At 46.4% G+C, this 134095-nt stretch overlaps 3 protein-coding genes across 3 annotated transcripts; 2 read left to right on the top strand and 1 right to left on the bottom strand.

Moving 5' to 3' along the window:
• The first annotated feature begins 20801 nt into the window (after window positions 1-20801).
• col9a2 (procollagen, type IX, alpha 2) lies at window positions 20802-99532 on the top strand. The gene is made up of 32 exons (XM_055656112.1): window positions 20802-21065; window positions 22068-22139; window positions 23031-23066; window positions 23189-23251; window positions 29683-29736; window positions 39581-39616; window positions 39734-39757; window positions 42700-42753; window positions 43835-43888; window positions 45013-45060; window positions 48812-48868; window positions 49050-49103; window positions 54244-54297; window positions 56262-56315; window positions 56746-56799; window positions 59329-59382; window positions 60658-60711; window positions 62496-62549; window positions 65753-65806; window positions 67294-67338; window positions 69454-69507; window positions 69617-69670; window positions 70804-70857; window positions 76094-76165; window positions 76431-76466; window positions 80567-80611; window positions 82337-82369; window positions 85717-85863; window positions 88383-88437; window positions 93795-93983; window positions 94528-94605; window positions 97014-99532. The coding sequence occupies exons 1-32, from the start codon at window positions 20979-20981 to the stop codon at window positions 97196-97198; spliced, it is 2064 nt and encodes a 687-aa protein (XP_055512087.1). The 5' UTR covers window positions 20802-20978; the 3' UTR covers window positions 97199-99532.
• A 3447-nt stretch (window positions 99533-102979) lies between these two features.
• On the top strand, window positions 102980-119560 carry trit1 (tRNA isopentenyltransferase 1). The gene is made up of 11 exons (XM_055656110.1): window positions 102980-103160; window positions 107208-107347; window positions 107620-107716; window positions 108709-108884; window positions 111391-111533; window positions 113257-113368; window positions 114014-114123; window positions 115809-115886; window positions 117839-117948; window positions 118754-118871; window positions 119022-119560. The coding sequence occupies exons 1-11, from the start codon at window positions 103023-103025 to the stop codon at window positions 119132-119134; spliced, it is 1335 nt and encodes a 444-aa protein (XP_055512085.1). The 5' UTR covers window positions 102980-103022; the 3' UTR covers window positions 119135-119560.
• A 4534-nt stretch (window positions 119561-124094) lies between these two features.
• Window positions 124095-126910, bottom strand: LOC129709586 (serum amyloid P-component-like). Its single transcript, XM_055656036.1, has 3 exons — window positions 126765-126910; window positions 126569-126644; window positions 124095-125333 (listed from the first exon to the last, which is right to left on the bottom strand). The coding sequence occupies exons 2-3, from the start codon at window positions 126630-126632 to the stop codon at window positions 124717-124719; spliced, it is 681 nt and encodes a 226-aa protein (XP_055512011.1). The 5' UTR covers window positions 126633-126644; window positions 126765-126910; the 3' UTR covers window positions 124095-124716.
• Window positions 126911-134095: the final 7185 nt, after the last annotated feature.

Genomic DNA, 134095 nt, shown 5'->3' with positions numbered 1-134095 from the left:
TTGAACTGGCGCCCGGACGTCCCGCTGAACCTTCGATGTTTGACAGGGAATGCATGTCTGGGCCCAATGACCGACCTGCTTCCGCAATCCGTGTCACACGATTCTTGCAGCAACCAACACCACCGTTGCCCGGATGGATGGGTGGGTCAAATCATGAATGGCGTTGAAAACCCGACGACGCCAGGCTGCCGGAACAATAGGCCGCGGTTGCCCCGTGGAGACGTCACACAGGACGGTGATGCCAGCGGAACCCAAAGGCAGGTCCTCGAGCACCAGTCCTGTGATGGCAGTTCGGTACGCCCTCATCTCCTCGTCCGCTACCTGCGCTGTCGCCTAAGCGGAGTAATTGGAATGGCTGTTGTAGCGGACGCGGAGTTGGCCCGTTAAAGAATGAGGCAGACACGAAGTTTGTCCGAAATTCTTGTTCTTTGTTACTACACTAATTCTCCTCACTCACCAACACCGTGCGTGATTAACCCTTAACTACTGTCCCCAGGGGCACCTGTGACCCCACGTGACCCCCCCCCCCAAGAGTCGAAGGTTATGTACAGTGCATGGCCCACCACCCGGGGCCGCCACAATGGTTTCATCGTATGTGGAACAGTACGGCACAGGAACAGGCCCTTCATCCCACAATGTCTGTGCTGAACATGATGACAATCGCATCTTCCTGGACATGATTCTTATTCCTTCAGTCCTCCAGTTGGTTCAGAATGCTGCTGCTCGCCTTTTAACTGGGACTCGAAAGAGGGAGCACATATCGCCAATTCTGGCCTCCCTCCACTGGCTCCCGGTGCACTTTCGAGTTCATTTTAAGATACTGTTATTTGTTTTAAAATCTCTGAATGGGCTCGCCCCGCCTTCCCTCTCTGAGCTGCTCCACCCATACGCTCCTGCCCGGTCCCTCAGGTCAGCTGGTCAGCTGCTCCTGGAGGTACCGAGGTCTAATCGGAAGCTCAGAGGGGATAGAGCCTTCTCTGTTGCTGCTCCGGCACTCTGGAACACCCTGCCGTTGCACATCAGACAGGCCCCCTCACTGTCCAGCTTCAAATCCAGTGTTAAAACACATTTGTACTCCCTGGCTTTTGACCATGCCTGAGACTTTGCTTCTGTTTTTATTGTTTTTAATGTTTCTTTATTTTACATATCTTTTCCTACTATTTCTTTTGATTGTTATTATTGGTGTGTATTAACTTTTTTGTTAATGATTAGTGATGTATAGCACTTTGTTGCAGCTATGATTGTTTTTAAAGTGCTCTATAAATAAAATTATTATTATTATTATTATTATTATTATTATTATTATTATTATTATTATTATTATTACTATCCAAAAGTCTCTTAAATGCCATTATCATGTCTTCCCCCACCACCATCCCTGGCAGTGTGTTCCAGGTACCCACCACCCTCTGTACAAAACACCTTGCCCTGCACATCTCCTTTAACATTGCCAATCTCACCATATATTTATGCTCTCGATTTCAGGACATTTCTATCCTGGGAAAAATATTCTGTCTGCCTATCCTATTAATACCTCTCATAATGTTATATACTTCTATCGGGTCTCCCCTCAGCCTCTGAAACAATCCAAGTTTGTTAATACCAAGTCATGTCAAGTCAAGAGAGTGTATTGTCATGTGTCCCAGATAGGACAATGACATTCTTGCTTGCTGCAGCACAACAGAATATTGTAGGCATAATACAGAACAGACCAGTGTGTCTATATACCATAGACCATATCTATATTACTAAAACTCTGATCTTGACCACTTTTGGCCCACTGTGCTGCGATTTCCGACAGAACGCCGCCACCTACGGCCGTCATTTTTGGCCACCTCGCTCAGAGCCCCCCTCCGCCTGACGGATGCGGAGGGTTTTTCCCATCGATGACAAATCAGAGAGATATTAATGTTTATAAAAAAATCACCATTCTCTCTGCTGCTCCTGCTGGAGGGAGGGGGAGGGACTATAAAACCAAGAACTGGTGTGCCTCACTCAGTCTCTGCAAGCTGGATGAAGCCAAGGGTCATATCTCTCTGAGCTCTGAATAACTCGGAACAAATATCTACACAACTGTGAGTACCCTTAATGTGGTTTGAAAATGAAAATAGGGTTTGTTTGAAGTAAAAAGGCACTGCCTGCAAATGGTGGCTTGGGTGCTATGGCTTGAAGTTGAAAGGCACTACTTACTGCAAATGGTGGCTTGGGTGCTTTGGCTTGAAGTTCAAAGGCACTACTTACTGAAAATGGTGGCATGAAGTTGAAAGGCACTACGTACTGCAAATGGTGGCTTGGGTTATTTGGCTTGAAGTTGAAAGGCACTTCTTACTGCAAATGGTGGCTTGGGTGCTTTGGCACGAAGTTGAAAGGCACTACTTACTGCAAATGGTGGCTTGGGTGCTTTGGCTTGAAGTTGAAATGCACTATTTACTGCAAATTGTGGCTTGGGAGCTTTGGTTTAAAGTTGAAAGGCACTTCATACTGTAAATGGTGGCATGAAGTTGAAAGGCACTACTTACTGCAAATGGTGGCTTGGGTGATTTTGGCTTGAAGTTGAAAGGCACTATTTACTGCAAATGGTGGCATGAGGTTGAAGGCATTACTTACTGCAAATGGTGGCTTGGGTGCTTTGACTTGAAGTTGAAAGGCACTACTTACTGCAAATGGTGGCTTGGGTGCTTTGGCTTTAAGTTGAAAGGCACTACTTACTGCAAATGGTGGTTTGGGTGCTTTGGCTTGAAGTTGAAAGGCACTACTTACTGCAAATGGCGGCTTGGGTGCTTTGACTTGAAGTTAAAAGCATTGCACATGCACTTCCTGTTTGCACCGTATATTGATTTTAGATAAAACGCTATCACTTACGGCTGTGATTTTTGGCCATCTTACTCAGTCCCCCCTCCGCTGAGCAGGTGCAGAGAATTCTTTCCATCAATGAAAAATAAAAGTGTTATTAGTGTTTAAAAAATGTTGAGAATCTCTCTCATGTCAATCATGCCCTGAAAACCACACCTTTTCCGGTGAGAGGGGTTATAAAACAGGGAAGTGTGGGTGAGGTTTAGTCTCTGCATGATGGGGGAGTGAGAGGTCATCACTCTGCCTGAGCTGTGAATCAACTGAACACACTGAATGTCTACTGAACTGTGGGTTTGGTGTTTTGTGTGGTTTTATGGTGGTTTCACCCTGCATGAAATGATATGAAGCTGCATTTGAATTTGGTGGCCTTGCACCCTGCTTGAAGTGGAATGAAACTGCACTTGAATTTGGCGGCCTTGCATCCTGCTTGAAGTGATATGAAACTGCACTTGAATTTGGTGGCCTTGGATCCAGCTTGAAGTGGTATGAAACTGCATTTGAATTTGTTGGCCTTGCACCCGGCTTGAAATGGTTGGAAAGTGCACTTGAATTCGGTGGCCTTGCACCCTGCTTGAAATGGAATTTCAAGGAATAGTCATGAGTCAACTGCCAGCCCACCAGCCGTGAGTGAGCTGCCAGCAGATCAGGGTTGAGGGACTGAGCTGCCACCCCAAGAACCCATACCAGCACTCCAGAAAGCCCCCCCACTGGCCACCAATATTGGAATTGGTAGAGAGGTGGAATATTGAGTCGGGGGACCAGCCCTCCCGTGTGAACATGGGACCCAACGGGTCCCACTTAGTCTAGTATATACATATAAATATACAGATAAAGTGCAATAGGCTGTTATAGTTCAGAGTGTGTTTGATGTTGTGTTTAATAGACCGATGGCTGTGGGCAGAAGCTGTTCCTGAACATGGATGTACCAGATTTCAGGCTCCTGTACCTTCTACCTGATGGCAACAGAGAGATGAGTGTGTGGCCAGGATGGTGTGGATCTTTGATCCACTTAATGCAAGCAACATTTTCCTTTCTTAAGGGTCATTTTTCCTTTGTGTAATGCATTGTTAATGTTGCAATGTCTGTGTAATGTTGTATAGTCCGACCTTCAAGGACATGCCCTGCAAACTAGGCTATACACATGAAAGATCGAGGCAAAGTGAGATGCTGGTCAATAATAGCCCCTTCCTCTTTACACAGTTACTTCCTGACCTGCTAATACAATAGCGGAGATCAGGGAAACAGAGTACAAAGGAGAAAAAGATGAGATAACAAGAAACAGAGTCAGAATATCAGAAGGAAACTGGAAAAAAAAAGGTCAGTAATATAGCAATAGAGAGGGAGATATATTGTACATACAGAGAGATGAAGAAAGATGTGAAAGGAGCGTGTACACACGTGATTCTTCATTTTATTATGATTGTGACTGATCTGAGTGGAACATCAACCCCATATATCAAGAATCTGCCTAACTCTTCCTTACAAATAGTCAAAGACTCTGCTTCCACCCATCTCGAGAGAGTTCCAAAGGCTCACAACTCTCTGAAAGAAACGTCTTACCCCATCTCAACACCCGATCGCTCAACAATAAAGCCCCTGCCCTCCATGAACTAATCCTTGACAACACTCTGGACTTCCTTCTGCTCACGGAAACTTGGCAACAACCCAATTACTTCTTCTCCCTCAACCAAGCATTCCCCCCCTGGTTTTAACTACATCTCCAAACCCCGCTCCTCCCGCCGTGGAGGTGGCCTCGCTGTTATTTTCAATCAGAACTTCCGGATCACAGAACTCACCCTCCCCTCAGTATCATCATTTGAATTCCCCGCTTTCAAAGCTCTTTTCTCCATGACAGTTATCCTCATTTACCGGCCACCTAAACCAAACCCCTCCTTCCTCTCCGATTTTACTGAACTCCTCACACTAGCCTCATCTCTCTCTCCACGTCTGCTGCTACTCGGTGACTTAAATATCCACATGGACTCCCCCACCTGCAAGCTCTCATCTGAATTCACCATTTTACTGGACAACTTCACTCTCACCCAACATGTCACCTTCCCCACCCATGATAAAGGACACATCCCCGACCTGGTCTGCTCCACAAATCAACTGGTGCTCGACCTCCATCCATGCCTCTTTCCCCTCTCTGATCATAAACTCATAAGGTTCACCATCCCGTCTCCCACCCCGCCCCCGCCTCCTCAGAGAAATCACTTTCCGTAATCTAAAATCCATCGATCCCCACCATCTCTCTGACCTGCTCTCCACCACTCTCCCCCTGGACTCAACCCCCATCTCACCTGATGATCTCACAAACCATCTCAACTCCACCTTGTCTACCTCCCTCAACACTCTGCCCCCCCTCAAAACAAAAATCGTAACTTTTAACACCTCTTCACCCTGGTACACACCTGCACTCCGTAAGTTGAAACAGACTGGCCGCCAACTTGAACGACTCACAAATAAATCATCTCTCACAGTCCACCATGATGCTTACAAACTCCACCTCACTGCCTACAAAGACTCCCTCATTGCTGCCAAGTCTGCCTACCTCTCCACCATCTTCACCGACCCCTGCCAAAACCCCAGAACCCTCTTCTCCACAGTGGGCAACCTCCTCAAGCCTAGGACCAACACTCTCCCTACCTCTACTCTGGATCTCTGCAACTCATTTCTCCATTTTGTCACTGATAAAATTAACTTCATTTATCAATCTTTATCCCCTGTATCTGACCCCCCATCATCTACTCCAGCACCTGCCAAGGAACCTCTTCTCCCCATCTCTACTGACCTCCTGACCCCTCCTCCTCTCCCAGTTTGACCCGGTCACCCCTCCTGAAATCTCCAAACTCATCAGCTCTTCAAAACCCACTACCTGCTCCCTTGACCCCCTCCCCATTCCCCTACCAAAGTCCTGCCTCCCCGTCCTCTGCCCCTACCTCACTAACCTCTTCAACTCCTCACTGTCCCAAGGAACTGTCCCCTCCGCCTTCAAAACTGCTGCTGTCAGCCCAATTTTAAAGAAACCTGGTCTGGATCCCTCCTCTCTCAACAACTACCGCCCAATCTCAAACCTCCCCTTTCTTTCTAAAACCCTGGAGCGTATCGTCACCTCACAACTTCAATCCCATCTCCATGCCAATAACCTACTCGAACCGCTCCAATCTGGTTTTCGCCCCCTCCACAGCACAGAAACCGCTCTCCTCAAAGTCCTCAATGACCTCCTTACCTCTGCTGACACCGGTTCCCTCAACATCCTCATCCTCCTCGACCTGAGTGCAGCCTTCGATACCGTGAGCCATAACATTCTGCTCATCAGACTCAAAGACCTCGGTATCGAAGGTACTGCACTCAGCTGGCTCCAATCCTACCTTTCCAACAGATCCCACTTCATAACCACACCTCTGCTACAGCCACAGTCACTCAAGGCTTTTCCCAAGGCTCCGTACTCGGCCCCCTCCTCTTCATCATCTGCATCGTCCCCCTTGGTCAGATACTCAGCCACTTCAACCAGGACTTCCACTGTTATGCCGATGACACCCATATCTACCTCAGCACCAAATCCCCCCACAACCCCCCCCCCCCCCCCCGCCTCTCCCATATCAACCTGTTTGTCAGCTATAAAAACCTGGATGCAACATAACTTCCTCAAACTCAACAGCGATAAAACAGAATTCCTCCTCATAGGCTCCAAATCCACACTCAGCAAAATCAATAATCCCACTCTCACCATCGACGGCACCACTGTCTCCCCATCTCCCCAGGCCCGCAACCTTGGCGTAATCTTTGATTCCACCCTCTCTCTTGAGCCTCACATCCGCCATGTCATTAAAACCTCCTTCTTTCACCTCCGCAACATCGCCAAAATCAGACCCTCTCTCACACCTCCCGCTGCTGAAAGACTCATCCATGCCTTCATCTCCTCCCGACTGGACTATTGCAACTCACTTCTCCTTGGCATCAGCTCCACCTACATCATCCGACTCCAACTGGTCCAGAACGCAGCCGCCCAACTCATCACCCACACCAAATCCTGGCACCACATCACTCCAGTCCTCAAACAACTTCATTGGCTTCCCATCTCCCACCGGATCAACTACAAAATCCTGGTCCTCACGTACAAAGCCCTCCACCATCTGGCTCCCCCATATCTCACTGACCTCCTCTCCCCCTACCAACCCTCACGGTCCCTCAGATCCACATCAGCCGGTCTCCTCGCCATCCACAAACCCAACCTCCGCAGTTTTGGGGACAGCGCCTTCTCCAGGGCAGTTCCCAGGCTCTGGAACTCCCTCCCCCAACTGATCCGCAATTCTGAGTCCCTCACCATCTTCCAGTCCCGCCTCAAGACCCATCTCTTCACCTCTGCCTATCCTTAGCCCCATGTCCCCCTCCCTTTTCATCTGTGCTTGAATTGTTGCTCATTTTTTGGTTTGTTTTGTTTTGTTTTTGTTTTTGTTTTTTGCCTTGCCTTGTAAAGCGACTTTGAGTCCCTGAAAAGCGCTATATAAATTCAATTTATTATTATTATTATTATTATTATTATTATTATTATTATTATTATCTCTGTCTTATTTGAGCAACCCCTTATTTTAAACAGTGCTTCCTAGTCCTAGGTACACTCACAAGAGCAAATATCCTCTCCACTTTCATCTTGACTGGATTTTTTCAACATCTTCTGCATTTCAATCAAATCCTCTTTTACTCTAATAAACACACGTGAATTTAAGGCCAGACAGTGATCCCTCATCCAATATATCAATCCAGTAAACTACCTGTGAAATAGGATCTGCATGAGGGTTTGCTCTTGCCTTATATAACTGAAGCACAACCTTCTTAATTTGGAAATTTTCCTAAAATTAAATAATGATAATTTGTTAGTTTTCCTCATTGTACCTACATTCAAACTGTTTGTGAATCAAGCAGTCAAAAACTCAGATCTCTCTGCATCTTAGTCCTTTCCAATTCACCATGATTTACCTGGCTTGCCATTGTTATATTTCACAGTTTCCCCACATTTGCCAGAACTGTTCACTTAACCGTTCCGTGTTGTATGTCTTCAGAACACCTTGTTCACCTGTCTTTGTGTCCAGATCAAATTTAGCTGTCATACGTTTGTTATCTTCATCCGTCTTGTAAAGTAAAAGTAACCATCCCCTGTGACACACCACACAATGAAGGTTTCCAAAAACTAAATCAAAATATTATGCCCACTCTCAGTTTTCTGTTCACCATCCAATCTTCTGTCCACACTAATAGGTTGCCTCTTAAACCACAAACTCATTTCCTGTGTTAATCTTTGATGTAATTTTAATGGTTTCTTCGTTATCGCATATACCAAGGTACAGTGAAATACATTATTTGCATAGATATCAGCAAGACTATCGCCATACATAAGGACAATCCCCCGGCTAGGACAGAATATACAGCCCACTGAGTCTATATGGAAGAGTCGCATTTTGGCACCGTTTTACAGACCCAGCAGTTGCTGGCCACAAAAGCCCATTGCAACCTTCGCCTGCATTCAGGTCATCCCGTGATCCCTCATCCCTCTCCTTGCATCACTCGCACACTTTGGATTATGTTCACGCTAGAATATCTTTATTCCCCCATCTCCCTATTAAAATACTGCTCATCTCTGCGCCATTCATTAAATGCACTTTCTTCATATTTTCAGTCAAACGCAAACTCCATACTCACACTTTTAATACACAAACATACACATTGTTGACACAGTAGATCACATGCTGGCAGTGACGAACAATCACTCCTCACAATTATTAACCACAAACATTCAATCTCACATCAATACCCACCCAACCATCATTTTTATTAGTTACTCAAGCCACATTCATACCTTCATTAATATACAAACACTACTTCATTGTTATTAACACTCACTTCAACTTAAATTGTCATAACATAATTCAGTGTTAAATCGACATGAAGGTGTAAACTCCAAATCACGCTCACATGGGTGGTGCCTGCAGTAGTGGCTGCTTCACCAACAGTCAGTTGGTCCAGTCTTCTTTTTGTTATTTTTAGTATATGTTAAAAAGTATGTTTTAGTGTTCCTTGGTTTGTTTTATGTGGGGGGTGAGGAGTGGGGTTGGGGGAAACTTTTTTTCAATCTCTTACCTCGACGGAGATATGCGATTTTTCCCCATATCGTATCTCCGTCTCCTCTGCCGCCTAACATTGTGGAGTTGGCGGCCGTTCCCGGAGACCGAGCCAGCGCTCCAAGCCGCAGTAGTCTGCGGGACTTTAACATCGCGGAGCTTGTGATCCCTTTGCCTGTGGATTTTAACATCATGAAGCCTGCGGTCACTGGTAAGAAGATGCCGACCCGGGAGTTTCAACCGCCCCGACGCGGGAGTTTTGATCACCCCAAAGGGGGTTTCGATCATTGGCTGGAGGGGCTTTGATGGCCTCGACTGCGGATGGTTTGACTGCCCCGACCGCGGGAGAACAAAGAGCAAGAAGTTTGAACTTTATTGACTTCCATGACAGTGAGGAATGTAGAATCCACTGTGATGGACGTTTATGTTAACTTTTATGTGGTTGTGTGTCTTTTGTTGCTTGTCGCTCAGTATGGCAGTATGGTAACTCAAATTTCACTGTCTCTTAATTGGTATGTGACAATAAACTGACCTTGAAACCTTGAAACATGAACGCACACTCACACGCACACGCGCACACACACACACACGCGTGCACAGGCACACACCATCCTCTGTGATGTTTGTTTCAAGATACACATCCCCTCTCATGTCATTAACACAATAATACTCTGCAGCCACACTGATGTTCATACCCATTCACTGGCTGGGGATGAATTTGGGCTCAGGAAAGGCCAGCACACTACATGTCCGCCGTACAGAGACCCTGGTGGATCTTAGCACCCATCAGCGTGCTTGATGATTGGAAAACTAGATGCTCATTTTGAAGCTTAACATTCCAACTAAAGCTTTCTCTCTTAACCTTATGCCATTAGTTTAGTTTATAGATACAGCACGGAAACAGGCCCTTCGTACACATCGACCATCAATCACCTGTTCACACTTGTTCTATCTTAACCCACTTTCTCATCCACTCCCTACACACCAGAGCCTATTTCACAATTAATCTACAAACCAGGACACCTTTGGGATGTGGGAGGAAACCGGAGCACCTGGAGGAAATTCTTGCAGTCACAGGGAGAACATGTAAACTCCACACAGACATCACCCAAGATGAATACCAAAACTGGATCACTAGCTCTGTGAGGTACTGTCTCTGCTATCTATGCCACTGTGCGGCCCCAAATTTATATTTGGCAGCATGAAGGAACCTCACAAACACTATTCCCTAACTGACCCATGTCCTACAGGTACTTCAATGGGTCCATTTTTAGCAGGTGAGTTGCGGATGGATTCCTTCCAAAAGTGTATGTGTTTGCTACTTTCTTCAGTTTTCAAGTTGCCTGACAGTGGGAGTGGATCAGATACTGAAGGACTTTTTGACAGCCTCAAGGTGTGCACTCAAACTAGTTGCTCCTAGACGTGTGGGAATGAGAGTTTGATTTGTACGGGATCACCAAGAAAGTTTGCTCCGTTATTGAGATGAACTCCAGTAGGTCAGCGGCGTGCCCTCAAATGTCAGTGAGATCTAACAAGTTGTGCTCAAACATCAGTCCAAAGCTGCTCAGCATTTAATGGGCATCCATTCAGTGATGAAGACAAGTTAATAACTGGTCAATTGTATTTTGTTTGGAGATACAGGGTGGAAACAGGCCATTCGGCCAACCAAATCCATTCTGTACGTTAGCATAACCCTCCACAACAAGGACAATTTACAATTTTTAGAGAAGCCAATGAACCTACAAACCTGCACGTCGTTTGAGTGTGGAAGGAAACCGGAGCACCCGGAGAAACCGTATGGTCACGGAGAGAATGTACGTACTCCGTACAGACAGCACCCATGGTCAGGATCGAACCGCGGTCTCAGGTGCTGTAAGGCAGCAACTCTACCGCTGTGCCATCACCGTATTGGCCTTAATTGTAACATAGAAGTTTCAAAGCAAAACCTTTGGCTTCCTTGCAGTGAAATCTCAAGATCTCTCAGCTCATCAGAAACTGGTTTTGATTTTAGTTACGAGTCAGATTGCTTGAATAATGTGGTAAAATGGCCTTCTGTGCATTTTCAAAATATGGGGGTTGATCGTATATGGAAATCCAGATGATATGAGGGATTCTAGTAACTGACTGTTTTACTGGATCTCTGTCACTTCGTTATAGCTGAAAGAATAGGTTACTTTAAGCCACTGAGGAATGGATTTCCAAGATTATGCAATAATCGTAGGCCGGATGTCCTTTTCCTGTGCTGTACTGTTTTAGGAAGGAGCTGCGGATGCTGGTTTAAACCAAAGATAGACACAAAAAGCTGGAGAAAAGCAATAGGTGACGTTTCGGTTTGCCACCTATTCCTTTTCTCCAGAGGTGCTGTCTGACACGCTGAGTTACTCCAGCTTTTTGTGTCTATCTTCTGTACTGTTTTATGTTCTTAATAAGTACTGTTTCCATTTGATCTATTTCGCTCCTAAGGGGAGGAGCTTTCAGTCCACTGTCGCTGGTAATCTTTCCACTGGCTGCGTTGTGCTTGTACTTTCAGCACAGTCCCTCTGGAATCTGTGCAACAGCTCCACCTTGTGGCGAAGCGACTTCTGTGTATTAAGATTGAAATCCTGTCGCCTACGCACTGAGCATAAATCAGGCTCAATATTCCAATGTTACTTTATTGTCACATACACCGAGGTACAGTGAAATTATATTTTGTATACAGTTCAGTACAGGTATTACGATACATAAGCACATCTTATGGGGTGGGAGATTGCAACCTTCACCTGGTCCACACTGTTTCGACGAATGCAATCAACCTGGCGTGCACAAACAGAAGATCAAACAGAACAAGTTGGCTTACAACTTTAGGCTGTGCACGCCATACGCAAGAAGAGGAAAAAGAAGAAGCACATCTTAGATGTTGTACAAATGTATAGAAATAGTACACTGAAACAGTATACAAGTCCAAAGAAGGGTCTCGACCCGAAACATCACCCATTCGTTCTCTCCAGAGATGTCGCCTGCCCTGCTGAGTTACTCCAGCATTTTGTGTCAATCTTTAATTTAAACCAGCATCTGCAGTTCTTTCCTACTAGTAGCCAGGTTCAAAGCCATTTTCAAGCCAGTTTTTGTAAGTGCAGAGTTGTTAACCTGATCATGAAGGCCAGTGGTGTTGCAGGGTCTGCCTGTCCAAGTGTAGTCGTTGATGTCCTCCACTGATCTGCACCACTCCGTGCAGCTGCAGATGGTATCTGGTCCACACTCAGCTCCTTGGAATGGCGTCCTGTGCAGCCGAGCCGTAGGCTATTGCAGGGCCTCCAGCTGCCCACTCCACCATCGAGACACACTGTACTGCCTCCCGCAGTCAGTCCGCTTACCAGCCCTCTGTTCCTTTTGTCTGCCGACACCACCATTGTGGGTTTCTGGAGAAAATAGACATTTAAGAACGGAGAGCTCTAGGAACAGAGGAAGTAGTCAGGAAAACGCAAAGCGCTGGAAGAACTCAAAGGGTCAGGCAGCACATGTGGAGGGAATGGACAGTGACATTGCACGTCGGGACCTTTCTTCAGACTGATTGTAGTAGGGGGGTAAAAGCTAAAAGAGAAGTGAGGGGAGGACAAGGCCTGGAAAGTGATAGGTGGGGGTGCATAGATTGGCAGATGGGTGGAGTGAGGAAAAAAGTCCAGAGGTGAAAAGGAGAAAAGGATGTCAAATAAAGAGAAGATGAGTGAAATGTAAAGTTGGAGGTAGGGAGACATAAAGGCTGAAGAAACTCAGCGGGTGAGGCAGGATATGTGGAACAAAATGAATGAATTCTTCACAAGTTCAGTGGCACAGCTGGTTGAGCCACTGCCACACAGTGCCAAAGACCCGGGTTCAATCTTGACCTCGGTTCCGTCTGTGTGGAGTTTGCACGTTCTCTCTGTGACCGCGTGGGTTTCCCCTGCGTTCTCTGGTATCCTCCTACATCTCAAAGACGTGCGGGTTTGGATGTTAATTGGCCTCTGTAAATTACTCCTAGTGTGTAGAGAGTGCACATGGAGATGAGAGAACGTAGAACTAGTGTGGACGGGTGATCGATGGTTGGAATGGACTCGGAGGACCGAAGGGCCTGTTTCCGTGACGTAACTGTAAATTAAACTTGCCTAGTTGATAACAAGGTAGACACAAAATGCTGGAGTAACTCAGCGGGACAGGCAGCATCACTGGAGAGAAGGAATGGGTAATGTTTCGGGTCAAGACCCTTCTTCAGACTGTTGTCAGGGGAGTGGGCGGGAAAGATATAGAATGTAGTCGGAGACAGTAAGACTGGTGGGAGAACTGGGAAGGGGGAGGGGGTGGAGAGAGATGGAAATCAAGGACTATTTGAAGTTAGAGAAGTCAATGTTCATGCCGCTGGGGTGTAAGCTACCTAAGCAAAATATGAGGTGCTGTTCCTCCAATTTGTGCTGGTCCTCACTCTGACAATGGAGGTGATGAAGTCAGTGAGTTCTGCATGGGTGCAGGAAGTAGCACCGATGCAGTCATTAATGTAGCAGAGGTAGTGTTCAGGAATAGGGCCAGTGTATGCCTGGAACAGTGATTGTTCGACGTATCCAACAAAGAGGCCGGCATAACTGGGGCCCATGTGGGTGCCCAAAGCTACGCCTTGGATTTGGAGGAAGTGGGAGGAGACGAAGGAGAAGTTGTTGAGAGTAAGGTCTAGCTCTGCTAGGCGGGGGAGACTATTAGTCAACAGAAATTAGCTGGTTCTGTGGTCGAGCATGAAACGGAAGCCTTTAAGACCTTCCTGGTGGGGGATGGAGGTGTATAGTGACTGGACATCCATAGTAAAGATGAGGGAGTGGGGGCCTGGTAAACTGAAGTTATTGAAGAGACGAAGGGCGTGTGAGGTGTCTTGGACATAGGTAGGGAGGGATTGGACCAGGGGGGGTAGGATGGAGTTGAGCTATGTGGAAATTAACTTAGTGTTGATACATCTTTTACCTCGTTGATAACAAGTATCATTTAAATTGACCTTTTGTCTAAACTTACCCATGTGAATCATCAAATATTATGAATGAATTCCAAAATCTCCAACCAGTTTCTGAAAATGTTAAAACTGTAGCCAGTTTGTGGTGACAGTGATTAATCGAGCTTTGGCCTGGCTGCACTCAGTGCCACTCACATGTTAACCCAGTGTTTCCTCAGCTACGTCCCTGCTTTGGAGCTGTGCTCCCTTAGTACTACCCCAACATCAGCCTCTGAAATCCTGGTTATTAGACTGGGTCACTTTGCAAAGTGCTAAATAGCCAAGCTTCATCTGTAATGTCTTGCAAGATTCAGTGCAGTTGATGTTTATCTGGTAAAATAGTTATGAGGTTACAGCACGAAGCAGGCCCTGTGGCCCAACCTGCCATGCAACCCAATTTTATGAAGGAGCTAGTCCTGTTTGCGTCCCATCCACATATCTTTCCAAATGTCTTTTTATCATCGGCATTGCACCCATTCCTACTTCCTTCTGCTTCCTCGGGCAGCTTATTCCATAATCATACTACCCTCTGTGTGAAAAGGTTGCCCATCAGGTCTCTTTAAAATCTTTCCCCTCCCATCTTAAATCTTTCCCTTCTAACCATAACTATCACCTTAAAGGTTGTAAGCACACTCCAACCCAACTCAAAATGTCTCAGCTTCCACACCCTGCCACCCATACAACTGCTAAGTATCTCATGCAAACACAGACAGTAGCAGACGGGTATTTTGCACAGTGTTTAAGAAGGAACTGCAGATGCTGTAAACCACAAGAAATGCTACACTTGTTACTTTACCTCCCCCCTTGACTCCATTCAAGGACCCAAGCAGTCTTTCCAGGTGCGGCAGAGGGTCACCTGCACCTCCTCCAGCCTCATCTATTGCATCCGCTGCTCTAGATGTCAGCTGATCTACATCAGTGAGACCAAGCGAAGGCTTGGCGATCGCTTCGCTGAACACCTCTGCTCGGTTCGCAATAACCAACCTGATCTCCCGGTGGCTCAGCACTTCAACTCCCCCTCCCATTCCGAATCTGACCTTTCTGTCCTCGGCCTCCTCCATGGCCAGAGTGAGGACCACTGTAAATTGGAGGAGCAGCACCTCATATTTCGCTTGGGCAGTCTGCACCCCAGCGGTATGAACATTGACTTCTCTAAGTTCAGGTAGTCCTTACTTTCTCCTCCCCTTCTCAGTTCTCCCTCAGCCCACTGGCTCCTCCTCTTCCTTTCTTCTTCCCCCCCCCCCCCCCCCCCCCTGACATCGGTCTGAAGAAGGGTTTCGGCCTGAAAAGTTGCCTATTTCCTTCGCTCCTTAGATGCTGCCTCACCCGCTGAGTTTCTCCAGCATTTTTGTCTACCTGATATTTTGCACAATGCTGTTTTAATATACTTTTCCAGCACCACCAACAGCTCCAAGTTACTCACCAAAACAATGTAAGAAATGCTTTGAGGAATCACATCTACACCAGTGTTCACACCATTGGGTTGCAGATAGTTTAAATAGTTCGATCCAGAGGGATCCCGAGGCCCTGGCAGATCCAATGTGTCTTTGGTGAAACGGTCACCATCTCACCCACACTTGGTCTCGCCACATTCAGCAGATGAGGTTAGAGGAGATGCAGGTGAACCTTTGTTTTGCCTGGATGAACTGTGGGGTCCCCGAATGGAAGTGAGGGAGGAGGTGTAGGGACAGGTAGTTACATCTCCTGCGGTTGCAGGGGAAAGTATCATGGGAGGGGGTGGTTTGGGTGGGAAAGGATGAGTGCACCCAGGAGTTGAGGAGAGAGTGGTCACTGTGGAAACCGGAGCTGGAACATGCGATCGGTGATGGGATCACATTGAAGGTGGTGGAAATATTAGAGAATGGTGTGTTGGACGCCGAGGTTGGTGGGTGAAAGATGAGGACTGGAGAAACTCCAACCTCGCTCCGAGGAGTTGCCTAGGTTAGAGTTCCCCAGTCCTCATCTTTCACCCCACCAACCTCCACGTCCACCAACCACTGAGCATCTCATTCATCTCTCTGCTGCTTTGCTTGTAGCAGAGGTGACAACCAACAGGATTTGCTTCATGTTCAGGCCCTTCCCCTTCCACAGATGCTGCCTAACCTGTTGAGTTACTCGAGCATCTTATTTTTTGCTCAAGATTACAGCATCTGCAGTTTCCGTTGGTCTGGGAAGAGTGTGTTTTGATTTGTGGAGCATCCCGACTGGGTCATAGAAACATAGAAACATAGAAATTAGATGCAGGAGTAGGCCATTCGGCCCTTCGAGCCTGCACCGCCATTCAATATGATCATGGCTGATCATCCAACCATATCCCGTACCTGCCTTCTCCCATACCCCCCCCCTTAGCCACAAGGGCCACATCTAACTCCCTCTTAAATATAGCCAATGAACTGGCCTCAACTACCCTCTGTGGCAGAGAGTTCCAGAGATTCACCACTCTCTGTGTGAAAAAAGTTCTTCTCATCTCGGTTTTAAAGGATTTCCCCTTATCCTTAAGATCCAGGTCAGACTATATCTGCCCCCCCCCCCCCCCCCCCCCACCACTCTTTTATTTTCAGCCCTCTCTTCCCTGTGCCTCACCTGGACTCAATCCATTTCTCCTCTACCCTTCCACCTGCATCCCTTCATCTGTCTTCACAATTTGTGGATCTTCTATCCTTCTCACACCTTTAAGAGCCTGTCCCACTTTCACAGCCTAATTCACGACCTTTTTTACTCGTGGTCGTGGACATTTTTCATCAGGCTAGAAAAACGCCCTGACCTACTTGATGCCACGAGTACCTATGACCTGCCTACGACCTACCTATGACCTCCTACAACCTCCTACGACCTTGTGACGACCATGCTGCGAGTATGAGTCAATGGGCAAACTCGGCAGAGGTCGTGAATTAGGTCGTGAATGTGGGGACAGGCCCTTTAGTCTTTTCATCTCTGCCCTTAATCCAACTATCTGCCTATCAAAAATTGCCTCACCTGTATCCATCTATTACTCACCAGATTTTGTCCTAACCCTCTTCTCTTCCAGCTTTCTCCCCGATCAGTCTGAAGAATAGCCCCAAACCGAAATATCACTTCAGTTCTCCACAGATGCTGCCTGACCCGCTGCGTTTCTCCAGTACTCAAGATAAGATAGAACAGAGTATAATATTGTGAAGAATGTTCACAACACTCAAATAGGATTGTAATTGAGGAAGATGCGACAATTATATATTGAGTAGATGGTTCAAACCATGGCAGATGCAGTACTATGTTGATAAATATAAAGCCATTCACTGTGGTAGAAAAAAAACAGAAAAGCAATGATTTTTTGAATGGTGTTAGATTAGGAAGTGTTAATGTACAAAGACACAAGGTTCAGTCATACGTCAAAGAAATCAGCCTTTTGAACTATCATGTTCATGTTATGTACCCATCTATACTAATCCCCATCTACCAGCACTTGGCCGTAATCTTTTCCACAGTGGAAATACAAGTATTTGGCTTGTTGCAAGAGTACCTGCCTCCAGCACCTTTGAAGACAATCTGTTCCACATCTCAGCCAGCCTCTGGATAAAAGAAATGTCCTCAGATACACACCAAGCCTCTTGGCGGCGCGACTCACCCATTGCAGCAGCCCCTACAACCTGTCTGTCTTTTTTTAATTTTTTGTCTAGTTAAATGTAGTGTTGGTGTTTTTTTAATACTGGTTTTAAATGTGTATATGCGGGGGGGGAGGGGGAAACTGTTTAAAATCTCTTCCCTGTCCGGGAGACCCAACCTTTTCCCTGTCGGGTCTCCGTTGTCGTTGGGGCCTAGCACCGTGGAGCGGCCTGCAACCTGAATGACCCGGGGGCTCTGGAGACTGCGGAGCTGCAGATTACTCACCATCGTGCGGATGGCCGGCCTTGGAGCATGGGGAGCGGTGGTGACTCGCTGCTGCGACTCGACTCCTGAGGCCCGGAGGCTCCAGCAACGCAGCCAATCCGGTGGACTGGGACATCGGGAGCTCGCGGGTCCGGGAGGAGAGACCGCTTCCCGGAGCTCCCGCAACGCGACTTCTCCAGCCCGTGTCGCGGGGTTGGAACGACCCGGAGCGGGGACGTACATCGCCCGGCGCGGCTTCATGGCCATGGGACATTCCTGCGCCCGCCGGGGGCCCAACTTTGTGACTTTTAGACCGGGAGCATCGCCCGGCACGGCCTAAAAATGGCCGTGGGACTTATCATCGCCCACCTGGGGCTTGGACATCAGGAGAGAAATGGAGAACAGACGAGAGAAAAGACTTTGCCTTCCATCACAGTGAGTTCACTGTGATGGATGTTTGTGTGAATTAAATTGTGTGTATGTCTGTAGGAAATTGTCTTTGTTTGTATGGCTGTGGAAACGGAATTTCGTTTGAGCCTCACTGAGGTTGGGTGAAAGTTTCTAACAAAACACCATATCTATACCCCTCATAATGTTGCATCCCTCTTTCAGCTGTCCACTAAGCCTCTTCACAAGGAAAACAAAACAGCATGTCCACTCTCTCCTCATGTGAAACATTCCTCCCAGGTATATCTTAGTAAATTTCCTCTGCACCCTTTCCTACACATTCATGTCCTACCTACGTTGTAATGACCAGAATACTCCAGCTGTGCTTGACCACATTTCTGTATATAACTTCCATGCTCTTATTCCCTGTCTAATGATGTCTAGTATCCTGTGTATCTTCTTCACCACCTAATCCAACTGTGCTGCCACCATTAGGAATCTACGCATTGATACACAAAGGTCCCTCTGTTCCCCAATACCCCGGGGGTTCTGCCATTCATTGGGTGTGTTATACTCTTATTAGACCTCTCAAAATGCATCACTTCACACATATTGGCCCTAAACTCCATTAATGCCACTGTCATTAAGTGTCCACCAGCGGATTGAGATACAATTTCCTCCCCCCTAATATCAGACTGCCTAATGGTCCTCCCATAGGACCATCAAAGTCCTGAGCTCCCAACCTGCCTCATTGTGGACATTGGACTATTTCTATGCTAGAAAAATGCTACAGCGCTGTAACACTATATTCTGCACTCTGGTGTTTTTCTCTTTGCTCAACCTATTGTACTTGTGTATGGTTTGATTATACTCATATATAGTATAGTTTTACTGGATAGACGACCAACAAATTGTGTTGCTATATCTCGGTACAGGTAACAATAATAAACCAATACCAACAACTTCCATGGGTCATTGCTCTAACAATGTACCCGCTGATCAGTATAAGTCAAAGCCTCGGTAAGACAACAACTGGAATATGATGTGTGTAGAAAGGATACAGGACCTTTGGCTTATCTCGTCCATGCCGACCAAGATGCCCCATCTAAGCTCGTCCCATCTGCCAGCATTTGGCCCATATTGCTCTAAACCTTTCTTATCCATGTACCTGTCTATATTAGCTACAAGGAAAGATTAGACATTTGAATAGTTATATCTGGAGCTTGAGGCTGAGGGGAGACCCGATAGAAGTATATAAAATTATTAGATAGGGTGAACAGCCAGAATGGTAGAAGTGTCAATGATTAGAGACCTGGCAGTACATTCCAGGCACTCTTGCTCCTTTAAACTTTCCCCCTCTCACCTTAAAGCTGTGCCCTCTAGTCTTGGACGTTTCCACCTTGGGAAAAGGTTCTGTCTACCCTAACTATGCCTCTCATCATTTTAAATACTTTGACCAGGTTTCCCTCCCAACTTCCACACTCCAAAGAAAACTATGCATTTGTCCTTGTGGTGAATCCCCTCTAGTCCAGGCATCATTCTGGCACCCTCTCAACAGCCTCCACATCCTTCCTGTAAAGGGTCGCCCAGAACTGCATGCAATGAGTGGGTTAGCATATGATGAGCGTTTGATAGCTCTGGGCCTCTACTCGCTGGAGTTTAGAAAATTGAGGGGGGACCTCATTGAAACTTACAGAATATTGAAAGGCATAGATAGAGTGGATGTGGAAAGGACTGGTGGGAGAGTCTAGGACCAGAGGACAAAGCCTCAGAATTAAAGGGCGCTCTTTTAAAAAGATGATGAGGAACTTCCTTAGTCAGTAGGTGTTCAAGAAGGAACTGCAGATGCTGAAAGATCGAAGGTACACAAAATTGCAGACTCTGAAGAAGGGTTTTGGCCCGAAACGTCGCCTATTTCCTTCGCTCCATAGATGCTGCTGCACCCGCTGAGTTTCTCCAGCAATTTTGTGTACCTTCTTTAGTCAGTAGGTAGTTAATCTGTGGAACTCCGCCACGGAGGGCTGTGGAGGCCATCAGTGGATATTTTTAAGGCAAGTTCTTGATTAGAATGGGTGTCGAGGGTTATGTGGAGAAGGCAGGAAAATGGAATTAGGTGGCATAGATCAGTCATGATTGAATGGTGGAGTGGTCTCGTTGGGCCGAACGGCCTAATTCTACTATAACTTGTGAATATTCCAAATGCGGTCTATAAAACTGTATCATGACTTCCTGACTCTTATCTTCAATGCCCCAATTGATGATGGCAAGCAAACCATGAACCTTATTTACTACCCTACCTACCTGTATTGCCACTCTCAGATAACTATATTGAATTTCATAGAGCTATGGACTTGGATTTCAGGAATGACGGACTTGGAATGATGGAGCAGGATCGAAAGGCCGAATGGCCGCATCTTGCCCCTGTACCTCATGATCGTTGTTCCAGGTTTGTGCCTATTTGAAATATGCTCCACAAACTCTGAGCAGGTTCCCGTTTACGAGTTGTCTCTCAACCCCCTCCCTCTGGAATGTCCTGGGAACGGATACACTGGGACACGGTGAATGAGCGAAGCTCCCGGCCGCTTCACAATCTCCAGTCGCCTCACCTTACCCCGCCCCCTCCGGCTGGGCACTCCATCCACTCAGCTCCTTGCAAGGATTTGAGTGATTCGGGCTGGTCCGATCTTTCTCCGAGGGTCTCTTGACTGCTTGCCGCAGCCCCGGGGAGAGACGCGTGGATTTGTAACATTTGCCCCTGGTTCAGACGGAGAGACACCACGGCCATGGGCAGCCTCTCTAATGCGTGGTCCCGTCCCGGATCGCTCCGGTTCGCCGTCCTCTTGCAAGTAATCTGCTTGTGCCTAGCCCAAGTAAGTCGAGGGGAAGGGGCACGGGTCAACGCAACAGCTCGGTCACATTCTTAGACTTGTTTGCTTAGAAAGGCAGCTTTTGGTTAAAAGTTAGTGGGACTAAATTCCACTTTTCTGCAGTTTGTTTGCCTCTCTTGGCTGTGTCACTGTTGCTCTCGCCTCTTCAATTCTCTCTGGAGTGTGTCACGGGCAGTCGCAGGTAGAGTCGGTATCTGACAACCAGCGAGGGGAACCCCGCAAATCTGCGGCCACAATTTTGTCCAATTTTAGCCGCAGCCGGGCCAGCTAACAGTCGGAGTGAATGGAGCAGTGAACCCCGATGGGACGGAGCGAGACCGGAGCGAGTCTACAGCGCCAATCCTCCGTCTGCCACCTGCTTTAAATGAAGATTAGCCGGGGGATGTTGAATTCGCTCACTTTGGTGTGGATCGTGTTGTGTTTGTGCGGGTGTGGAGGGCGCGGAGCTCTGGTGTATCAGACGTTAGACTGCGTCCAGCGAACGCGGCTCTCTCCGCGGGCGGAGACCAGGGTCAGTGTGAAGGGAGAGAAGCGGGGCTAGGGCGCTGGGTTAGCGCACTCAACACCCGATCGTCACCTCACTACACCAGCGGGCAAAACCCGCCTAGAACCGTGCACGGAGTTGCCATCGCGTACACACAAGGTGCTGGTTTATACCAAGTGCTGGAGTAACTCAGCAGACCAGGCAGCATCTCTGCAGAACATTCACAGGAGAGGTTTTGGGTTGAAAACATCACCTGTGCATATTATTCTCCAGGGATACTGCCTGACCTGCTGAGTTTGTGCCTGACTTTGTCACTTTGCATCAGCCCCGACTCTCGCGGCGTCCAGTTATCCCTCTCCGATTCTATGCATCGAAGATTTTAAAATGTGAACGTTTCATTAACAGAGGCCCCCGGGCCACGCCGCTGTCTATGTTATGTTATGTTATGTTATGTTTCTGGCTCCATCCTGTTTATTAATGCTCTCTCTTTCACCGGGCAGGGTCCGATAGGGGAACGAGGCGCGGTGGGTTCGCCGGGCGCCGCGGGTATCCCTGGAGCAGACGGAATCGATGTGAGTGTGGACGTGTTGGCGGCGGTGTGTGTGTGTGTACTGAGCGCACTTTGACAAAGAGCCGCTTTGTCCCAGGTGCCAGACCGCGGCAGTTGCACCGACACGGGCGGCAGCCAGAGGGCCCCCTCTCCCGACCCCGGGGCAAGCCACTAAAACCCACTAATGTCACAAGCAAATTATTAGTCCCACTATTCTGAACATTTGAGGCTCGACCATTCTATAGGATGGCGTCCGTTTAAACGGAGGTTTTCAGAATGACCTTAACTGGACTTAAGTAAGTTGGGAGTAAAGGAACTGCAGACGCTGGCATCTTGAGCTAAACACTAAGTGCTGGAGTAACCAAGCGGGCCAGGCAGCATCCGTGGAGGGACGTTTCCAATCGGGAGTTTTATTTAATCGGGGTTATAATTGTAAAATCTAAAGCAAACCGATTAAACCAGTTGAAGGTTTAAGAAGGAACTGCACATGCTGGAAAAATCGAAGGTAGACAAAAATGCTGGAGAAACTCCGCGGGTGAGGCAGCATCTATGAAGCGAATGGATAGATGACGTTTCGGGTCGAGACCTTTCTTCAGACTCAGTTTAAGGTATAACCGAGACGTGCAGAGCGATTTACATAAAGACAGTGGAAAATATAAAGGCAGATGAATATTAGGAAGCAATAGATTAGCAGTAGAATCTTGTGTTAAAACCTGCTCCCTACCCATAACTAACCCGTCTCTAACTTGCTGAGTTCCTCCAGCACTTTGAGTTTTGCTCAACGTTCCAGCATCTGCAGTTCCTTGCGTCTCCTCTTTAACGTGAGGCTGCGAGATAATAACGGGCTGACTGTTTCCCCAAGAAAGGTGTCTTGCGGTGCTGACTGACACATGCGTATTGTTTCTCTCCACAGGGCGAGCCCGGGGCCCCTGGCGCTCCCGGACCTCCGGTAAGTCAATCTCCTTCATTGAACGACGACCGTCCAGCCAGCAGCTGGCCCGACAGAAATACTATTATAACCGTTCCTATTTAAAGTGGGCTAACTTGATTGTCACTTTCCCCTGCGTTTAGGGACCAAAAGGGGACACGGGTGCCGCGGGAGCAGACGGAGCCCAAGGAGACCCAGGCTATGATGTAAGTAGCTTTGAAGTGTGCCATTGGCAGTGTTTAAAGCTGGGAGTTAACAGTGTTTCTCAGAGGCCCGGAGGAAGCCTCTTGTACTTGGGCCTGGGTCAGACGTTATAAATATTTTATTTCCCCTTCCCCATTCCTTTGAAGACACCAGAGTCACAGAATGTGCTGGAACTTGGAAAGAGTCCCATCTCTTGGATTATAAATTCAATTAGCAGTAATACATTTACTCGAAGCCTCGTTAGCTTTGTGCGCAGTGCGTCCGGATTTATTCTGCAGACGTTCCTAGAGTTGTGATGAATCGGATCTACATCCATCCAATGAGTTGAGAAGTTGTGTCCACTCCATGTACCAGATGCCACATGTACCCACGTGAAGCGGTGTACAGCCCATGTACTGTGAATCTGCACTGGCTGCTTCCAATAATGCGGCAACCTGTGAAACGAACCTGTGCTGTGAACTGGTAATCTGCATTGACTGAGAGCCTGCATCGTGTCTGCTTCATAGATTGATTGAAAGATACAGCATGGAAACAGGCCCTTTGGCCCACTGAGCCCACGCTGACCAACGATCACCTGTTCACACGAGTTCCTTTATTTATCCTACTATCTCATAAAATCTAGGGGGAATTTACAGAAGCCAATTAACCTACAACCATGTTTTTGGGATGTGAGAGAAAACTGAAGCATCCGGGGACAACATACAAACTCCACACAGGCAGCATCCAAGATCAGCATCGTACCTGGGTCACTGGTGCTGTGATGCCAACTACATCACTGTGTCATTCCTCGATACACTAAGAAAATGAACTGTGCAGCAGTGAGTTAGGAACCTGTACTGTGTATACTTTGTGTACTGATATTTGAACCATGTACACTAGTGAGTTGAGTGCTGGGAAGTCCAGCAAGCTGAAACGGTGTGTGTATTCCAGATCATGAGAAGCTACAATTCCCAGCCCTGGAAGTGGAGAAGCTGCTTTGTGTAAATAGTGGAGAAAATAAATGCAGTGCGACCCATGTGGTGGGGCACTCGGAATCTCTACATCGAAAGACCTGCGAAACGACTTTGCCTAGGACTGAGAAATGTCCTTCAATTAACTGAAAACCTTCACAGATAATTTGAATGTGGAACCAATGTACCAGGAATGAAAATATATCTCGTGTTTGTCCAGCGGGGTGCAAACCTTCATTGCTGTACTCGTCAAGTAGCAAAAAACAGCACTGTGTTGATCCATAGACAATACAATACCAATACAATACCATTTATAGAGCTGCAAGCCAGCAGTGTGTACAGCCACTAGGCTGCATTTCCACTGTACGTTCAACTGCCAGCCCACAATGTGTACAGCCCATGCACCAAAGTTTTGTATATTTAATATATCAGGATCAGAACTGCCAGTGAACTGTGAAAAAGTCAGCTATGTGCATTCAATGTAAACTGTGCATGATTGATATGCTGAGAATGACAATCTGCACAGTGTACACTCTGTATGCTGAGACATTGCACAGTCGACAACCTAAAACCTAAAAAATGTCCACACTTCATGTGTAAATATGAGAGGCATAGATAGGGTAGACAGTCAGAACTTTTTTTCCCTACAGGATGGAAATATCAAAGATGAGAGGATATAGCTTAAAGGTTGTGAAGGGCAAAATTCAAAGGAGATGTGTAGGGCAAGTGTTTTATGGCTGCCAGTAGTGGTGGTGGTGGATGCAGATATGATGAGGGGGTTTAAGAGGCTTTAGGTAGGTACATGGATGTGCAGCGAATGGAGGGATAAGAATCATATCATGATCAACATGGACATTGTGGGCTGAAGGGCCTGTTCATGTGCTGTACTGTTCTATATCAATAACATATGTACTGTGCCCCAATGAGGAATGATCTTTTGGTGTAGTAAGTTGAACGTGTCAATATCTTTGATGCTGTTGTGTGCCTGCTGTGGACTGGGTTACAAGGTGCCATGTCACTGTGTTTCTTCCCTGAAATTGTGGACCGGCAGGTGGATTTGGATCTTCATGATGCTGGAGGTCTTCATGGTTACAACAGATACAGCCAGCTCCCTTGCCTGCAATCAACAACAGCTCACGGCAAGCTGAGCATTAAATACAGCCTTCCTCTCTGTATTCCAGAGGCCCGTAGCCATTCTGTTTGACCTACAGTGTTCATTTGCTAGATTACTGCTGGTGAAATTAGGGTTATACATCTTCATATTCCTCATGAACTTTGCTACATTGATGATTAGTGAAATAACTACAGAGAATGCAGGAAAGATTCAGCAGGTCGGGCAGCTTCTGTGGCAAGGGATATAATTAGGTTTCAGGTTGATGCCTTGATGAATTAAGACGTTAGAAATACAGTGTTTTTTTAAGCTGCAGGGAAGATGGAGGGTGGAGAGTATCAAAGGAATATCTGTGGTAGGGGGCAACCAAGAAGCCTTGATTGATTTAAGCAGTGGTGGTGCTGGCTAAGAGAGGATGATGAAAGACTATGAGTTGCACATGATATGTCTGGAGGAGATATAGAAGAAGGTGAATGAAAACAGAGAAGGTGAGAGGAAGGATATCAAATGCAAAGTCTGGAGCTATGAGATGTAAATCAATGGAAAACCAAAACACAGCTAATGCTGTAAATCTACAATGAAAAAGGGAAGATTCATCAGGGCAGGAGTTGTCCATAGAAAGAGAAACACAGGTGGCGATCCTTCATCAGCTCTGATACAAACCGAAAAGTCCGATTATACAAAGGTGGATTCAGTGTTGAGTCGAGGATTATAATGGGAAGTTGCAAGATTAGATATTGTTCCTCAAGTTTATTTTGGGCTTTGTTAAAATAACATGAAGGGTCAAAATGGGACTGGGATGAATAGAGAGTTGGCAAATGGAAATACAAGATCACCTTAATGGAGACGTTCGGCAAAGCACCCAACGAGGCAGCATTTGGCTTTTCTATAACTTGAGCCATGATTGGGAGAAGTACATTGAAGCACCATTGAGCAGCACATTGGTGCTGTCTGTGTGGAGTTTGCACATTCTCCCTGTGACTGCCTGAGTTTCCTCCAGCTGCTCCGGTTTCCTCCCACATTTGTAAATTAATCAGTCTTTGTAAAATTGCCCCTGGTGTGTAGCGCCCCCAGAGTTGCTGCGAAAGTGGGATAGCATAGAACAATTGTGAACAGATGATTAATGGTCAGCAAGGACGCAATGGGCAGAAGGGCCTTATTTCATGCTGCATCTTTCAATCAATTGAAAAACTGGAACGCTGAATGGTTGGAATGGAAGTGATAAAAGGGAAAACGTTTCATGTCCTGTGGTTTCTAATCAGCAAAAGCTAAGTGGTTGCTGGTGCAGATGAAAGAATGAACTGGGAGCCATTGAGGCCCCTCAGATTGTTCAGGTTATTATTATTGTCATGTGTACTGAAGTGTAGTGAAAAGCTTTGTTTTGCATTATATCCAAACAAAACAGATTATACAAATATAATCAAGTTAAACTCAAGTACAATAGAAAATGCAATGGGAAGCTACAGCAGACAGAATATAGTTCTCAGCGTGGTAGTGCATCATTTGTGCATAAATATATCCACAATAGCCTATGGAAGGACTGTTCAGAAGCCTAATATACAGAGTGGAAGAAGCTGTTCCTGAGTTTGGCAGTGAACGCTTTCAAGCTTCCATACCTTCAGCCGGACGGAAGCAGGGAGAAGAAAAAAATAATTGGGGTGGGACAAGTCTTTGATTGGCTGCTTTTCCGAGGCAGCATGAAATGCAGAAGGAGTCAATGGTGGGAAGTCTGGCTTGTGTGATGGACTGGGCTACATCGATAACTGTCTGCAATTTCTTGCGGCCTTGCGCACGGCTGTTGCCAAACCAAGATGTTGTGCCACCCCAACAGTATGTTGAGAAGGAGTGATGTTGTGGCATTACGTTGAAGGTGCAGGAGATTAAAGCAGCCATTCCATAGAATATGGAGGCTGGTGCAGATGGCAATAAGGTTGAGAACCACTATTCTTCCCCCGAGTGGAAGGGGTGAAAAATGTGGGAAATAGTTCAAATGCACGAGAGTTCCATCGACCATGGTGAAGAGTTCAGAAAAGAAGAAAAATAGACGCAAAACGCTGGAATAACTCAGCGGGTCAGACAGCATCTCTGGAGAAAAGGAATAGGTGACGTCTTGGGTCGAGACCCTTCTTCAGACTGCCCTCTCAGAAGTACTAATCTAGAATGAGTTGTCATCAGAACAGGTATAGAAGATTGTGGAAGGGGAAGAATGGAGAGCAGTCCTTGCATGAAGGCAGGGTGGGAGGAGTGCAGTCAAGATGGCTGTGGAGTGTGTGGACTGTGATGATGTATTGCAGAGAGACAAAGTGTTGGTCACTTGCCAGGTTTTGTCCCACCCCCACCTCTGTTTTCCAACTTTCTCCCTTACTTCTACAATCAATCTGAAGAAAGGTCCTGACCCAAAGCGTTGTCTGTCCATTGACTACTCAGATGCTGCCTGTTCCGCTTAGTTCTTCCAGTACTTTTCTCAAGATTCCAGCATCTGCAGTTCCTATTCTTTCTGTTGAGAATTGTGTTGTACTGAAGTTAACAATTCGATAGTTTGAGAGTGTTAAGGGCCCAAAATAATTTAATTCATGGTTACAACTGATCCAGACCCGGACATATACCTGTATAGAATATTTTCGAGGCCATAGTGAAAGAGCAAGGGGACAAAGTGAATAATGATTTCATTTAACCTACAGAATGAGGGGGTTTGAAAGCCAACCCTACGACACACAGAATCTGAATGGGTTTGATGTGATGCCAATGTTCTTTTGAAGCAAAGGAGATCATGTGATAGAGAGGAAGTCAAAGAGTGAATCATAAAGAGAGAAGAGGAAGATTGTAATGTGAAGCTAGATGGAGTGATGCGGATGGGGGGGGAGAATGGTACAGGATTTAAAGGGAAATGGGAAATAGGGAACTCGGAGATGGAAGGGGCTGGAAAATTAGTGTAACGAGGAGGGGAAAGGAACAGGGTGAGGGGGATGGTGGGAGAAATGTGGTGTGCAACTGGGGGGTGGGGGGAGATGAAGAGAAGGGTGTGTTGGGCCAGTATTACTTTACTGTTCATACCATTGGGCTGTAGACAACCCAAGCGGAATATGTGATGCTGCTCCTTTTGGTTTGAAAGATTTGGAGAAATTCCTGGCAGTAAATCCAACTTTGGACAATCAAGAGCTGTTTCCATTATTTATTCATTCACAGAAGTTGAACATTGCTTCTGATGCCCTGTTTGTTGTCAATGCCTGTGCTGAACATGATGCCAAGATGGACTGATCTCAGCTGCCACGCATGATCCATATCCCTCCATTGACAGTGCCTAACAAAAGTCATTTAAACGCCACTATCTTGTCTGCCTCCACCTCCACCCCAAGTAGCACGTTCCAGGCACCCATTATCCTCTGTGTAAAAAAAACTTGCACCGCGCATCCCCTTTAAACTTTGCCCCTCTCACCTCTAGTCTTTGACATTTCCACCCTGGGGGAAAGGTTTCTGATTGTGTACCGTACCTATGCCTCTTATAATTTTATATAGGTTTCCAGTCTCCCCTCAACCTCTAATGATCCAGAGAAAACAATCTGAGTTTGTCAGACCTCACCTTGTACCTAATATCCCCCATAATCCAGGCAGCATTCTGGTCAACATCTTCTGCATCCACACCCTTCTTGTAATGGGACGGCCAGAACTCCAAGTGTGAATGGGCTGTCGGGCTGTAGAACATGAGCCTTTAGTCGAGTGGCGGGGGGGGTGGGGAAATGACAACTTAAACACTCATTCATGTTCAGACACATTGTTGGGATTTTGACAGTTCGGGATCAAGGATGTGGGAAATGACAACCTTAAAACACTCACTTCAGAATAGAATAGAATAGAATTGTTTCTTTATTTCATTGTAACATGGGGATCAAGGATGTAAAATGTCAAAGGTGCATTCAAACATTTCTAAGGGCCTCCACGTTAATAAAGATAAGCAAATAAATAAATATCACAGACAAAGCACGCATACACACCCAACCCTCCATCCTTCTGTCGATTTCACCGTTACCACAGTCCCTTATATATGTCTGTATAGACTGTATAGAGAAGTTGCTCTACTCAACAGCCAAAAATCTGTAGCCTTCCTTTGATCTGGTATTTTGTTGGTTCACGTGCTTGATCAATGGTGTTTTATCATTAATGTTTTATTATTATTAATGTTTAGTGTTTTCTGAGTCATTCGTAACTGTCACTGTATGTCATGTAGTTACCTGTGGGCGGAGCACCACGGCAAATTCCTTGTATGTGAATACTTGGCCAATAAACTTACTTACTTTGGGATGATATTCTGAAAGCCTATCAGATTACTCAACGCTTCTGTCTTAACTCTTACCTTCCTTTGTCCATCTCGCAGGGTTTAGAAGGTCCAAAGGGAGAACCTGGAGTTCCTGGAAGATCTGGTCCGAAGGTAAGTCCTGCATTTTATATTGTGAGAGAGCAGAGATGAAATATCTTGATGCAAGCTGTGGAGGTGATATCCTATACAGACATAGAGCAACATAGCAGGGACTTGATTGAAAGGGAATGAGGATTTAGGATCATAACTAACAAATCTAGTTGCTAGGATTGTTGCTACAACTTTCTGATTTGGCATATTCTCCTGATGTAATAGACTCCAGCGTCTCTGAGCCACATGAAGACTTGGTAATCATAGTGTTCCATGAAATGGTAACATCCGCAGTTTTGATTCTATATGTATGTATATACAGATATGAATGTAGTTCTGAGGTACTGGCCTGTCAGACTGTGAGGGAACAGGAAGCTCCTGGGGGTTATGGTCAGATGTAGGTCCTTATGATACTAGCCCTACGGGCAGAATGGGTTCAGTGATGATTACAGGCGGCTCCACACTTTCCAGAGAAAGCTAGTGAGGAAAATGGTCTCTTCATGCCAGTGAGACCCAACAGGGTGAATAACTCCAGGCATATGAAGAGATTTCAGAAGCTGAGTTTGATGAGGCACGATGAATTGCGACATTCGGTGTGTGTGCAGGTCTTTACATTTGATGGCTTTAAACACATGACATGTACACTCCCCGTCTCAATGTCTTTGGTGATCATTGGGGCTCTGCATCTCTGTTGGCCCCCCCACCCTATCTTCTGCCCCTGCTGATGATCAACCATGATCCTATTGAACTGTGATAGAATTGACATGAGGGCCGAATGGCCTACTTCTATTCCTCTGTGTCACTGTTAACCTCAAGTACAACAAGAGGGTTGCCTGAGTTGGAGCTGTTTGGGGGGGCTTGCTTTCTCCCTCCCCTTTACTCCCTCCATCACTCTTTTCTGGAGTTCTGTCTTGGATGTAAACCTCTATCCATATTCCCGGTAACAATCATTTGGAGATGTCTCTGATTCTGACAGAATCTCCTCCCTCTTTGGCCAGTGGAATGCATGCACTGTCCATAGTTAACTCATTGCATCTATAGCTCCATGTCCATTTGCAACCCCGCCCTGCCCAGTTACATGGGCTCTTGTGCAGGAGGTCAGGTGTGGTGGAGGAAGCAGATGACCCAGCTTGACCGAGCAGGTCGGAGGGTACGCAATGTGTTGGTCACGTGATGAGTGGGTGGTTGGATCAGTGGGGGAGGAAGGACATGTTGAAACATCCCACCTCATCGAGACATCATAATAAATTATAATTATTAACAGTTTATAACCCTAAAACTGTAATTATCAGGATATTTGACAGAAGCAGGCTGGCAGAAAAATTATCAGATGAGTCCATGTTAAAGATGATGGCCCAGTGAGTTAATATACCATCCTTCCTTTTCTGTGGATTATATTTAAACACTTTATTCACTGGGGATGGGAAGTGTAGTGTCTCTGCAGATCAAGGAAGGGCAGTTAATAGAAGATCTAATATGGAAGGCAGTAAACTCTTAACTAATGGCAATGTCTGCTCCAACAATGTTATTAACAATGTTATTATCATGCCACACAATACACTCAGTCCTTAAAGGTGCTCTCACACTTGGTTCAACGGTGCTTCATTGTCACGTACCAAGATACAGTGGAATTCTTTGTTTTGCATACGAATCAGTAAAATCATATTATGACTCAGCACAATCGTAATTAAGTAAAGTGCAGCAATTTTAGTAAGAATAGCAGACCATTGAGGCAGTAAACAAAGGGTCACCATCTTTCCAGTGTTATATAGTGCTCTCAAGTATCCAGTTCTTAAAACATATCAAGTTTTAACTTGGCCTTAAAGGTCCATTGTCCTGGGCCGCTGTTGCAGGGGTCGGCTTGGCCTGGCAATGCTGTCAGTATCTGCCGCCGTGTCTGGTCCGACCTCTCGTCCGACCTCTGTGGGTCATCCACCAGCACCTGATCCACACGACCCACCCCGGCTGCTGTAGAACCTCTACAAACTCCACTCCATGTAGACACTACACTGCTTGCTTTGACAATATGTAGTAAATCCATATGCGCAATCCACATTTACAGTTGAGGTAATAATATGTATGAACTCGCACAACAAATTCATTATTTAGCAAAACACAAAGTGCTGCAGGAACTCAGCGGGTCAATCAGCATCTGTGGAGGGAATAAGATAGGTGACATTTTGGGTCAGGACTTTTTTCAAAGTCTGAAAATTAATTAATTAGAAAGCACATGCAATTTTTTATACATCGGATTAATAATAAATTGGTTTCATCTCTTATTCTTCTCAACACTACATCCGTTCACTGTTTGTGCCATGTCCTATGGATCACTCCCCTGATAAACCTGAGACACACTCTGCCGCACACAATAATTTCTTCAATGTAATTATCTCCACAGCTGAAAATACAATGCTTTACATATTCATGAATACCATCTTTTAGGTGTCCTCTGACTGTAAACATCAAAGTATGCACATTAAACTGACCACAAAGTGAATCATTCTAGTCAGTAACTGCAGAGATCACATATATTGTATTTGAAGCATTTCTGGATATCATGAACGCAAGCACAACCATATCTACTTTGAAGGCTAGGTTTCTCTGCTCCAATACCACGCTACACACTAACTTCCCATCCTCTGCTCTCACTTTGCACACTCGTCTCTTCTACTGCTTTTGGCCCATCTTTAATTCTCTTAACTTTGCTACTAGAGTTTTGAGTCCAATTTGCCAGGCTTTTTCCACACTAAATTAGTATTGGTATTGGTTTATTATTGTAAACGTGTTCCAATAGACAATGGACAATAGGTGCAGGAGTAGGCCATTCGGCCCTTCGAGCCAGCACCGTTCCAAGATACAGTGAAATGTTTTCTTTGCATGTTATCCAGTCAAATCATATTATTCATGAATACAGTCAAGTCATGCACAAGTACAACACGTAGGGCAACGAGAAAAAATCCAGAGTGAGGGAAATAATGCTACATCATTGTAGCGTTACAGTAACAAAGATATATAAGCTAAGGAACATGCAGCATTTGAATCTCTCCACTGCCATCCTGCCAATGAAGACAGGTTTGTGGATCGTCAGCTTTCTCTTCCTGAAGTCAGCATTGAGCTCCTTGATCTTGTCAGCATTGAGAGCAACATTGTTGTTCTGACAGCATTCGATTAGATTATGGATCTCTCTCCGGTACTCTGACATGTAGCTACCTGTTATTCTTTCATCAGTGGTGGTATCAGCAGTGAATTTAAAGATGGCATTGGAGCTGTCTGTCTATATAGTCATAAGTGTAGAGAGAAAGCAGAGCAGAGGGTTGCGCACATAGCCTTGATGGTTATCAATGAAGACATGTTGTTTGCTAATTCGTACTGATTGGGGTCTGCCAATGTGGAAGTCGAGGATCGAGTTGCGTAGAGGCGAGCAGTTTGGGATGATGATGACGTTGAAGGCTAAGCTGAAGGTGATGAACACCATCTGACATACATGTTACTATTATCTAAGTGGCCCAATGCCATCGTGATTGCATCCTCTGTTGATTTGTTGTGACAGTCGGAGAATTGTAGTGGGTCAAGGTCATTACTGGGTGTCCAGTGTCTAAATAAAGTTGGCTTGTGTTCCTGATTGGAAACTGGGATCTCAGTGAGAAGAATCCCCCCCTCCCCCCCCCCTTGTCTGTCACAAATCCAGTGATCCCTACAAAAGGCTTATAAAAATGTTCTAACATGATGGTCTCCAGCAGAGTTGCTGTCTCATCGGTACTGCCTATGTGAGGTTTGCATGTTCTCCCTATGACCGCGTGGATTTCCTACGTGTGTTCCGGTTTCCTCCCACATCCCAAAAACATGCGGGTTTGTAGGTTAATTTCCCTCTGTAATTTGCCCCTAGTGTGTATTCGGGGTTAATGAGAAAGTGAAGTAACATAGAATTAGTGTGAACTGGTCATCAACGGTCAGTGTGGACTTGGTGGGCCGAAGGGCCAGTTTACAATGCAATCTCTCTAAAGTAAACTAGTTTAGAGAAAACTTTAGTTGGAATGTTTGGCTTTGAAATAAGCATGCTGATGGGTGTTGTTATCTGCTTGGTCTGTCCACTTCAGGCGGAGGTGTAGTGTGCTGAGCAATCCTGTGCCCAAATTCATCCCCAGCCAGTGAATGGGTATGAGCATCAGTGTGGATGCAGAGTATTATCTGTGTTGAAGTGTATCTTGAAACTAACATCATGGAGGATGGTGTTTGTGCTGTGTGTGTAAATGTCTGATGTGTGGGCATGTGAGTGTGCCTGCGTGTGTGTTTATGCATGTGTATGAGTGCGTGTGTTGTGTATCATGTGCTAGAGTGTATGTGTGTGTGCGCATGTCAGTTTGGAATATACACCTTTATGATGATTTAACACTGAATAATGTTACGACAATTTAAGTTAAGTTGGATTGCATGTTAATAACAATGAGGTTGTATTTGTATTTCAATGAAGACCTAAATATGGCTAGAGTAATTAATGGAAATGAAGTTGGAGTGGGTATTATTGAGGATGTGAGAGTTAATCATTGTGAGGAGTGACTATTCATTACTGTTACATGAGACTGGTCTGTGTCAATAACAGTGGTGTACTGTATGTATAAAAGAGTGAGTATGGAGTTTGCCTGTGACTGACAGAATGAGGAAAGTGCCAGTGAAGAATGGCACAGAGAGGGGCAGTGTTTTAGTGGGGAAACCAACTTTCTGTTGAAGATATTGTATAGGTTTATGGCCGCGTGTACCGATATAGTAAAAAAACATTGTTTTGCATATTATCCAAGCAGATCACACCATACATGATTGCATCAGGTAATGCAAATGAGGAAATAGTCCATTCAAGCGTCTGATAACAGTGGGGAAGAAGCTGTTCTTGCATCTGCTGGGGCAGGATTTCAAACTTTTGTGTCTTCTGCTTGATGGGAGGATGAAAAGAGGGACTGACCGAGCTGTGAGTGCTCCGTGATTATGATGTCTGCTTTCCCAAGGCAGTCGATAGGGAGGTGGATGGTTTGTGTGTTGGATTGGGCTGCTCTCTCAAACTTCTTGCAGCCTTAGACAAATCGGTTGCAATACCTAACTGTGAGGTATCCAATTAGGATATCTTCTATGGTGTATCTTTAGAAGTCGGCAATACTCATTGCCGAATTTCATTAGCCTTCTGGGAATTCAAGTTCCACATGTGAGTGTTGGTCAATATTGAGCGGGGACTTTTAGGCAGTCTGTGTTAAGGAAGGAATGTATCGTCTTCCTGTGCAGCTGAAATGGGCATTGAGATCGAGGCTTATGTTTGTTTTTGAAAATTAAGTTAACCTTACAGTTAGTGTAGGAACCTTACACCCTACCCGTGGCAATGTCTGAAAGGGGTCATTCATCCTTCACTGCCAGCAATCCCAGCAGCCATGGTTGAAGCGAATGTTTTACTCAGCCAGTTATTTACGGGCTGTGTGGTCATGAGTGGGAGAGGGCGGGTGGGCATGGAACGGCTGTGAGTTGGGAGGTGTTAGTCTAACCAGTCAGAACTAGTTGTATCATGGTGAAACGACAGCCTACTAGTCAGTGCAAGGAATTCCTGTCTGCCAAGGCCATTGATAGAAATGCATCGTGGCTTGGTTTGGGAACAGCACTGCTCAGGACCGCTAGAAATTGCAGAGAGTTGTGGATGTAGCCCAGTCCAACACACAGATTAGACTCAAGCCCCCCCAACACCCACTCCATCTCCACTTCCCGCTGCCTCGGGAAAGCAGCCAACATAGTCATGGACCATTTTCACCCAGGTCATTCCTTCTTCTCCCCTCTTCCGTCCAGCAGAAGATACAAAATCTTGAAAGCACATACCACCAGATTCAGGAACTGCTTCTTCCCCACTGTTATAAGACTACTAAATGATCCTCTCACAAGCTGGGGTACAGTCCTGATCTGCCAACCAAGCTCATTGTGGACTTTGCACTTGTTTTAACAATACTTAGCACTCAAGGCTGTATTCTGCTCTCTGGTGTTTTTCTCTTTGCTCTTCCTGTTGTGCTTGTATAAGGCTTGTTTGTACTCTTGTGTAGCATGATTTCAGGATAGTACGCAAACAAAGCTTTTGAATGTATTGGTTCCAGATGACAATAATAAACCAACATCAATGGCCTGACTCGGAAACCAACTCTAATCTATACATCATACTGGAGAGGATTTATTATTTTAGATAAATTAGACAGTAAAGGTTTAAATCCAAACTAACATTGTTTGCTAGGGTTTCCTCTGTTAATGCCCCTGCAGTGTCAGCTGTAACTAGTTGGTGATATTCTGAACATGAAGCACATGGTTCAGTGTCTACCCTAGTGACATGACCACAATGGCCTTGACTCTCCAGTCAATGGCAGGTAAACTTAGACAGACACCCCCCACCCCATTGGAGCGGTCAACAGGAGGGAATTGAGGCAAAGTGTCCTTTTTTGTGTTTTACACTTGTTCGAGAAATACACATCATGTTCGAAGAGGCTGACGGGTATTCATGGAGGCAGATAGAAGAATGACATTTAAGAGGCCTTTAGATGGGCACATGGATACGCAGGGAATGGAGGGATTTGGATCACATTCAGGCAGAGGAGATTAGTTTAACTATGATCTTCCCATTATTTTGAATAAAAGAAGGCACACCAGCGAGAGTATCAGATAGAAGTTGTGTTAATTTTTAAAAATTATTTTAGCAAACATTTAAAAATACTACTGTAACTCGAGGATTTGCCCCCAAAACTAAATGGAATACTTGTGCTTTTTTTTAACATTTAAATGTGTTTAAAAGTAGGTGGAATTTTTCCAGACTTTAATATTTCTTATATATTTAACTTTGTTATTTTTCTAAAGATTTGAGAACCCTTTAAATATTTCCAAATGGTTTTCACAGTGCACAGTGGTGCAGCGGTCGAGCTGCTGCCTCAGAGCGCCACAGACCCAGGTGCAATCCTGACCTCGGCTGCTGTCTGTGTGGAGTTTGCACGTTCTCCCTGTTTCCTCCCAAAGCTCCAGTTTCCTCTCGCATTCCAGTTGCATGCAGGGTTGTAAGTTAATCAGCCTCTGTATATTGCCCCTAGTTTGTTGGATGCGAAAGTAGGATTACATAGAACTATTGTGAATGGGTGATCGGTGGTTAGCATGGACTTGGTGGGCTGAAGTGTCTGTTTCCAGGCTGTATTTCTGAATTCTAAAGAATTTGTGCGGTCCACCAACCATCTCTTTTCACTAATCCTACCCGTTTATTTTAATCTCCCCTCATTCTCATGCACAACTCCCCCCCCCGCCCCCCTCAAATTAATCAGACAGCTTTGCTGTTTTACTCAATTCTCCCAGTAAAACAGCTGTGCCCCAGAAATTATCAGAGCGTATAAATGAAGCTTTTCTGTTGCTGACTAATTAATAACAAATGGACCTACAGTCCCAGCGTGAAGTTAACACTGATTCACTTGACATGTTGGTATATTAGCCTCGATATTAACCTTGCAATAGCCAAAATGTATTCCCTGGAGAACAGCATGTGGCCTACTCTAATGAGGCTCTGATCAACATTCCTTGCATAAAACCCTGATTCCGCATGTCTGATTCAATCAGCAATTAGTGAGAGTAACCATGCTTAACCCTTCATGGCTCGCATTCACCAACTGATCATTCCTCTGAATGTCCCGGTGCATTCCTCAGAGGCTCTGAATATTCCCACATGCCCATTTTTCCTCTTTCACCCATCCACTCTGTGTTAAGAACAAGGCATATTCTGGAGCCAGGAGCAGTCTCCCAGGACCCACTCTCTCTGCCAGTCTACTGATGTTCCAAACCCAAGCTTGGTGGATCTAAATCTCTTCCAAATGTACCTTCAGCCTCTCATCTTGGCATTAAAGGATGCTCTTTCACATTTGTTCCACAATAGAGATTCCTGTAATACCTACACTGGTGATTTTTAATTCAGGTCTAACTCGGAGATTAGTGTGGATACCAAGCAGTAACCAGTGCAGACACAAGGAACTGCAAATGCCGGAATCTTTAGTGTTGGAGGAGCTCAGCGGGTCAAGGTGCATCTGTACAGGGAGTGGATGGATGATATTTCAGGTCGGGACCCTTCTTCAGACTGATGAACATGGCGAGATCTCCTCAAAGTATGACTACCTTGAAGAGGTTCTCCCTAACTGCAGTTGCTAGTGTCTACATTTTACTGTCCCACTGAAAAATCTCCTCAAAGTATGGCTACTTTGTAGAGATTTTCCCCCCATCAGTCTGAAGAATGGTCCTGACCTGAAATGTTGGCTGTCCATTCTCTCCACAGATGCTGCCTGACCCGCTGTTCCTCCAGCACTTTGTGTTTTGCTCGGTACAAGAGTTTTCTTTGGCCGATGCAAAATCTTACCTTCATATCCTTGATCCATTCTGGTGGTATCTAGCGAGCAGTGTGTGACATCCCTGTGCTCTACTTGACACTGAGAGACCCATTCTCACCAACCAGGTACAAAACCTGTCCTCCTTCATTTTAGTTTAGAGCTACAGCATGGAAACAGGCCCTTCGGCCCACCAAGTCCGCACTGACCAGCGATCCCATGCACACTAGGGACAATTAACAATTATACCCAACCAATTAGCCTACAAACCTGTATGTCTTTGGAGTGTGGGAGGAAACCAGAAGAGTCGGAGAAAACCTATGCAGGTCACAGGGAGAACGTACAAACTCGGTACAGATTAGCGCTCGTAGTCAGGATCGAACCAAGGCAGCAATTCTACCGCTGCGCCACCGTGCCACCCTGCCTTGTCGCACCTGACCTGAAGATCTCCTTTTGTGACAGAAAACAGTCTGGGACCACCTCCTATGATATGGCATTCACTGTGAGACCCTGCATGTGTTACCGGCCGCTCTTAATCCTCGATGTGGGTCATTGTTTGACAACCTCCCCCCCCCTTGGTTTAAAATCTCAGTGAAGACCCCTCCCTGAATTGTAGGTCACCCTGTGAACTTTCTCCCGTCATGCAGCACAAAACCTTAATCGTGTTGATCTTATGGTGAGCTTCTGCGTAACCACCACTTACAGCTCACCTCATCAGGCCCATTCACATTTTACAACTTGCACTGTGATACACCTTCTCCTGCCCTGCCCACTGATACAAATATAATATTCTGGAGTTGGGAAGATAAAACAATTAGTGTACTAGTTGGAAGATACTTTGAGAGCGTGAGTTTGTGCTTTGAGCTGTCTGTGCAGACCAAAGATCCTATAGCAGAGCTCTGCTATAGGATCTTTGGTGCAGACAACATAGTACACAGAGCAGGACAGCAGAGGAACAGGCACACATTGTCTGTGCTGAATATGGTGTCAACAGAAACTAATCTCCTCTGTCTGTGACTGACCCACATCCCTCCATTCCCTGCATATCCACCCACCACCCTCTGTGTAAAGAAATATGCCCCTCTGACTTACAGCTATGCCCTCTAGTCTCTGCCGTTTCTACCCTGGTAAAAAGGTTCTGACTACCCAATCTATGCCACATAATTTCTATGAGGTCTCCCCTCAGCCTCCGACGTTCCAAAGAAAACAATCCTAGTTTTTCCCACCTCCTAATCCAGGCAGTATTTTGGTCAACCAAGACTATTAGAGTAACATGAACAACAGGCAGAGCTTTTCCACCCTCCCAGTTAGTAATCATAATGTTAATCAAAATAGTTTTTGTGGCAAGAAGTGAAACTAGTCATCAGCTGTTTTACACCAGTGTATAATGTCCAGGTCCCAGCTCAGAGAATCGTGATTCAAATAAAGAGCGACTTCAGATCGGTCTGTTCACACTCCGCCACAGCTACAGACACTCATTAAATGTTTGTTTCCTTTTCTAGGGTCTGGTGGGTTGGCCTGGACCTCCAGGAACTCCGGTAAGATTACTCGTTCTTTGTGTCTGCCGATAGTTTGCCTAATAACAAGATCATCAAATAGTTTGCTAGTTATTCCATCTTTGATTTGTACCTAACTTTTATCTGCTTTATTTTTAGGGGTCTGGAACCCGGGGACTGCCTGTAAGTTTAACAAATGTACACAGTTACAGACCCCTCATGTTAGTTGGGGTGTAACTGATCATTTTTACAACCTATATTGATTGGGGAGGATTCAGGGTAAAATGCTTTTAAACATGTCTGCTTTCCCAATTTTCAATTTGTTTGTAAAAGGGCGTGGAGTAAACTGATTCCATCACAATGTCCAGATGGCAATTGCATTTAGTCTTGACAAGGAACTATTTGAAGGATCTCAGGGTCAAAGTCCATGACTTCTTGAAAGCGGAAGCACAAGTAGATAGGATGGTAAAGCCGGCATATGTGTTCTAGGAGCAGAATTTGGTCATTCGGCCCATCAAGTCTACTCCGCCATTCTATCATCCCCATAACCCCGGGTACCCATACTAATCAAGAATCTGTCCTAATCTTAAAAATATCCATTGACGGCATCCACAGCCGTCGGTGGCAATGAATTCCACAGATTCACCATCCTTTGACTAAAGAAATTCCTCCTCATCTCCTTTCTAAAGGTATGTCCTTTTATTCTGAGCCTATGCCCTCTGGTCCTAGACTCTCACACTTGTGGAAACATTCTTTGTGTGGTAAGTATGGCTTCCATGATCATGGCATGGAGTGTAAGAGTCAGGAAGTGATGAAGCAATTTTAATCGACAACTTGTGGCATTGCATGCTGTTGTCCGTTTCCAGGAAAGATGTGGAGGCTTTGGAGAGAATGCAGAGGAGGTTTACCAGAATGCTGCCTGGAATAGAGGTTTTCAGTTACAGGGAGAAGTTGGCCAGACTCTTTGGAAGAAAGTTTCTTTCTTTGGAATGCTGGTGTTTGAGGAGAAACCTGATAGTAGTAGATAAAATTATGAGGCAAAGATAGAGTAGACAGTCAACCTATCTCCAAGAATGGAAATAGTAAATACATTGCTTTACATTGCTTTAAGGTGAGAGGGGCAGAGTTTAAAGGAGATGCATGGGGAAAGTTTTTTACAATGAAGGTGATGAGTGCTTGGAATATGCTGCCAGGGATGGTGGTGGAGGCTGATACAATAGTGGATAAGCAAGTGGATATGCAAGGAAAGGAGGAATATGTGCAGGCAGATAAGGATTGGTCTTTCATCATGTTCGGAACAGCTATTATGGGCCGAAGGGCCTGTTCCTCTGCTGTACGAATGTGCTGTGTGGTGTATGGATTTCACAGGCATAGGTGGGGGTATAAAAAGAAGTCAATTCAGCTGGACTTCTTCATCGGGATTATTGGTTTGCGTTGGATTTGCAAACATGGTCACATCTGCCGGGGGCCCAGGGCCCATCTCATGAAATAGGTGGGAGGATTTATCTGCAAGAAAGTTCCTTCCAAAGCAGGGTCTGGCAAGTTAATGAAAATAGCTGAGATTCTAAGAGTGAATTGACAGATAAACAGGAGCATACAAGTATGTGTCATACCGTAGATGTCACCTCGTCAAAAAATTCGGAAACAAGGAGACTCGATATCCTGTTGTCAAAGCTACGTTGACTATCCATTAACAATCCTTGCCTTTCCAACAGGAATCACCTACCAATAATGTACCCATCACCAATGTTATGCTCACCAGCCGGCAGCTCCCTGGCTCTTCCTTGCAGCCCTTCTCAATCAAAGGCACAACATGAGCCACTTTCCAGCCTTCCACTACTTTAACTCGTGGCTATGGAAGATACAAGCACCTCTGCCAAGGCCACAGCAATTTCTCCCCAGCTTCCCACAACTTCCCACAAGGGTTCACATGATCAGGCTTAAAAATTAAAATAAATGGATTAGGCTGGAAGGGTAAAGGGCTTCTGGGGTAAAGGTGGATAAACCATTAAAGGAGCAATGTAATTCAGCAGAATAATCAGGAGAGTATTGACCAAAGGTATTTATTTCAAGGGACACATAATTCAAAAGCAGTGAAGTTATTTTGAACTCGTGTCACACCCTGTGGTCTGAATGTACCTCCAGCAGCGGGCACGCTATATTGCACAAAATGGTGATGGAAACATCTTCAATTCCCCCACCCGGGGGGGATATACGGGGGGCGCTGTCTTGTGCACGGCTGCCCAGCCAGCAGCTGTCTGTCTCTTCATCTTTTTATTTTGATTTTAAGTTAGTTAAAGTGTTTTGTTGGAGGTCTAGACTTTTTTTATGGGGGGGGGAAGGGGGTGGGGGGGGGGGGGGGCAGGGGGGGGGAAGGGGGGGTGATAACCCCCCCCCCCCCCCCCCCCCCCCCCCACCTCACCAGCCCCAACTCCACCCCTGCCCATTCCCACCTCCCCCTCCAGTCCCTCCCCCACCTCCAGTCCTCTCCTCCCCATGTTCCTCATGCCAGTGGAGCCCTGATTAATTTGCCACCTTCAAACCCACCATTGGTGGAATCTCATGTTGGTCCGTTATGTCTGTGTTGTGCAGCAACTCGTCTTTGTTGGAGCTTTCTGCTCCATGAACTCCTACATTAAAACAACTTGGGAGTCCGACAGCCCTTGCTGCCCTGAACCTTCAACATGGGAGCATGCAGAGACGTGCTCCTTCCCCTCCTGTATGCTATTTGATTAAAACATGTTTCATAACTTGAAACTTTGGTGCCGACATATTATTGACCAAGTTGTGTATCATGTCCCTCAGTTGATAGTTCGAATCGGGTATCTCATTTCGAATTGGTTGGTAAACGTTCATCAGAAGTTTGAACTTGAAAAGGCATTATCTGCATGGACATTTCATTCTCACAACTGCTGAACTAACCTAAGGCGGAATTAAAGTTCTCCTCCCAATTCAATGGCTTTGAGTAGGTCCTATTTCCCATCAATCTTCATCAGCTTGCAGCAGGCAGGCAGGCAGCCTTTCCCCTGATCATACTCGCGATGATGTTTAGTTTATCATCAGGTGTGGATCACCACTGAGTCTGGTTATCTACTAATTATGTCATCTTGTTTAATTTACTTCAGGGTCCTCCTGGTACAGTTGGGCTTCCCGGAGAGATTGGACGCCCAGGATCTCAAGTAAGTGATAATAATTACCAAACACATGTTGGGCAACAAAGAGCTAATTCTCTGGAGCAAAATGAGAAGCAGCAGTGACCATATCTGGCCAATCTGTTCAGCCAGAAATTCTCCAACCTGAACCTCAGTGAGGCACCTGCACTTCAGTCTGAATATCAAGGCTGAAAGCTGCCACCTAACGCTGGCACAAATAGAGGGGAGAGAATGGTTCTTCACCAACTGACATTATTCTAAATGAAGAAGGGTTTCGGCCCAAAACGTTGCCTATTTCCTTCGCTCCATAGATGCTGCTGCACCCGCTGAGTTTCTCCAGCTTTTTTGTGTACCTTCTGACATTATTCTATTATCTCTGCTGTACTTGTTCACCGCAACTTCCTCTAGCTACACCACTGGTTCTGAACCACTCCCATTGCTCTCCCTAGTTTACCCCTCACACTCCCAATTCTCCAGAGATGCCACCTGTCCCGCTGAGTTACTCCAGCATTTTATGTCCACTCAAATACACTTGGACCATCTCCGACATCTCCCTACCTTTTCTGGATCTCCCCGTCTGGATCTCACCACCCCCTCCACGGGTACTTTCCCCTACAACCACAGGAGATGCAACAACTGTCCCTTTACCTCCTGGGTAGCTTACAACCCCAGCAGTATGAACATTGACTTCTCTAACTTCAAATAGCCCGTGCTTTCCCTCTCCCTCCGTCCCCTTCCCCTTCCCAGTTCTCTCACCAGTCTTACTGTCTCCGACTGCATTTTATCTCTGTCCCACCCACTTCCCTGACATCAGTCTGAAGAAGGGTCTCGACCCGAAACATCACCCATTCCTTCTCTCCAGAGATGTTGCCTGTCCCGCTGAGTTACTCCAGCATTTTGTGTCTACCTTCCAATTTACCTCTTGCACTTTGTGTATCATTTTGCTTGCCAGATCCTCAGACATTCCACCCTCCCCCTAATACCGTCCAAATCCATGCCCCACTCTGCCACTCCATCCCCACCCCGACAATATTTTGTTCCACCAATGTATTTATTGACACTGACTTTTACACTCGTGTTGTTGAGCTGCTATCTATTTATTTTAAAGGGTGCAACAGGAAAGATTGGACCGATGGGCAAGGCAGGTCCTACAGGTCTACAGGTGCGTCACTAAATATACTATATCATAACATCGACACTTTGTTCTGTGAGCACAGAGGTTTATTACTCAACACAAGGAAAGCCACCAGTAACATGACTCCACTGGATAAAATAGGTCCCGTCAGGGCCGTGTGTTACTGACCAATAAACAATAACCAAGGTTGAACCATGGACTGACATGTACTTTGAGAATTTAGTTTAGTTTAGGTTATCCACTCCTGAAACCTGAGGGGGGAATTTATAGAGGCCAAATGAACCTACAAAGCCACAGGGGTTTGGGATGTGGGAGGAAACCAGAGTACCCGGAGGAAACCCACACAGTTACAATTAGAATATGCACACTGAGGTCAGAATCAAGCCTGGGCCTCTGGAGCTGAGGCAGCAGCTCTACCGGCTGTGCCACAGTACTGCCCTTTTATAGTGCGTCAGTTCTCATGAATGAGTTGCAGTTTCTAATTTAATCAAGATTATTGTTTGTAGTTTATATGTAAAATAATGGAGGCCTGGGAGTGGGTTGCAGGGCAGGATCTAATCATCGGAGTGGATTAAAGGCTGCAGTCTTATTAAAGTGACTATTGGTCGAATAAATGCTACGAGGGAGTCAATTTCAGACAGGCTTCCAATCTCTGGATTGAATCCCACCCCTCTGTGCTGAAGTGAGAATTGTTCTGTGTGAAGAGTTCAATGCTGGCCATAATTTGGTGGAGTTTAGAAGAATGAGGGTGACCTCACTCTACATACGAAACTCTCACAGGGCATGACGAGGTGGGCACAGCGATGCTGGTTGCCCTGGGAGGAGCGTCCAGGACCAGTGGTCACAGGCTCAACATAAGGGCGTCAATCATTAAGGAATGAGCTGCAAATCAGAAGGCAGTGCTGCAGCAAGCAGGCACTGTGGCTGAGTGGAATCATGCAAGAGATTGATGCATTTGTGCATTTTGAGGGAGATCAGGATTTGGGGTTTGTACAGGACAATGACCCTTCTGTGATCATATTGAATGGTGGAGAAATAATGATAGGTGAACTGACCTGCTTCTAATTCTATTTCTTGTATTTATATTTGTATAAATAGTTACAAGACTTGTGTGTAAATGATAGTAACTGCTGAGTGGTCTGTTTGCACAGGGACCTCCTGGTAACCTCCATGGTGCAGACGGGAGTGGCGATCTTCTGGTGAGAATGACTCCATCCAATGTTTAATTGGGGCATTATACTCTGCATATGTGTTTTAACCACGGTGCCAATGCACGGTGGGCAAAGAGCTGCCTCTGCTCCCAGTGTTGCTGGGACTTGACGTTTTATCGGGGCAACAATCCGACTCACTGTAACGTGCCTTGGAACAAGGAGATCAAAATCTGAACTATTGCAAATGTGTGCTTTCAAAAATAAAAAGGTTTTAAGGTTGCATGATAGGTGTTTAAAAACACAAGGATGAACCAGTGTTAATAGAAGTGGACTCTACAGTTACTGCAAAGTCAGTGATAAGGAATTATAACGACAAGGTTAAAGATTGGGAGCTTGGGAGCAAAGAGAGTATGTCGATAGGGTGGAGAATTGGGACTGTACCCTAGCTTATGGAAGAACCACTCAATAGTCTGATAATCAATGCCTACAATGTCCATGTCAAACTTGATGCCAGGTTAAACTAATCTCTGAACTAAACTGTGTCTCGAAACTAAACTAAACCAATCTCCTTTGCCTGCACATGATCCATAACCCTCCATATCCAGGTGCCGATCTAAAAGCATCTTGACCGCCACTATCGTATCTGCCTCCGCCACCATCCCTGGCAGTTCATTCCAGGCACTCGCCCCCCCCCTCTCTAAAAAGAATCCCTCGGCATATCTCCTCTAAACTTTGCCCCTTTCACCTTAAAGCTGTGCCCTCTATTCTTTGACATTTCCACCTTGGGAAAAAGATTTTGTGTCTCATTTCATACCCATGACCTCGAGTCCTTGACCCGTCCAATCACATGAACATTCTTCTACTGTTCAATCTGCACCCATCCATCCTCATTTGGTGTACGTTTATCGAATCTCCCCTTGGCCCTCTCTTCTCCAAAGGACATAGTCTCAGCCTCCCTAATTGTCGCTCCTCATACCAGGAACCATTATCATAAATATTCCTCTGGACTCTCCCCGATGCCCTCACATCCTTCCTACGATGGCACAGCCAGAGGTGAACCCACTACTCCAGCTGAGGCTGGACCAGTGTTTCATAAAGGCTTAACATGGCTTCCATGCTTTTGAAAAGGATCCCAACCCAAAATGTTGCTTATCCATTCACCTCCCCAGATCAGATGCTGCCTGACCTGTTGAGTTCCTCCAGCACTTTGTGGTTTGCTCATGATTCCAGCATCTGCAAATCCTTATTTCTCAATTCCCTGCCTTTATACTCTATGCCTCTACTGATAAAGCCCTTATTAACTACTTTCTCACCCTGCCCAGCCACACTTACTGACGTATAAACCCATACCCAGCTCCCTCTGCACTGCACCCCTTTTAGAACAATATCCTTTATTCTAGTTTGAAGTCTGAGGAAGGGTCCTGATCCAAAATGTGACCTATCCATTTTCGCCAGAGATGCTGCCTGACCCGCTGAGTTTTTTTGTGTCAATCCTTTATTCTATGTCGTTTCCCTTCATTCCTCCCATCAAAATACATCACCTTGTATTTCCCGGCATTAACCTTAATCTGCCCGTTCCATCCATATATCCTGTATATATTGTATATATCCTGCTGCAGTTCCTCACTGCCCTCTTCACAATACACAATGCTGCCACCTTGTGTGCCTTCACCAGATTTAGGAATATATCCCCGATTCCAGGTCATTGATCTAGATTTAAAAATGCTCTGGACCTAACGCAAGTCGCCGGGGAATACCACGATTTGTGTGAAGTTCAACTATTTTACAACCTCTGTTGCCTGATACTTGGCGTTTTGCACTTCCATTCTCTCATTCTGTTGTCAGGTGCTCTGATGTTGCTGATAAGCCTGTTAGTGGAAAAAAATCTACCTGGAAGTCCATGTATATATATCACTCCGACTGTAAAACCCCTGATAATTCTTCGACACCATTAAAACAAGTCAAGTCAAGTTTATTTGTCACATACACATACGAGATGTGCAGTGAAATGAAAGTGGCAATGTGACCAATTTATTTTAATGTGATTTTCCCTTAATAAATACACACTACCTTCCCTTAAGTAATCCATTTTCCTCTTGGCTTTGCCAGGACTGAGATTAACTAACTGTGGTCGTTGTGCTTATCCTTTTTGAAGGAGGAAGTGACATTGGTCACACTCCTGTGCGCTGCTACCTCTGCATGTATCCAGAGACCAGTGAAAGATTATGGTCAGCATCCTGGTGATTTCATCCTTTCAATGGTTTGCAGATTTAAAATGAGGAGGGTAGCAGGACACCATGGAAAGAGGAAAGGCCAGTTGGATCTCTCTGTCACTGAGTTGGCATGGGCACAATGAGACACGTTGGCTCCTTTAGAACATAGAACAGTACAAGAACAGGAACAAGCTCATTGGCCCACGGTGTCTGAGACGAACCTTACACTAATCTCCTCTGCCTGCATGTGACCCATATCCCTCCACTCCCTACATATCAGTGTGCCTATTTAAAATCCTCTTAAATTCCATTACAATTTGCCCCACTCACCTTAAAGTTATGCCCTCTAGTCATAACATTTCCACCCTGGGGAAAAGATTCTGACTGCCTACCTTATAAGTGTCTCTCATAATTTTATAGAATTCTGTCAGTTCTCCCCTGAATGTCCGATGCTCCAGAGAAAACAATCCAACGTTGTCCAACCTCTCCCTGTAGCCAATCCCCTCCAGGCACCATTCTGGTAGACGTCTTCTGCACCTTCTCCACATCCTTCCTGTAATGTGGCGACCACAACTGCACACAGCACTACAAATTTAAAATTTGTAAATTTAAAATGTGGCCTCACCAAAGATTCCCAAAGCTGCAACATGACTTCCTAATTCTTATACTCAAATCCCCGACTGATGAAAGCAAGCATGCCAGAGGTCTTCTCTCCCACTCCATCTACTTGTGTTACCATTTTCAGGGAGACAGAGAAGGGTGAACAGGTCTATGTGAAAAGAAGAAAGACCACTCTTTTACTGTGCCCTCACTACCCGTATCTCCCACTTACCCCCCCCCCCCCCCCCCCCCCCCCCCCCCCCCCCAATTTCCATCCACCATTATCCACCCATCATGACATGCGTGGAATGGTCATTGAGATGAACAAAAAATGAGTGATAGAGAAGCATTTCCTGGCAATGGCCCCTCACCCCCTAGGTTGAGGCTCTTAAGGGCGTGTCCCACTTTGCGATTTTTTTTGACGTGACGCCCGTGGTCGCCCTAAAAACCGTCAAGTTGTACGATACTCAGCGTCACGGTCACGTTGGGCTACAACACCCCGCGTCACCCGCCTTCACAACACAAGAAGGTTAAACCAAAGTATAATAATCACGTTGGAAATGAACTTATCCACAATAAATCTAAGCACCAATAACTTTTTAAGAAATAAATTGTTTATTTAACGTCAGCGTCACCGGGCATCACCCGCAGGACAGCAGTCGTCAGTCAGCGCGTGACAGGGCGCACGATATGATAAGACACCCAGATGTCACCTGAAGATTTTCAGCATTCTATAATCCAGGGGAGGCAGGGAGACACCGCGCGTAACTACATGTGTCACCCCGCGTCACGCCCCGACCTCGCCACGACAACCTCTTTTCAGGCTGTCGCCGAAAATGTCGCCCCAGTGGGACACGCCCTTTAATCTATAATTAGTCTCTGTGCCTTTGAAGCATTTCCCAGACATGGAGCAAAGAGCAGCGCGACTGAACCCGGAGGAACAAAGCTCAGGTCTTGAAACTGATCATTTGTCTGTACTCTTCCAGTGCCCCACCTCATGCCCCTCTGGACTCAAAGGACCTCAAGGACTTCAAGGACTCAAGGTGAGCCCTCTTTTCCACACAGTATGTTTCATAGGGTGTAAGAGCTGTAATGTGTAGTGTAAAACAAAGCTTACATGTTACCAAACAGGGCTCACTGTGTTGTAGACGAGATCAGGCCTGGTGGCAGTAACTCTGGGTAAACATTGTAGTTAATTGAAAAACTATTAATTTCCATTCACAGGGACACAGGGGAAAACTAGGACCGATGGGAGATGCTGGAATACAGGGACCCTCGGTGAGTATGGAGCAGACAAAGACTTGCGGTGTTGCCGATGTATCACACACAAACCACGGGACAACATGTTAAATGCCCCTCACTGCAAATTTGAAGGCTTCTTCAGATGTTGAAGTTAATGGTGAGGAGGGGAGTCTGCCACAGCTCATTGAACATTTGTCTGTGACATTGGAAGACGTTATCACCGCAAAGATTTGCGGGTGGTGTTATAAATCATTGAGGGGACTGAGGCAATTGGGCGAGGAAGGCAGAGGGGTTGAAGAGACTTGCTCTTTGGATAAGAGACGGACAGGGGTGAGGGGACTGAGCTGATTGGCTGAGGAGGGGAATGAGAGGACTGAGCTGATTGGGTGAGGGAGTGACGAGGGTTAGGTGGAGGTGAGCTGATTGGGTGCAAGAGGGGATGAAGGGACTAAACTGATTGGATGGGACAGGGGCAAGGTAGTGAGGTGGAACAGGTCGGTGCAGCTCAAGGCAGAAATTCTCAGCAAACTAATCCTTGGACTTTGGAAGAGTGGGAGGAAACGTGGTAGAAACATTCAAGCTTCTGAGAGGAGGTGGCACTGTAGATGTTGAGAGGAAGCTTCCTCTCATCGGAGCATCTAGAACGAGGAGCACAGCTTCAGGATAAGGAGTGTGGAATGAGGATGGAGATGAGGAATTTCTTCCCTCAGAAAGCCCATCAATCTTTGGATATCCCTACTGCACAGAGCTGAGGCGGATGAGCCACAATCCATTAATAGCATGAAGAAAATTTAGGGGAATTTATGGTTTTGGGTGACAGGAAAAAATATCAAATATCAGGTCAACCATTTCTCCTGTTGACCTGTGATGCTGGCTAATTCCACAGGCAATTCCCAGTGCTCCAAACCATTCCCACATTTCAAGTTCAAGTTCAGATGAGTTTATTGTCATATGTCCCTGTATAGGACAATGAAATTCTTGCTTTGCTTCAGCACACAGAACATAGTAGGCATTTACTACAGAACAGATAAGTGTGTCCATATACCATAGTATAAATATATACACACATGAATAAATAAACTGATAAAGTGCAAATAACAGAAAATGGGTTATTAATAATCAGAGTTTTGTCCGAGCCAGGTTTAATAGCCTGATGGCTGTGGGGAAGTAACTATTCCTGAACCTGGTTGTTGCAGTCTTCAGGCTCCTGTACCTTCTACCTGAAGGTAGCAGTGAGATGAGTGTGTGGCCAGGATGGTGTGGGTCTTTGATGATACTGCCAGCCTTTTTGAGGCAGCGACTGCGATAAATCCCCTCGATGGAAGGAAGGTCAGAGCCGATGATGGACTGGGCAATGTTTACTACCTTTTGTAGTCTTTTCCTCTCCAAGGTCCTCAAATTGCTGAACCAAGCCACGATGCAACCGGTCAGCATGCTCTCTACTGTGCACCTGTAGAAGTTAGAGAGAGTCTTCCTTGACAATCCGACTATCCGTAATCTTCTCAGGAAGTAGAGGCGCTGATGAGCTTTCTTGATTATTTCGTTAGTGTTCTCGGACCAGGAAAGATCTTCAGAGATGTGCACGCCCAGGAATTTGAAGCTCTTGACACTTTCAACCATCGACCTGTTGATATAAATTTCCACCCCTTCCTCACCCAAACCATTCAGTCTCCACATCCACCCCTAACCCTATCAGCTCCGACCCCTCATCCCCTCCCCCACCTTCACCCAATCACCAATCCTTTCAACCCATGCCTTCCAAAGCGCTAGAAGGGATGAAGACCAAGTGGACCTTTCATGTTCCATGACTGCATTATGATGGGTGGCTCATCATTCATCACCAAACAGCACAGTTTGGATCGATGCAGTCACTTTGTTTTAGTAAAATGTTCAAAGCTATTCCATTGGTCATTATCAAATCAAATCTGGCACAGAGTTTTCATGACAGATGACCTAAATATTGCTGGAGAAGGTGAGCACCTTGAAGAAGGTGAGAGAGGTGGAGACCTGGAGGAATGAAGAAGGAAGATCCAGTGTTGGGAGCTCAGGAAGGTGAAGGACAGCCCACCCACCACACTTGGGTTTGGTCAAGGGGAGATCAGTACCGGTGGAGCTCTGACGTTTCTGGGCATTATGGAACTGGAAGAGATTGCAGAAATTGCAGGAAAGCCAGGAGCGGGTTAAACAAGATGGACATGATTAAAGTTGAATCATGGTCATACCAAATGCCGTAGACCAGTGAGCATAGAATCGTACAGTGATGGGACCATACAGCACACGCGCGGATCCTCCGAGCCCACCTTGTCCATGCTGAGCATGATGCCGAGCTACACCAATCCTGTTTGCTGTCATTAGGCCTGTATCCATCTACACCTTTCCCATGTGAGTACCTTCAGTACAATGTTCCATGCCATGTTGCAATAGTACCACTGCGAATGGCAGCTCGTTCCAGAGAACCATCCTCACCAACCCCCATCTCTGCAATCACTCATGGTCGTATGATTGACTGCCTGATCGGTGGGTCCTCCCTGTCCCTCCAGGTGGGTGCCCGTGTGTGACATCGTTTACCGTGGGGAGCCGGGTACACGGACAGCCACCACACGGTCCCTGACTGAGACAAACCCGGTCCCAGCGGCACGGACTCCACCGTGGTTGGGAGACTCTCCCTGCTGCAGCCTTCTTCCACCCTTCTCAGCCGTTGTGGTGCTCCACCCGTCATCCTCCACCTGTTCCACCATTGAGGTTGTCTTCCTGGGCAGCGCTTTGTCAGAAACCTCCCCTTGACCTACCCGCCCTGGGTGACCCTGTTGTCCAGTTATGGGTGAGGCTATTGCTTCTGGCACTTCACACATGACTACCCAGCAATCTCATCCTTTTCTTGGTGTTGGAAGGAACTGCAGATGCTGGTTTAAACCGAAGATAGACACACAAAGCTGGAGTAAGCGGGACAGGCAGACATACCCTTTTATTTCCTTGGTGTACATGTCATCAGGCCCTGGGATTTACCCACTGAATGCTTGCCAATATTTACAACACTTCCTTCTTCCTGATCCAGGCATATTCCAGGATATCAGTGTACCTCCTCCCTAAATTCTCCAGCCACCTGGAATGAAATCTGTCCAATCCTTGGTGAATACCAATGAGAAGTTTTCATTTAGGACCCTCCTGTATCCCCCTGGCTCCATGCATGAGTTAACCCTCTGACCCCTGAAGGGACCTATTCCTTGCTTGGCTACCCCTCTTGATTCTCCTTAAGCCTACTTGCCAAGGTCATTTCATGACTCATTTTGCTCTCCTAACTTTTTTATACTCACTGCACAGTCCCCACAAATCTCAAAGGATTTGTTTGATACCACTTTGCCATCGAAGACACGCATTTCCTTCGTCATCCTGAGCAAATTTCAATAGCGGGTGACGAGGTGATGGTTGGCGAGGTGGAGTGAGCAGCAGAAGTTTGAATCTCACCTCGAGGTAGTAATAAGTGACAGTTTCAGCAACAGTGGGATAAAGAAAGGAGCCATTCTTGTGGAAATAAGTGTTTGTTAGTGCTGAAAAACAATGGCATTTGAGGTCCAATTTGGGGCCAGATCGAAACCAGTGTTGCCTGTTTGGTTCAGGTCTACTGATGCTAAGGAGAGGGACATAGTCAGTGCTGGAACACAGGGTTTGTGCAGTAGCTTTGCACATCTTTTAATGATAGACAATTTCCATTCTAGCGTTCAGAATCAATGACAACTTGAAGTTTGGTTTTGGATGATGCACATGTGTAGGCACTGACTGCCGGCTGTAAATCGATGACTGTGCTTGAGTGATCTTGATCCTGATGTGGAGATGATGAAGGTTGAATAGACTCCTTGTCGATTAGCTTCACTGTGTCAGGAGGCTTGTTGGAAATGAGGTGTAGTATTGGACTGAAGATGATATTGAAGATTGGGGTGATCATGTAACCTTGCTTGGCTCCATCTGCACTGGAACTGGATCTGTATTGGTGAGGATCATGGCGTACAAGTCATTTAGGACACGTGTTCAGTTTTGGTCACCCTGTTATAGGAAGGATGTCATTAAGCAGAAAAGGGTGCAGAGAAGATTCTACAAGGATGTTGCCAAGTCTCAAGGTCCTGAGGTACAGGGAAGGATTGGGAATGCTATCACTTCATTCCTTGGAGTGCGGGAGGCTGAGGAGTGATTTTATTGAGGTGTATAAAAGCACGAGGAGAATAAATATGGCTAGTGCAGTATTTTACCCACAGTCGGGGAATCAATAACCAGGGCATGAGTTTAAGGTGAGAGGGGAAAGATTTAATCAGAATCTGAGGGGTAACCTTAGTCATTGGGTACCTGTAGATCATCTTGCTCCCTTGGTCTTCGCATTTGTTGCAACTAGCAGATACCGAGATGTCCTGATGGTTCTCATTAACTCAGTCCTGGGGCCTACTTTCAGAAGGGAAGCCAAGTCTCTTCAAAGGCCTTGTTGTTGCCCTCCCCCCCTTCATTCTCATCTTTCTTTCAATGCTAACCCCTTCACCTTTCTATTTCATCTCCTAAAGCTCCCTGCTAAAGATAGAACACAACACAGAGCAGAGTACAGTGCTGGAACAGGCCCTTCGGTCCACAATGTGTATGCCCAACATGATGCCAAGTTAAACTAATCTCTGTTTGCACATAATCCATATCCCTCCATTGCCTACATTTCCATGTGCCTATCTAAAGGCCTCTTGAATGCATCTGCCACCATCCCTTGCAACACATTCCAGGCACCCACCACCATGTAAAAAACCTGCCTCGCACATCTCCTTTAAACTTACTTTAAAGTTGTGCCCTTTGGTCTTTGACGTTTCCAACCCAGGAGAAAGGTTCTGACAATCTACACAATGCCTCATATATTTTTATATACTTCCATCAAATCTCCGGTGTTCCAGCTGGCAACCACTGTTAAATATTCATTATATTAATCTGAGAATTAGATTTTTGATAACCAATTGTTTGATTGAAGGGAAGAGAGATAAGAATGGAGGTCGCTCACCGATGGGCCAAGCAGGGTAGGACTGGGCAGAAGAATTTGTTCACAGGGTTAAATAGCCTGCTGCTGATTGTTATCTGCATGAGTCTCTGAACATTTTCTGCGGAAACATTTATCGATGAAGAGGTTAATATTTTATTTTCTCTTTCTGACTAGGGTATTGAAGGTGCAACTGGTATCTCCGGAGAACAAGGCATCCCTGGCCCACCAGTAAAGTATTTTTGTTAAGTCCTACTGTGGTAACTCCCAACGTCTTGGCTGTTAAAAGATTAGGGGGGGGGGAAAGTCACAGGAACATTCATTAAATGGTGATGACCAAGGGAGATGGACTTCACGTTGGTCTATTAGATAATGTTAACCAAGGACAATAGGGGCTTTGCTGGCCCATTCATTCAGGCTACCAAGGGAAGAATAGATTAAAGACTGGTGCACAATATGTGGATCAGCTTAGTTTAGAGATACAGCGCAGAAACAGGCCCTTCAGCCCATCAAGTCTGCATCAACCAGCAATCCCCGCACATTAACCACTATCCTACACTAGGGACAGGTTTTACATTTACACCAAGCCAGTTAAACTGCAAACATGTACATCTTTAGAATGTGGTCACGGGGAGAACATACAAACTCCGTACAGACAGCACCCGCAGCCAGGATCGAACACCGATCCCTGATGCTGTAAGGCAGCAACTCTACTGCTGCGCCACCGTGTATCCGTTGGGTGGAGTAACTCCTTCGTATAATTGAAGTTGAGAGTGCAGTGAACCAGGTATGTGTATAATAATATATGTAGTATTCAAGGCCTGATCAAAGACCTGAAGGATCAGCATTCAAATACTTGAATAGCTTTCACTCCCTCTCAGATAGTGGTGCATGCGCATTCGGCTTCCTGTAGTAGCACGGTGGGCAGCCCTGTGGCGCAGTGGGTAGAGCTGCTGTCTCACAGCACTAGAGGCCCAAGTTCAACCCTGACCACAGGTGCTGTCTATGTGGAGTTTGCACGTTCTCTAACCACTTGGATTTCCATTGGGCGTTCCGGTTTCCTCACACAGCCCAAAGACATGTGAGTTTACAGGTTAACTGGTCGCTGTAAACTGCCCCTAGTGTGTAGGGGGTGGATAAGAACGAGGGATAAGATAGAACCAATGTGAATGAATGATAGATGGTTGGCATGGAACAAGGTGGGCTGAATGGCCTGTTTCCATGCTATGTACTGTATCTATAAAAAGAACAGTTACTGCTTTACTGGTTCATTATTCTAATGATGCTGGGTAGTATCTGGTCAGGATAGTGTTGAAAGTAGGGCTGCATGTAAGGATAACTACAAATCAAAGGACCTGTCCCACTTATGTGATTTTTCTCGGCGACTTGCCGGCAGCTGTCATAGTCGCAACAGGTCACCGAAAAATTTTTAAATGTTGAAAGCCCAGTGGCGACCAGAAAAAGGAACGACTCTTTGGACAACTACTCACGACCAAACAGGCGTCACTCCACGACACGTCGCCTGTACGGTCGAGAGTAGTCGCCCAAAGAGTCGTGCATTTTTCCGGCCACCGCTGCATTTTCAACATTATGAACATTTTCAGCGACCTGCTGCGATATTGACGGATGCTGGCAAGTCGTCGAAAAAAACCACGTCAGTGGGACCGGCCCTTAAGATAACTAAACTAAAAGATAAAGATAAATGTGTGAAGTGAGAGATACAATGACTTTCCCTTTTTACCATATCTGAATCTCTGGGGGAATATTTGTAGAACTTAGTCCAGCTGAGAGTTGAGCCCATTGAAGATCCACAAACATTCCTCCTTGGAGGTACTCCCGAGATTGGTTACAGGACAGAAAAGTTCTTCCTGATTTCTTCAGCATCCTTGGGTTATGGATGGATTAGCCTGGTGCTGATCCAACCAGCAGAGTCTAATTGTGAGCTGGTGGGATGGGGTAGTGGATACCACACAGGCTTTGTAGATGACCCTGAGCCCGAGGATTTGGGACGGGAATCTGGAGTCTGTGGCCAGGAATATTGTTCTGAGCACCCTCACTGTTGGAATAGGATCACAGGGATTCCAGGGCTGAGGAAGCCTGGATCTGTATAACGGAAGTATATGGTCACCGAGTATGACATTGCGTTTATTTTTCATAAGAATTTATGCATTTATACCTTCTTTCTAAACCTACAGGGACCTCAGGGTCTTCAAGGATATCCTGGTATGATGGGAGGAAAAGGTGATAGAGTAAGGAACTTTTTGAAGTATATCTCTTGATTATTTTGGCTGAAATGTAATAATAATAATAATACATTTTATTTATGGGCGCCTTTCAAGAGTATCAAGGACACCTAATGTAAGATATGGATTGGTAGATTCTTTTCAGTGGAAATAACACACTGTTGAATGTCACCGCCTCTCAGTGAGCTGAGGGTTTGAGGACCACAGTGAGTTTACCTCTCATGCCTTAGACTTTGAATGACATCTCTGATTTGGTTTAAGAATTTTGGGCTATGAGATTTTTAATTTCTGAAAGATCCCGCGAGGGAATAGCAATGGTCATGCAGAAAACAAGGGTGGGCCAGCTCTTGGAGTTATTCTGGGGCAAACTCAACAGCACTTATTAAATCTAAAAGACATATGTTGTGGCTCACTCACACTTTCTCCTTCTCCATAGGGTGCTAGGGGATACAAGGGCATGATTGGAGTCCGTGGTCCAATGGGCCTTCCGGTGAGTAACAAACCAATGTATCCCACACTTGTTTTGCTACCTTGTCCTCCTAACCAGTTGTTCTTGGTTCCCAACTGTTGAGGCAAGATTGCAAATGTTCTGCTTTGACAAGTGTTTGGGTGTGAGAAAGAGTGTGTGCATGTATATGTGTGTGTGTGTGTGAGAGAGAAAATGTGTGTGTGCGCGTGTGTATGTGTAAAAGAGCTGGAACACCCTCATACATGCATACACACTCTCTCACGTCATAATCATACTTTATTAGCCAAGTATGTTTTGCAACATGCGAGGAATTTGATTTTTCATACAGTCAAACCAATAAAAAGCAACAAGACGCACACAAACACAATTTAACATAAACATCCACTACAGTGACTCCTCCACATTGCTATCTGTGATGCAGTGTCGGGGCAATCAAGCTCCCGCTTCAGGGGGATCTCAGCTCCCCACGCTGGGCGATTGGACCCCAGGTCGATGCTAGTCAAACCTCCTGCAACTTTGGAGCTCCCAACATCAGTCCCTACCCGAGACTGCAAGCTTCTCAATGGTGAAATCCGCATTTGGAGCGTCGATCCCAGGCAAGGGATCGGTTCCGCTGGGGCTCAGTCGGTCTCGAGCAAGGCCTCCAGGTCCCTGATGCTAGGCCGCAGAGCGACCGGTGAGACGACCCGGAAAACAATCGCATCTCCGGCAAGGTAAGGGTTTTAAATAAAGTTTCCTCCCACCCCCTCCCACCCCCAATAAAACAAATCGGAGAACATTAACACAAACTTTTTAAAACACACTAAAAATAACAAAATAGAGGAAAAGATAGACTGACTGTTGGCGAGGCTGCCATCGCTGACGGCGCCACCCAGTGGAATTGGTTAGGAATTGTTACAAACAGGAACATCGAAGATAAACCAACTGGTTTTTAACCAGTTCAAGACTCATCACTATCGATGGCAAGCGGGGATTGGAGAAACAAAAATATACAGGGAATCCCTCCAACAGAATATTGTCGGGTCCCTCTTTCTTTTGAGAAAAGATACTAATATCTCAATCCTCAAATCACCCATAAATGGTGGAATTAGTCTTAATGTGCCCAGGAACAATTAAAGATAAAGTTCAGGAACAGTAGCAACTAGTGCTCCTTGACCCAAGGACAAGAAATAGAAGTGTGGTAGGCCAAAGTGTTCTCAAGTCTGCTCAACCATCGAGGAAGATCACAAAGCTGAAGTGATCCGGGCTTCATCTGCACTCTCCTGCCTAGTCTTCATAATTGTGACTTCCCTTCAGGCTGAACATATCACCACCTTGACCTTGAATAATATATAAAATAATATAAAACAGTACAGGCCCACTGTGTCCATGCTAAACCTAATGCCACATTCACCTAATCTCCTCTGCCTGGACATGATCCATACCCCCCCCTCTCTCTGCGTATCTCCGTGCCTATCTAAAAGTTAGTAACTATTCTTGAAAAATACATATTATTGTTCCATATTATTGTTCTTCTGAGGTACACAATTGCAAAGATTCATAAGGCTTTGAGGAAAAAAGTTCCTTCTCCTATAATATGAAAAGCAGAAGAAACTGTAAACACTCAGCAGGTCAGGCAGCATCTGCGAAGAAGAGAAACCATTAATGTTTCAGATTGAAGATCCTTCATCAGAAGTGGGAAGGAAACTAAATCATTTTATTCTGAAACTATGGCCCTTTTTTCCAGACTACCCATGAAGTGAAACATTTTCTCAGCATTTACTGTGAAAAGTCCACTTACAAGTCTTAAATGAGTTAATAAGGTCCACTATTAAATTCCAGTAAATAGGCCCAATCTGCTGAACCTTTCTTCACCAGTCCCTTCGTATCAGAATCCCACCATTTTGTCAAGTCATTGACAAACATGAATACATACCTTTAGTCTTTTCCCCAGATCATCAACACAAACAGTAAGTCATTAAGGGCTAGGAATTGATCCTTGGTAGTCCATGAGTGGTTTCCTTTCAGCCTGGAGCAGATCTATCTATTCACACTCTACCTTCCGCAACATAGCTAATTCCAAGCAGCACAGCGGGTCAGGCGGAGTCTCTGGCGGGAATGGAACCTGCTACTTGGCACCTCAAAATAAGAGGTAGCCCCACTTAAAACTACAATGAGGGGAGAAGTCAGAGCATGATGTAGTTGCAGTATTCCTGGTGATTATTCCCCTCTTGCTCATAATTCACGGAAATAATTTCCCTCGATGTTTAAGCCTGAATGCATCACATTCGCCCAACCCCCTCTCTGACGTAGATATCAGCCTCAGCCTGAGGTCAGCTGGAACTGAACGGCTCCTGTATAATCAGACTGATGGTGTGCGTAATCCATGGACCTCCCACCTGTAGGACTCTTCTGCTGAGAAGTTGGAGGAAGTCCCACCGACGCATTAATCAGTGTTACTGTTAATCATTTCTACCCCAGACATCAGGTCCTTCATTCCGCCCTCGAATTCCTGTCGGGTTGAAAACTTTGCTGCTTTGACTGACTGTATTTCTTACTATTCTTCTTCAGGGTAAAAAGGGGCCTGAGGGGCCACTTGGTGACTTTGGCGACAAAGGAGTACAGGTGAGATATTTCAAAGTCGCACCTCTTAATCCCATTGAACACGTGTTACCTCAGGAAGGAGTTTGGGTTATAGAGCAGCAGTCACCAGATCAGAAGATCCCAGCGCAGTTTTACTAGTAATGTTTAGAGTCCTCATTGGGATGAGAAGTGGACACAGGCTGTCAGTTGTGGAGTATTAGTGTGCACAGGCTGTCAGTTGTGGAGTATTAGTGTACACAGGGGGTCGGTGGTGGAGTATTAGTGTATACAGTGAGCAGTTGTAGGAGTATTAGTGTGCACAGGGCTCAGTTATGGAGTAATAATGTGTACAGGATTATTTGTGGAGTGTTAGTGTACACGGGGGTCAGTGGTGGAGTATTAGTGTACACGGGGCTCAGTTATGGAGTATTAATGTGTACAGGATTATTTGTGGAGTATTAGTGTACACGGGGTCAGTGGTGGAGTATTAGTGTACACAGGGCTCAGTTATGGAGTATTAATGTGTACGGGATTATTTGTGGAGTATTAGTGTACACGGGGTCAGTGGTGGTGTATTAGTGTGCACAGGGCTCAGTTATGGAGTATTAATGTGTACAGGATTATTTGTGGAGTGTTGGTGTTCACAGGGGGTCAGCAGTGGAGTATTAGTGTACACAGGGGGTCAGTGGTGGAGTATTAGTCTGCACAGGATTATTTGTAGAGTATTAATGAGCACAGGGGGTCAGTGGTGGAGTATTAGTCGGCACAGAATTATTTGTGGAGTATTAGTGTACACAGGACTCTGTTGTGTATTAGTGTGCACAGACTGTCAGTGGTGGAGTATTAGTGTGCACAGGGGGTTGGTAGTGGTGGAGGATTCGAGTACACAGTGGGTCAGTATTGAGGTATGGTCAGAAGTCGGCGGGGTGAATGTTAGGAGTTATACAGTAGCGAACATAACCTCAGCAGACCACAGTGAAGTAATAATTTTACAGCACAGGGTAATGAGTGGAGTGAAGTGTTCGTGTGTGGAGGGCAGTCAGTGGATGAAATATGATCTTGTGCAGGTCTGGCTGTGATGTGAAGTATTTGTGCAAACATTGCTGCCATGAGGCAAACATTGTTGCCGTGACAGAATGGGCCGAATGGCCTCCTCCTGTTGTGCTTTATTTTGAAATCAGAAGTGGGTTGTTGTGACACTATTTGTTTGCCTGTAATTGTGTTCTGCATGGGGCAAAGTTGTGCTGTGTATCCTGCCCTCTGATTACTCACCCGCTTACTCTGATCACCCTGACTGACGGTTCTGTTACCCCACAGGGCGAGCGAGGCCAGCAGGGGCGGCAAGGACTCTCGGGGGCCAAGGGAGAAAATGTGAGTCATTTTACGCTCAATTAATAACAATCTGTGCAGAAATCACCTCGAATGGTGCCCTCGGTTCGTGCCCATGGTCGCGGCTACTGTACTTTGGTGTTGTGTACAGACACAAAATGCCGGAGTAACTCAGCGGGACAGGCAGCATCTCTGGAGAGAAGGAATGGGTGAAGTTTCGGGTCGAGACCCTCCTTCAGACTTTGGTCCGATGTCGTTGAGTGCGGTGAGCAGTGGGAGTTTTGTCTGGAATCACACTGCAAGTCCGAGCTGTCATCTGGGCTCAGCGGGGCGCTGAGTTGCCCAGGTCTGAGCGCCAGTGTGGGGTGTACATGTGCCAGGTCACAGCTGCTACGGGGTCTGGTGAAAGTTACAACTTCACAACTGTGTGAGAGGCAACAATTTCACCATCCTTCCTGTGCAGAAATGCAAATCGACATCTCTCCCAGGTTCCCCAGGTGAATTTTCAATGTCATTCCCCCTGGTTCAGGGCTCTCTATGGGGGCCATGTGTTGTTTCCATTCTGCCCTAACAGTTCCACCTGGCAACTCCATTAGACCATCTCCAAATTCCATTCTGAAGGGATCACAGGCCTTCACATGCAGCTAGTCCTCAGAGTTAAGCCCCTGTCCCACTTAGGAGACCTTGCCCACCACCCAATGTTTCCACGAGGTCCCCGGAGGTTTTGGTCACTCTCCCTAATGGTCGAAAGTGGTCTCCGCGTGGTCGAGGCTTCATCTAAGTTGCTGCTATTTTTTCATCGTGATTAAAACTGGCCTCGACTAAAAATAGTTTGCCGTTTTAAAAACCGATAATTTTTTAGTCGCAGGTCTAGTTGAAGCCGGTTTTCTTCATAGTCGAGGAAGGTTTTCAACATATGCGTGGGAGGTTGTAGGAGGTTGCAGGTCACCTCGACCTTGAATTTTTTTTTGGGTGGCGGGCAAGGTCACCAGAGGTTGCTGTTTAGGTCTCCTAAGTGGGACAGGGGCTTAAGCTCTTTTAGTTCTGGTGCACCTGCACAGTCCCACTGAGTTGTATGGTGTCCACAACTTGCTGCACTGTTTGAACTTCCATACTCCATCGAGCCTTCTGACTAAAGAAGGGTCTGACTAAAATCATGGCCTGGTTCAGTATCTCGAACACCCAGGAATGAAGGAGTTCGACAGAAAGTGATATACACTGCCTGGTACTGACCTCCCCACATCAAAAGGATCTACAGGAAGCGCTGCCTCAAAAAGGCAGGTAGTATCATCAAAGACCCACACCACCCTGGCCACGCTCTCACCTTGCTGCTACCATGGGAAGGTGGTACAGGAGCTCGAGAGCCGTGGTCTCCAGGTTCAAGAACAGTTTCTTCCCAGCAACCATCGACTCTTGAACCACCCTGCCTGACCCTAACCACAACCCAACCTCAGCAACGGTCTCGTATCAACTTTGTTTAGGTTGCACTACTTCAGTTTGCACTATGATGATTTGGTTATCTAGTATTATTGATAATTGTTGTGTGTTCTGTTGATTATGTTAGATTTGTTGCTTTGGTGTTTTAATGTGCCTGAATGGCAAGGAAGAATATCATTGTTCTGTTCTCAGCATGTATGACAGTTAAACATTCTTGACTCCTGGACTTTCTTTTACCCTGACTGGGTTGAACTGAGTTTTACCAAGCAACACTCTCCCTGAAGCCAGTGCCGGGGACTGGAGCTGATCTCTGTAAAACCAGACCTGGCAAATTCATTGTCCATGCACTCATTCCCTCTACTCACCACGCACTGTGTGTTTTATTGCAGGGACTGCCAGGCATCGATGGCAAGGATGGCACTCCCGGGGTTCCTGGTATGAAGGTATTTAATGGTGAAGAGGTTGGGCTCGGGCTCGGGTGAATTAATCAACGATCCACAGTGGATTAGTACCAAAATGGTGAATGGCAGGGGCCTGGTTAAACTAGCTGCCCACAAACATTGTACGCAAACAAATCAGCTTTTGTTCAAATCAGCAAATCAGCAGTAAAGAAAGCGAATGGTATGTTAGCTTTCATTGCAAAAGCATTTGAGTATAGGAGCAGGGAGGTTCTACTGCAGTTGTACAGGGTCTTGGTGAGACCACACCTGGAGTATTGCGTACAGTTTTGGTCTCCAATCTGAGGAAGGACATTATTGCCATAGAGGGAGTGCAGAGACGGTTCACCAGACTGATTCCTGGGATGTCAGGACTATCTTATGAAGAAAGACTGGATAGACTTGGTTTATACTCTCTAGAATTTAGAAGATTGAGAGGGGATCTTATAGAAACTTACAAAATTCTTAAGGGGTTAGACAGGCTAGATGCAGGAAGATTGTTTCCGATGTTAGGGAAGTCCAGGACAAGGGGTCACAGCTTAAGGATAAGGGGGAAATCCTTTAAAACCGAGATGAGAGAACTTTTTTCACACAGAGAGTGGTGAATCTCTGGAACTCTCTGCCACAGAGGGTAGTTGAGGCCAGTTCATTGGCTATATTTAAGAGGGAGTTAGATGTGGCCCTTGTGGCTAAGAGGATCAGGGGGTATGGAGAGAAGGCAGGTACAGGATACTGAGTTGAATGATCAGCCATGATCATATTGAATGGCGGTGCAGGCTCGAAGGGCCGAATGGCCTACTCCTGCACCTAATTTCTATGTTTCTATTTTTCTCATATCAATCTAGCTCCTCCATAAAGAAAGCGGAGTCAGGGGATATGGGGAGACGGCAGGAAAGGGGTACTGATTGGGGATGATAAGCCATGATCACATTGAATGACGGTGCTGGCTCGAAGGGCCGAATGGCCTACTCCTGCACCTATTGTCTATTGTCTATCGGTCTGGTTTGAAAAACTCCTCATCCAAAATGAGGCTGAACCACGTATAGTGGAAATGAAATTGGAAAAGATCAATTAGACTTGCACTTCCTCCCTGGAACTTCATACTGGGAGATAACAGAAAAGCAGTAATTAAAGTATATAAAATGATGAGAGGCACAGGTCGGGTAGACAGTCAGAACCTTTCTCCCAGGGTGGAGAATGTCAAGGACGAGAGGGCAAAGATTTAAGGGGAGAAGGCAAAGTTTCAAGGAACGGCACCGTGCAACTTTTTTACTGAGAGTATGTGATCAGTGTGGAACACACAGCCGGAGAGGCAGGTATAATAGTGGCATTTAAGAGGCTGTTAGATGGCACATGGATATGGAGGGAATGGAGGGATAGGGATCACTTACAGGCAGAGGAGATTAGTTAAACTTGGCAACTGATCCAGCATGGACAATGTGGGCCAAAGGGTCTGTGCCAATGCTGTAGTGTTCTATGTTCCATGTAAACATTGTCTCAGAGGCTCTACAGATCTGCAAAGGTTTGCTCCAAGTTTCTGTCTGACTTCCACCACTGTTTGGCCAAAGGTGATTCCTGACCCTCTCTCACAGATCAGGCGTGGCTTCAATCAGCACAGGTCAGCTCGAACTGCTGCAGGCCCTTGCTAAGTGTGGGGTCAAGGGGTTGCCCTAAGGCAGAGGGCAGCGTGGAAGGTTGAGGGCCGAATGCCCAGTGGTGAGATGGCTGCATACATTCACTGTGTATCTGCACTCTTGAGAGTGTGTGTTGCTGGTGCTCTGCCACGGCAGCGCACATTCCCCACGCCATCCCGTCTCATCACACCATTGACCAGATCAGTGTCGGTCAAGTTTCACAAGTAGCACAGAGAGGCAAGGGACAGCAGTCAGGACCTAAAGACAAACCTCTGGAGGAGCTCAGCGGGTCAGGCAGCATCCCTGGGCAAGGGATGGGGGGAAAGTAATTCAGGTAGAGACCCTGCATGTAGAGAGGGGGGTTAACCAGTATAAAGAGGGGAGGGGGAAAGGGAGAAAGGGAGAGGGAGCAGAGGCCAGAGGATGATAGGTGGAAACTGATGGTGAGTGGAGCCAGGAGAGGAGAGGGGTTGCGAAGGGGGGGGGGGGGGGGGGGGGGGGGATAGTTGGGAGACAGGGACAGGTGTGGAGGGGTTGTGGGTAGGAGAGGTGGGAGATAAACAGCGACAGGAGAGTGACACATCTCTACCAGTCTCATTACAGCCGTTTTGAACAGACAGACAAAATTCCACCCCACATCCCCGCTGGCTCTATCCACACTTCTCAGTGCCAGAGTCAGACCTAGATTCACGAGGGTAAAGTCTCGGAAAACAGCCGACCCCAATGGAATTGCTGGACATGTTGTGAAATCATGTGCCTCGGAGCAACAATCTTTGCATCAGTCTGCACCAGCGATTGTATTTAGTGTTGTATCTATCATTATATACAACGTTTAACCTTGAGCTTCATGTGAACAAAGAATTTCATTGCATCCTGGTCTATATCTCAATGCACTAACCAAACACAACGATACGAGGATAATATACAGATACTCCCCGACTTGCGTTATGGGCCTGTCCTACTTACGCAACTTTTTCGGCGACTGCTGGCAGCAGGTCGCCGAAAGTTTTCAACACGTTGAAAATCCAGCGGTGACCAGAAAGACGCTACGACTCTTTGGGCGACTCAGGAGACGACTCACGACCATACAGGCGACACCCTGGCGACATGTTGCGGTGTGAAGCCTGTATGTTCGTGAGTTGTCGCCCAAAGAGTCGTACCTTGTTCTGGTCGCCGCTGAAGTTTCAACGTGTTGAAAATTTTCTGCGACCTGCTGCGACTATGACGGGTGCCGGCAAGTCGCCGAAAAAATTGCGTAAGTGGGACAGGCCCATTAGGGTTACGTTCCACAGACTCTTGCGCAAGTCGGTAGTGCTACTGCGTAAGTAAATTTACTATTAGATGTGGAGACCAAGTGGGCATCAGTGGGCTTAAAGAATTGCTTGCATGTCGCCTTTTACGTATGTCGGCGAGTGCCTGTATATTGTTTTAAAAGAGGATGAATGGGTAGAGTGGAGACAAGGCACCAGCAGACAGTCTCCCCAAACCCTTCCTTCATCAAGTGCAACTCTGCTGAAACTCTGGAGAGGAGGTAGTTGCTCACTGTCCTGTTTATTCCTCCCACTTTCTCTGCAGGGTGGGACGGGCCGACCTGGTATTCCTGGACCCGCTGGTCCACGGGGAGGAGCGGTGAGTATTTCCACACATCCGCGCTTATTCAAGACTGGGCCGGCACAGACCAGAGGCACGAGATGCAGCCATGGGAAACCAGCCCTGCATGCACCGATTCATAATCCCAAACAGTGATGTAGAAAGGGATCTTGGGGTCCAAGTCCATAGCTCCCTGAAAGTGGCAACACAGGAGGATTGTGCGGTAAAGAACGCATATGGCACTCTTGTCTTCATCGGTAGACTGCATTATATGGTATATGGATCAGAAAGTCATGTTGTAGCTTTACATGACTTTGGTTTGGTGCTGTTAGGCAGCATAATACAAGAGTATTGTGTGCAGTTCTGGTCGCCCCATTACAGGAAGGTGGAGGCTTTGGAAAAGGTGCAGGAGAGGTTTACCAGAATGCTTCGGATGGAACCTCAGATGCTGGTTTATACCGAAGATAGGCACAAAATGCTAGAGTAACTCAGCAGGTCAGGCAACATCTGTGGAGAAAAGGACCATGTGACATTTTGGGTTGCAACCTTTCTTCAGACTGGTGCTTGGTGTCAAATTCAATTCAATTCAAATGAACTTTATTTTTCCGTTAGGAACTTTGGTTTCTGCAGCCATACAACAAAATGAACCAATTTTACAACTCAATTCACACAGACACACAGACACAGACAAAGAGGTTAGACAAACTTGGATTGTTTTCTCTGCAGCATCAGAGGTTGATGGGAACACATGATAGAAGTCTATGAGAGGTGTAGGCAGAATAGGCAGTCAGTATTTCTCCAAGGGTAGAAACGTCAAACACACAAGGGCACAACTTTAAAATGAGAGGAGGAAAGATGTGTGGGGCAGGTTTTTTTAACAAAGTGTGGTGGGCCTGGAATGTATTGCCTGGGAATGGGGTTAGGGGTTGGCAGAGTTTGACAGCAGACAAGATAATGACATTCAAGAGGCATTTAGGCAGACACGTGAACATGCAGGAGATGGAGGGATATGGATCATGTGCAGGCCTGTGGGGTTTGCTCGACCTGGTGTCATGTTGAACACAGACATGGTGAGCAAAGGGGGCCTGTTCCTCATCTGCATGGTCCTCTATTCAATGGTGTATTTTTTATTGCTTTGTGCCAGAAGATTCAACAAAACTTTGGCAAAGATGCATCCGGGCATTGGGTGCTTAAAGTAGATGTGTGGACTGTTTAGGGAATGGAATCGATGGCAAGAGAAGCTTATCGTGGGAGAAAAGAGAAGAGATATGTGCCCTGAGGAGTGTGCCCTGGGGATTCTAGTAGACTACCACCTTCAGGGACTCTACTCCGGGTAGACTGCCACCTTCAGGGACAGTACCGTGTGTAGACTGCCACCTACAGGGACTCTACTCCGGGTAGACTGCCACCTTCTGGGACAGTACCGTGGGTAGAGTCACACCTACAGGGACAGTGGTGTATTCTGGATCTTAGTACATTGTCCATGTTCGTATGCGGTGAGTAATTGCTGTCATTTCCTTTTGCAGGGTTTACCGGGACAGCCGGGACAGAAGGGTGCTGCTGGCCCCACGGTAACTGAACTTCCCTCAAACTTTCCCTTTGAGAACACATTTGTGCTGTTCAGGTCACATTTAAAAGAAATATGTTGCTCAATTTTTCAGCTATAAAGGCAGAAATGCAATGTGAGTGAAACCGGAAGTCTCTGTAGCTTTGGGAATGGACGTACCTGTGTCCTGTGGTTCCAAGGGACGGCGCTAGGATGCAGTCAGTGGAGAGATGCGGAGAGGAAGCCTCCCTCACTGGCAGCTTAGAGTTTGTATTATTGATGTCCACATGTCTGCCCATCTCATCCACGCAATGAATTTCAGAGCAGATGGACATCCCAGTGAAGTTAGGACATGCACGTGCCTTGCCAGCTCAGGGTGACACTACCGCCCATCACTCAGTTAAATCCTCCCTATCACCTGCATCATGGTCCCCGGGTCTGATGCTGGGGCAGGAGAGCTCAGCGATGCACAATAACTCCTTGACTCGCATTAGTGCCTCTCCAGCTCTTCAAAAGAGTCAACCAATCATTCCCATTCCCTCTCCAGGCCTGGAAATGCCTCCTTTCCAACTAGGTCCAATTCCATTCCCAATTAATGATCTTAGACCTGAAACATTAGCAGCCTGACCTGCCGAGTGTTTCAAGTAAGGTCCCTTTTTATTTTCGATTTCCAACATCTGGAGATTTTTTTTCAATTCCTATTCCAACCACAGTGTGGGCATTAGTGGTGATAATTGTCAGGATTTATCATTCAACCAGACTAGTTCTTTCTTCCATTGTAGTGGATATTAAATCCAAAAGGTGCATAAACGCTCTATTGCACAGTGCCTGGTTTTTATGTTCCATGTAATTCTATATTAATTATCACCAATGAAAACTGTCGGCTTATAGTGAGTTCCTCAAAGTCCATGGTTTTCCTGGTAGGTTCTCAGAGAGATGTGTAGGTAACTTTAGCACAGCAGCAGAGACATGAGGAGAAGAGGAAGCCATTTTATATGATCGTCCAAATATGGGATCAGACATGGGATGGGAACAGACTCTTCATATCATCAAATCTGCACTAGCAGTCTACCACATAGTTAGATGAATCCCATTTTCCCATTTTACTCTCCACACATTTCCATAAACTACCTCCAGACTCTGCATTCGCATGAGAGCCAAGTTACAGTGGTCAATGGCCCTACAAACCCGCATGTCTTTGGGAGATGAGAGGAAGCAGGAACACCCAGAGAAAACCTGCACGGTGACAGGGAGAACGTGCAAACTCCACACGGATAGTGCTGAGTGACCTGGGGAGTGAGACAATAGCTCTGCTTGCTGCCCACTGCCTGCACTTCCCCACATATCCTGATTGCTTTCACTACTAAAACTTTATCCAGCTCCTCTTTAATATATTTGCAGGTAAAGAAGGCAAATGCAAGCCAATGGGACCAGCCTAGAATGCCAACTTGATCAGTATGGACAAGTTGGCCCAAAGGACCTGCTTCCGTGCTGACTCGAGATTTAACGATTTGGCCTCAACTGCTTTACACAGCAGAGAAATTCACAGATTTACTACTTTGTAATATAGCATGGAAACATGCCCAACCTGTGATCAATGCCGACCAAGATGCCCCATCTAAGCTAGCCCATTTGTCCATGTTTGGCCCATATTCCTCTAAACCCTTTCGATCCATGTACCTGTCTAAGTGTCCTTTAAATGTTACTATAGTACCTGCTTCAACTACCTCCTCCAGCAGCTTGTTCCATATACCCACCACCCTTTGAGTGAAAAGGTTGCCCCTCGGGTTCCTATTAAATCTCTCCCCTCTCACCATAAACCTACGTAATTTTCTTTGTAGCTGATTTCAGATGTGCCTTTAGCTATCCAAATATCCTTCCTAAATATAGAATTCAACCCCCTAACTTCTGCCCATTCATATCTCCACGGAGCTCCTTAAAACTGACCATTTCGATCAGATGTTTGTTTATTGACCATGACGCTTCCTCTGCATCTTCAGTGGAATTGGCTGCTCCACACTCCTGAGATGTGTATAGGAATGTTTTACTCTTTAAAATTGCCATGGAAATTAAGCTGTTGTTTTCTCTGAACATGTTTAATGTGTTTTCTGCGCACTGACTGAGAGTATTTCTGTCACAGGGTGAAAGTGGTTTGCAAGGAATGACGGGCTCCTCTGGTCCACGGGGTAAACTGGTAAGATGAACGCAACTTGATGCATTGACATCACTGCATTCTACGCTGTGACCCTCTGCACGATGCCTGAGGTGGGTGGAAAGTTAACTGTGTGTTCTGGTGTTGGCAGGGAGAACCTGGACCTGAGGGAGAGATCGGCCCTCCAGGACCTGAAGGTCTGAAGGTGAGTCACGTGCACCGCGGGGCTCACTCTTAGCTCAGCGGCAGCATCGGATGCTGAGATAGCACTCTAGGTCTTCATGAGCAGGCTCCTGAACAAGGATCTTCAGGGGTGTCAGGTCACGTCCAACCATGCCCGCCATCCAATAGGCGATGTTTCGGGTCGTGATGCATCAAATAGACTGAAGGAGTGGGGGCAGGTAGCCAGAGATGGAGATGTGAGGTGGAACAAGAGCCAGCAAGTGCTAGGTGAATGTAGGTGCGAATGGTTGGGGTTCCTGAATCTGCAGCCTTTAGCTCTCCATTTATCAATAGTGCTTTATTTGTCACACATACCGAGGTACAGTGAAATTCATTTTTGTGTACAGTTCAGTAGAAATATCACTATACATAAGCACTTAGATAATCTTAGATTAGCATCTCAGATACAGTACAAGGGTATGGCAGTGGTACACTGAGGCAGTATACAGTCGCTATTCACGTCAATTACAAGTCCCATTGGTTGTAAGTGCAGGGTTCTTGACCTGACCATGAAGGCCCATTGTCCTGGCTGGGTGACAGGGTTGGCCTGGCCCAGCGTAGCCGTTTGTGTCCTCTGCTGCTCTTCCATCTCCCAGCCTCCGTCGCGATCGCTGCCACCACCTCTCCCCCTCCTCATTACACCAGCTGCGTCCCCTCTACTCCTTCAGTCCAGGTGGAGTCCCGATCCGAAACGTCGACTGTCCATTCCTTCCCAGTTGCTGCCTGACCCGCTGAGTGCTTCCAGCAGCCCTCTTTTATTTACTGCAGCTTCCAGTCCCCAGTGCCTCCTCTCTGGCTGATAGACATGAGATATTTATTGTCACATATACCAATTGGTACAGTGAAATTTGTGGTCACCATACAGCCATACGGATAAAAAAAGAGCACAGAACACGATAGACTTTAACAGAGACTCCCCCATACAGTGGAATCAAAGTTTCCCACTGTGAGGGAAGGCACCATCCTCCTCTGTTGTTCGCCCGTGGTCGGGGGGGGCTCCCAAACCCCTCGCTTTCGCCGCTAGTTCTGACATGGCAATGGAACCCCTTTGCTGTCGCTCATCTCTGTGTTACTCGTCCCACATATAACGCATTCTTCTTGGTGCTTTCTCAACAGGGTGACAGAGGAATGTCAGGCGAGAGCGGTCCCCCAGGGTCCAGAGGCAAGGCTGTAAGTATTCAGGCTCCGCCAGCATTAATGGACAGGGCTATCTGTCCCCACATGCAGCACTTCACCATCAGCTCTATACAATTGTTGTCCAATAAGTGTGAAGACATTTAATCAAAGTTGTGTTTAATTTTCCTCTGGTGGTGAAGAGAGACAGTGGTTCCACAGAGGTAGACAAAATTGCTGTAGAAACTCAGCGGGTGAGGCAGCATCTACGGAGTGAAGGAAAAAGGCAACGTTTCGGATCGAGACCCGAAACGTTGCCTTTTTCCTTCGCTCCATAGATGCTGCCTCACCCGCTGAGTTTCTCCAGCCTTTTTGTCTACATTCAATTTTCCAGCATCTGCAGTTCCTTTCTTAAACACAACGCGGTTATGCAGAGAGTATTTTTATTCTTTCATCATGCCCGGTTTGAACTAGTTGATCGTGCACAGAGAGCTTTGTCAAAAAGGAACTGGTTGCAGGACGACACACGATAACCTCCCGCTGGATCTTCAAAGCTTTCCGCTAACTGTTTGATAATCCACTTCCCGGCTGCTCAGTTTGGAAGCCGTGGCTCGCTGTGTTCAGGCCACTTGTCACTGGGGGATTAGGGCTGGCTGTCTCTGTTTGACGGGACGGGACAGAATTGACACAGTAACTGGAGAATTTGGGGGGGGGGGGGTGGGGGAACACAACTCAAAGAAGTGTTTGTTGAATGGAATTTGAATGAGTAGGTGTTTAAAGTCTGCTTGGAAATTACTCACAGGGTTTTTTCAGGCACAGAAGAAATTTCTCTGTCTTCAAATCTGTCGATTCCAAATTTGCTGACAATTTGCTGAGGGTCTCAAATCATTGGAGCCTCCATGATTCAGCCACACTTCTAGTTAGTTGAGAGAGAGCGTCAGTCCAAGCTGCCCCTCCTGTGCCAATCATAAAGATGTGGTCTCATCTCCACGTCTACTCTGGGCACTGCCCAATTCAGATACACAGATCCAGAGATGAGTTGTGTAATTCACATCAGTTCATGCAACCTCTGGACTATGAGATGCTATGAAGCCTCACTCTCCCGTGCCCCCTCCCTCCCCCCTTCTCCTGCTGTTACTGTTGTTTTGATCCATCTTCTCTCAGCCCACTGACTTTATCCTGATGTCACATAACCTGACACACAACTAAGCAAAAAGATAGACACAAAATGCTGGAGTAACTCAGCGGGACAGGCAGCATCTCTGGATAGAAGGGTCTCGACCCGAAACGTCACCCATTCTTTCTATCCAGAGATGCTTCCTGTCCCGATGAGTTACTCCAACATTTTGTGTCTATCTTCGGTTTAAACCAGCACTGCAGTTCCTTCCTACAACACAACTAAGCAAAGTGGGGAAGCATTAGACTGAAATATCACTGAAATATTTACGTGATTTTTGTTTATTCAAGAATATCAAATCATTTGAAAGGCAGAGAGGTAGATTGTGAGGAGCTGCAGGTTCGTCTTCCCCGGCAGATTGTTGACCGGGCTCCCAGCACTCGTTCAGCCAGTGCGTTCCACATCAGAACAAGGTGGCGCGTGAGAGCCCTTCGCAGTTGCTGCAGCCCTTCCTCCTGTTTACCGTCTTGTGTGATGGAGTAGAGGGGCTCTGCACTGAGGGCAGCTGTGGGCACATCCTCAGCAATGCCCAGACAACAGTGGAGCTGCCACCGATAGGTGCTGCAGCAGGAAGGGCGGCGATTTTACACTTGGTGAAGAGTAAAGCCCCAGTCTCACTGTACGAGGTCATTCACGGGTTCTCCCAAGTTTTCCCCTGATTCGAACTCGGAGAATGTCCGTAGGAGTTTGTGGATGTCTCATAGCGGCTCATAATGCTAACGGTAGATACTCGGGACATCCGGTAAACTCGTGACGTTTTTGCATCCATGTAAAAAATGTCCACGAATAAAAAAAATACTCGTAATGAAAAAAATTGTTATTTTTTACTCGTACGAGCCGCTATGAGACATCCACGAACTCCTACGGATCCGCTACAGACATTCTCCAAGTTTGAATCGGGGGGGAAAACACGGGAGAACTCGTGAATTACCTCATACAGTGGGACAGGGGCTTAACATTTCTGACAATTGAAAGAAAGTGAGTCATCGCCCTCTGCGGTCAACTGTGCTTCAAAGAAAGAACTGATCACAATGGATTAGCAGTGCGTAAGGCCAATGGCTGGGAGGATTTATTTTGACATGAGCTCACACTTTGGTAAATTCCTCTGTAATTCCACATTGTCTAGGGGCACTGATGGGTAATCTTTACCCTAGCCTGTACGGGCCATGATAAAGTGCAACAAGCTGATCTTTAGAAGTGGCAAATGAAGCTATCAATCATTTTACTAACATGACCTTACAATGGTCATCGTGCTTACAACAATAATCCAGTTCCAGATCAAATCTTGTTGACCCCAGCACAGTGAAGCATCATCCCCAATATTATGATTCCTCTCCCCAATATATCCACTGCAATGTTATTCAGTCCCACAGGATCCCACAGCCAACAAACGATGTACACAACAAAGGCCATCCCACTTTGAAAGCATCATTCAATTGATCCAGTCATGAATATGGAATAAGCACCAATTCCCACTTGGTGGTGCAGCTGGTAGTGCTGCTGCCTCACAGTGTCAGAGAGCAGGGTTCAATTCTGACCTTGAGTGCTGCCTCAAGTGTGGTGTTTGCACACTACCTGCGACCACGTGGGTTGCCTCCGGGTGCTCCAGTTTCCTCCCAATGCCAAAGACGTGCAAATTGGCCTCTGTAAAATTCTCTTGGTGTGTAGGGAGTGAATGGGAAAGTGGGAGAACACAGAGCTAGTGTGAGCGGGTGATCATTGGTCTGTGTGAACTCGTGGGCCAAAGGGCCTGTTTGCACTGAAACTAAAACATTTAAAAATGCTTTGTCCTCGGTCATTTTCCCAGTACTTTGTCTCAAATCCCAGGAGCAATCATGGGGCCCAGCTCTAGCACAAATCGTGCAGACAGGCATATCACAAGCCTGCCGTTGCCCCTGGTCCTCTTGTCTCCCATTGAGACCCACTGTTGCTGGGGCAGAGCCCACACAGGGAGAGCCAATGGTTCCAACGTGAAGCATCAGAGCAGGGTTTGTGGTGGAGGCGCAGTCTCCCTAGTGTGAGGGGAGAGAAAGGGGGACGGGGAGGGGGGAGGGGGGGGGGGGGGGGGGTCAGTCATGCATGGCTGCCCAACTAGGCCAGAGCTATAGCACCAGGGTGGACCAAACAGAGCCCTGGCAGAAGCTGGTCTTTGGGTGTGTCTGGAGCGCAATGCTCCTCCTGGCCTCCCTTTTCTGGACTGCTGACAATCTCCCACGCAATATTTGCAGACCACTGGCCAGTCTTCTAACCATCATCCCACTCTCCACATCCCCTGTCCCCCTCAATCACCATCCTGGGCAGAAGGGCCCATTTCCATGCCGTCTCCTTCGTTCAATCGATCACATTGAGTACCAGCTGCACTGCGCTCCTTGCTCTATGAAACCCCGTCATCGTGAGGGTCCACATGTTCCCAGTTGCGAGCGGATCAATTGGTCACTTCTAATCACCGTGGTTGATTTACACAGCGTTGGGGCATGATGTTGAGGTGGATGATTTGTATCTCCTGCCTGATGCTGCTGGAGAGAATGTGAGAGGCTTTGGTATTGGATGGGCATGCATAGAGCCATGGAGGTATACAGCACAGAAACAGGCTCCACTGCCCACATTGTCCATATCGACCAAGACGGTCCCATTTGCCCATGTTTGGTCCATTCTCCTCCAAACCTTAACTATCCATATACCTGTCCAAGTGCCTTTTATATGTTGTAACTAAATCCGCCTTTACCACTTCCTCTGGCAGCCCTTTCCATACACCCCGTCGAGTTCTTTTTAAACTTTCTTCTCTCAACTTATGCCCTGGAGTTTTTGACTTTCTTACCCAGAGGGAAAGAATGTGACTATTCACGGTATCTAAGCCCCTCGTGATCTTATAAACGTCTACAAAGTCACCCCTCGGCCTACAATACTCGAGGGAATAAAGGCCCAGCCTATCCAGCCTGTCATAGAATCATAATGCATGGAAACAGGCCCCTCGGCCCAAACCGTCCATACTGACCATCTTTTGGCTTCTATCCCTCAAAACCTTTCCTATCCATTATCTGTCCAAACATCTTTAAATGTTGTTGTTGTACTTCCCTCAATCACTTCCTCCGACAACTTGTACCATGTACTCAACACCTTCGGTGTGAAAACGTTGCCCCTCGGGTTCTTATTAAATCATTCCTCTCTCACTTTAAACCTATACCTTCTAGCTTTTGATTCCCCTACCCTTGGAATAAGACTCTTTTCATTCACCCCATCGCCTGTATAAATCAAGCCCTGTGGACTCAGTACAACATTCTAAATCTTTTATTGCAGCTTTGCCAGCAGATGTAGGCATTTCCGATCGTTCCATCATCCCAGCTCCCTTCTTCCTTGACTTTTCATTCCATTTTCCAGTTGCCAATACAGCTCTTGCAGTAGCAGTGAAACTGGGAAGAGGTAATGAATTTTTAATGTAACGCCTTGATGATTAGGCTCTGAAATTGCAGTCAGTGGCAGGGAGGTGGGCCGTCGACTGCCAGAAAGGATTGGGGATTCAGATCAGGTATTCACACTTAATTGGCTGACTGAGTGAAAGAAGCACCAAGGAAACGGGCCTTTCAGCCCACTGAGTCCGTGCTGGCTACCAATCACCCGTTCACAGTATTTCCATGTTATCCCACCCTTGCATCCACTCCCCACATACTGGGGGCAATTTACAGAGGCTAAATAACCTACAAACCAGCACGTCTTCGGGATGTTGGAGAAAACCGGAGCACCCGGAGGAAACCCATGCAGTCACAGGGCGAACATGCAAACTCCACACAGAAGTAGCTGAGGTCAGAATCAAATCCGTGTCTCTGGCTCTACCAGCTGCGCCACTTGAAAACATATGTACAGCTGAACGTATTGCCTCAGGTACACTGGGGCAAGCTTGTTACCAAAGGACAGATACCCCATGGCATAGAGATGGCACAGGTCTCAAGCAAGATAAGTACAGACCAGAGAAACACGGTGGAAAAGAGTTCAACACAGCGTTGGCCAGAGTTCCATCATGCGACCTGGCACGGCTTTCAAATGGGAAGTGTGACTCATGTTTCTGCACAGGTCAGAATGCCAGTCACTGTTTAAGATCAATACTGTTCTTGTTTTCAGGGCACGAAGGGAGAACGAGGTCCTACAGGGTTCCCGGGACCTCAGGGGATCCCTGGGCTGAAAGGAGATAAGGTGAGGAATGGTCGGCACAATGTGTTGCTGGTGGGTCCACTGTGGGTGTGGACTGTGTCCACTGTGGGTGTACTGTGTCCACTGTGGGTGTACTGTGTGCACTGTGGGTGTGGACTGTGGACTGGGTGGTGGTGCAGCAACAGTGGGAACAGGGCGGAGGGAGCAACATTCCCAACTGTCCCCGTGGCTTTGGTTTGGGAATGTAGGCGGTGCAGGACAGGTGGTGGTCAACTGCTCTAATCACAAATATTCACTCTGTCTCCAGGGATTCCAAGGGAAAAAAGGGCCCAAAGGCGGTGATGTAAGTACCTGTGTGTGCATGTGTTTGTCTGCCTTTGGGTGTGGGGGTGTGTGTGTCTCTCTATTTTTATGTTTGTCTGTCTTTGTGTGTGTGTGTGGGTGCGGGTGTGTGTGTGTGTGTGTGTTATCTGTCTGTTTGTGATATGTCTGTTACTATGTATGACCATATGTCCTAGTGTAACATATGCCAGCATGTGTAACGTGTGTGCACGCACACATATGTGCGGGCGTGTTTGTCTCCGATTCCTGCCAGCGTCCATGTGTTCTGAACGCTCTGAATGTTGGGCTTGTGTAGAATGCACTGGGACTGGGTGAGGGCAGGAGCCGGGTGAGGCAGAGCCAGCATCCGTGATTCCCGTCTCTCGCTACCTCTCACCATGCCGACGGGATCTCCCGGCCTTGTGCAGGGAACGGCTCCCGGACACATGCACCTCGGTCGCTGGAGACAATAGACATGCAGCGGGAGGGCAGGGCAGTGGAGAGGGTCACGGAGTGGTGGGTGGGGTCGGAGAAGTGGGGGTAGGGGTTGAGTATTCATGGGAAGAGGGGATGCTGGGAGGGGCTGGGTGATTAGGGAGCTGTCCGTCTGGGGGGGGGTCTCAGAGGTGGGGTCAAAGAGGAAATGATCACAACGGCGGCATCAGAGAGTGGGGTGTTAGGGAGGGCGGACAGAGAGGGAGAAGGATTGTCCTCATGGGGCGCTGGCTCAGAGTGAGGTATCGTGCTGGAAGGGGAAAGGCAGATGGTGCCGATCAGGGGAAGATGGTGGAGGCAACAACACTCGCTGTAAATAACCCCTGACTCCCTCGCAGTATCTCACTGCCACTCTATATACTGTACAATATATGGGCGGCACAGTGGCACAGCAGTAGAGTTGCTGCCTTACAGCGCCAGAGACTAAACCAAACTAAAATATAACCTCCGTGCCTCTCTTCGTGCACTATATAAATAATCCCTCAAACGCTCAGTGTTTCTATTTCACGTTGTAGTCAGAGAGTTACTACAGTACACAAACAGGCCCTTCAGCCCATCTTATCCAGATTAACCAAGTTCTCTACCTGAGTTTGTCCCATTTGCCCCTATTTGGCCCATATACCTCTGTACAGTCCCTATCCACATTCCTGTCTAAACATCTTTTAAATGTTGTAATTGTACCTGCCTCAACTACCTCATCTGCCAGATCGTGCCATATACCCACCACCCTCTGTGTGAATAAGATGACCTTCAGATCCCTTTGAAATCTTTAAATGTTTTCCCATCTCACCTTAACCCTCTAGTTTTAGACTCTCCAGCACTTGGCAAAAGACTGATCTTTCATCCAATCGACAACCGTTATGATTTTATACACCACTATAAGATCACCCCTCAGCCTCTTATACTCGAGGGAGAGGAAGTCTCAGCCTATCCACCATCTCCTTGCATCCAATTCCATTTGCAGCCTCATGAACCTTCTCTGCACCTTTTCCAGTTTTATGCATCCTTCCTGTGGTGAGGCTACCAGTACTGTATACAATACTCAAAGTATGGTCTCACCAATGCTTTGTACAGCTGTAAAACGATGCTGCAATCCTTGCACTCAATGACTTGACCCATGGACATTGGACTTTTTGTAAATGGCACTAAAATATGGCGACTCAATCTACGCAAAAAGAATTTCACAGCGCAGAGCCGACATGACAATAAAGCACCAACGAACCATTGAACTATTGAAGGCAAGCAAGCGAAACGCCTTCTTCACAACCCCATCCACCTGTGTCCCCACTTTCAGAGAACTATGGTCATAGAAACATAGAAACATAGAAATTAGGTGCAGGAGTAGGCCATTCGGCCCTTCGAGCCTGCACCGCCATTCAATATGATCATGGCTGATCATCCAACTCAGTATCCCGTACCTGCCTTCTCTCCATACCCCCTGACCCCCTTAGCCACAAGGGCCACATCTAACTCCCTCGTAAATATAGCCAATGAACTGGCCTCAACTACCCTCTGTGGCAGAGAGTTCCAGAGATTCACCACTCTCTGTGTGAAAAAAGTTCTTCTCATCTCGGTTTTAAAGGATTTCCCCCTTATCCTTAAGCTGTGACCCCTTGTAATGTAACCCTAGGTCTCCCTATTATACAACACAACCCTATGATTTACTGTGCAGGTCCTGCCTGGTTTAACTTATCAAAATCCAACACTTCGCACTTGTCTGAATCAAACTCCATCTGCTATACTTGGCCCACTTTTCCTGTTGACCTAGATCCCATTGCAATCTTAGACATCCCTGTTGAATGTCCGTCCACCAGTGTTGTTTGCAATATGAAGTCACAATGTTTGATTCAACCACCGTTAACTAAATTTAGGTCTTAAGTAAATGGTTGGATACTACTTTATTTCATTCTGAATTGCTTCTTTTATTATTTTACTGTTGCCCTTAACTATGAAATTGCAAGATAGGATTCAACTGACGTTGTACAGTCTAACGCCTGAACCTTTCACCGTGGGCCTTGCTCATTCTGAATAAACAGTGACCCTGAAGCTATCTCTCTAACTCGCTCTCTCTTGTCTCTCTCTCTCTCTCTCGCTCTCCTGTTGGATGGTCAGTTTCATTGTGAAATTATTTCTTGTGCCCCATGTCTTTGTCCAAAACGTAACCTCTCGTGTGGGGGTATGTGAAGAATCTGCATTTCCCCAGTGCCCTTCCCAAGTAACCTGGCTTATTCCACCTCAATATTCTTGGCTGAATTGGAGAAGTTACATCAACGGCACCAAGCCCGTTCTCTTACTCTCGAGAAAAAAACGAACTGCTGGAGGAACTCAGTTGGTCGGGCAGTCTCTGAGGAGGGAATGGAATGGAAATGACAGTTACACCATTCCCTCCACAGTTGCTGCCTGGCCCGCTGAGTTTCTCCAGCACTTTGAGTTTTGCTCTAGATTTCAGCATCTGCAGTTGCTTGTGCATCCTGGTCTCCAGCATGTGGTGAGGGTGTAAGAACATCCTGACCTCTCAGTCTAGTTCACTGTCAGTGTCTGATGGAGACTCAGTAAGGGAAGGAGCAGTGAGGTAATGTGGATCACGTGGTTGTTAACAACAGGCTACATAGTTGGACCACAGTGTGTGTGTCTCTGTTTCTCTGTACATGTTTATTTGCGTGTATTATGTCCATGTATCCTGTTTGTAGTGATTGTCAGGGATTTATGTGAGTGGATACATTTCTGATGTGTGTGTGTGTCCATTTTACGCACTTGCAACTCTTGTTCGCATGCCTTATTTTGTCAATGTCTTTCTATTTATGTATCTGTCTATCTGCGCTTGTGTTACATGTACAGAACATAGATCAGTACATCACAGGTACAGGCCCTTGTGCCCAGCCAAACATGGTGCAGGTTAAACTAATCTCCACTGCCCGCACGTGATCCATATCCCTTCATTCCCTGCATATCCATGCCCTCTTAAACACCACTATCGTATCTGCCTCATCCACCACCTCTGGCAGCACGTTCCAGTCACCCACCACCCTCGATTTAAAAACCTTATCCTTTAAACTTTGCCCCACTGACCATAAAGCTGTGGCCTCTAGTCTTTGACTTTTCCATTCTAGGAAAACGGTTCTGACTGCCTACCCTGTCATTGCCTCTCATCATTTCATCTACTTCCATCAGGCGTCCCCTCAACCTCCAATACTCCGGAGAAAATAATTAAAGTTTGATCAACCTCTCCTTATAGCTCATCCCCTCTAATCTGTTTGTAGGTCTCTCAGATTTTTGTTTCTTTCCCGAATGTGTTTCTGTGCGTGTGTGTGTGGGCATGCATGGGTCATGTGTGTATGTGCATGTATCTCTGTGTTTGCCTGCATGTGTGTGAATATGTATGCATGTGGTTGCATATGTATATGTATATGCTTGTGTGTGTATGCCTGTGTGCGAGTGTGCGTGTATCTGAGTGCGTGTGTGTCTGAGTGTGCGCGCGTGTGTGTGTGCGCATGCCTGCGTCAGTGTGTGTGCGGTGCATGTGTGTATATGCGAGTGTGTATGTTATGTTGCCCAGGCTTTCTGGGCTCTCCGCAGTTACTGTTCAACCGATGAATGTCAGCACCAACTCTGTGTTTCTTGCTGCAGGGTGACCCAGGCGTGGAAGGCTTGGATGGCGAGAATGGAGAGCAGGTACTGTCCACGGGGACCCTGGCTTGGATGCGACACAGTGTGTCTGCTCAACGACAACTGTTCCCTTTCAGTGGAACGTATTACAAATGAACAGTGGAGCAGGCAACACCTGTGGATAACAAAACAGAATTAGTGTTTCTGGTTAGACAAAAATGTGGGAGAAACTCAGCGGGTGAGGCAGCATCTATGGAGCGAAGGAAATAGGCAACATTTCGGGCTGAAACCGAAAGGTTTCAGCCCGAAACGTTACCTATTTCCTTCGCTCCATAGATGCTGCCTCACCTGCTGAGTTTCTCCAGCATTTTTATCTACCTTCGATTTTACAGCATCTGCAATTCCTTCTTAAACATAGTGTTTCTGGTTGATGAGTTTAGTTGGACCCCGATCAGTAACTCTGTTTCTCTCTCTGCAGATGCTGCCTGACATGTTAACTATTTCACACATTTGTTGTTTTTAGTTCCAGTTTCCAGTATCTGCAATATTTCCTATTTGTGTTCAAGAGCACACAGATGTAATATCCCGGGACTAATCATAGCTGCTTAGAGCCGCTGCCTCACTGCGACAGAGTCCTGGGTTCGATCCCCGCCTCGGGTGCTGTCTGTGTGGAGTTTGCAGGTTCTCCCTGTGACCTTGTGGGTTTTCTCCAGGTTGTCCTCCCACGTCCCAATGAAGTGGGTTGGGAGGTTAATTGGCCTCTGTATATCGCCCCCGGTGAGTGGTAGAATCTGAGAGGAGCTGGCGGGAATGTGGGGAGCAAGACTGGGATTAGTGCAGGGATGGTGGTGTGCTCAATGGTCGGCATGGGCAAGGTGGGCAGAAGGTCCTGTTTCGGTGCAGGATAACACAGGGGTCTGGACCCTGACCTCGGATTCTGCCCCAGTCTCAGACTGTGGGGCCCAGGACCTTGTACCAGCTCTGGGACCGGGCCCAGCGAGGTCTGTCAGATCCCATTCTGTGGGCCACAGGGTGATGAAGGTTTGAGGTAAATTGATTGTGGAGACCCGAGAGAGATTTCTGTCCTCGGATCTCTGGGTTAAGGCTACAGAGCAGTGGTGTGTGCGTGAGAGAGAAGGCTGGGTTCGGCTGTTGAAAATCTCACAACCACTGATACTGCCCGGGCAATGGGTCTGAAGGATATGATCCACATTGGGGAAGAGTCTGAAGGATCTGCATCATTCTGATGATGATCTGAGGGATTTGAACCACACTGGGGTTGCCTGAGGGATGTGATCACTAGGGGATGGTCTGATGACATGCTCGCCCTGGGGATAGTCTGATTGATCCGTTCCACTTTGGGGATGGCCTGAGGGAACTGATCACCAGGGGATGGCTCGGAGTGATCTGGACCACACTGGAGATGGTCTGACAGGATCTGAACTATTCTGGACCTGACCCCCCTGTGAGTGGGTGTGTGGGACCTGCACCATTCTGATGATGATCCGCGGGAGGTGCTCACCAAGGGATGGTCTGAGAATCCGATCGCCCTGGCGATGGGCTGAGATCTGCACCTCTTTGAGCTCAGCTGGGTCCAGATAGTTTTCTGACGCACGGTCTTCAACCTGAAGCATTTACTCTGTTTCCCTTCCCACAGTTGCGGTCTGACCTGCTGGGTGTTTCTAGCGTTTCTTGCTTTTTGTTTTAGATTTCCAGCGCCTGCTGTTCTATTGAGTTTGATCCTACCTTGACGTACATAAATCCACCTAACAACAATTTATTTTTCTGCAGGGTGACCAGGGGGAACCCGGAGTGAATGGCCAGGTCAGTCAAAGTGTGTCGTTCGTGGGGGCGTGCAGGGGAGAGAGTAGTAGTAGCAGGGGGGGGGGGGGGGGGGGGGGGGGGGGGGGGGGGGAGGGGGGGGAGGGGTGGGGGGGGGGGGGGAGAAAGGGGTCTCTGGGGGTGGGATAGTCACCTCAAAGTGCAAAGAGTTAGCAGAGGAAGAATCCAGTTGCAGTGGGGTGAGATGAGATGGGAACTGTGCTGGGTAAAATGGAATCAATGATTGACTTGTGATACCACAAGCGAACAATGGCCATCCTTTACAGGGTCAGTGGTCCATGTAGAGGTACATTCCCAGGAAAGGGAAGAGCAGGGAGATCTTGGATGAGCTATGGTAGGCTGCTCTGGAAGGTTGGATCCAAGGAGAGATAGCTGAATGGACAGCAAATTGGCTCCATGGAAGGAAGCAGAGGGTGATGGTGGGAAGGTTGCTTCTCGGACTGGAGGCCTGTGACTAGTGGTGTGCCTCGGGGTTCGGTGCTGGGCCCGTCACAGTTTGTCATTTACATTACTGATTTGGCTGAGAACACACAGGGCAAGATTAGCAAGTTTGCTGATGAAACAAAATTGGGTGGTTTTGCAGATAGTGAAGATGGTCATGAAAAATTGCAGCAGGATCGGGATCGATTGGCCAGGTGGGCTGAGGAATGGTTGATAGAATTTAATAATGTGAGGTGTTGCATTTTTGGACATCTAGCAATGGCAGGACTTACACAGTGAATGGTAGGCCTCTGGGGAGAGTTGTAGAGCAGAGGGATCTAGGAATGCAGGTGCATGGTTCCTTGAGTCGCAGGTAGATAAGGTGGTCAAAAAGGTTTCTGGCACAATGGCCTTCATCAGTCTGAGTCTTGAGTATAGCATTTTGAAGGTCGTGTTGTAGTTGTATAAGACGTTGGTGAGAACGCATTTAGAATATTGTGTTCAGTTCTTGCCAGCATGTTAAAAGAAAGATGTTGTCAAGCTTGAAAGGGTTCAGAGAAGATTTACGAGGATGTTGCCAGGACTTGAGGGTCTGAGCTATAGGGAGAGGTTGAGTAGGCTGGGTCTCTATTCCTTGGAGTGCAGGAGGATGAGGGGTGATCTTATAGAGGTGTATAAAATTATGAGAGGAATAGAAATGCACAGAATCTCATGCCCAGAGTAGAGGAATCGAGGACCAAAGGACAGAGGTTTAAGGTGAAGGGGAAAAGATTTAATAGGAATCTGAGGGATAGATTTTACACACAAGGAGTGGTGGGTGTATGGAACAAGCTGCCAGAGGAGGTAGTTGAGGCTGCGACTATCCCAACATTTAAGAAACAGTTAGACAGGTACAGAGAGGGATATGGACCAAACGTAGGCAGGTGGAACTAATGTAGCTGGGACACGTTGGCCAGTGTAGGCAAGTTAGGCCAAAGGGCCTCATTCAACACTCTATCACTCTATGACTTTAACAGCGGGGATTTGGGAAAATAAGATCATATTAAACTAATTTGACAGAATGTTCTGAAGAACTAACAGAAAGGATGAGTGAGGGGAGTGTCGCTGATGCAGCATAGATGGGCTTCCAAAAGATGCTTGATGAAGTGCCACTGAATGGTCTGTCAAATCGATTGAAGGTCGTGGAATGGCACAGGCTGAAGCAGAAGGGGGGAGTGAGAGGAAGCGGCGAGCACAGTGAAAAGCTGGAGGGAAGCATAGAATTGGGAAAGGAACACTGGCTTAATTAATCAATGTTGATTCCTTGTTCTTAGCTGTACAAGGCACAATATTTAAATCTGTAGATTATACCAAATTTGGAAGTGGCAAGGACAGTAATAAACCACAAGGAGATACAGATAGACTGATGGAATGGGTAGATACAATTTAATGTGGAAGAATGTTAAGTGCACTTCCTTTTGGCAGGAAGAATGAGTGTGTGTGTGAATATGTTTATTGGACAAGTATTGACATACAAGGAATTTGCCTTGGTGCTCTGCCCGCAAGTGACAACATGACATACTGTGACAGTTAGGAATAACACATAAACCATTAAACATGAATAATAAAACATTATCGATTAAACATGTGAATTAAATAAAATACTGGAGCATGCCAAATGCAGGCCAAATAAAGGAGCGCAACTGGCAGAGCCGCTGCCTCACAGCACCAGAGACCCGGGTTCGATTCGGACCTCGGCTGCTGTGTGTGTGGAGTTTGCACATTCTCCCCGTGGGTTCCCTCCGGGTACTATAGTTTCCTCCCACGCGCAGGTTTGTAGGTTAATTGGCCTCTGTGAGTAGCCCCGAGTGTTGCAGGGTGTGAATACAAAAGTGGGATAAAGTAGAACTTGTGTGAATAGGTGATCGGTGGTCTGCATGGACTCGGTGGGCCAAAGGGCCTGTTTCCTTTCAGTGAACTAAATGAAACTAAACTAAAGATTATAGTTATAAAAGGTGTGCAGGAACAGGGAGAGCTGGAGGCAGGGATACGAAGCACATCGACAGTGCTGGAAGGGGAAATAGTTGAGAAGTACACAGGGTCTCCAGAGGCTGGAGAGCAACGAGCAAGGACATCATTGCCCTCTATCACCTGCAGGACCAGCCACAAGTGAGGATAGTGTTCAGCTCTGCATGCCCCGCAGATGTAAAGGCTCCAGAGAGGGCTCAGAAGAGGTTTGCTGAATTAACTCCACTGTTGAGGGAAGTAAGCTGCAAGGTTGCAGAGTTAGGGATCTGGTGAGAGATGGCATGTATGATAAAGATAGAACAGAACGGCACAGGACAGGCCCTTCGGCCCATCGTGTCCATGCTGAACATGATGTCAAGTTAAACCAATCCCCTCTGCCTGCGCATGCTCCTTTCCCTCCATTCCTTGCACGTCGATGTGACTATCCAAAAGCTTCTGAAAAGCCACTCTCATGCCTGCCTCCAGCACCAAGGGACATGAGAGGGATGTGGGGAGGGGAAGGAGAGGCAGAGAATTGGGGGGAGGGAGGTGCATATGGTGCAGAGGGTGGGTGGGGGGTCGTGAGCATGGGTGGGGGTGGGGGGTGCATGGGTGGGGTGTGTGGGGAGCCTGTGTGGGGGGGGGGGGATGAAGGGGGGGGGGGGGGGGTGAGAACAAGGTTGTGGGTGGGGTGGGGGTTGGGTAGTTGAGCATGTGGCGTGAATGGATCCTGGCTGGGAGCAGGGTGGGTGAGGGTTGGGGAGGGGGGGGGGACGGTGTGGTGAAGGGAGCCTGGGTGGGGGGTGGGGATGAAGGAGGGGGGAGTGGGGTGGATTGTGTGTGGTGGGAGCAGCATCATGGGGTGGGGAATGGGAGCACCATAGACACAGGCACTGAAACCCCGCCTTCTTGCTGCCCTCCAGGAAGGTGTACAAGGAGAGCCGGGATACCAGGGTGCTCCCGGCAACCCTGGTGAGCCCGGAGCCCAGGGTCGCCGAGGACTGCCGGGGTCCCGAGGCCCCCACGGCAGACGTGGAATATCAGGAGTGATTGGACGCCAGGGAACTGTGGTAAGTATTTCCAGCCGTGTGTGTGGACTTGGGGCAAGTGGAGGGGAGGCAGGGAACAGGAGCAGCTCACACATAGACGGGCAAGCCTGCCTTCTCTCAGGAACGGGCTGCTGATGGTGCTCAGAATTCCAGCGACTCCTGGACCCCGGAATCCTCCACACTCTGACCTCTCACATCCGTAAGGTCAAGATCAAGATTCAAGATTCAAGATAGATTTAATTGTCACATGTGCCTGATGGCACAGTGAAATGAATTTCCATACAGCCATACAATAAAAAATCAACAGGACACAACACACTATAGGGTTTGACATAAAACATCCCCACACAGCAGAATCAAAGTTCCCCACTGTGTGGGAAGGCACCAAAGTCAGTCTTCTTCCTCCACTATTCCCCGTGGCTAGAGACTGACTGACGATGCCCAGACCTACCTGACACATAACTAACCAGGCTGTACCAGACCAGAGCATCCTTGTACTGTAGTGGAGCAGGGAATCCTTGGACTGTACCATGCCAAACCAGGGTATCCTTGTATAATAGCAGACCGGGGAATCCTTGTACTGTACCAGACAAGGGGTCCTTTGTAGAGTAGCGGACTGGTGACTCCTTGTACTGTACTGCTCCTGAGCAGGGAATCCTTATACGGTAGCGGACCAGGAAACTCTTGTACTGTAGATAGACAAAAGGTTATGGAGTAACTCAACGGGTCAGGTAGCATCTCTGGAGAAAAAGGATGACCAGGACCTGGACTTTTCAGGTCTGGATCCTTCTACAGATTGGTCCATAGAAGATTATGGTTGCTGGGCCTAGTGTTTTGTCAAGTTCCCTGATTGTTGCTTGGAAGGTGTTCTTCAATGTGGAGGTCACGGTTTCCAGACTCTTGTACCTTCTCCCCAATGGTGAAATGAGTAGTGGCAAGGGTGGTGAGTCATTGATGATGTTGGCTGACTTTCAGGCAGTGTCTCCTGTAGAACCCTTCGACGGTGGAGGCCAGTACCTGTGATGGACCATTCACATGAATGACTGTGACTTGTTCAAGTTATGTAAGAGTTGTGAGCAAAACCACTATATCCTAAGCCCCCGTTGATGATAAACAATAGAAGGAGTTAGTTACTTTATCTACCAATTCTGTGATCTTTTAGAGAAGCACTTTACTCTAAGTTCCCAAGCATCCTTGTTCCCAAATCATTACCTGTTCCTATACCTCCTCCCTTGACTCTGTCCAAAGACCCCACCAGTCCTTTCAGGTGAGGCAGAGGTTCATGCACCTCCTCCAACCTCATCCAACCTGAGTGACGTCCAACACAAATTGAACAGCTCCTTATATTTCGCTTGGGTAGTTTACAACCCAGCGGTATGAATATTGATTTCTCTAACTTTAAGTTACACTTGCCTTCCCTCTCTCTCCGTCCCTACCCCATCCTAGTTCTCCGAGGCATATAATCAGTAAAATTAATCAGAAAGACAGTAAAACTAGTCGGAGAACTAGGATGGGGGGAGCATCAGTGGAGAGAGAAATTGTGTTAATGTTTCAGGTTGAACTCATCAGTATCAGCTCATTCTGATGAAGGGTTATGGCCCTGAAATATTAGGTCTACTCTGCACTCCACAGTTGTTACCTGACCTATCGGGAGTGTTTCCGTCATTTTCTGCTTAATTTCAGATTTGTAATACCCACAGTTTTTTGTTTGTCTCACCACATTCCCTCGATGTTCAACAGCATAGCTGTTGCTGAATGCCTTCTCTACAGCACCTGTGGGTGAGAGGTCTGTATTACCTGGACCAGTTATGTAAATGCCAGGGCTACAGGGACAGCTCAGAGGCTGCCTACCTACCCTGCCAGGAATGACTCCGTTCCTGATGTTCCAGAGTCTTTCCACCATCTGCCAGGCACAGGCCAGGAGTTTGATAGAACCCTCTGCCCTTGACTGAATGGACACAGCTCTAAGATCACCCGAGGACCTTGACGTATCTGGGACAGAGTTGTCTGCTCATCCAAAGCATTCACTCCTTCACCACTGCTGCGCTGTGTCTGCAGAGCGGACCGCCCATGAGATACATGGCTGTGAACCTTCACACCCTGCACATCCCGACCTGCCTCCTCTGTCATCAGGGGGCATGATCCCAGCACTACCCTCAATCTCCATCACCCGCTCTCCCAAGTCACACACAATCCTGATTTAGAAATAGATCATTGACCCATTATCATTGGTAAGTTTGATTCTGGGGATTCCTGTTATGGGAGTACGCCACCAGAAGTACTTTGAAGATTCAAGGAGGCAGCTCGCTCCCACCTCCTCAAGGACGGACAATGATTGCTGGCCCTGGCAGTGCCATCCGCATCCCTCAGAGAATAAAGATATGTTAAATGTATATCTTGGTTATATGAGGCAGAGAACAGTGGGTGATGGAATGTGTTTGTTTCCAACACTGCCTGCCAGGATGGGCTGGATCAGAATTGGTGTCACCCGTTCAGGATGGGCAAGGCTTCTACCTAACCTCTTCTATTTCCGTTGGCAGGGCCGAGATGCAGGAGATCAACATATTGTCGAGGCGTGCTTGAAAATGATGCAAGGTGAGTGCATGATGGAGCAGTGCCACGTACTAACACTGTGTCTCACACATCATAGAGCAGGAACAGCACAAAGTCAGGCCCTTTTCCCACAATGTCTGTGTCAAACAAGATGCAAAGTAACTTTTATCTACCTGTGCATATTCCATATCCCTCCATTCCCTGCCCCTTATGCCTTGAAACTACGACTTCAATTGGTAAGTAGTAACCTGGAGAGGTTTCAGAGATAGTTCAAGTGAATTTGAGGGCAGGGTGGAAGTTTGTGGCAAAGCTAATGGAATCAATGAGTTCTGCACGGGTGCAGGAGACAGCCATGATGCAGTCGTCAATGTAAGGGAGAAAGAAGTGGGACATACTGTAGTGCCAGTGTACATTTGGAACAAGGACGTGACCAACAAAAAGGCAGGCCCATAGCTACGCCTTTAACTTGGAGAAAGTGAGCGGAGTCAAAAGAGAAGTTGTTGAGTGTGAGGACAAGTTCTGTCAGGCAGAGGAGAGCATTAGTAGAGGGAAATGAGGTCTTTGTACAACAAAGCATTGGAGGGCCTTGAGCCCTTCCTGGTGGAGAATGGTGTAAAGAGACTGAACGTCCATGGTAAAGGTGAGGCAAAGGGGAGACCAGGAAAATGAAAATTATTCAACTATTAAAAGCGATACCGGACAAGGAACTGGACAAGCAATCGGGACTAACTAGTTTTCCTCCACATAAGTCCAGCATACTCAATGGGATGAATGGCCTCTTCCCATCTTGTGCTAATTTTGTGTACAAAATGAGTTACCTACCAGTGTGTCACTGAGTTCTGGTGTGTATATTGTTATTTATCCAGGTAAACTTTAACCATTCGAGAATGGATGAGTGAATATATAACGTACATTCATATACACGTGCTGAATTGCATATATGCACGAGTTATGTTACAAAATATTACGCCTTTCCAGCCTGAAACCATTAATGTTGGTACTATGGGGAAATTATGGATAGTGTTAAATCCAAGGAAGAGGCATGTAATTTGGCCAGAGGAAGCAGCAAACCAGAGGACTGGGAGAAATTTAGAATTCAAGATTAGATGACAAAGGGGTTAATTAAGAGGGGGAGAATAGTGCACGAAAGTAAGCTTGCGGGGAATATAAAAACTGACAATAAAAGTTTCTTTAGATATGTGAAGCGGAAAAGATTAGTGAAGACAAATGTAGGTCCCGTACAGTCAGAAACAAGTGAATTTGTAATGGGAAACAAGGAGATGGCAAACAAGTACTTTGGTTCTGTCTTCATTAAGGAAGACACAAAGAATCTTCCAGAAATACTAGGGGACCGAGGATCTAGTGTGACAGAGGAACCAAAAGAAAATTCATAATCGTCATTGAATGGTGTTGGGTAAACTGTTGGGAGTGAAGGCAGATAAAACCCAAGGGCCTGATGGTTTGCATCCCAGAGTACTCAAGGAGGTGGCCCAAGATATCATGGATACATTGATGATCATTTTCCAATGTTCTCTCGACTCAGGATCAGTTCCTGTGGACTGGAGGTTAACTAATGTAACCCAACTTTTTAAGAAAGGAGGAAGAGAGAAAACAGGAAATTATAGACCAGTTAGCCTGACATCAGAAGTGGGGAAGATGCTTAAGTCAATTACTAAAGATGTAATAGCAGCACATTTGAAAAGCAGTGACAGGATCGGGCAAAGTCAGCATGGATTTATGAAGGGGAAACCATGCTTGACAAATCGTCTGGAATTTTTTGAGGATGTAACAAATAGGATGTAACAGCATGGTATGGCAGCTGCACCATGGCAGACAGGGAGAGGCTTCAGAGGGTAACTAGGACAGCACAGAAGATCATTGGTTGCCCTCTCCCCTCCCTGATGGATATCTACACCTCCCGCTGCCTTAGCAGAGCAATATCATCAGAGACAGCTCCCATCCTGCATTTGGACTGTTCGCCCTGCTGCCCTCTGGAAGGCGCTATAGGTGCATCAAATCCAGGACAAATAGACTCAGGAATAGTTGTTTTCCGAAAATTATAACTACTCTTAATTCAAATTCACACATGCACTGACTTCACAGCCCAACACCCGGACTTCCATCTGTATATATGTATATAGCGCCGCAGAATTGTGCACCTATCTCCCCCCCTCCTCCCTTCTCCCTTCTGTTTTTGTTTTCTGTTTCTTGTTTTTTGTACTAAATTATATGTATGCACTGAGTACGAGCAGCTTTTAATTTCATTGTACATGTATAGTGACAATAAATGGCATATCTATCTATATCTAGAATGGATAAGGGAGAGCCAGTGGATGTGGTGTATCCGGACTTTCAAAAAGCCTTTGACAAGGTCCCACACAAGAGATTAGTGTGCAAAATTAGAGCACATGGAATTGGGGGGTAGGGTATTAACATGGATAGAGAACTGATTGGCAGACAGGAAGCAAAGAGTGGGAATTAACAGGTCCTTTTCAGAATGGCAGACAGTGACTAGTGGGGTGCCGCAAGGCTCGGTGCTGAGACCCCAGTTATTTACAATATATAGTAACAATTTAGACAAGGGAATTAAATGTGACATCTCCAAGTCTGCGGATGACACAAAGCTAGGTGGCAGTGTGAGCTCCGATGAGGATGGTATGAGGCTGCAGGGTGACTTGGATAGGTTGGGTGAGTGGACAGATGCATGGCAATTGCAGTATAATATGCAAAGTGGATAAATGTGAGGTTATCCACTTTGGTGGCAAGAACAAGAAGGCAGATTATTATCTTAATGGTGTCAGATTAGGAAAAGGGGAGGTGCAATGAGACCTGTGTGTGCTTATACATTAGTCACTGAAAGTAAGCAATGCAGGTACAGGAGGTAGTAAAGAAAGCTAATGGCATGTTGGCCTTCATAGCGAGAGGATCTGAGTACAGGAGCAAGGAGGTCCTACTGCAGTTGTACATGGCCCTGGTGAGACCGCACCTGGAGTATCGTGTGCAGTTTTGGTCTCCGAATTTGAGGACATACATTCTTGCTATTGAGGGAGTGCAGCGTAGGTTCACCAGGTTAATTCCCCGGATGGCGGGACCAACGTATGATAAAAGAATGGATCGACTAGGCTTATATTCACTGGAATTTAGAAGGATGTGGGGATCTTGCAGAAACATATAAACTTCTTCAGGGATTGGACAGGCTAGATGCAGGAAAAATATTTCCCATGTTGGGGGGAGTCCAGAACCAGGGGTCACAGTTTAAGAATAAGGGGTGGGTATTCATTTAGGACTGAGATGAGGAAAAACTTTTTCAGCCAGGGAGTTGTGAATCTGTGGAATTCTCTGCCACAGAAGGCAGTGGAGGCCAATTCACTGGATGGATTCAAGAGATAGTTAGTTATAGCTCTTGGGGCTAATGGAATCAAGGGATATGGGGAAAAAGCAGGAACGGGGTACAGATGTTAGATAATCAGCCCATGATTGTATTGAAGGCTCGAAGGGCTGAATGGCCTACTAATGCACCTATGTTTCTATCTGCTGCCTCAACATCAACTGTCTCTACTTCTCCTCACCCACCAACCTCTATCCCTCCATACTGCTCACTCAGTAACAATGCAGTTGTTGACATCAAGCCCGCTGACCAGGGAGGTGCCGTAGTAGTCCAGCAGGTTGACCGCTACCATGCTGAAGCCAGGCACCAGCTCTCGGACACATCCTCAAACCGAACCCTTGTCCAGGAGAAAGGTTCCCACGCTAAATATCGCATGTCCAATCTCTTCCTGGATGCCGCCTAATCCACTGAGTTCCTGCAGCACTATGTGTTTTATGTGTTTTCCTCATATCATTTTGTGTACCTGAGAATTAGGCATCATTGAATATTAGTGCCACTGTTTATTAGTTTCCGTGTATAACTGCAGGTTTATATCGGTCTTTGGGTATTTGTGTAATAATTATTGGACTGTGTGTAATGGACTATTTGTCGATTTGAGGGTTGTTTGCATAGCTAACACTGAAAATTAATAAACTACTTATTGGACATTTTTGGGCCAAATGCAGGCAGGTGGGACATGTAGATGGGGCTACCCAAGATGCCACCTACTCTTTTTCTCCAGTGATGCTGCTTGACCCGCAGAGTTACTGTAGCATTTTGTGTCTGTCTTTGGTGTAAACCAGCATCTGCAGTTCCTTCCTACACCTTTGACCTATGTTTCCTGTTCCTTGTCATTGGAAATCAATTCCCCTATTTACCGAACAAATGGGTGCAATAGAGGACGCGCATCCTACACATTGTGCTGATGGGCTTGTTTCCGTGCTGTAGGATTCTGTGACACTAACACTTGACGCGGTACCTTTCTCTCGTGTAATGGGGCTGAGTGAACAAACTCTGCAGTGGGCAACAGTTGGACCAAGCCCTGCTTGGTCCAACTGTTGTATTGATTGTACTTCCGGTGGCGCTGGTGCCAGCAGCCTCCACCTACAGCCCGGTATCTTTTTGTTTTTTTGTTTATTTAGTTATGTAAAAGTGTGTTTTTTTGTGGTTTTTTGGTGTTTTTATGTGGGGGAAGAGGGCACGGTGCGGGGGATACCGTACTTCAGCCGCTTCCTGGCGAGGACGCGACTATTATTCGAGTCGCGTCCTCGCCCCCCCCCTCCCCCCACAGCGGCCTACCTACCTGGATTGGCGCGGCCTTTCCTGCCGGGATCGACCGGAGCTCCAGCAGCGGCGGGACAGCGCTGAAACATCGCGGGGCTGGCGATGCCTTACCGGGGGTCGCCGTCTGGAGCCCGGAGTGCTGGACCTGCTGCACCGACATCCTGGAGCTGCGGATTGCGGAGCTCCCAACGCGGGCGGCGCTGACTAACAACGCGGGGTCCTGCGACTCTGCCCGGCTCGGCCTGTGGACTCAGGAGCTGCAGACTCCGGCAGCGGGAGGCGGCTGATCAGAAGGTCCGGGCCGCTGAGGAGGAAGATGCTCACCGTCGGGGTTCGGCATCGGCGTTCCACCGGCCCGGCGTGAGGGCCTGAACATCGGGCCACCCGGGGAGGCGACTGCGGGTGCTCGGAAGGCCCCAACCACGGATGAACACGGAGGGGAGGCTGGCTGGACTATGGTGCCTTCCTCACCTAGGTGCCATATATGTTATGTTGTGTCGTGGACTTTCTGTGTTTGTGCTTTTTTTTAAATTTTAATTCAATTTCAAATTTATTTTTAATATGTTTTATTTATTTATTATTTATTTTTATTATTTCTTTGTGATTTTTTTAATGATACTGCCTGTAAGGGAAATTCATTTCGTTGTCTCAAATTGAGACAATGACAATAAATTTGAATTACAATTACAATGCTGTTTGCTGGCAACCTTGGTGCCTCACGCTGTCTGCCTTCCTTTGTTTGTTACAGAGCAGTTGGCAGCAGCAGCAGTCAGTGCCAACAGGCAGGTACTGGGTGGAGCAGGGATGACAGGACCTCCTGGACTCCCCGGACCCTTGGGCGCTCCTGGTGAACAAGGAGACCACGGCGTCTCAGGAACTCGCGGTCTTCCCGGGCTGACGGGCGTTCAAGGCCAGATTGGAAACACAGGACCAAAGGGTAAGGTGACAACCTGTGCCCAGACATGGGCTGGAATAGTGAAGTTCCAATCAATGGTGAGGTCCAGTGGTGGCCTTCCAATGATCATCTCATTCATTGACTGCATGAAACATGAGCATCAGATGCCACGATGACCAACAATTGATCCTCCATTGATCAATCCCAATGAACTGTTCCCCATTGATAATACATCCCAGTGATTCCCCACCCCACCCCATTAATTAAGCAGCCCAGTGATTGACCCATATTGATGTGAACCTCCAGTGATAACAACCCATTCATTTAGAAGCCCAAAGACTGACCCTCCATTGATTGAAGCAACTCATTGGCAGCCCCCATCCCCCAGTGATTAAGAAAATTGATGATTGACTGAAAGCTGGTGATTACAAAGCTGAATGATTGATCCCTAATCAACTACAGTATATAGTAATTGATCCCTGATCAATCATGGTCCCTCTATTGATCGCTGCATTGACTTTGACTCTCATTGTTCATCCAGTAAGAATCACTGCCAATTATACAGTGTATTTTTTGTTACATTAAGGCAAACGAGGGGTGAAGGGAGATCGCGGTGAGACGGGGCGTGGACATCCTGGCCTTCCAGGCCCACCGGGAATTACAGGTAAGGGGAGGCTCCAGCGTTGGTTGGAGTTGACTGTGTGGGGTGTGAGACTTTGTTGACAATCCTTCCTTGGATATACTGCTCGTAGAGTCACTGCTCTCTGCTGCCGAGCCACACTCAGTCTCTACTACTGGGAACTGGGTGTCACATCATGCCCGGGTCCGACCCCAGGATCCCCGCACCTGCCAGGGCCAATCCTCGGCTGCCCACTCCCCCAGCGATCTACCCTGGGGTGCTAGACCATGCTATTAGGTGATCCGAGGATGCCCCAGCCTGCCAGGCTCCCACTCCAGGGTGATTACCCTGCCAGCGTCCCACCCAAGGGTGCAAGACATCCCACCCTAGGGCAATAGACAATAGGTGCAGGAGTAGGCCATTCGGCCCTTCGAGCCAGTACCGCCATTCAATGTGATCATGGCTGATCATCCCCATTCAGTACCCCGTTCATGTCTTCTTCCCATATCCCTGAATTCCGCTATTTTTAAGCCCTATCTAGCTCTCTCTTGAAAGTATCCAGACAACTGGCCTCCATCGCCCTCTGAGGCAGAGAATTCCACGGACTCACAACTCACAAAAAAGTGTTTCCTCGTCTCTGTTCTAAATGGCTAACCCCTTATTCTTAAACTGTGACCCCTGGTTCTGGACGCCCCCAACATTGGGAACATGTTTCCTGCCTCTATTGTGTCCAAGCCCTTAACAATCTTATATGTTTCAATAAGATCCCCTCTTATCCTTCTAAACTCCAGAGTGTACAAGCCCAGACGTCCCACCATAGGGTGCCAGACCATACTATTGTTTAACCCTAGGGTGCCCTCCCCCCCCCCCCCCCCAATCCGGGTTTGACCCAAGAGTGCCCACCCTGCCAAAGTCCAACCCCAGGGTACTGTGTATGTTAAGAAGATCTGCCATGTAGCTTGATCAGATTTCACGCAAAAAAATGCTGGCATTGCACATTTGGATTTTCCTTCCCCCAACTAGTTACTCAATCTTGACTTCCATTTAGTGTTGCCTATGGTTTCAATTCTCTCATCCCTCCCATTGCCCAATCTGGTTCCATTTGCCCATCAACCTCCACACCCTCCCACTCCACATCACAATGGGTCCCAACTATCACCAACTATCCCACCCCCACCCTTTAGTACTGCCATATACAGTTCTGCTCCCTCTCAGCCCTGATGCAGCATCTCGACCTGAAACATCAACTCACTCCTTTGCCTCCGCAAATGCCGACTGACCTGCTGAGTTTTTCTAGTGATCTGTTTTCAGATTCCAGCATCTGCAGTCTTCTTTACCTTCGATCCCATCGTCTTGCCTTATTTAGCCCGTCGAAATTTTTTTTGAAATAATGAATTGAAAGAGAATTGAGAGTAGTTTCTGCAACTTTGGAAATGTTATCCCCAAACCCAGCTCCCAAAGTGGAGACACAAGAGACTGCAGGGGCTGGAATCTAGACCATAGACCAAAATGTAGGACAAATCTCATAATGGAGCTGCATCTGCTGTCTGTCTTGGTCCCCTGATTAGCTCCCATTAACTTCCACCCAAATTTTGCAAGGACTCAAAGACATGAACTATAGGGAGAGGGCTAGGGCTTTATTTCTTGGAGGCTGAGGAATGATCTCACAGAGGTGCATAGAATCATGAGTGGTTGCAGTGAGTCTTTTACCCAGAGCAGGGGGAACAAGAATCAGAGGGCACATGTTTAGGGTGAGAGGGGAAAAGTTTTAATAGGAATTCGAGGAACAGCCTTTTCACTGAGAGGGCGGTCGATATGTGGAGGATGTATAGCTGCATGAAGAGGTCATTGATGCAGGTACTGTAACTGCAGGTAAAAGACACTTGGACAGGTACATGGATAGGAAAGGATTAGAGAGATATGGGCCAAACATGGGCAAATAGGTCTAGCTTGGAGGGACATCTTGGTCAGTGTGGATGAGCTGGGCCGAAGCGCCTGTTGGCTCTATGACCCATGCCCTCGAGTTTTTAACATTTCATTCATGGGTAAAAGATTCTGACTATCGATCGTATCTATGCCTCTCATAACTTTACACGTTTCCACCAGGCGTGGCCCCCAGCCTGTGGCACTACAGCAATAACTATCCATGTTTGTCCAACCTCTTCTCAAAGCTGAAGGTTGTTTGCATCTGGAATGAGCTGCCAGAGAAAGCTGTAGAAGCAAATCTAATGATGACACTTTTGGATGAATATATGGCCAGGAAGGGTATTGAGGGACATGGACCCAATGTAGGTAAATGGGACCAGTCCAGAATGCCATCTTGTCGGCATGGATGAGTTGAGCTGAAGGGTCTGTTGACTCTGACTCTCCTTTTGTCCGTGACCCAGCAGCCATGTTGTGAGTCCACAATTAATGAGAAACCTGACAGTGATGGGAGTTTTTTCTCTCTGCAGGACCGGCGGGAATGCCGGGCCGGAGTATCGACGGCAGACACGGTGAAGTGGGCGTGCAGGGGGTGTTGGGACAGCCCGGGCGCCCTGGCCTACCCGGATCCCCCGGTATACCTGGTTTCTGCGAAGCTGCTGCTTGCTTAGGGGCCTCGGCCTACCTGGGCCCACCCAACTTCAAGGGGCCATGAAGTGACTCAAACTGACCACCCGCGTGCGCCCAAACATCCGAGCAGCAAGTGCCGCACGCACGATGCAGAGAGAGAGAGAGAGAGAGAGAGAGATGCAGACGGACACCACCAGGAATCAACCCCAGACAAGGGCATCTCTTGAAAACTGAACTGATTTTAAATATTTGGTGCATTTTATATAAAAGAAATACAAAGGAAATCCAAAAATAACCACAAAATACTACTTTACAGATTAAATGAAAGTCAAAAGAGTTTAAAAAAAAAAAAGTTTTTCTTTGGTATGTTTATTTGAGCAAAGATTGATGATGTACATTGGTTCCCAGCTTTTTATTTGGTTTAATTATTTTTAAATAACTTAGACAAACTATTAGGGAATGTTATCGTGATGTGAGTTTGCACCAGTCCCATGTGTGAATCTAATGTGTGCTGCAGTCAGTGTTTGTGTATAGAGTTCCATTTCTTTGTAGCCACTGCGCTTAATGTGATATTGATGAGGCCACCCGATTATATGCTCTGGACTAGTGCAGGGACCGAGACCATTGCTGAAGTCCTTCCATCACGACCCTGGTCTGGCATGGATCTCTGCAGATGTATCTCACGGCTCTGTCAGGGCGAGGATGTTCCACTGTGGTGAGATGTGGTTTGCTAAGCTCCATGCCAGCAGAATTTCACCTGAGACTTTTTACTGTCAACAAATGTGTACATAAAACTACAGAGCTGAATAGAGGCTGTCGAGTGGCGAATTACCCCCCCTCTGATGTCCCCCTCACATGTCTTTACTTGGAAGCAAGCTTCTTGATTGGGAGAGGGATGGAGTTGGGGCGGCACAGTAGCGCAGCTGATAGAGGTGTTGCTTCACGGCGCCAGAGACCCGGGTTTAATCCTGACCTTGGTGCTCTCTGTGTAGAGTTTGTACAATTTCCCTGTGACTGCATGGGCTTCCTTCTACATCCCATAGTCGTGTGGGGTTGTTGGGTAATTGACCTCTGTAAATTACCTCCTACTGTGTGGGGAGTGAGTGAGAAAGTGGGACAACATAGAACTGGTGTTAACTCTGTGTGAGGCAGTTCTGACGAGGTTACGAGTCAGCTCTGGTTCTGATTTGCCTTGGATGGCGTGGAGCTGATTGCATCTATTGTTGCATCTCGTACTCTGTCAGCTTCCCATTGCCTGTATGATGCTGGGGTGGAGGATTGGTTAGATATAAACTTCCCAAGCTGGTCTTCACTTGACGGATCTGTCAGCAAAGAGAGTTGTACCCTACACTTTCCTCACCTCAGGCCAGGAGTGCCACCTACTGAGCCAAAGCCCCCATGTCTGATGCTTTATGAAAGTCCTTCGTCATTGGTCAACCTGCTGGATACTCCGAGCATTCTTTGGGATTCCCACTTTGAGGAGCAGTGCGGGCATTGAGCTGGGACTTGAACAGAGCCATGCATCGTCTTTCAGAGAGCGGGTGGTTAGAAATCACATTGAGCAATGTAGGAGTACAGCAGTCTGCTAACCTGTACTCTGTGTTTCTGTCGTGACAGCTTTGCATAAACTCTTGCTTCCCTGGCTTATCAATCTGGAGAAGGTTTTAGCAATCGGGAGAAGGCCCCGCAAAGGCTGGCAAACTAACCAATTTAGTGGTGGATTTTCATGGCCTTTTCCTCTCTGTAAATAAATAGATGTCGTTTACAAGACTAGCAGAGGAGAAAGTATTGTTCCCTAAAGCAAACGAGCAAAACAAATCACAAGATGAGGACACTGAGAAATCAGCGGAATATTTCACCACACAATTCGGCACCCATTCACCCAAATAAACCCACCTACGGATTAACTTCATGAACATTATTAATTTATTATGTTTGAAATCTTGTGCAACTGTAAAGACCGTGTGTTTGTCTCTCGTTGTACTGCAGCACCATCCAATAAAACAGACATTTTGTAAAAGACAATGTTTTTCTGTCGCCTACAGAAATCCCCCCTCCCCCTCCCCCTGCTACACCGCACCCATGCTGGTGCTCAACATCACCACCCCCTCCATCCTCCCAGGCCACTCCACCCGGACCTTGCACAGGCTCCTTTCGGTTGGACTTTGTGCTTAGGCCGAGCCATTACATTTGACCTGTGCAGTGGGATGGCAGACTCGATGGACCAAACAGCCTAATTCTGCTCCTGTGCCTTCTGGTTTGTGTCCCTGCACTAGGCCTGTGCACTTTGGCCTTGGGTTGGAAACCTACACCTGGACTCTGCACACTCACTTTGCTTTTGACTTCTCTTTGGTTACATTTGTTTTAATTTTATGCCTTTTACTGTCAATAAATGTGTACATAAAACTACGGAGCAGAAGTGTGGCTGTCGAGTGGTGATTTGTCCCTCTCTGAGGTCCACCCACATGACTTGACCTGGAAGGTTACTTGATCGGGGGTTTCTCGATTGGGGTAGGGATGAACTTGTCATTGGGAATACTTTAAACAATTCCTAGCTGAGACTTGAACGGCTGCCTCTAAGGGACCCATATGATTCCACTGTCTTCCCTTACACATTGCCCCTTTAGCAGATCCACCCTCTCCTGAGGTCATCCCCGAGCACCATTGATGGGGTTCTCTGGTCTACTGCTGTTGGCTCACTTCATCGGTTGCAGTTGAAGAGGCAGCTCAAAGACTGACAGTCAATCTTGAAACCCAGGAAGTAATCAGAAGGTTGGCACCGTGGTGCAGCTGGTAGAGTTGTTGCCTCTCAGCACCAGAGACTGGCGTTCAATCCTGACCTTGGGTGCTGTCTGTGTGGAGTTTGCACGTTCTCCCTGTGACCACCGGGTGCTCTAGTTTCCACCCACATCAGAGACCTGTGGGTTTGTAGGTTAATTGGCATCTGTAAATTGCCCCCTAGTGTGTAGGGAGTGGATACGAAAGTGGGATAATGTCGATCTAGTGTGAACAGGTGATTAATGGTCGGCATGGTCTCAGTGAGCTGAAGGGCCTGTTTCCATATTTGTCTTTAGATAACCTAAAGTCAACAAGGGGGTCCAGTGATAAGAAAATGATAGGACTCTGAACACAGAGCATTCAGACAACATCTACACTAAGAGTGAGGAGTGCAATATTTAACAGTTATTAGACCTTGATTATGGGACTCTCAGAGGACCTGTCGTCATATTGTGGATGTTTTAGTTTTAGAGATACAGCGCGGAAACAGGCCCTTCGGTCCACCAGGTCTGTGCCGACCAGCGATCTCCGCACATTAACACTACCCTACACACACTAGGGACAGTTTTTGTTTACATTTATCAATCCAATTAACCTACAACCCTGTGTGGAGTGTGGGAGGAAACCGAAGATCTAGAAGAAAACCCACACAGGTCACGTGGAGAATGTACAAAATCCATACAGACAGGCACACGTAGTCGGGATCGAACCCGGGTCTCAAATGTTGTCACTTGCTTCTCCGGTAGGCCATTCGGTATCTAAATAACCCCCCCACCCGCACCAATCTGGTCTGCCTCAACTCTCATTCAAATAATGGTAGGGGATGGAAGTGAGTAAAGAGGGAGGGAGTGGATGCAACCTCTTTGTTCCCTATAGCTTATAGTATATGCTCAATTCTCTATAAAATGTAATGCAGTTGACTGCTGAATCCCTTGTTTCAAGCTCCTACAACTCACTGGCAGAAATAGCCAGATACTTCCTAAAGCAATGGGCATGAGAGTTTCTCCTTTGCCTAATCTCACTCTTAGAATGTGAGGTTTGTGGCAAATGCACTGTTTAGGAGCCATCTACTGCTGCTTCACTGTTCTGGTGAACTGGCCTTTCGTCTCATGTGACCGACGTGGTCAAGATTAGGTCAAAACTGTGTCCCTGAAATCTTTGAACATTGACCCTGGACTCCAAAGAATCTTAAAATTAAAAATTAAACAATGCCAAAAAAGATATGAGAAAAGAACAGGGTACAGGAAGAACACGAAGCACCTTCAAATGTTTAAAGTAATCAAATGCAAAATTATCCACTTCATTGACAAAGCAAACAAAAAAGGCATATTATTTGAATTATGTTAGATTGGAAAACTACTGAAAGTTCACGTATAATGCAGTGTGTTAAGGCAAGTGTTATGCTGGCCTTCGTAGCAAGAGGAATTTGAGTGTAAGAGCAAGGATGTCTTGCTGTAATTACCCAGGACCTTGTTGAAACTACGCCTGAAATAATGGGTGCAGGCACAAGGAACTGCAGATGTTGGAATCGTGAGCAAAATGCAAAGTGCTGGAGGAACTCAGCAGGTCAGGCAATATCAGTGGAGGGAATGGACAGGCAACAATTTGGGTCGGGAACCTTCAACAGACTTCTTCAGAAGCGTGTGCTGAAATGGTTTCCTTGGCTTAGAACAGACATAGTTGGTGCAGATGAATACAACCGATTAAGGTGGTGGGACCCAGCAATATGAACATTGAATTCTCCAATTTTAGGTAACCTAACAATCCCACCTCCCCTTACTTTCCTCCCCTCATGCCCCACCTAGACTCACAACAATTTCTCCCCACCCCCCCCCTTTTCCCACCACCTACGTTCCTTTCTCTGGCTTCACAATTCACAACTCTTCAATCCTTTTGTCTTACACCCTTTTTTTCACCTCTGTCCAATCATTTGCCTATCAACCCCCTCGCATTCACCTTGTCATTCCCCTCCTCTCTTCTAGCTTTCTCTCCCCCCTCCCCCAATGAGCCTGAAGGAGGATCCAGACCCGAAACGTCACATATCATTGTTCTCCAGAGATGTTGCCTCACCTGCTGAGTTACTTCAGCTTCTCTACATCGGCGAGACCAAGTGCAGGCTCTGCGATCATTTTGCTGAAACCTCCGCTCAGTCTGTCTGCACCTACCTGATCTCCCGGTGGCCCAGCACTACCTCTCCCATTCCCAATCTGACCATTCTGTCCTGGGCCTCCTCCATTGTCAGAGTGAGGCCCAGCGCAGATTGGAGGAGCAGCACCTCATTTTTTGCTTGGGTAGTTTACACCCCAGTGGCATGAACATTGACTTCTCTAACTTCAGATAGCCCTTGCTTTACCTCTCTCTCCATCCTCTTCCCCTTCCCAATTCTCCCACCAGTCTTACTGTCTCCGCCTACATTCTATCTTTGTCCCGCCTCCTCCCCCTCCAGTCTAAAGAAGGATCTCGACCCGAAACGTTGCCCATTCCTTCTCTCCAGAGATGCTGCTTCACTTGCTGAGTTACTTCAGCATTTTGTGCCTACCTTCGAGTTACTTTAGCACTTGTTTCCTTTTTTAGTAAACCAGCAACTGCAGTTCCTTGTTTCGGGGAAATATCACTAAGGAAATATCTGGTCCAAACCCCATTCGTAGCCCCGCCCCCACGGATGCCCCCCCCCCCACGGATGGCCCCGCCCCTACGGGTGGCCCCGCCTCTACGGGTGGGCCCCGCCTCTACGGGTGGCCCCGCCTCTACGGGTGGCCCCGCCCCCCCCGCCCCTACGAATGGATGGTGGCCCCGCCCCCCGGTGGCCCCGCCCCTACGAGTGGCCCCGCCCCTACGGATGGCCCCGCCCCTACGGATGGCCCCGCCCCCGGATGGCCCCGCCTCTACGGATGCCCCGCCCCTACGGAATGCCCCCGCCCCTACGCCCCTACGAATGGCCCCGCCCCTACGGGGCCCCGCCCCCACGGATGGCCCCGCCCCCACGGATGGCCCCGCCCCCACGGATGGCCCCGCCCCTACGAGTGGCCCCGCCTCTACGGATGGCCCCGCCTCTACGAATGGCCCCACCTCTGTGGGCGGTCCCGTCCATTTTCAGCCCCGCCCCACATCCAGGCCCCGGCGCCGCCATCATGGCCGTGCTGCCCTCGCTCCGTCGCCCCGGGCCGCTGCTAGTGATTCTCGGCGCCACCGGCACCGGGAAGTCGCGGCTGGCGCTGGAGCTAGGCCGCAGGCTCCGCGGGGAGATCGTCAGCGCCGATAGCATGCAGGTAAGGGGTGGCGAGGCGAGTTATGGCGAGGAACGTGTGGTGAACGATGGTCAGCGATGGTCAACGATGGTCAACAGTGGTCAACAGTCCAGGACACACATCTAGTACATGCGGGAGGTGATAACCCACTGAATGACGAGATGGGACAAGGGGTGAACGGGACAAGGGGTGAGGGATTAGATGGAGCGAAGGACGAGTTGGGGAAGTAAGAGACCAGTGGGATGAGGAATGGTGCTGAGGATAAACTCCGTGCATTGCTGGGAACTGTGACTTGTGGTCTGACCGGTCGTCGAGGCAGAAATCATCCAGACACACAGAAGTCAAGAGTGTTTTATTGTCATATGTCCCAGATAGGACAATGACATTCTTACAAATATGCCAGGAGATTACAGACGGCTGCAGGTCAAATAAGGAAGTTGTTGTAGGCGATTTTAACTTTCCCAACATTGACCGGGCAAATCGTGATGTCAACGGTTCAAATGGGGTGCAGTTCCTCAAATGTGTTCAGGAGGGTTTTCTCAAGCAGTATCATGTAGAGGCCCTCACACGTGAGAGGGCAACACTGGTTCTAGTATTGGGATGGGCAAGTTAATGAAGTGTTCGTGGGACGAGTGGCAACATTTCTATTAGGTTTAAGATACTTACGGATAGGGACAGAGAGGACCCACATGTTGAAATGCTCAACTGGGGTAAAGCCAACTTTGAGGGTATGAGAGAAGGTCTCACTCACGTTGGCTGGAGCAGGTTATTTGAGGGGAAAGGAACATCAGCCAAGTGGGATATTTTTAAAAGTGTGCTGACAAAATCTCAGGATATGTACGTCCCTGTTGGAGTGAAGAGCAAAGCAGGCAAACGTAAGGAAGCTTGGCTAGCGAGGGAAATTAAGGCATTGGTCAAAAACAAGAAGGATGCATGGGACGGGTATAGGCAGCTAGGATCCTGTGCATCCTTGGAGAAGTTTAAGGAGTACACTGAAAAGTAAATTGGAAGGGTAAAAGGGGTCAGGAGATAGCTCTGGTGGGTAGCATTAAGGCCAATCCCAAAAGAATTTCTAAACACATAAGGGGGAAAAAGGTAACTCGAGAGAGAGTGGGACCTCCCAGGAATCAAAGTGGTCACCTCTGTGTGGAGCCACAGATGATGGGCAAGGTCCTCAATGAGTATTTCTCCTCTGTATTTACAGAGGAGAAAGATAGTAGAATGGAGGAACTTGGAGCAGTCTACGGAAGTGTTACTGTCGAAGACGTACTGAAGGTGCTATCGTGTATGAAGGTAGACAAATCTCCAGGGCCTGATCAGGTATATCCGAGGACATTGTGGGAAACTTGAGAGGAAATTGCGGGAGCCCTGGTTGAAATTTACAGGTCGTTATTAAATACAAGAGAGGTGCCGGAAGAATGGAGGGTGGCAAATGTGTGCCTCTTTTCGAGAAGGGCTGCAGGGAAAATGCTGGGAACTATACGCTGGCGAGTTTAGCATCTGTAGTTGGAAAGTTACTAGTTGGAGAATATTCTGAGGGATAGGTTATACAGGCATTTGGATGGACAAGGATAGTCAGCATGACTTAAGGACAGTCATCATGGTTTTGTACGTGGGAGGACGTGTCTCACAAATCTTTTTTTTTAATTTTATAATTTTATTTATTAGAAGTAATAGTATAGAAGTTGGGATGTAATGTTAAAATTGTACAAGGCATTGGTGAGGCCAATTCTGGAGTATGGTGTACAATTTTGGTCGCCTAATTATAGGAAGGATGTCAACAAAATAGAGAGAGTACAGAGGAGATTTACTAGAATTTGCCTGGGTTTCAGCAACTAAGTTACAGAGAAAGGTTGACCAAGTTAGGCCTTTATTCTTTGGAGCGCAGAAGGTTAAGGGGGGCCTTGTAGAGGTTTTTAAAATGATGAGAGGGATAGACAGAGTTGACGTGGAAAAGCTTTTCCCACTGAGAGTAGGGAACATTCAAACAAGGGGACATGACATGAGAATTAAGGGACTGAAGTTTAGGGGTAACATGAGGGGGAACTTCTTTACTCAGAGAGTGGTAGCTGTGTGGAATGAGCTTCCAGTGAAGGTGGTGGAGGCAGGTTCGTTTTTATCATTTAAAAATAAATTGGATAGTTATATGGATGGGAAGGGAATGGAGGGTTATGGTCTGAGCGTAGGTATATGGGACTAGGGAAGATTATGTGTTCGGCACGGACTAGAAGGGTCGAGATGGCCTGTTTCCGTGCTGTAATTGTTATATGGTTATATATGGTTAAGTACAGTACAATAGTACAAGCCAAATATGTCTTATTACATTTATTGTACCATTTCATTTTTTAAGCTTTAAAAAGTGAGAGAAGTAAAGAAAGTGAGAGAAAGTCGTGATATTGTGAAAGAGTGATCAAAAAGAAAGACCCATTAAGCAAAGAGTTAGGGAAAAAAGTTAAGAAATAGGCCATAGAAAAGAAAAAAGAAAAAGAAACAAAAGCTCTATTATGAAGAAGGGATATACCAACTTCGTATTTTACCAGATCCTGACACCATGTCTCACAAATCTGATTTGAGTTTTTTGAAGACGTGACCAAAAGGTCGATGAGGGCAGAGTTGTACATGGATTTCAGTAAGCCATTCGACTAGGTTCTGCATGGCAGGCTGCTCTGGAAGGTTAGATTGCATGGGATCCTAGGAGAGATAGCTGAATGGATAGCAAATTGGCTTCATGGAAGGAAGCAGAGGGTGATGGTTGAAGGTTGCTTCTCGGACTGGAGGCCTGTGACTCGTGGTGTGCCTCAGGGTTTGGTGCTGGGCATGTTATTGCTTGTCACCTACATTAATGATTTGGCTGAGAACATACAGGGCAAGATTAGCAAGTTTGCTGATGATACAAAAGTGGGTGGTTTTGCAGATAGTGAAGATGGTTGTGAAAAATTGCAGCAGAATCTTGATCGATTGGCAAGGTGGGCTGAGGAATGGTTGATGGAATTTAATACAGAGAAATGTGAGATGGTGCATTTTGGGATGTCTAACAAGGGCAGGACCTACACAGTGAATGGAAGGCCTCAGGGGAGTGTTGTAGAGCAGAGGGATCTAGGTGTGCAGGTGCATGGTTCCTTGAAAGTCGAGTCGCAGGTAGATAAGGTGGTCAAAAAGGCTCTTGGCAATTGGCCTTCATCAGTTTGAATATTGAGTATGGAAGTTAGTTGTATAAGAGGTTGGAGAGACCACATTTCGAATATTAAGTTCCGTTCTGGGCACCATGGCACCAGTTTCAGAGAAGATTTACGAGGATGTTGCCAGGACTAGAGGGTCTGAGCTATAGGGACAGGTTGAGTGGGCTAGGTCTCTATTCCTTGGAGCGCAGGAGGATGAGGGGTGATCTTATAGAAGTGTATAAAATCATGAGAGGAATAGATCGGGTAGATGCACACTCTTGCCCAGAGTCGGGGAATCGAGGATCAGAGGACATAGGTTCAAGGTGAAGGGGAAACGATTGAATGGGTATCTGAGGGATAACCTTTTCACACAAAGGGTGGTGGGTGTATGGAACGCGCTGCCAAACGAGGTAGTTGAGGCAGGTATTATTGCAATGTTTAAGAATATTTAGGCAGGTACATGGATAGGACACGTTTGGAGGGATATGGACCAAATGCAGGCAGATGGGGCTAGTGTAACTGGGACATGTTGGCCGATGTAGGCAAGTTGGGCCAAAGGGTCTGTTTCCACATTATCACTCTATGACATTGAACAGTGTTAGTGAGCTTTGGATTGGCGTAGCCTGTGGTCCACGGGACAAGGAATGAGCAGTGGCTAGCATGGACACAGTGGGACAAATATCCTCCTTTGCTCTTTTTTTCAACAGTTGCTGTCAGCATTTAAAATGCTGTCAATTTGAACAGTTCTTCAACTATGGGCAAATGATGAGAAGGTTTTGAAGCTATTTGTGGTTGGAAGGAGTGGAGTGGTGAGGTTGGTGAAGCACTGGAAGGTTGTCAGCTTTGGGAGCGAAGGGAAGGGAAGCCATGAGATGGAGCTTTGATGCTGATGATATGTGTGCTGCAGGTTTACAAAGGTCTGGACATCATCACGAACAAGGTGACAACTGAAGAGCAGCGACTCTGCGCTCATCACATGATCAGTTTCCTCGATCCCCTGGTGTCGTACTCGGTGGTGGATTTCAGGAATAATGCACTGCCTATAATATCCTTCGACCTGTGCCGTCTTAGAGTTGTGATATTATTTGTGTGGGGAATACCATGCTGGGATCTCAGTTGGCATGCTGTGGGGGAGATTAAGCAATGGAGTGGGTGTGAAGAGGTATGGGTAGGTGTCTCCTCAGAAAGCCAATGTCCATTCAAATATGGTCTTGCTGTGGGTTTTGGCTGAGCTTATTTGGGTCATATAACTTTTAATATTTACATTGATTCCATTCATCAAACTGAAATAGTTGGAACTCTCCATTAACTATCCACATCGAAGATATAATTGACCGAGAAAAGATTCCGATTATCGTTGGAGGAACTAATTACTACATTGAATCGCTACTGTGGAAAGTGCTGGTGGACACAAAGGTATGATAAATAGAGGTACAGAGGGAGATATAGCTTTAGGTTTATAATTGTCATGCCCACTGACATACAGCTTTGCTCTGCATGCTATCCAATCAAATAATACTAGTCAAGTCAAGGTTATTCGTCACATACACATACGAGATGTGCAGTGAAATGAAAAGTGGCAATGCTCGCGGACTTTGTGCAAAAAGACAAACAACCAAACAAACTACAAACAGAATCACATATTCTTTTACATATTAAATATTGTGGACGGAAGGAAAAAGGTTCAGTAAAGTTAGTCCCTGGTGAGATAGGAGTTTACAGTCCGAATGACCTCTGGGAAGAAACTCTTTCTCAACCTCTCCATTCTCACAGCTTGGCAACGGAGGCGTTCTCACAGCATGGCAACGGAGGCTATACATAAATATTATCAATTCCAATTCAAGTACAAGAGATAGAGCAAAGGGAAAGATACTGAATGTGCAATATAGTTGTCAGCATTGTAGCCCCTCAGGTATAGGTAAATGTCAATGTGAAATCAAGCCAGGCCATGTGTGGGGGGAAAAAACAAGTAGAATAAGTTGAGACAAAGCAGCACGGTAGAACAGTGGTAGAGTTGCTGCCGTACAGCACTTACAGTGACAGAGATCTGAGTTCGATCCCGACCACGGGTGCTGTCTGTCCAGAGTTTGTACGTTCTCCCTGTGACGATGTCGTTTTTTTCTGAGATCTTAGGTTTCCTCCCACACTCCAAAGACGTACAGGTATGTAGGTACACCTACATGTACTCCTCTTGTACACGCAGTGGGAGGCGATGTGAGTGAAGCCAGAGGTGATTTATGGAAGTGACAGAACCCATGAAAGTTCTAAAACTCGACAATTCCTGGCATTATGACTCTTGATTGATGCTCTCTCTTTGTGACCCTCCCCCTCACTGGCACCGTACTGTAGCTTAACCTCTGACATTTACCCACTGGTAGGTTTAATGTGTACTTCTGTCTGTGCTGCAGGACGGGACTGCTGTTTGCTCTGCCCGAGATGCAGCAGTTGTGACTCAAACACCAGTGACCGACAGGAAAGAAGAACTGGAAAAACTGGACTTCCTAGAGCTGTACACACGACTGGTTGGAGTTGATCCTGAAATGGCAGAAAAATTACACCCACACGACAAACGAAAAGTGGCAAGGTTGGCTTAAAATGAGTGGTTGTTATTTCCCAAAATACCACTTACTCATCAGATGGAATTTACCAACCAACACGTAATTTGAACTAGTACACCTCTTATTTTCCTGCTTTCATTGAACTGCAAGATATGTCCGTGGATTGGATCTGAAATGAAAGGCATAAAATATAATACCAGATGGAAGTATCAGGAATGCCTCGAGTTTAGAGAGCTGCATTTGAGCTCTTCTCCAGGAACTTGGGGACGCAATCCTGGTTGCCACTTCAGTGGAGTATTCAGGAGGATACCCAATAGATGTACCATCATTTGAATATGATATTATGTTGGGTAGATATAAAAGAGCTGAGGACTTGCCACTGTGACCAGATCAGTACTAAACTAGTTGCTTTGTTATTAGTGGGACCTTTATTTGACAACCTGGATGAAAAGTATGTATTTTGATGTAATCTGTTTTGCAATGTACTGAGGTCACGAATGATGTTAATCGAATGCCCATCTTGGCACAATTAAATTAAGGAAACTGTTTATTAGGCAGCATGTGGGCAATATTCTTTGATCAGTGGGCCAACCTTTGAGAATTGTTAGCTCTTTCAAATAGGAATTAAGGTGTTCTCGGAATAGTGCTTCTTGCTGTGCACTCTGGATCTTCCAGGCTAACATTAAATGTAGTATCAGTAAAAATCAGTAAAGGTATATCCCTGGTAGGCAATAAGTGAACAAGCTGTTGTTGGAAATGTGGGCTGTAGGTCAGGAGATCCTCGTGGCTCCTCAAAGGGAAGCAGCAGTTACCTTCATGGGGATAGACCAAGATAGCTGCAGTGCTGGTCATAAGATTGTACGCGTTTAAAATTGTTTGATTGCATGAAGCCCATATAGTACACAGTATACACGATAATGGTAGATACAATAAATGCAACGAAAAATGAGATAGCAAAATGGTGCAAAGGTTGTAGGACAATCTGAAGTAGTTAAAAAAAAACCAAACTAAAGTGCACTAACATTAATGAATGCAGTAGTGTTATGAGCAAGAGGACATGGCAGCATCTCCAGGAAGGGGATGAGAAAGGTGATTTTTTTAATTCTCCCAGAGCTCTGATAGCAATGGATAAGATGTTGGTCTTAGGTCTGGAGGTCCAAGCTTCTGAGTTTTCAAACATCTCTATTTTCAACCAGAAAAGGGAATGTCCAGGGTGACCGGCATTCTTGGGGATACTTCCAGCCTTCCTGATGCAACGCACCTTGAAGATGGACTGGATGGAGGAGGTGATAAGTCCATAATGGACTAGGCTGTGTTCACCACTCTCTGTGGGTTCAGAGGGTCAAGAGCAGAGAAGTTGATGTACCAGAGTGAGATGCATCCCATCAGAATACCTTCTATAGTGTATTTAGAAATTTGAGGGAATCCTCGTGGATGTGCCGAATCTGCTCAGACGCCTAAGGAAGTGAATACACTGATGTGTCGTCTTGATCACTACATCAGTGTGAAGGGATTAGGTTAGGTTGCTGGATGCCTAAAAGGAACTTGAAGCTGTTGGCCACTCTGCAACAGCTCTTTTGTCGAATGTTGGGTTGTGTTCACCAAACCCCACCCCAGCTTTTGAGATCAGCAACCGACTCTTTTATCTTGCTGGCATTCAGGGCTAGGTTGTTGCCCTCTCACCGTAACAAAGTTTCCAATCTCTTTCCTATACTCCATCTCACGATTGTCGTTGATCTGGCCGACAAACATTGTATCATTGGTGAACTTAAGGATCGAGTTGACCATGAGGCGTGTGTGTAAAGAAAGGAGAGCAGGGGACTGAGCGCACAACCCTGAGGAGTGCCAGTGTTGAGGGTCAAGATGGAGGAAATGTTATGGCCAATTCTAATTGACACGTCTGCCAGTCATGAAGTTACGAAGCCCACTGTAGATAGAGGCGCCAAGGACCAGGAGATGAGCTTATTCAGTATTATGTGTTAAAGGCTGAGCTGTAGTCAATGAATATCATCCTGACGTTGGTGATTCAGAGCTGAATCTTGTGTAAGGGAGATGGTGTCGTCTGTGGATCTATTTTCCTTATATTTCCAGTATATGCTACCGATTTCCAGTGAACACAAAGTCGGTGAACGCTATTTGGCTTGTGAAGCCCAGTTATCAGTCTGGAATTTGAAAACTGAAGGAAGTGCAGAATTTGTTGTGGAGAATCTGGCATTTGGTCCCTTAGACTGTGCTGGTGTAAAAACTCTGATGTGCCCTTTTACCCCAATCAACATATATATCTGTTTCATTTGATTTGTGCTTGTCAAATGGTGTACGCCTGGGGGTGATGGAGAGATCCACACTTTAATCGCGGAAGTAATGGGATTTTTCTCGAATTGTGCATTGTACTTTAGTAACGCATAGCTTTAGATTTCATTGCTGCAAAGCTATTTTAACAGAGGTGCCTCCAGGTCTGTGGACAGACAGGCTGCACTTTTGTCATTGTGGTCGGAATGTCTGCCCGTCGGTAACCCTGGCTTTCTCCGACAGGAGTCTGCAGGTTTACGAGGAGACGGGAATTCCCCACAGCAAGCATCTGCAGCAGCAGCAGGAAGAAGAGGGCGGAGGACCCCTGGGCGGGGCACTGCGCTTTCCACGGTCCTGTATTTTGTGGCTGCACGCTGACCTTGCAGGTAAGAGGAAGTGGGAATAAGCAAATTTGTTTGTATCAGTAATAAGAATCGAAAGATTAGTATCACCTGCCAATCTCTCGAGAATTAAAGATCAAGAATCACCCTTCTCCATTATTTTTAATAGTGGTAGGCTTCAGTTGTGGTAGTGAGCTTTAAATCAATTTAAAGCTAGATTTTAAATCAAATAATTAATTTACTTGTTCGTAGGACATCGCTGTTGAGGCTTGCAATTACCGTCCATCGCTAATTGCAGTTAAGAGTTTTATGGGTTTGGAGTTGCACAGATGGTAACAATGGCAGATTTCATTGCCTGAAAGTTGTTGTTGATTCTTGGTTAACCTGCAAAGCTTCCATTGAACATATAGAGGTTTCATGATCACCATTATTGATACCAGTCTCTCAAGTCCCTTCAAATCTTTCCCCTCTCACTTTAAGCCTATGCCTTCTAGTTTTTGACTCTCCTATCCTGGGGAAATAGCTGCGGCTGTTCACCTTTTCTATGACCCTCGTGATTTGATAAACCTTTATAAGGTCACCCTTTGGTATCCAGTGCTCCATGGTAGAAAGACCCAGCCTATCCAGCCTCTGTTGCTCAAATGTGCTAAACACCCAGTATAACTTTCCCAATGCTAAAGGGCCACAGCTTAGATGGGGTGGAATTAGTCAAATGTGTTCAAGAACGTTTTTTCAGGCAATATATAGAGGGCCCTTCAAGGGAGTGGGCAAATCTTAGCCTACTCTTCAAGAATTAGGTGGGGCAAGTGAATGAAGTATTGGTGGGTGAGCCTTTGGGATCAGCGACTACAGTTCTATTACCTTTAAAAATAGTTATGGATATAAACAGGTCTTACCCACAAGTTAAAGTTCTGAATTGGGGCAAGGTCAACTTTAATGGTATTAGACTGGAACTTGCACAATTGGAGTATTTTGTTTGCGGGCAAAAGGACAAAAAGTGGGATGCTTTTAAAAGTCTGATAGTGAGAATTCATAGTGTGCATGTCCCTTTCAGAGTGAAGGGCTAGGTAGGTGGAAGGAACCCTGGATGACGAGAAATGTAGGCTCTGGTGAGAAAAAATCATACACCAATTGGTGTGGTGAAATTCACTGGCTAGGTCAATCATACAATTTAAAAATCAACAGACTCAGAAAACACATTTTAACATAAACATCCATCACAGTGACTCCTCACTGTGATGGAAGGCCAAACTAAAGTTCCAAGTCCTTCCCTTGTTGTTCTTCCATATATATATATATATAAATCATTGTCAGACACAGGTGAGGTGTTGCATGACTGGAGGGTGGCTAATGTTGCACCTCTATGTAAGAAGGGCTGCAATGAAAAACCTGAACATTATAGACCAGTAAGCTTGATATCCATGGTAGGTAGTTATTGGGAAGGTTTCTTAGGAATAAGATATATTACACCTCATACCTCAGATCAGTGATGAGCAGGGAAGGAAGCAGATGAACGTTGGAAGGTGTAATTGAGCGTAACTTGTTCTAAGTAAAAGGATTACATGGAGTTAGGAAGAAATGGGAGTGTTTGAAATCAGATTTCTTGATGTCGTAGAATTTGATGTGATGTTGATGTATTTACCTGGTCCGAAGATGGCTGTGACTAAAATGAGCTGAGAATTGAACCATTTTATATATCAATCAATATCATTGCAAGATTCATTTAAAGTGTTGGTAAACATATAACTCTTAAATGTCTCTTCTCTAGTCCTCGATGAGCGCTTGGATAGGCGCGTTGACGAAATGCTTTCCACTGGTCTTCTAGAAGAGCTGACTAGTTTTCACAACCAGTACAACCAACAGAAAGTAGCCAAGAACAGGTCAGATGTAGTCCCGTTAAGGGTATAATCAGTCAAAAAATGTAAACTTTCAGGACATCACACGTGGTTTTTGGAGTTATAGAGAATCATACAGCATAGAAACAGCCCATCATGTTCATGCCCACCATCAAATACCTCTATATACTAATCTTCCAGTCAAGTAATCTTGTTTAATAACAATGTTTAATAACAATGCCTTTGATGCATTGGAAATTTAAATCCTTTTATATAAAACATAGAAAGTACAACAGAGGAACAGGCCCTTCTGCCCACAATGTCTGTGCCGAACATAAAATGCCAAAAACTGACATCTGCCTACACATGATCCATACGCCTCCATTCCCTGCTTATCCACGTGCCTATCTAATAACATGTTAAACGGCACTAACGCATCTGCTTCCCCCACCACCCTGGCAATGCACTATTGCTCTGTGCGTGTCTCTTTTAAACTTCATCCTCTCACTTCAAACTATGCCCTCTAGGGGTAAAGGTTTTGACTGTCTACCTTATCTATTTCTACATTCAACCAGGGAACAGACCATACCACACCTTGTTATGAGAAATGAGTCTGGCCAGGTGATTGAAATTTCAGTGGGAGAACATTTGTTAATTTATCTTATCTTTTTCCATTGAGACACAACACAGCCAGGACTATCAGCATGGCATTTTCCAATCCATTGGATTCAAGGAATTCCACGAATATCTGATCTCCAAAACTAGCTCCAGTGAAATGAGGGACAAACTGTTGACCCAAGGTACCATACTATATCATGTGTTGTAATAGTAGTGTTCAGCAATACTGGGCTAGGCAATGTGCAAGAAGTCCTTTTAGTGTACGAGGATAGCAGTGAATATGGGAACCACGCTCCAAGGAGACCGGTTACATAGGAGTGTGTATGTATCACGAGAGCATGTTAGCATTTATTGCCCATTCTAAATTGCTGTTTAGTCGACGGCTGTGAGGCTCTGAACCACAGCCGTGCTCTGGTGAAGATACTCCCACTGCGTTGATCACTAGCATGTTTCATGGTAAAAACTGATTAAAATGTGGTCCCCACTCTGAACATGAAGAGGAGCTGGAGAAGACCATCTGCTCTCTCCCTCTCTGGTCCCTCTGCTCTTCGGTCCCTCGGTTCCGTATACATTTCAAGACCCTCCTCTATGTCTACAAAGCCCTCAATGGGCTTTCCCCCTCCTACATTAAAAGTCTTCTCACCCACCACTCCACCTCCAGGTCCCTCAGATCGGCCGATTTGGAAATGTTGGATTAATCACTTTTCCAGAGCAGTTTTCTGCCCTAATGATTTTATTTTTTCAACATAAGCATTATACTTGTCCACCATCATAGCTTTCATTGTGTATTTCCTGTCAACCAGAGCCAGCAGTCTCTGTCTTTAGTTTGGGTTTAAGACCCAAGTTTTGCATTGAACAATGTCATTTTTATCTCTGTCAACTTCCATCGTGGTATGGTCACGCTTCCCCAAAACCCATTGGACAAGTTTATCAGTTGATTATTTCTCAGTACAAAAAACAAGGTCCAAAATTTCCGTTTTGCTCGATAATCTTCCATGAATTCATCTTCCACCTTGCTACAGTGGTTTTGCTTGATTAGGTTAGAATTTTAAAATATTTAACATGAAATACTAATGTCTTTTATGCCATATTCAGCATACAACAACTATTTATTAGTCTTTGGATAATTTCTTGTAGTGTTTTCTTCCCTTTGCTGTGTCTACGATAAACTTAAATCAATTATAATTCTACATCTTGATCAAGCCAAGATCAAGTCTCACTAATGCACTGATCACATTATTAATAATGCTACACCATAGGTTTCCCTGTTTGCCAGTTTGCGTGTTAGCTTTGATCACATCACAGGCAGATTTTTATGATAACTAGAACATACTTATTTACTTATATTATATCATTAAATCTGTCGCCTTGTTGTGAATGCTGCAAACATTCAGATACGTCACCTTTAATTTCGTCATTTTAACATTTTTCTTTATATTGACCTCCTTTCTGCTTGATGTAATTTTTGCTTAATACTTCTCTGATTTTTTTTTTTTTTTTAAATTCTTGCTTTGTATGTCAGTAGGTGGGGCCCTTGAGACCGAGTGAGACAGAAATTGGTGGGTTCTGAAGCCAAGGGTTAGAATGATAGCATCTGAGTCCAATTGTGACTGTCAACCATCACTGGGCAGTGGCTGCAACTTGTGTTTCAGTGGCTGCAACTTGTATACTTGTGTCGTTTTGAAATTTGTGCAAGTGCATTCCTCTTACTCTGAGTAGAGAATTCCAAATGTATGAATCAGTGCGTTACTGTATCAAACAAATCATGTTTTCAGAGCATTCACAAACCATTCTTCTGACACATCTATGTCCTTCGAATGGTGAATGTATGTTTATTAATATTTACATGCTGTTCTACTCTCGGCAGGTATCACTGCGCTGAAACAAGTCACCAAGCGTTATGCGCGGAAACAAAACAAATGGGTTCGCAATCGTTTCTTGAAAAGTAAGTAACCATATAACAATTACAGCACGGAAACAGGCCATCTTGGCCCTACAACTCCGTGCCGAACAAATTTTTTTTTCCCTTAGTCCCACCTGCCTGCACTCATACCATAACCCTCCATTCCCTTCTCATCCATATGCCTATCCAATTTATTTTTTAAATGATACCAATGAACCTGCCTCCACCACTTCCACTGGAAGCTCATTCCACACCGCTACCACTCTCTGAGTAAAGAAGTTCCCCCTCATATTACCCCTAAACTTCTGTCCCTTAATTCTGAAGTCATGTAGCAGAATATTTGAGGAGCAAACCCATGAACGCAGTGTGCTGTATTAAAGAGCAAGTATATCTTCAGGACTTCTATGGAGTTCTGTAATCATAATGTGCTATTATTCCTACATGAACATGTTTAAAACCTGTGCAACCCCCGAGGCATTGACCAAAATTCACTACTTCACGGGGTTTTGGAAGCCAATTAAATAGTAACTTGGTATAAGAAATATGATATTTACTTAAAATGGGAATTAATTGTAAGACCATGTGAAGCAAGAAAGGATTAGGACCACAGGAGACATAAGAATTTGCAGATGCTGGAATCCTGAGTGAAATACGGTGCTGAAGAAGCTCAGCAGGTTAGGCAGCGTCTACGGAGGGAATGGACAGGCATTTCCCATCGCGATCATTCTTCACACTCTGCAGACGATGTTTCAATAGACAATAGGTGCAGGAGTCGGCTATTCAGCCCTTCGAGCCGGCACTGTTAAGCTAGGACCTTTCTTCAGACAAAAAAATTACTGTTTAAAGAAGAGTAGCAGTCCCGTAGATGCTGCCTCACCCGCTGAGTATCTCCAGCATTTTTGTCTACCTAGTAGCAATCCAAAACATTGTCTGTCTATTCCATCCGCAGATGCTGTCTGACCCGCTGAGTTCGGATAGCTTTTTGTCTTTGTCCCAAGGGTTGTGGCTAATTAGACATGTCCGGCCAAAGATCCAGCACAGGCCAAAACTATAAACTCATAGAGTAGTGTCATGATATACAGGCCCCGCTACAGCAACACACTTGCTGCATGGCAGTGTGTCAGCTGCTGGTCTAACTCCATTTAGGAGGTATCTTGGCCTGCACTATTTCCAGTAAGTGGAAACATTGCCAACAGGAAATGAGCCTATGGTGTTTACTAGTATCACATTTACTATCAATCCTTTCTTATAGACCTCAGTCTCCTAGCTCATTCTAGCATGCACTCTCCTTTCTCCACTCTCATCTTAACTCTCTCATAAGTCCTTCATTAATTGGCGGCACAATTACACAACTTACAGTTCATAACCTGAATTATACTTTTCATGGACAAATCCGTTACATTAAAACAGTGGTGTTATTGGTGCACCAGACACGGTCAGATGCCAGGAGCAGCAACGTGGAGGGAGATTGATAGCCGCTGTTGTAGACAGGCCAGCAGCAATGCACAGGACTTGGGGATCAACTGAGAAGGGTAGCAAGCTTTTGGAACTTAGTGGAAGGAGCGGTTGGGAGGGATGTATTAGGAGGGGTGTTAAAAATACAGGAGAGAGGGTGAGAAACAGAAAAATCAGGGCAAACTGTTGGGTGATGAGGCCAAGCTGGGAAGTGACATCCTGAGGTATATGGGACATTTTAAATAGTCTAATGCTAGTTGTGATTAACCGCTGCTTGTCCTTTATTATTTGGAAGTTTTAACGTGTCTTTCTTTTTAAAACAGCATTTGTTTTAAATGGTTAAATGGAGGAAGTGGTATTGGAAAATATAACGGGAGAATTTGAAGGAGGTGTGTGGTGGGATACTGGGTAGAAAGGATCATGTGAAGCTAACAAAGTAAACTAGCAGTGAAAAGGCTTATGGAATCCATCCTTTATCTCCCAGTGAACTATCAGTGGGTACTTTCTGACTGCTTTCTTGGATGATTTTATTTCTAAAGGACCAGGAGCGAACATTCCACCAGTGTATGGCCTGGATGTGACTTTTGTCAACCAATGGGAGGAGACGGTGTTGCAACCTGCTCTGCAGATTGTCGAGAGCTTCTTAAAGGTACAGAACACTGGGCCAAACGTGGTGTATGTTTGTACGTCTCCTGTAGTCCTGATGCATGCACGTGATGGATTCAGCCGTTTACACTCCGTCCATAAACTTTCATGATCAGCGGCACTCAGCAGGTTTTGTTTCTGGTTTAAATGCTGTCTGCTCATACTGGTTATAGCAACACTGATACGTAGCTATAAATCCACATTAAATCCATGTGTAATGCAAGATTACGCTGCTTTCTAAGGTTACTGCAACGGATCTAGTGACACGATTCAGATAAAGCAAGGTATCACAGTGTCCTGGTCAAACTATGTTTCAACCAACATTGCTAATCTGGTCAGGTGTTATGTTATAATATAAGTAATGTGCATATTGTTTTGTGAACATTTGCTGGCTCTTGCCTATGTTGTTGTGACTGCTATGTGATGGCTGTAGAACATCTTGGGTCACTCTGAAATGAAGATAGCCCATATAATTTCTTTCAACTCTAACTAGGATTGGGTAGGTAAACTGGAATAACATCAAACTTGTGTGAACGGGTGATCAATGGTCAGCCGGTGGGCCGAAAGGCCTGCTTTTCTGCTGCATCTCTAAAACTAAAATTGAACTAACCCATACCTATGAAAATGGCGGCAAAGAAATTAAGCATGAAGGATTGAAATTATAACTTTCAAAATATATTGACATTTCTGGTGAATAAAAGATGATTATTTTATTCAGATTGGTGATTTCAATCTCTTTTAGTTTTACTGGTGTTATGATTCATGTTTGTACTGTGAATCTTAATTGGTAACTGCGCCCATGTTTACAGGGAGAGCAACCTGCAGCATTGCCACTAACCGTGGCTCATGATCAGATTGATGGGAAGAGAAACCGGCGAGTCTGTGAATTGTGTGATAAAATCATTCTTGGTGATCAGGAATGGAAAGGTAAGAAGAATTAGGCCGTATAAGGAAAATAACCCAGGCTGCATGAGTGAGATGAAGTGAAGGAGTGTTGAGGCAGCTGGGGGTGAAGACATTAGCTGGGTGCCAGATTGAGAATGATCGCTGAATGAACTCTGACTGCTTACCTTGCAGCTCACCTGAAATCCAAGAATCATCAGTACCACTGGAAGAGGCGGAAGAGGGCTGAGGCACAGTTAAGCACAGACACTTCCCCTGACACTGTAAACACTCCACAAGAAGTGTAGAGGCTTCCTCCGGTCTGCGTTAATATCACAGGAACTTGCCCCAAGATGTGAACCAACTGGTATGGATGGTCCTTGACAATAGCTGGCCTGAAGCTCTTGCCTATTGGAGACGATGCAGAATAGCTATACTCTGCCTCCATTCTTCTCTTTGTTCCTACAATCAACAGAGAATTTGTTGCTGATATTTTAGTTTGTGTCCTGGGAGCGTCCTGTTGGATCATTTGGAGGATAAAAATGTTGCATCTTTTCTTTTGAAAGGTGGAATCAATTGACATAGGTTACTAAACGTGGTTGGATGTAGTCCTGGAAAAGAAGCCGCACCTCTTGCCTCCAACCTCCACATTCAGTCGCGTTATCTGTGTTCACTATCTCCAATATTTTAACTTAGAAGAGTGTTGAAGTAGAATTAAAAGATGCATATTTTTTTAACGATCCAGTGACTGTTTCTGCATGGTTTGCTTACTGAAGTATCCTGAAGATTTGGTAACTGAAGAATTAGCAATCATGACCTGAAATCAGTCATCGGTCAACGGAGCAAATATGATTTGAGGGAAGAGATATTTGGAATTGAGGTTTGCCCAGGGCAACACTTCACATGCCTGCACCAACAAATTCTGTACGATGGCCAGTAATTCAACTGGAAGTTGGTGCTCATTCCTTAAAGATGACTTCTCCCAAGGGATGGTACGCTGTATGCTCCATGTAGAGCATGATAGCTGTCACAAGGAATAGATTGTTTGATGATAGTAACATGAAGGAAATTCTGTAAAATGGGTGTAAACACACAGTCGAAATCTATGACATGGTTTCCATTGAATGTTTCTGCTTTAATTTTCCATTTATGTTCTGCATGTCCTAAACTTTTGATGAATGTTCTTTACGAGAACTCACCATCTATAGGTAAAAAAATCCCAGTGTTGGAGAGGCTTGTCAGCTACAGTCAAACTGCTGCAGAATCACAATATTTTAGTACCGATTTAAAATTCCCACCACCCTAATATACGTAACCTTGGAAATTAATTTTCATGTTTCATTCTGGAATATTAGCCCTGTACTTTCTCCAAACTCTTTTAATGGGTGTGATCATAGTATTCAAGATGTGGTCTTATCAAGGCTTTTGGAGCTGTACCATGATTTCCAACCAGGAGACACAAGGAACTGCTGATGCTGGAATGTTGAGTACAACACAAAGTGCTGGAGTAACCCAGCGAGTCAAGAAGTGTCTACGGACGGAATGGATAGGCGACATTTTGGCTTGCTACACTTAATTTCTAACCATTTGTAGTTCCACTTTCTCCACTTGGCCTAAATATTTTACATATTACATATAGATTTCTTCATCTTTTTACATATCTTTCTGGATTTTCGCAATTCAGAAAGCAGCCTGCTTTACCCTTTGTAGATCCTGCCTCCAGTTTATCAAGGCTTTCTCCTTTTCCTTAACCAAGGTAACATCTTTAATTTTAGACTTGTACTTTGCAGTACAACTCAGTTTGTGCCATTGGTAAACATGGTTTATTCTCCAACCCTTTGTCTTTAAGCTATTCCTCACAGGTTGGAGTATTACAAATAGATTTTCAGATTTGAAATTTGCACTAAATTTAAATCATGGGAAAACCATCTTGCCCCAGGCAGCTATACATTGTTTATTGTGTTGAGTTGTTTGTGAAGCTGGGACTTCTCTGAGGGTCGCCACCTTGTAGTGGAGACATAAAAAGGTATCAAAGGTATTTTATTATTAGTCACATTCACATACTCTGGGCTACAGAGGCGTAGTGAAGTGAAATGCTTTTTGCCATTTTGCAGCACACAAAAAAAGAATACAGACATAACACCAATGAGAGTCTTAAACACATAGAACATCTCCCCCACAATGGCTCCCACCATGAGGGAAGGCACAAAGTCCAGTCCCCAACCCCGGTTCACATAGTTCACCCATAGTCGGGCCCATTGAGGCCTCCACAGTTGCCTCTACGGAGGCCCGATGTTCCTGGCCGTTCTCGCCAGGTGATGTTGCTCCGGCGTCGGGAGAGTCCTCACAGCGGCCTGGGAACCCTGGAATGGCCGCCTCCTTACTGGAGGCCGTGGCTTCCGAAGCCAACAAGGCCGCGCCGGTTGCAGCTCCACAACTGGCGATCTCGTCGCAAGATCCCAGGCTCCTGGTGTAAAGTTGGGCGCTGCCACCCGCAGCTGGCCGCTCCTCAGACCCGCAGCTCCACGATGTTGTTCCCGCCGATCCCAGCTCACTGGAGCTCCAGCGCGGCGACCCAGGCAAGGCATCGCCCGCTCCATGATAGCGCTCCAGCGCTGTGCCGAAGCCGAAGTTCTGGTCGGTCCCCGACAGGAAAGGCCGCTCCAGGCCCGCTGGTAGGCCGCGAGGACGGGTCAAAGCTGCAGCCCGGAGAAAAGCTGCCTCTCCGACCAGGTAGGGACCCTGAAAGGTAGTTTCCCCCTTCCCCCCCCACCCCCCACATAAAAAAGTCTAGACCTCCAAACAAAACACTTTAACTAACTAAAAATAAAACGATGAAAAGACAGACAGCTGCTGGCTGGGCAGCCGTGCACAGGACAGCGCTCCCTAACGCCCCCATTTGCGCGTGCCTTAGATCCTGTAAACTGGCCTTATGGCAGGAAGGTCGAGGGGGAGGTCCCTGACAAAGCCGCAGCCCAAGAAAATGACCTCAGCGGTGGAAGAGGCCGAGGATGGTATTTGGCCGGCGGCTGAGAAGGTGGAAGAAGGCTGCAGCAGGGAGAGACGCCCAACCGTGGTGGAGCCCATATCATTGGACCCGGGACTGTCTTTGTCAAGGCCCGTGTGGTGGCTGTCCATGTACCAGTGAATGTTGTTCTTAAAGTGTTACCAATCTCTTTTGTTAGAGATGGTCATTGCCTGATTATAGAATTACAGTCATACAGCACAGAAGAACCATCCATTCACATCCTTTTTACCCATCCGCACTAATCGCATTTGCTCAAATTAGGGCCTTATCCTTTCCCTGCCCTGTCTATTTAAATAATTTAGAGAATACAGCGCGGAAACAGGCCCTTTGGCCCACCGGGCCTGTGCTGACCAGTGATCCCCGTACATTAACACTATCCTACCCACACTAGGGACAATGTTTACATTTACCAAGCCAATTAACCTGCAAACCTGAACATCTTTGGAGTGTGGGAGGAAGCCGAAGATCTCGGAGAAAACGCACACAGGTCACGGGGAGAACATAGACAACACCGGTAGTCAGAATCGAACCCAGGTCTCCGATGCTGTAAGGCTGCAACTCTACTGCTGCGCCACCATGCTGCCCCCTACTTGTCCAGCTGATCTTAAATTATATTGAACCTGATTCTGTCTCCTCTGGCAACGTTCCAGATATCAAACAATCTGTATATAGAAACTTTCTTCCCAATCCCCTTGGAAATCACTTTAAACCTCTGGCCTTTGTTATAGCACTCCCATGGGCAAAACGCTTGCCTCTACGCATTATTTTTTATATATATCAGGAAACTCAAATCATTGTTATTCTAGGCACAACAAGCCCAGTCTCTTAATCACTTCCCGTAACTAAAATCTGCCCGTCCAGACAAGGCCCAGTGAATGTCCTCTGTAAACTGTCCAGTGTAATCCCATCTGTCCTGTAGGGTGGCCACTAGAACTGCACACAATGCTCCAAGTATGACGACCAGGGTTTGTGAAGTTGCAACATAAACTACCCACATATAACCTATGATAGCAAGTGTGGCATTTCCTTTATTTACCACCCTATTTACCCATGTTGCCACTTTCAGGGACCTGTATACTTGTTCCCCAAGACCCCTCTGTTGATCAACATTCCTTCATGCCCTGCCATTTACTGTATGTCCCAAAGACGTCCCAAAATGCATTCACCTTGCACTCGTTGGGTATAAATTCCATCTGTCAATGTTCTGCCCAACTTTTCATCTGATTGAAATCCTGCTGTAGGTTCAGACAACCTTCTATGCACAGCGCCATCATCTATTGTATCACGTACAAACTCACCAATTATTCCTCCTATATTGTAATATAAGTATTACTACTAATTAGCAGCCATTAATGAATGTTGCCCAAATCGTGAACTGCTGTGTGTATTAATTGATTAGAATTAAGCCACACTTAACAATGACCAGCATTTCCCATATTCATGACAACAAATACATTGGGTCAAGAGTTCCAACATAAGGAATGATCTGGAATTAAGATTATTGTCCCGGAACAAAAGGAACCATCAACACTTTCCAATGTACGGCACCAGCCAAGTGTTATTTCTACCTAGTTCCCAATGACATCAAATTGAGCTGAAAATTGGTTTGCTAACACACTCAGTCTAAGTGGTGTCATCTTCATCATCCTTACTTTTAACCTTTGATCAAATGTACAGCCTATTTGATCGTCCAAGGTTCCCTTATCTTTCCTCCTAACTGCAACATGCTTATCCTGGGCTCTGATCAGATGGTCTTTAAATGACTCACGTCAGATGTGGATTCACCCCCAAAACAACTGCTCTCAATTTACTGTCCTTAGTTCCTGCCCAATAATGGTGTAATTTCCCTTACTCCAGTTTAGTGCATGACCCAAGGTCCTGACCTACACTTATTCAAAACAATCTTAAAACTTATGGGAGGTACACAAAAATGCTGGAGAAACTCAGCGGGGTTGAGATCACTATCCAAACTTATGAGGTTGAGATCACTATCTCCACGGTGCTACACCTTACACCAGTCAATGGAGTTCTCCCCAGTTCCCCATGGATTCACATTCACCGGGGTTGTTTCGTCGTCTCGCAAGCTAAAGTGACCTTACTGCCAGCAGATCAGCTCCACACTGGGCTGTGCCATAAGTTGACTGAGAGATAGGCACAGATAGGGCACTGAGTTTTAACTGGAGTCCACACACACACACACACACACACACACACAGTCATTCACACACAAGATCTTTGTTGTTTTGATGCTCGTTTATTAAGTTGATGAAACTACAATGTTACAGTTCAATCACAATCACTGGAAGCACAGAACACATTGTGAGCTTTCCAAACCTTGGTGTAACAAACAATGTGAAATCAAGAGGGTAATACAGAGAGACACAGTAATAATTCCAATCAGCACAATCTAAATCAAGACAGGATCAGCCTCCACCACAGGGACTTTCCCACAGTCCGTGTCTGCCCATCACCACCACCCCCGTGCCCCTGACGCTTTCTTGTCTACATGTGTGTGTCAGAGAGATGGCACCAAATGCTCTGGACATTGCTCTGTACTGCTGCACCTTTTAATTGGGATGCCCAACTGTCCCCGGTGGGATTTGAGGAAGGGCTCCAGCAGAATGGACGAGGAGGGGAGTCTGGTTAAAGAGGGCGGACTTGTCTGTTCTGAGCAGTCCCTGGACTCAGTGAGTTGTCCTTTACGTCGACGTAAACAGCCCTTTATTCTGGAAAGAACACCACTAATTCTGCTGATCTGGTTTAGAGAGGAAAGATAGCAATGCAAGGTCATATTCAGCAAGAGGAGTTTGAGGACATTGGGTTTCCCTCTGCACATTTTATTGGTTTTTGTAGCCAGAAAATTCAAAACATGCAATCATTATTATCTTTAATTCTCACGTACCCTCGTGATGTAAATACTGTTAATCCCCAGTCAATGATGTTCCCTCCTTTATTGAAACAACCCTGACTGATCATCTCTATGTCATTGGGTTGGAGAACATGATCCCACAGGTGAACATCAGAGATCTCTCCGACAAAGGACTGATTGGCGTCAAAACCTCCACCAACTGAGTCTTGTTCCTGACCTAGAATAAACTGACCAGACCCTTTCACAACTTGACCCTTTCCACCAACCTTCCGTATACTGCGTCTCCCATTAACCCAGACTGTTATCTCACCCCCTTGAGACTCCCAGGTCACACAGATGTGTCTCAGTAAAGCATTCATTTCTGGGATGTAAAACTCTGTTACAAAATTTCCTAAATACAGCCAGAGTTGTGTTTTAGATTCTTCCCAAATCAGCAGTTCGTTGTCGGAAAAGCTCGTTGCGTAGGAGAGCAAGCTGTAAGAGTGAGCAGCTTCAGAGGCTGCCCTGAAACAGGCAGTAAAGGCGGTCAATTTGGTGAAGTGGGGTGCATACAACCTGACGAAGCTGTTGGATGTTTTGCTTGAGAATATCACTGATTTCGCATCCAATCCTGCAAAATGTGAAGAGTTAAGATTGTCATACGTCAGTTTAAAGTTGCAGCTTTACCATCTGAGATGGAGCACAGGGTAACTAGCGAGCAGTTTTCTGCAAAGGGATGTTTTATTTAAATCTGAGAGACAGAGTGGGAGATGTTTCTGTAGTGTGTTCTGCAGAACCTGCTTTAACTTCTGCTTCCAGCTCGTAAAGAATGGAGCTTTGCTGAAATTATTCTGATGAATCAGCCAGAGCTGATGCAGCAAGCCGCTGAGCAATGTGAAACCAGGGATCACTGCATCCCAAGAGTAAGCCTGTCCCACTGTACGAGCTAATTCAAGAGCTCTCCCGAGTTTAAAACCAAATCAAACTCGTGGTAAGCACGTAGAATGTACGTAGCGGTTACGTCGGAGCTCGGGACGTCGCTTAGCGGCTCGTAAGGTACTCGGGGGAAAGCAGTAAGCTCATGAAGACCTGTGAAGATTATTCAACATGTTGAAAAATGTCCACGAGGGCCCAGGGTACCTACGAGCGGCTATTACCGTATTCTCCGAGGTCGAATCGGGAAACTCGGGAGAACTCTTGAATTAGGTCGTACAGTGGGACAGCCCTTTAACTTTCCCAAGAGGGCGGGGGGGGTAGGAAATGAAAGGCCAGGTCTGCGGATGGTCTGAGGAAAATCTTGACCCAACTTCATAAGTTTGGGCTTCCAGCACATTCTCCCCAACTTTCTTTAGAATCCTGCAAAGGAAAATGGAAGTGATGAGGAACACTGTTCAGATGCGGGGATTAGATGGGGTGGAGAAAATACGGAGGCAGATCGGGAGCAGCAGATACAAATCTGCATTCAGATGCATCTGCAGTGCCTTCGAGAGGGACTAGGAAAACTGCATTTACATAGAGCTGGTCTAGTCGGAATGGGCCAAAGGATCACTGCATGCTGTGTCTTGCAGCGCAGATAAATGCACTTTGCAAGCATAATTGGAATACATCTCAGTGTTCTGAAGTCGCAATGTTCCCACCCACCGGGTATTGTTAATGGGTGTGTCCCATTGCTGCCATATCTAATAGGCTTGGCTTTTCCTGATAGTGAGTTTCAGAACCACAAAGAGAGACCTGCTGCCTCGGCACAGACCGGGAATGGAGTCCGTGGCTCCTGCTGCCCTGCATGCTCCACAGTATCTCTGTCCTCAGATGCACAATCACTGATGCTTGCACTCAGCAACTCCTCAGATCAGAATAAGTACTAACCTGCACTGCCCGACCCCGGCAAGTAAATGCCAATCACAAGCACAATTGTAACGAAGGGCTTCATCCTGTCTCCGACCTGTAGAAACAAAGAATTCCCAATTCATTTCATTTCATTTGGTGCCAATCCCATTGACACTCAGAACCAGCAGCCAGTCCCGTGTGTCAGTAACACACAAACAGCCCCTCTGGTACTCACTGTGTCTGTCTCCAACAAGCCGGTTTCACCACAGGTGGGTCCAATACCCTGCGCACAAGATGCTGCAATTTATATCCTGCTGAACCCAGTCACTGCCAACTGCAGGAAGGAACTGAGGGTGTGGAGATTCAAAGTTCAAGTTCAAAGTTCAAAGTAAACTTTATTGTCAATTCAAATAAATTGGATTGAAATTGCGTTTCCCCATACTCCAAATGTGCAAATAATAATTATAACACAGACAGACAATATACCAATAAGATAGACAATATACATTAATTAAAATATTCACAGTGTGCCAGAATGTAGTAAAATTTTGAGGTATGTTATTAAGTTGCAATAATAAAAGGTGCAATATAGAAAAGTGCAAATAGCATACTGCAGACATTGAGTTAAAGTTATTTTAACAGACTGTTGGTCTTTGTTTGTGTAATGTTCATGGAATTTTCTTGAGTGTGTTGAGTAGTCTGATGGCCTGAGGGAAAAAGCTGTTTTTGAATCTGGTGGTTTTGCTCCGCATGCTGCGGTAGCGCTTGCCAGATGGTAGGAGAGTGAACAGTTTGTGTGCTGGGTGGGTGGTGTCTTTGATGATATTGGTTGCTCTCTTGCGACAGCGAGATGGGTATAAGTCCTGGATTGCAGGTTGGGGTGATCTGGTGATCTTCTCCGCTGTCCTCACCACTCTCTGTAGTGCCTTCTGGTCAGCAGCAGAGCAACTGCCATACCAGACTGAGAGACTGCTGGTAAGAATGCTCTCAATGGCACCCCTGTAAAAAGTGGTGAGGGCAGAAGGGGGGAGGTCGGCTCTCCTCATCCGTCGAAGGAAGTGGAGGCGTTGCTGTGCTTTCTTGACTAGGGAGATGGTGTTGGTGGACCATGTCTGATCATCTGTGATGTGCACTCCCAGGAACTTGGTGCTTTTCACAGACTCCACTGCACTGCCATTGATGGTGAGTGGGGTGTGTGTTGTCTGTTTCTTCCTGAAGTCCACAGTTATTTATTTTGTTTTATTGACATTGAGTTGAAGGTTATTGATGTCACACCAGCTGATGAGTTGTTGTACCTCCTCTCTGTAGGCTGAGTCGTCATCGTGGCTGATGAGACCCACCACTGTTGTGTCATCAGCGAATTTGATGATGTGGTTCGAATTGTGTTTGGCACAACAGTCATGTGTCATCAGCGTGAACAACAGAGGGCTCAGCACACATCCCTGTGGGACCCCGGTGTTCATGATGGTGGTCTCTGATGAGTTTTTGCCAACTCTTACCGTCTGTGGTCTGTCAGTGAGGAAGTCCAGTAACCAGTTGCATAGTGGGGTGCTGAGGCCTATTTCGCCGAGTTTATTCACCAGGTGTTGGGGGATGACTGTGTTGAAGGCGGAGCTGAAGTCGATAAACAGCATCCGCACGTAACTGGTATTGTTTTCCAGATGAGCCAGGCTTAGGTGGAGTGCTGTTGCTATGGCATCATCAGATTGGCACCTTATCCCACTGATTCACTCCCGGGAATAACCTGCAAGTATAGTCCATCTCCTTCCTTCCCGTGGACTTTGATCAGATCATCTCTCGAGTGTCTCCTGTGACGGTTCAAGTGTTCACATTTGCTTCGATACTGGGAAGGAGTGTCCAGGTTGCTCTCTGTAATGGCCGACCACTTCATGTGGGGAGTGCCGAGAGTGGATGTACATGTGTGTACAGAAGGGTCTCGACCCGAAACGTTGCCTATTTCCTTCGCTCCATAGATGCTGCCTCACCCGCAGAGTTTCTCCAGCATTTTTGTCTATCTTCGTACATTAAAGTTACTGCCTCTGCTTCGGACACCCACGTTCAATCCTGACTTCCACTGCTGACTGCAGATGCCACTAGCAGCAGGATCTCTGTTCCCAACCCACAGGGCGACATCTCCCCATCCCCACCACCAAACCCCCCTTCCCCTAGACGGGACATACATGGTCTTCTAGCTCTGATCTGTGACAGTGCACGATGTTGATACAGAGAGGAGAGGTAAATGTTTAATTAAATGATTCTTGGCATGAAGAGGCGGGGCATGGCCTTTGACGGCTAATTTAAAACATGAAATTTGGATTTACACTGGGAAAGATGTGTATTCAGTGGCGTCTGTGGGATCTGAAGTCTCCCCCCCCCCCCCCCCCCCCCGGAGCAGTTCCTGGTCCCAGGCTCTCCGCACCTTGGAGCCCAGTCAATATCTTCCCCTCTCTCATCCCGCCTGTCTGAATGAGAGAACCAGTTCCCCGGGTTGAGCGTGAAGCCGTGCGGTCGGGGGGGGAACTGGACGCGGTTCGCAGGCAGCCCAGCACGGAACTGTCTCCAAGCCGTTCAGAGCCAGTGAATGCCACAGATAAAGTGATATCATACTGGCCCTCCCTGTGGTACTGGATAACACAAGGAACTGCTGAACTCTGTATGATATCAACTATTACAACATAAATGGGCACAATATCTGTATTTCAATTTTACAAATATTAAATATCTGAACAGTGAAAAACTGTGACAGGTTGACAAAGTGAAGCAATATTTTAAAAAAGTCAATACTGTTTAATTGTCATATGTACAACAGAACAATTACATTCTTGCAGCTGCATAAAAGGGGTGTAAGCGCATTACTCATAGAAAATAATGAAGGGGAAAAATCAACAAATGAATTGTTGGTTTTGTACTCAGGAACTGGTACAAAATAGCCCAAAGTACTTAGTACAGCCAAATAACATTTGACTTGACTTCACTTGAGACAGTTCATGGTTTAGAGTTTCATGGTATTCAAGAGGCTGGCAGTTGTTAGGAAGAATCTATTGAACATGGTAATCATAGTTTTCAGACGCCCGTACCTTGTTCCTGATGGTAATAAGCTGAGACCATGGCCAGGATGGTGTGTGTTGTTGATGGTGCTGGCTGCCTTTTAGAGGTAGTGCCTCCTGTAGCTCCCTTCAATGGTGTGGAGGTCAGTATCCGCGATGGAGCAGGCAGTGTCTTCATTCTTGGGCATTCGAGTTGCTGAACCAGGCCGTGATGCAACCGGTCCATATGGTCTACCGTACACCTGTAGAAGTTTAAGCGACTATTCGTCGAAATACCAAACCTCCTCAATCTTCTCAGGATGTAGGGAAGTCTCTGGCCTCTCTTTATGATTGCATCATCTGATTCCTTTAGTCCCGCCAGGCACAGTGAGCGGACCCTAGAGAGGGAATTCTACAGCAGCGGAGCGGTCATTGTGAGAATGCTGAGGCTTTGGCGAGGAATCTGAGCGGTGGTAAGATGAGGCACGGCCTTTTCCTTTCCTCTGTGGTCTTTGCAGCTGAGAGATGGCGGTCAGAGACTCCTCCTGCAGGAGAAACTGCCAGTGTCCCTGGAGACCACCCTGCGGGAAGTACATCCAACTGTAGCTGCTGAGCCGACCACATTGTGTGGCTGGAGCTACGTTTAACTCCCTGAGGAATAGCGGTGATGACGAGGGCAGCGTAGACAGGGGCTTTAGGCAGGTGGGCACAAAGGGGCAGGCACAGGCAGTTGGGTGGCCACCAGGAAAGTCAGAGGGAGTAGGCAGAGAGGGCAGGACTCCAATGTGGCTATTCCCATCACTCACAAGTGACACAATTTGGTTTCTGTTGCGGGTGGGTGGCCTTCCACAAGAGAGCAACGGCAGCAGCAGTTCTGTAGCACAACAACAGGCCCTGATGTACAGTATCTAGAAATAAGCAGAGCCGTGGTGACTGGAACCGTGACAGTCAGGGGACAGACGGGAGATGCTGGTTCAGTGAAGGAGACTTCAGGATGATGTGTTGCCTGCCAGGTGCCAGGGGTTTCTCCAGTTGGTTTCAGTACATTCTGCAGGGCAGCATAGTGGCCGAGCTGGTAGAGCTACTGCCTCATAAACCCAGACACCCGAGTACGATCCTATCCTTCGGTGCTGTGTGTGTGGAGTTTGCACCACTACGTGAAGAGCCCGCTCAGCACGCATGCGCGGCATTACGTTCAGCCGTGCAACAGCGGCGCATCGGGAGTCAGGCGCTCCTGCTACAGGGTGAAAGAACGGACCGTCAGGTAAGCTCTGAGGTCGGGGTTTTCTTTCACAGGGAGCCTTCTGCTTTCAGGCAGAGAAGAAAGGCTCTAGAACAAACCTGTCCCCGCTCGACTCCACGGAGGAGCAGCAACAGAAAAGACCTTCCATCCGGCGGGGACAGCATCAAGGCGGTAGGACCGCTTACCCGGCGCTCCGCTATACCCCGACACCGTGCCGAGCCCAACCCGCTAGCGCCTGAGCAGCGGGCTGGAAGGAAAGCCACAGAAGAGGCGTCCGGCCGGTGGCTCCGACTTGTCAGACGGGGACGTCTCTCCACCCGCACGGGCAGGGGAGAGGCAGCCGCCTGAGTCGCATGGAGCGGCTCCTGGAGCAGGAGCTCCAGCGAGACGCGCTTCGTGAGGAGCGCTCTCGCAGGGGGAGTTCAGGCACTCCCTCCACAGTGCCTTGTGCACTGTCCATTGCTTCCTCCCTTCCAGAGGATAGCTTTGGTGACCAGGACTGGGCTGGTCAAGAACAGGGGACAATGGCTGAAGATCTCGGGAGTATGCAAGGGGTGCAGGAACAGGAAGAGCTGCTAGGTGTGGTGGACAGCTACGTGGCAACCCCACGTGCAGGAGGCCGTTAAAAGCCTGACGTCAGCCATCACATCGTTTTCCTCGATGCATGGACAAATACGGAGATGACCACAACCTTCGTAAACAAGTCATAAGACCTGCCATAAAAATCCTACATTTGCGGGGTTGTGCATACCCCAGCCACTGATCCAGACCCACTGCTCTTTGGCAAAAACCTCACAAAGCATATGAAGGACATGGAAGAGGTTTTAAAAAACTTTCGGTCTCATGAGGGCAGGGCCGGGATGAGCAAACCAAAAACAATAATTCCTACGCAGCAGCACCCCATCGCATCCATCAGTCAACGTCTACCATATCGGACTGATGAAAGCTCGGGGTCCGCATTCTATCACCGAAAGTCTTCTTTAGACCAGGGCCCAGAGCGGACCCCATGGAAAATGTGCCACCCCCCAACGTCACCGCCACGTCAGACGACGTGCAACACTCGTTGGATCGGCAGGAAACCGAAGAATACCCATAACCATGGAGGTAGGTGGGTCTGGTTCCTACCAGTATATAAAGTAATACTAACACACGGGAGTCTATCACGAGTGATCAGTATATACTCAATGGCATTAGTGGATACAAATACAATTCATACTAGAAAAATTGCCACCCGGTCAACATTCACCCCAGAGGGTATTTTCCCCTCTCCGTTAAAGAAACGAGAGGGACAAGCTGAACTGGTGAGACTAATTACAAAGGGTATCATAGGAAAACCTGAACCCTTGCAATTCGTATCAAATATATTCACTAAATCCAAAAAAGATGGTGGATGTCGCATCATCATTGACTTAACTTCACTAAATATGTTTGTTAAGTATATACATTTCAAAATGGAAACGGTTGTTACTGCCAAACAACTAAATTCCAAAGGATATTTCATGGCAAGCATTGATCTTAAAGATGTTTACTATTTAGTACCATTCACAAGGATCATCGCAGATACCTGAAATTTACCTGGATGGGGCAGCTATAGCAGTTTAAAGCGTTACCCAATGGGTTCACATCAGCCCAAGATTGTTCACCAAGACACTAAAACCAGCTCTGGCAATATTCAGAAGACAAAAACATATTGTTATGGCATATCTTGATGAAATCTTAAATGGTAGGCAAGACCATGGAATTGACTATGTTAGCTGTATCAGCTACAAAACAGTTATTCGAAACCCTGGGATTGTCTTACATCCAGATAAATCTAAGTTGAAGCCATCCACAATCATGGACTACTTGGGCTTCACAATTAATTCAGTCCACGTGACTGTAACATTGCCAAGAGACAAATTAGTTGAATTGGCACAATCATGCAACAATTTAATTGTCAACAAACTACCAACTACTCGACAAGTAACAGAGTAATTGGGAAAATGGTAACAGCATTTCCGGCTACATAATTCGGACCTTTGCACCAAAAACGACATACAGGTCATTATAATCATGTCATGAAGTTACCCACTGAAGCAATATCAGAACTACAGTGGTGGGCAAAAAACGTTTGGCATAGTTTACAGCCCTATTATCATCACTAACCCTATGTTAGTTATCCAAACAGATGCCAGTGCTCTAGGCTGGGGAGCAACTAACCCTATATCCAGCACAGGTAATAGATGGACTAACTCAGAGTCATCATTACCACTTACACTGGGCATTAATTATCTAGAGATGGGTGACTTTTATGGTTTAAAGCATATGCATAAATATGCATCACTTGCATGTACGGTTACAAATAGATAATACTATGGTGGTGGCCTACATTAACCATATGGACGGCATAAAATCGGTATCATGCGACAAGTTGGTCAACACAATTTGACAATGGTGTGTCGAAAGATATATTTGGCTATCAGCAACTTACCTGCCAGGTAAGCTAAATACAGTGGCAGACACCAGGTCACGTAAATTTAATGACAACATCGAATGGATGCTAAAAAGGTTTTTCGCAAAAGTTATCAAGCAATATGGCATGCCAGATATCGATTTATTTGCATCAAGGCTAAATCACCAGGTACCTATGTATGTCACTTGGGAACCAGACCCTGAGGAAGCAGCGGTAGATGCGTTCGCGCTGGATTGGGGAAATTCTTCTTCTATGCATTTCCTCCCTTCTGCCTCATCAGTCGGGGACTATGCACAATACAAATGGACTCTGCTTCAGGTATTTTGATAGTACCCGACTGGCCTACACAGCCATGGTTCCCAATACTCCATGACATGGCTGTTGAAACTACGATGGTATTCCCCAGTGACCCAGAGTTATTAACACCCAGTGTCGGGCACAATCCACCCGTGCCATGAAAAAAAAAAATCGAACTCCTGGGTTGCAGACTCTGTACAAACCACTTCTGGGACTGGGATTATCAGAACAAACCGTTGACACCATGTCAGCATCCCTCCGAACATCCACTAAAAAACAGCACTTGTCCAGCATCAAAAAATGGGAGAAGTACTGCTTGGATACAGGGACCACCTACTCAACCGCTACAGTTACCAACGTACTGGAATTCCTGGTGAACCTTCACCACGATGAAGGACTCAGCAACAGAGCGATCAACGCAGCTAGAAGTGCCCTGCCTGTCTATTTAAAACCAGCTCCAGGACAACGGGCCATGGGGTCCCACCCGCTGGTGGTCAAACTAATGAAGGGTATTTACAACTCTAACCCCCAAGACCAAGGTACACCCA

Source organism: Leucoraja erinacea, chromosome 26, assembly GCF_028641065.1.
Source record: "Leucoraja erinacea ecotype New England chromosome 26, Leri_hhj_1, whole genome shotgun sequence".
NCBI classification, from domain to species: domain Eukaryota; kingdom Metazoa; phylum Chordata; class Chondrichthyes; order Rajiformes; family Rajidae; genus Leucoraja; species Leucoraja erinaceus.
This window is presented reverse-complemented; position numbering and strand designations above follow the sequence as displayed.

Bases quoted from the DNA above. Each gene is read 5' to 3' on its own strand.
- col9a2 (XM_055656112.1), top strand. From the start codon at position 20,979: ATGGGCAGCCTCTCTAATGCGTGGTCCCGTCCCGGATCGCTCCGGTTC. The intron at 62,550-65,752 runs GTATTTAATGGT...CTTTCTCTGCAG, and splicing joins CCGGGGTTCCTGGTATGAAG to GGTGGGACGGGCCGACCTGG. The intron at 82,370-85,716 runs GTCAGTCAAAGT...GCTGCCCTCCAG, and splicing joins AACCCGGAGTGAATGGCCAG to GAAGGTGTACAAGGAGAGCC.
- trit1 (XM_055656110.1), top strand. From the start codon at position 103,023: ATGGCCGTGCTGCCCTCGCTCCGTCGCCCCGGGCCGCTGCTAGTGATT. The intron at 107,717-108,708 runs GTATGATAAATA...TCTGTGCTGCAG, and splicing joins AAGTGCTGGTGGACACAAAG to GACGGGACTGCTGTTTGCTC. The intron at 114,124-115,808 runs GTACCATACTAT...TACTCTCGGCAG, and splicing joins GGACAAACTGTTGACCCAAG to GTATCACTGCGCTGAAACAA.
- LOC129709586 (XM_055656036.1), bottom strand. From the start codon at position 126,632: ATGAAGCCCTTCGTTACAATTGTGCTTGTGATTGGCATTTACTTGCCG. The intron at 125,334-126,568 runs GTTAGTACTTAT...CACATTTTGCAG, and splicing joins GCCGGGGTCGGGCAGTGCAG to GATTGGATGCGAAATCAGTG.